The following is a 144,179-nucleotide window of genomic DNA, read 5'->3' as shown; positions in this document are numbered from 1 at the left end:
GGCGGTAATTGATTTTAGCATAATTTTTGTAATTTAAAAAACATGGTGGTTTAGACATAGCTAGTATGGGGTTGGTTTTTTTTCGAAATTTAACTGTTTAGGCATAGCTAGTATGGCGGGGCCTTTAAGCATGTATTTGTTAAAGACATATTGGTTAAGCATAATTGCGGGGGTTTTAGAAATACTTGGGGTGGGGGTTTATAGACATATTTTTTTTTCGGAATTTAAATATGGCGGCGGTTGTGGAGTGGTGGGGGGTCTATAGGCATAGCGATATTTTTTTTTTCGAATTTAAGCATAGCTATTATTTCTTTTTTCGAAATTTAAAGACATGGTGGCGATTGTGAAGTGGTGGGGTCTATAGGCATAGCTAGTATTTTTTTTAAAGACATGGCGGCTAAGCATAATGGCGGTTGTGGGGTGGGGGGTCTATAGGCATAGCGATATTTTATTTTTTCGAGTTTAAGCATAGCTATTATTTCTTTTTTCGAAATTTAAAGACATGGTGGTGATTGTGGAGTGGTTGGGTCTATAGGCATAGCTAGTATTTTTTTTAAAGACATGGCGGTTAAGCATAATGGCGGTTGTGGGGTGGGGGGGTTTATAGACATATATTTTTTTCGAGTTTTAAGCATAGCTAGTATTTCTTTTAAAGACATAGCTTCTTTTAAGCATAGCTTCTTTAAAACATATGTGCATTATTTAATTCCCAATACTTCATATGGTCTCGTGGTCTAGTGGTCAAGGCGCACGCCTCCTAACCACGACGTTGGTGCGTCCCCGGGATCGAATCCACCCAGTGCCCAGGTTTTTTTGTATACAATTCCCGCCTTCGGAGCGACGGTGGCGCGCTTCGGTAAGTAAAGGCTGAACTAAGATGGCGGCCTCCAGCAGACGGTGGCGCGCCCTGGTAGCCAATGTCAACAACAATGGCGGCGCCCACGTGACAAGATGGCGGCGCCCATGGGGGTACTGGGGCCGGTGTTTACATTTCAATGTTTACATTGGTCCAGTATCCTTATGGTCCCCCTACTCATCTCTTCCCAACCATAGCCAATAGCGAAAAGAAAAAGCTACAGTGTTATGTTAAACCCTTGACACATAATGTATTCGCGAAATACAGGTGTCCGTACTGATAGTGAACTGTATATGTTTCACGTAGAGATTATCGTACAAATTGTATGTGGCAAAGACCAACATTTTATAATACACTGTAAATAAGTAATCTCAGTTAATGTGCAGAGTATACTAAAAGTTAGAAATAATGCTATATATAAAACAATGCAGAGTTATCAGCGTTAAAATATAGAAATTATTTTTACGTAGGGCCTATACTGGAATGTGTATTTTGTGTTTAATTCTGTGGCATGATTAGTGTTTTGTGTTGAATTCTGTGGCATGATTAGTGTTTTCTTATTGTATGTGTACGCTTGTTAAAATCTTAAAAAAACATAACTTACTGTTGAATAATTTTCATTTTTTAAGTGATAATATTACTTAAACAAGCTTTAATAATATTACAAATGTCTACTTTAAAAACATTTTAATGTATACCTATATAATTGTAATAGGCTTTGAATGAACTCTCAAGTTGCTTGGAAACATCTGTAATTATCTGTTACACCATTAAAGCAGTTACAGAAGATCAAATGTTTATTGAAATAACTCAGTTGAATTCATTGTATGTATGTGGTTTTTGATACATTGAATTCAATACAAATTAAAGATGTTACTCAACAAAGCTTATTCTTATTAACTTATATTTTGTTTGTTCAGTACTTACAAGTAAAAGATAACTTTTTTATATAAATAATGAGCATCTATGAACAATAACGTTTTATAAATATTTACATAAACCACATTAAATATGTTTTTTGAATAATTTATATTTACGATCACATTAATGGCAGTATTATATAATCAATGAGGTGATGAAATATCTTTAAAGGATATTTCCTCCTCTGTAAAGCAAATTTGTAATGCAGCCCTTTTATGTTAGTCTTTTAAGTTATTTCGTCTTCTAATATGCTACAGAAATATACAAAATAAATTTTTGTGAGTGTTTTAGTCTTGCGTAATGTTAAAGTGTAATGCAATTTATTCAATGTTTTTTTTTTTGTTAGCAAGTATTCATAAAGATAAATAAGATAAATATTGATATTGGTAGATTTTAATTCTTTGAAACAACATCGACAAGAGGTTCTCCAACCTATGTTAAACTTTATAATGGTGCATTGTAAAAAATGAGGTAGTCTGACTTAAATGGCATTGTATTTAGTTTGTGTGTAATGCATATAATATAATAAGTAAGCATATCAATTTATGTTAATATCCTTTTATAACGTTACATGATGGATTTCATATACTTTTTAATGTAGAATAATAATATTTTTCACTGAATATTAAATCCAGAAAAAGAGTAATTGCCACGTGTGCAACAAAACAGAATAAAACACATAAATGATAAGTACATGCAACTTTTGATTTAAAAAATATATAATTACAAACTCTAAGCTCATACAAATAAAAAAGATAATGTGTATTTGAGTCAATAACTGTCAACATAATTGTTTATCAAACGGAGACTATTTATAACAAATAAAGAATTTGAAAAGTAAATAACTACTTATGCTGTAAAAAAATTAATAGTTAACATTTTCATACAAGAGATGTTAAATCAATAAAGAAAATATGCTAGTAAAATTACACACACCAAGATGGTGTTTTTTAATTATCGCAACATGTGTAATTTTTAGAATTGCTGATGTACTTTTAATTTGAAAGTGTATTTTGAAATCAACGTAGAATTTTTAGAACATCCTCTTACATTTGGGGAAGAATTAAAGGATGCAGAACAAACAACAACGTCCAAAGAGATTTTTTTTTTGAAACTCGTGTCCTGAAATTTTTCCAAACCAATATTTTTATAAGTATTGTACATAGTGCAATTAAGCGAGAATTTTTTTTTGCAATTGAATAAGTTTTGACATGGGATATGCTTGAAAACTTAACATACATTAAACTATAATTTGTTATAATATTTATTTGATATATATTTTCATTTGTGACAATAAATGAAAACACAATAAAGTAAACGTATTAATGTATTGAGTTGTTTTCTTTTACATTAATTGACATTATGTAAGTTACCTAGGTTGCAGTGGCTGCTAGTTGGCATGTCTCAAACCAACGACCTAGAAATACATAGACTGCTGCAACGAGCATTACTCCTACGGAAAGAGTGGTAACTTCCATGTTAAATGCGTGTCACAATAAGCAGACTGCTATGGAGCGACCGCAGCGATACCATGTGTGTCGTGGTAAAACCTGAACTAACAAGCGTGCGGCGCATGCTCATTAGGAGCCCTTTTTTTTTAGCTGCCACGTGCTTGCTTTTCCCGCCATACAGAAAATTAACGATTTGTTTGTAAACAAAGATGCAGAGAAGCAAAACATTCTTCACAAAGGATGTTACTTTATATTATTTTCTAAACTAAATTGGTAAATTACTTTGATATTGCCTTATAAAACACTTGTAATGAATTTTCTCGGCAATCATTATGTACTAAATCGAAACAGGCGTAACTCGGACCTATTGCATCTCTGCATGTTTATTTCTAAAAGTTACACTCGTTAAATACTTAACCTTCTTTAAGCTTTAAATTGCAAAGAAAGGCTAATAGTCTTGTTAAGGTGCCTGATATTATCTGGTTTGTACCATATGAAACCCCGACATCTGTCATGTTAACCATAATAAATATATTGCCAGAATGGAATCACTTTCGTGAGCATTTTGTTTGGTTTAAGTTACCATGCGCATGTATAAAACGTACCTATATTTTAAAAACATACAGGCTTCTAACCCAGGTGTGAATACATTTAATTACACTTTTTAACACATAGGTCAGGAATGTTCTGTTATGAAATGAATCTAGTTATCATGTTCGTTACTAAAGTTTTTTTTCTCCTGTAGGCCTGACTAAATCCTACTTTGTTACCATTAAAACCAATTTTACCACAACTGGTTTTACAGTTTCAACCCCCCCCCCCCCCCTTCAGTGGTTTTATACACAGTTAAACATTAATAACATATTACCTCAAAATGCTGAATTACATGGTACACAAATAGGCCAAAATTGCATTTTGTAATAGATTCTCACTTATAGAATGGGCCTTAAATGTTGGCCAGCGCATACAGCTGGCTTCACAAGGAGGTGGGAGGGAGAGTTTCACCACAAACTATGTGGCATTCCTACAGACCATCACATCTTTCTGCACACTGCAAGCCCAACCAAACCCCTGCTTGGCAGGTCCTCACAAGGCAGCAGTAGCTAGGTAGGTAAACTATATTTCAGGCGGAGCAGCAGTATAGCCATACAGACTATACATTAACATATTGAGAAGCGAGAACATGTTTATACTTTACTAACTACTCAGTGAAATTGCGCTGTTGCACTGCATTGCCAGTCGCCACTTCTCAGAATATTTTTTTGCAGAATAAGAAGCATCTTGAAGGTTGGGATATAATGTAGGCTAACATTGACCCATAATCAACACTGTTAATATTTGTTGAACTATTCAGGTTTTTAATCAGAATATATAAAACTAAAGCAGAATAATTAAATATAGCAGTTTTTGCCTAAGTCATGAGCATACATTTATCCAGACGGATCAATAATGCTGTGTACTCTGTTTTGCAAAAATCTGGCTTCTGGGAGCCCTAGTAGATCAAGCTGTCAAAACAACTGTCCAAAAGTTGGCAAAAACAGTTAACCATGATCACTCTGATGTTTGATATGAAACCTATTTCAATGAATGAATTAATGAATGTCTTATTTATGTGCCATACTTTCTGAAAAAAGGAAAGAGGAAATTTAATTTGCTGTAAATAAAAAAATGTACCTTCAGACATGTTATACCAATATATTTAAATTTCATTCAAGATAACAAATTAAAAGGTTCACTGTTCACAAGACACAAAACCTAAACCCATGTTTACTGGTGCCAATAAAATTTGTAAATATAGTTGTCTTGTTTTCCTATATTTACAAAATTAATGTTAAAATTATATTTCAACAATCAAAAACAACACTGTTACAACAAATTAATGCTGTATAATAGTGTAAATATGTACCAAGGTAATTTTTCCAGTTGTTAGGGTTTCACCCACTCACTTTTGTGGTGCTGTAGTGCCATAACTGTCACAGGGTATACTGAAAGCTCCAAAGTCAGGGTATGACTTACTTGGGCCAGATTATTTTGAAATGCAGAATATATTTCATGCAAAGGTAACCTGAATAGGCTATTTATATGTATTACTAGTTTACCTGAGTCAAACAACATAATTTACTCTACTAATTAGTTTATTACATCCGCCAGATCATTTCAGAGTACAATTTTCTACAAATATATTGGACAAGTGAATTTTATACATTAAATATCATGATGAGCAAAAAATCAACCAATATATGAAGAAATGTTTACACTCTTCAGCAGCGAGAAGAAGAAAAGTTATTATTTTATTTATTTATTTTTTAAAATGTCCAAGTCGACTACAAAAATATACAATTATATTGTACATGTAGTATAGGACTCGTCAAGAATATTAAACATTATGAATACACATTTAAGTACAATCATATACACATAAACGTAAATAATTAAATAGTAAAAAACAAATAATGTACATTATATAATAATAATAATACATTTTTAGCATAGTTTTGCTTCCATAATATAATTAATAGAATAAAATCTGAACTCCAACAGCAAATCTTTCAGTATTTTTTTTTTTTTTAATACACAAAGTTGGTTTTCTGATTAAAAATGTGGTGGAAGTTTATTATAAAAACATATAGCAGAGTATCTCGGACTATTTGCAAAACATTTTGTACGATGTTGTAATATATGAAAATTATTTTTTGATATAGTCGAATAATTATGTAAATTGAAATTCTGCAGTTCATTCAATTGTGAATGAGCAAATATATGTAATTCATAAATGTATAACAATGGTAATGTTAAGACACCTAAGCTTTTGAAAAGTTGTCTGCATGAGGTACGATTATTTACATGCATTATTATACGTACAAATATTTTCTGTATTTGAACAATTTTAGATGAGTCCGTGGAATTACCCAAAAATATTATTCCATATCGTGAGGTTCAACATAACCAAAGTAAATAATTTTTAAAGCATTTAGATTAGTCCATTTTGAAAATGTTCTCATAGCAAATAATATTGAGCTCATTTTTTTAGTTAAATGAGCAATATGAGATTTCCAATTAGGGTTCTTCTCAATATATTTACCTAGTATTTTGGTTGAATTTGATTGAGATATATTATAACCATTAATCGATACAGTTGGGTCTTGCAAATTGTATAAGTTATTAAGTTTAAAATGCAGCCACGTTTTTGTGTTATTAAGAATTAATTCATTAGCCTTAAACCAATCTATGATGTCCCTAGTTAAAATTTTAATATTTGCAATTAAACTTAAAGGGTTATCTCCATGTATAGATATATTAGTGTCGTCAGCATATAATACAACATTTTTAGGCAAATCGTTAACATATATAAGAAAAAGCAAAGGTCCTAGTACAGAACCCTGAGGAACACCAACAGATATGTTTTGCCTATCTGAATGAACATTATATTTTATGTTGGTTAAGGGATCTATATGTTGTACTACGACTACTAGTGAACGCTGAGACAAGTAAGTTGTTAACCAATTAAGCACTGTATCTCTTACACCATATGTGCTTAACTTTTTAATTAATATTTTATGGTTAACACTATCACAAGCCTTACTTAGGTCACAAAATAGCCCAACAGGATGATTCCTTCTGTGTAGGTCCATAGTTATAATGCTGATAAATTCATAAAGTGCAGTTATCGTCGATTTACAACGCCTGAATCCATGTTGACTGCCCACTAAAATTATATTTTTCTCAAAAAATGACATTAATCTATTAAACATTAATAATTCTAATATTTTTGAGAATGAAGACAGAAGAGATATTGGACTATAATTCTGACAGGCGTCACAAAGACCTTTTTTATGCAAGGGAATAACTTTTGAACACTTCCATAAGGTAGGAAAATAACCTTGCATAAAAGATTCATTATAAAGATATAACAATGGGTCAACTATATAATCAATACCAGTCTTTAATAATAAAATCAGGTACAGCATCTAAACCTGATGAACGTTTACCTTTTGATTTATGAACTACTGACAATAACTCAATTTTAGTTACAGGAAATATGAAAATAGAAGACGATGTATAGGTTGTGCCAGAAATGGAGGCTGTATTGTACACATTATTATTAATAATCTGATGAACACGGAGTTGGTTATGCACTATTTTATAAAAATATTCACTAAACTCATTAGAAACAAATCTTTGCTCTTCTGGTTTTGAACGACAGTATCTTACTGCACATTTTCGCTCATAGGCATATAGTCCAGACATTTTTATCTTTACACGTTTTCTTGCTAACCAAATATTTTAAAATGATTTCTAATTTACCAGATGCAAGTTGTTGTTTACCACTAAACACAACATGGCGCCAGCAAGTCAACCCTTGCGAGTCAAATAAATATCCTACTTATTTTAGCGGAGTATTTTCAAAGCAAATTATTTTTATTATAATACTGAATAATTTTAAAAATTGATGTAGAAACTTCGTTACAACTACAAGTAGCTATGCTATACTTGTTGAAGTCTTTAGTGTGATTGTGTGATATTGCATTTAGCGCGGTCACCTGTATCATGGCGAATGACGAACTAACAAAAAAAAGGGTCCATCATAAAAAAAAGCCTGTGCAACGATTTCCTATTCCAGTTTCCTCCCCATGGACTGCTGGTACATATGCTTTCAGCGCCATTTGCTGCTGTCGACGGCAATCTCTGGAACTACTCTTCGAGTGAGTGAGACAGAAACATGTTTTGACAGAAGAGGGGGCAAGCGGCAAGATCGTATCCATTGTTTATTGTTCCTTATGTACAAATGAAACTACTAATTCGTTTTTCAAGTCTAATTATTTGTAACAAGTAAGGTCACCATACAAAATGTGTAATATAAAAGCAGCACAATATAAATAATACAGTGAGATTCAATCAACCACTGTGCCTAGTTGGAATTTCCGTAAATAAAAGTTTGTTATGGTCTAGTATTGACAATTTTATCCCCGCGATTTCGCTTATCTTGGCTCACGTAAAGTATTTGTAAATGTACCGTTTTAAAATTATTTACGTAACAATTGAATTAAGCAACTTTTTAAGTTAAATAGGCCTAAGTTATATAATAGTTCAGTTGCCGAAACACTGCGTTTATAGTTGAAAGGCCTTTTACATGACAAGGTCCGGTATAGTCTACTAGGATGCAATTAAAGAATAGTGAATTGAAAAAACACAGCTGTGCTTGTTTCCTTAAAACTGAAAGTGATCGTAGGTGTGTGTGGTGAACTATAGTATGCTCACAGAATTATCCTGCCCCAACATTTGTCTAGCTAAGCACGTGGAAGTAAGGTCCCTTAGCTACTTGCAGCATGCATAGCTTCTTTCTGTTCCAGTACCGTATGTAGCAAATAATAAACGCTACATATCTAAAATACATTATGTACACCTCAGCTAGAACATACAATTTAGCAGAACCCTGTGGCAGGCAAGGTAAACATACCTTTAAAAAAAAACCTAAGTGGCTGTATTTTTTTACGACGAAAGAGTTCAGTTCATTTTCTTTCACAGTTAATTATGGCCTAATCACCACGAAGGCTATCTGTGTTGTGATGAGTTTGAAAGTACGTATTTGTGATGTTACCTCGTGCATTAATAGATAACAAGTTTGTTTATTTTTAGGCTTTTATAACAGCAACTTTTTTCCATTTCACAAGTTTTATCAGGCAAGGGGTGAGAAAGAGGACAAAGAGAGAGAGAGAGAGAGGAAAACCACTATTACAGAAAGAACAATTAAGGAGTGTAATGAGTTGGAGAAGGATGTGGTTAAGGTGACTGAAGTAAGGGAGTTTCAGAAAATGTTGAAGGGGCTGAGGGATTGAGATGTTGGTAGAGGCAGTACTTGCTACAGGGCTGAAGGCCAATTGCAAGAGAAATTCAAATTCATTTCAAATACATAACACCAAGGTATTCTGGGATGGATTCCTAGTGGTTTCACCTCAGACTACCATTATGTCGAAATTGTTTCAAACAATGCATTCTCTTGCTAATCCATAACACTCTGTACTCATTTCATTCTACACAAATGCTTGTATAGTACCTTACACATAGCCTATTTTTAAATGAAGTGCCTAGGTAGCTACACAGAGATTGGCATTAATTCAGGTTATATATTGAGATCAAAAAATTTAACATGACTAGCTGACATCAAGTAATCAAAGAATGCTTGCTAAGCCTTAATTTTAAATCATCATGATCATATGAAAAAGTGAATGTTATCAGATAGCTTCCTGCACACCTATTTTTTTTTTAATTTTTTGTTATTAGGGCTTTATTGAGCCTGACTCAGTTTTTATAATCAAAATACCCTTAATTTTTGTTTTGAGAGTTATGTTTTAACATGTTGTTTGGGAGTGTGAGCATAAGACACCTGTATCACAGTTAAGTGCAATTTTTAAGTTAATATTAACTTAAGTAACAATTTTTTCAAGTTTAAATTACTTAATAATAAATATTACAAAGTAATTGTTGTGCCAGTAATTATTACAGAGAAATAAATTGTAACCAATAATAATGACAATTGTAAATAACTTGGAATATTCCTTGACATATCAAAAGTTTTTAATATTGCTGAGCACAAATTATTTGAAAAACTGTAGGACATAGATATAGAAGGTATTTGCAAATAAATTACTGTTATCATATATGACAAACAGGAGGCAGATTTAACTATTTATTTTCGCTTTGTGAATCCCTCTATGTGTCTTTCAGACAATAGGGATATGAAGCATGTCAATTATACATAGATATACATGGTGTAATAATTAATATATTACAAATACATATATACACGATGAGAAATCTATGTACATACACTTTGACAAATATGTTTAAACTTAGGAAATAAGCTACTTCCCTTTTAAAAGTACTGAGTTGCAAAGCTATTTACATTACAAACATGATGTGATCTGCATAATGTAGCTAAAACAACCAATTAATAAATATACACACACAAGTGATCACACACCATTGCATACACATGCCCTCCTTTAAACTTTATTTACATACATACAGAAAAAAAAATACTGAGTGTTTAAATGGTATGTTTACCTTTTTTAAATAAAGTTTAAATATTCATGGATGGTATAAAAGTGTGAGCTTAGAGTAAAGCCATCAATATTTATATATGCAAGTTCCCAGCTTTTCATATGATTTTCAGAGATAGTTGAAATAATAACAAAAAAATTCTATATATATGTACACATACACACACACATTGCATATCACTCACAAAAATACTCAGGAGTCCTGCAAGGTCGTTGGACCTCTTCTGCTCCTGATATAGCCTACATTAAAGACAGAACTACTGCAGCCAAATGCAAAGTTACATGGATATATCGTTGGCAGATTCTGCTATAATAAGGCGTGAAGTCAAATAACCTGATGGTATGTTTAAAACAATTTATCTCCAAAACTGAAATAAAACCAAGTGCATTTTTCTCAATACGAATGTATGTACATCAAAACACTACACCGTTGTCATAGCAGCAGTAAAAACTAGGTCAGCCTCCGACAATATGGTGAAATAATTTGCAGTGACACATATATGCACATCAAAGAAGTAACTCTTGAACTAGAAATGGCAATGACTTGGTCAGTTTCAAGTGACAATATAGTGGATAAATCAACAGTAACAAATGTACATACATCAAAACACTATACCTTTGCATAGCAGCTGTAAAAACTTGGTCTGTTGCAAGTGTCACTAGGCTACAGTAAATAAACCAATAGTAAAAAGTGTATTTTTTTATGAAAACACCTTATCATTACTTTGGTATTGGCAACAATTGGCAGTGACAAATACATATTTAACTCACTAACAAAATTGGCTCTAGCAAAGTTATATAAATCAACACACAAAACTATAAAAATAACCTAAGGAAATAATTACAAAATTGAAACCCAGGGACGTAACTAGAGGGGGGCAGACGGGGCTTGTGCCCCGGGCGCCGCATTTGGAGGGGCGCTGAACTGGCAGAGTAATATATATATATATATATATATATATATATATATATTCACTTCAATATCGTAGTAATAGAACAAAAAAAGTCGAGGGCAGTTTAACGGAATTATTCATATTGAAAGATATATAATATATAAACTAATAAAAATGATATTATTCGCGTACATTCTAACTTGCGATGGTACGGTGGTAACTAGTAGGTACATACCACTGAATTTTGGTAGGTACAAATACCTTCTAGATTGTACGTCTGGCAACTCTGCTGTGGCCTTGTGGGAACCATGGAGGGAAATCCCCACCCGACCTCGGAAAGTCGCGACATTTCTCACCCCCACCGCCCCGCCCAGGCCAGGTCAGACATCGGGTGTCTGAAATAGATTCAGTTGATCACAACCACAACCCAGTAGGGTCATTCGCCCGGTAGTATCTTTTCATGTGTGTAGCATTTCTGTTCTCTCAGTTACGTCACTTTTGCTATTTGTGAATACACAATTTCGTAAACTGTTTCAACTGTGTTTGATAATCGTGTTTAATCTCAAAACATGTCAAAAAAACCATCTGATGCAGAATTCAAAAGAAGAGCTAAAGAACGAGAAAAAGAAGCTCGCCAGTCTTCGTCCTTTTTATCATCTTGGCTTAATGTCAAAGACGTTAATGATGAAGGTACGTTATTAACTTACTTGAAAAAAATAAGGTAACAATAATTTTATTTTTTGTAGTAGAAAAGTATTGCATTAGAACTTAAATAGGGCCACCGTTAGATCTAATATGTACATAATTTTGAACAACATTTTTTAAGCCTGTACGCAAACAAAGGACATTAGTAATTTGCTGCGCATGTCTGTCTATCTGCCTATTTGCCGGTAATATATGTTTAATTCAACGCTTTGTAAATCAAAATTATGTATGATTAAACTTGATATTTATGTGTATACAATTATTGTACTATTTTGTAGTTTTTTGGGTAATTAATAATAACATCCTTGGAAAAGCGGTAATGTAAATATTTTCTAATCATATTTTTTTTTTTAAATCAATGATTTAGCAGACTGCATTTTGAGAGAGCAAGTATTTGGAAGACTCCGTGTCAGCTAAGGTAGGTAATCATTTAATTTTTTTGACCTTCTAACACTTTTTTTTATTCCTTGCACTAAAAACGTGGTCATATAAAATTTTTTCTTTGCACCAAGGATTATGATAATATTAAGACAGTTTAAAATAAATTCGAAAAAATTTGAGACAACTTACTAAGGATGTTTTGAATTTTTTTAAATTTCAAAACCTGTGTATGTGGTAGTAATTCGTTTCATCAAAAATTGTTTCAGCCAAAGTTTCCGATGAAGTTAAGAATTTATAAATAAATTATTACGGATTCGATATTATATAGGTATCTATATTTAAAAAATATAATGCCTCTTTTTAAATTTCAAACCATGTTATTTGCAGTAATACTTGGTCAGATAAAAAAATATTTTAATAATAGTTTTAGACAATATTTAGAAATTAAAAAAGAAATAAGAATGGATTTGTAGTGTAGGGCCTACATGGTTGAAAAATATTATTTATTTTCTTACTCCAACCCCAAGTTTTTTCAACTCCTTGTAATAATGGTTTGAATCATCAAAACAATTTTAATACAATTGTTTTAGATAAAAATTATGATTTTCAAACAATTTGTATCGATTTAATAGTGTGCCTACTAAGGAAGTAATGATTTTTTTTTGTCTTTCAACCCCTGTTATTTTCCGCCCCTTGCAGGAATGGCTGAGCATATAAAAAATAAATTTAGACGAAGCTTGTAGATAATATTTTTAGGTTTTACAATAAAAAGTAATGAATTTAATAGTGTTAATGGTACGAATTTTATTATTTTTTTTAATTTCACTCTTTTTTTCAACCCTTTGCAGCAATGGTTAGTCTTATAAAAATAATTTCAGACAAAGAGTATAGGATTTACCAGCTCAAATTAGAATTTCAAAATAGTACAGCAATAGCTTACACAGAAATCACATATCTAGACTTACTCATTGATCAAACAAGTCTAATTACTTTGGTTTTGTTTTGTAGGTGGTAGCAGTAGCAGTAAGGATCCTAAAGAACATTCAATTCAAGAGGTATGTGTAACTGGAACAGAGAGTGAGCTGGCAAGAAGCCATCAAGAAGAACTTCAAATTCCAGTAACACAAGTCATCAATGAAGATGAGTTCCAACCATGCACTGTATCTGAGCAGCATTTTACGACTACTGTTGGAACATCAAAGGCATTTTTTTCGGATTCTACAATTCCGACAAAGGACCTCGTCCAGGGTGAGCCTGCTATTCATTTTGATTTTAGAGACCCCGGGAAGTGGCCTGCAGCCTTTTCGGATACAGAAAAATGCTTTATAGTATCAGAATTATTGAACGAGGGGAAGGTAGAGCCTGATCTAAGTAACACCTCAAGAGATGGAAGAAATTTAACCAAAGACTGGTTCACCAAAACATTGGCTGGTGGTCTAAAAGTACGCCGAACATGGCTAACATACAGTCAATCAAAAAATGCCTTGTTTTGTGTACCATGCAAACCTTTTTCCTACATGTTCTCTGAACAAAAAGTATCTGTTTTGACCAAGGAGGAAGGTTTCACTCAGTGGAAAAAGTTGAGTGAAAGGATTCCTGAGCATGAAAATTCACTTAACCACAAAAAGTGTTTTTGCTCGTGGAAAACATTGGAATTATCCTTAAATAAATGCCCTGGTATTGATAAAGAGCTGCAGGATCAAATAGCACAGGAGGAAACACACTGGAGAGGAGTTTTGTATGTAATAATTGATGTTATTATACATTTAGCAAAACAAGGTAGTCCATTAAGAGGTTATGATGAATCCCTAGACTTTGGTGATCCTAGATGTGGCAAGTTTTTAAATACAATAGTGCTGGTATCTCATTATCATCCCCATATGAGAGAGTACATTCTCCGCCATAAAAAGGGCTAGGTCAGCTACTTTTATCCTTATATCCAAAATTAATTTTTAGAAATTATCGCTGGAAAAATAAGAGAACATATAGTTAACGACATCAAAGCTTCTAAATACTTTTCCATTATGTTTGACTGCACGCCCGATCTAAGCCATTTTGAACAAATGTCCGAAGTTCTTCGTTACGTGAAGATCACCGAAAATGGCCCTGAGATAGTGAAAATATTTCTTTATTTCATAATAGTTAGTGAAAAAAATGGATTGGCTCTTTCAGAAGAGATTTTAGAAAAACTCAGAAATGATAGATTAGATATTAAGAACTGCAGAGGGCAGTCATGTGATAATGGGTCAAACATGGCTGGTATGTACAAAGGAGTTCAATCTCGAATCAAAGAAGTAAATAGTTTGGCATATTTTGTGCCATGTGCAGCACACTCGCTAAATTTAGTTGGGGTGAATGCTGCTAGCTTATCACCAGAGGCAGAGCCCTACTTTGGCCAATTTAATTGTCTCTACAATTTCTTTGATTCCTCCACCAATAGATGGGAGGTTCTAGTGCAACATGTTCCCTTATCTCTCAAACTGCAAAGCAATACCAGATGGTCGACTAAGAGAGAAGCTGTAGCTGTAATATATACCTAAGCATCTAGAAAAGATTATAGATGCTTTGAATGATCTTGTGACCAGCCCAATAACAACAGCTGAAACAAAAACAGAAGCAACTTCTTTTCTAAGAAATGTCAGAAAGTTTGAATTCATTGTCTTTTCCTGTTTTTGGTATAGGGAACCAAGCCGCATTGATATCGTCAACAAATTATTACAAAGAGATGACATCACTATCGATCTATCAGCAAAACATATTAACCGTCTGATATCAGAAATAGGATCAGAAAGGTTAAATAGTTCCACAAACGCAATCATAGAAGCGAAATAAATAGCAGAAAAGCTTAACCTAGATCCTCATTTCAAACAATGGGAAGAAAGAAAAAGTGGATGGTTGATGAAAAGGGTGAAGATGAAAGCTATGAATTCTCAGAAGAAAAAAAGTTCAGACTGTTGATTATACAAATAATAGATCGTATTCTGAGTGAACTGAGACAAAGGTTTCAAGCTATTCAAAACATGAATAGTTTATTTGGTTTCCTCTGTTTGAAACACTAAATGGAGAAGAATTGAAGAAACAGGCACTTGATTTAGCTACCACATATAAATAAGACTTAAACAGGGACGAGCTGGCGATAGAAGTTGAAAGTTTTAAGTATCATGCCTTGGATTTAAGCCCTAATATGAAAACAGCTTCACCAGCAGATCTTCTGCCATTAAGATATAAGAATAGGCTTGAAGACGCATACCCCAACTTTAACGACAGCATTGGGAATTGTTTGCACAATACCAGTCTCAACCACCTCTAATGAAAGGAGTTTTAGCAATTTAAAAATCATAAAAAATTACCTTAGAAATTTAACAGGTCAGCAACGACTAACCAACCTGAGTATCATATCAATAGAGCACAAGTTAGTTTCAAAGCTGTCTTTTGAGGGCATTGTAAAAACATTTGCAGCCAAAAGAGCCCGTAAAGTTAAGTTTTAGTTCAAGCTTTCTGTGTGTGAATTAATTTTTTTATCACAATTAGCCAGTAGATTAAGATATTGTGTATAATGTATAATTATGATTCTCAAGATAACAACTTGAGTGAAATATTTTATTCATAATATTAAATCTATTTATCATAATCAAGTATCCTGTTCTAATTGTCGATTCCGTCCACACATATTGTTCTGTCATTTGATGATAAACTTTTCATTTCATTTGCAGCATTTATGTAAATATTGTGAAAGTATATATCAAACATGCTACTCTTAGATTACATGTCAATTAAGTAGCTTAGACATAAGTGGGTATTTTATCTTGTAGTAAAAATGAAATTGCTGTAAATAAATACATTTGTTTGTTATCTAATTAATAAAACATATTTGGAATTGTTGAATTCATATAATATAGTGGTACGATGACGTGTTGTCGGTAAATTTTTCTTTGTTGGTTTGGGAAAAAATTAAAAAGGGTGGGGGGGGTGGGGGGGCGCCAAGATGAGATGTTGCCCCGGGTGGAAAAATGTATAGTTACGTCCCTGTTGAAACCTCCCTTTTTCTGTACCCCATAAAATGATTGAATAGGGTTACAAAATTTACAGAATACTATAATGTCATAACAATCAAAACTTGACATCTCAATCATAAAAGTTGTTTTAGCTACATCATAGTTTATGTGGAGCATAACTGCACTGACTAAACAATGTTGCTAAAGTAAATGTTTACAGTTTTATCCACAGCCCATGTTTACCAGATGCACGTAAAACTCTGTTCGTACAATTGTAGGCGACACACGAATTCGGCATATCGACGCTTCGTAGCCTCTTGATCTTGGCTGTTACAACAAAACTGCTAACAAATATCTTCAAGATAAAGCTTGGAGGAGATAAACATATCGCTCGGACCACAATAAACCACAAATTCACGTTCGTTTCATAAAATTACAGTCACTTCGCCATGCTTTCCTTGCTTTGGGATGGAGGTTACCGCTTTGTTTTGCCCCCTCAACTGTCAAAGTCCATCGTAACCAACATCATAACATTGAGTTTCAATTGGAATCAAATATGGCGTCCTATTAGCAGTCTATGTATTTCTAGGTCGTTGTCTCAAACCAATAAGATTTGAGTTGGTAGGCTTACCTACGAGTTTTCGATCACATTCACATACAACGTGTGAAGTGTCTTGATTCAATTTAAATTGCAGTCCAAGGTTGTAAACATTATTTTAAAACCTCATTCAAAATGTTTGTTTAGAAAAAAATATTTTCTATACACTGTGTGTATTTAACATTGGATTGTTGTTTCCTGATTACGTAGTATTTTGCTGGAATTTATAATTAGTCTATTATTGTTTTTTAAAGCGACTAAGGAGTTTGAATTAATGTGGTAGCTCTCAGCATAGTGTGCGGTGACGAGGTCACTCACATAATTTATTTTTATTCTGATTATAAATTTTATCCTGTATTTGATTGTTATATGAGTTAATAATATTTTCATTCTTAATATTTTCCACAGAAACGATGAAAAGACTCATTGACAATTGATTTCGAACCCAACAGTAAATGTAAACAAAAATGTGTATTTTAAAATGATTCTAACCTCAATTTATTTTGATTATTAATTTTATGTAATTTATATAAATATTTTTGATTTTAAATAAATTGTAATTTATACCTCTTCAGTATACACTTACTCTAGAATGCTTCTTACTATTGTCTGGAGGCTGTTGTAGTTCAGTTCTATCCAGCCAATCAGCAAGCAGCCTTTTACAATAACGATAGTTTTTAAACTAGTTAAAAAATAATGTAATAAGGCGTGGCCTTTGTGGAAAATGTGAAATATTGTTGTTATACCACTAAGGGTATAAACAGTGTATTAATCTGCAGCTCCAGTGACTTTTGCGGCTACGTGAGTAAATGCAACAAAAAGTGTACTGAATTTATGTATATTTTCTTCGAAGGTAATTTGAGCATATTTTCACGCCATAGTCACCTATAGTGACGCCATTTCGTGTTAATGTTAAAGACTTGAAACATTCGTATCAAACTTAAACTATCAGTATAATTACAGTTAATATTGTTTGAGAAATCTATTTAAAAATCTGAACAATAATTTTAAAGGAAATTTAATATTTTTTGACCTAAACCTTCTATTTAAAGGTCCTGTTTGAGATAGTTTTTAAGCCCTACGACTGCTATATAGCTACCTCGGCAACGATAATATTCACACTTATATTGTTGAGAATATTAGAGGAATTTCGGATATTATGGAATACCACTTTGTTTTCCGAATATAAAAAGTACAATATTTAAATTATGGTTACCGGGATCGTGCTAGTATGATAGCAATACTATTGTACATAAGTCCAGTATATAAATCTGATATGTTTTCCTGTGAGACAGTTGATTTAAAACTTTTATGTGCCAACTTTAAACTGTTGTATAATCTGTACGCACCATAAATCCAGAGTTTGTTTCCACGATTTTTATTCACAAGGACTACAGGCATTATATTTGTTTAGTATCGAAATAATATTTATTCTAAACATAAAACTAAAAAGTATTGATTTGTGAATGTTATTTGACGAGGGTTTTTATGTGTTAGGTGAAAAGTGTTCTTGTGTATAATTCCCCATTTTGAAGGGTTTATGTTATGTTCCTTTATTAACAAATTAGAAGGTTGTGTATCCCCAATATACATTTTCTGTCTCAATTTCACAATTATAGTAATAATCAGAATAAAGAATTTATATTTCTATACTTCTCAATAGAGATTATCTATCATTATTAATATATATATTTTTTTTTCTGCGTGAGACTGTTACTGCACAATAGATTCGAATTTTTAGTTTTCCCATTTTTGGCTGATGTAATCAAGTTTAGAACATTCGCCCTTTATTATGTTCACTGATGAACGAATGACATCAGCTAGAAGCCTTTATAAAAACAAATGCTGTTTCTTTTGTTTTAGTTTAATTTAAAGGTTACTTACCTATTATATTAGGTGTAATTTTTATTCCAGAGAAGTAATAATTCAGAAATAAATTATAAAGTTGATTATTCCGTCAGTTAAATAAGGGAAAGAGTAAGAAAAATACAACAGCATAGCGTGGCCGGTTGTACATTAGCTGTTTATTCTTGGGTAATGTTAGGCGAATTGTGATAGCCGTATTGCTATCCAGCTCGGCTGTTTTCTTGGAGTGGGGAGCCGGAACTCGCAATGAACAGGGTATTTTCGCTTCTGGCATTCTGAAATTGAGTTCCACAAGAGGAACATATGTTTTTTCGCATTTGGTTAACGTGCATAAGTTGTTTTCTAACTTTGTGTTTTCTTGGTAAACTTTACAATTTTGTCTTCCCCTCAGATTCATTGCGTCGTCGCTTCTCTTCATTGTGGTAGCCTTCGGTCGACTTCATATTGGAGAGGCGTTGTAAAAAATCAAACATAGTTTTTGATTCCTTAAATCCGACTCAGCCCCCATGTTGGGCCTCGGGCGTCCTGACCGAAACTGCTACACAACGAAAAATACAGGTTTTTTCCTGGTGTGCACGGCCATGCAGAACTTAGTCTAAATCGCGCGTAGCAACACAAGCGCAGACCGCAGCACACACATTTCCGCGTAAATCATCTGTATCGTTATGTTACTTCACCATAAAAATCTATCTGTAAAGCAGATTTTGTGGGTTCATTCAAGTTTTAACGTTTTGAAACTTTCTCTAGCCCCGATACTAGATATCCCTTTTATCTGTTCGTACAATAGTTCTGCACACAAAAGAGAAAGTTTGGTTAAAATAGTGAGTATTGTTCTCGTTGGCGTTTAAAAAAAAACCAGTTATTTTATTTTTATACTTGCCTGTCGTTTAGACATAGAAAAGGCTATAGTTTGAGGTAATTCCGCTGCTCACCGTATAAAGGCGCCACCGTGTAGAGGAGGCGATTACAAATGCCATCTCTTGTCGGGCATAAGTACTACTAGTTTTAAAAGTGCAGAAAATTTTTCTTATGGCTTGGCGACTTATATAAGTATTATTTATATTCAATGGCTATAGTAACCTAACTACCCGTCCACAATATTTTAAAGTGTAATGTATCTAACCTAATCTAATAGATGATTATTATTACGAAGTCATAAATTTGTAATATTAATACCGATCATGACGCACAATATAAATTCGTCACAGAATACGTGCTCATTAAAAACGGCGTATGAAATACCACTAGAAAATTTGCCTCCCAAGTCCCAAGTGGAAAAATAGTGCATATTTTGTATTCTACAATACAAACTCTCCAATACAAAAACCAATTGACACCAATACACACAAATGACGGATACAGATAAGGTAATTAAAATATATGGCTTCAATAATGATACTACACAAGCGTTAGCGTTAAATCAAAGTAATAAATTTATCTAAAAACATGTTGCAATTGAAAAAATCTATTTTTATTATAAATTAAGGAACGTCAGATGTTTCAAAAGAACTCCAAACCATACTCATGTACTTACACAATATAGTAATTAACGTTCTTCGCCACCTTACGAAACAGGTCCTACGGAGTTCTACATTAGGCCTAGGGCTATTTCTCCTAAACGAGTCAGCATTTCGTATAACCGGAAAGGGATTTCGTGTCTCCGGAAAGGAATTTCGTACTTCTGGAAACTGCGTAAAAAATGGGAATGTTTGTAGCACAAAATTTATAAACGGATATTTCTCCTAAATGATTTGGAATTTTTTATCTACAGAAATTTGGTTGTATAGAGGAAGCGCTAAATAAAAGCATTTTTTTTAGGAAGGTGAACTCAATTAGAGAAATACCTCAATATTTATGACTTTCTTCCCCTAAATTTTCAATTGATCATACTCTATAAGTTAATAAATAAGACATGCAAAATTTACACAAAACTTTGTAACTTAAAAGTGTAAGTATAAATATTTTTATCATAGTGACATAAATGCATAAATGTTTTCTAAAGAAATACTAATATTTTCATATATGTTTTATAAAAATTGCTGTGTCAAACTGAACCTTGAGAAATCATTCATCATTCAGAACAAGAAATAAACTGCACGATGTTATTGGCTTGGTTATAGTAGCTCGAGAAAACATGGCTGCCATCTCTCGGTAAATAAAATTAACAATTCTCAATATCGATTTTTCAGTCGACTGCCAGTTTCCAGAGTGAGGAGATATTCCATTCGAGATAATTTTTCGGTCTAGTGCCTTTCGGTCTTGTGCCTTTTGGTCTTGTGCCTTTCGGTCTTGTGCCTTTCGGTCTTGTGCCTTTCGGTCTAGTGCCTTTCGGTTTAGTGCCTGATGCCAGAGTTAAGATATATTCCTAGCTAGAGAAATATTCCATTTTTCGGTCTTGTGCCTTTCGGTCTTGTGACTTTCGGTCTTGTGCCTGACGCCAGAGTTAAGACATATTCCTAGCGAAAGAAATATTTCATTTTTCGGTCTTGTGCCTTTCGGTCTTGTGACATTCGGTCTTGTGCCTTTCGGTCTAGTGATTTTCGGTCTACTGCCGCGTCCCCCCTTGAAATATGTAAAAACGAGGTTCTACTGTAACAAAATAGTAGGGCTGGACTGATACAACTGACGCCAACCGTTAGTACTCCTCGAATCCGCACAGACCGCTATGGCGCATCGCCGCCTCGCCCCGAGCGTGTGCGACGTGAACGCACCTGGGTGCAGGGTGGTGCAACGCCTCGAACATAAGCTGCCCTGCCTAATCGACTGTCACCCGCGCGAAAGTCGACCACGGGGGTACTGTTAGGTGACCTGATTACCTGGACATTGAAATTAACATTCAGCACTCTTAAAAACAATATTAATTAAATAATGGCTATGTTTAAATATTAATTGTAATTCTGGACTTTAGCGCAATCAGGCGGCGTGCATGGCCCGGGATTACTTTTGCACACAACACGTTTTCGCAGGAGCGAGGCTGGGGAGTCGTGCGGACGTCACAGCCATCGCCAGTTAATCACCGCCCTCCAAGTAGACTAGTCGCGAGTCGCTCGCGGAGCCTCTCGACCTCCACCCTTGCCATCTCTACCGGAATTGCGTGAGTTTTCAGCCCATCAGAAACGTGTTCTGTAGAGCGCTGCTCCCAGTAAGCGGGTCATGCACGACGCAGCGCATGTATAGCGTGCCTGACAATAAATCACTTTTAATTGAGCCTCCGCGTATTTGTTACAATGCCCGTAGCATAGCGTCCCTGGTGGCTAATGCAGCCGGGGGTAACTCTGACAGAACGACCCTTACTGCCTGCCGGCCACGTGGCGACATCACGCCCTGAGTTAAGAGTCTCGGCTACGCACTAGCACATAGCTTTTATTGCTAGTTGGCGCCCAGAAGCAACTCCACACCCTCAACATCACCTCGGCAGAAGGCAGAAAGCATCAAATGGCGCCCACCAAGTGTGGCAACATAACGCCGCAAACGCCATCCGAATCGCAGAAAATACGGCAGAGTTACGCGTAGGGACAGCACAAAGGGGGGAGAAAGTGCGCGCAGACGTGCAGGCGCCGCGAAACGGGACGCGCCGGGGTAATCAGGCCACACAATGCCCCCTCCCGCCCTCTGATCGTTCGCTCACACACTCCCGAATTCCACGGTTCCACACCACCCCCCTCCCGCGAGCAGATCGTTCGCTCACCCCCTCCCACCAAACCCCTCGCGGGAGAGTGGACTGCCCTGACCGATCGCGCGCCGAGGACAATTGAATGCGCCTGAAGATCACCGAGACGCCAGAGTACGTCACCAGCCGTGGCCGCGTAAACAACCGCGAGGCGTGTGCGTGCGGGCAAGACCGTTCGGTCGTAATCGCACCCCCGGATATGCTCGCGCCCGCCACCGACGCTTCAACCCGACGCTCGGGTCGGACAGCCGCGGATCGCGCATGGACAAGAGGCCCGACATAGCCATCACCATGGAGAGCTATTGCGCCGGTTGCGGCAAGCCGCACACCACCAGCCACAGCACTGGTGAGTACCCCCACCTGTACTGCACCTGCGAAACGGTACATGTCAAGACGGAGGGGCAGCCCAGAGCCCAAGCGGGTCCCCAGTGCGCAGATATCCACTGTCCCAGTTACCGAGGCGAGGTAGCGAAATGCCAGCAGTGCGGAACAATTAAACACCGCGCATGCGCAGACACGCTGGAATTCGTAAATTTCCGGGACGGAATTTTTCTGTGTGGGGGGTGCGAGCGACACGCACGAGAGCACCCAGGGGGTCAGCTAGCTACCACGTCCCCCCCTTTCCCACCAGGCCTATTACCCTCCCGGAGTTCGCGGGTTTCAATCACGAGGATCCGCGCGTGTTTTTGTGAGCATGCGAGGCGAGGCTCGTGCGGCACCAAATACCGCGGGGCAGACTGGGAGGTCTTCACCCGCCAGCTGGAGGCGCGCTTCAATGACACCCGAGTCTTGAACACATGTCGGAGTGAGATGTTCAGCCGTTGCCAAGGGGACGGGGAGGCGGTGGAGACATTTGTTTATAACAAGCTCAGACTATACCGCCGATTAACACCCGGGGGTCAAACTAGCGACATACTTCCCTTCATAGTGGAGCTAGTGTCCCCCAAACTTCGCCCATTCTTGCGCGAAGCAGTGACTCGCGGGCTGGACGTTTTTCTCGCACGAGAACAAGCCGTAGAGCATGACCTCAAATCAGCTTGCAGCGCCAAGGACGTCGCAAAAACCCAGTCAGCCCCGTCCACCAAGGGGGTGGCGCGCGCAAAGGACTAATGCGCCGTAATGACGTACACGGGCCCGCCGCCGCCGAGGGGCAACTACCGGCCCACCGACCCATCCCCGATAAGGGAGAGGATGCCCCTACCGGGCCCTCCTCACCGTAGTGCGGTACAGACGCGTCGCGACGACCAACGCGGGGGAACACAGGGTGCCCAGGACAGCCGGCCACCCCGCTGCTGCTACTGCACGACAGAGCAGTTCCACTGGCACACGGTGTGCCCGACCCGCGAGGCAGTCTGGCGAACAAGAGGGGGCGAGGTGAAGCTCCAGGGAAACTCCGTCTAGGGGGCAGTGGCGCAGCTGGCCACCAACACCCAATTAACAGCCCAGCTCCGACGATAGACGCACACTGGCGCCGCGGAACCACCCAGCCGCCGCCCTGCCCACCTATCACAGCTGAAGGGGGCCCGCCTCACCTGTTCGCGATGTTCACAGCCCGCCCCAGGTCGCCGGCGAACGCCGCCGCCCACCTTGCATCGCCGCCGCCCCCGCACGCTGCTGCGGGGGCCACTCAGCTGCCATCTCACCCACCTAGCGCGGGTGGGGGCGGCCCGCCTCTCCTGTTCGCGATGTTCGCGGCCCGCCCCAGGTCGCTGGCGAGCGACGCCGTCCACCTGGCATCGGCGCCGCCCCCGCACGCTGCTGCGGGGGCTACCCAGCTGCCGTCTCACCCACCTGGCACGAGTGGGGGCGGCCCACCTCACCCGTTCGCGGCCTGCCCCAGGTCGCCGGCGAGCGACGCTGTCCACCTGACGTCGGCGCCACCCCCACACGCTGCTGCGGGGGCCACTCAGCTGCCGTATCACCCACCTGGCGTGGGTGGGGGCGGCCCGCCTCACCTGTTCGCGATGTTCGCGTCCCGCTCCAGGTCGCCGGCGAACGACACTGCCCACCTGGCGTCTGGGCCGCCCCCGCATGCTGCTGCGGGGGCCACTTAGCTGCCATCACACCCAACTGGCGCAGGTGGGGGCGGCCCGCCTCACATGTTCGCGGCCCGCCCCAGGTCGCCAGCGAGCGACGCCGTCCACCTGGCGTCGGCACCGCCCCCGCACGCTGCTGAGGGGGCCACGCAGCTGCCATCTCACCAACCTGGCACGGGTGGGGGTGGCCCGCCTCCCCATTCGCGGCCCGCCTCAGGTCGCCGGCGAGCGACGCCGCCCACATTACATCGATGCCGCCCCCGCTAGCTGCTGCGGGAGCCACCCAGCCGTCGCCTCACCCGTTCACGGCCTGCCCCAGGTCGCCGGCGAGCGACGCTGCCTACCTGGCGTCGGTGCCGCCCCCGCACGCTGCTGCGGGGGCCACACAGCTGCCATCTCACGCACCTGGTGCGGGTGGGGGCGGTCCACCTCACCCATTCGCGGCCTACCCCAGGTCGCCGGTGAGCGACGCCGCCCACCTGGCATCGGCGCCGCCCCCGCAAGCAGCTGTGGGGTCCACCCAGCTGCCGTATCACCCACCTGGCGCGGGTGGGGGCGGCCCATCTCACCTGTTCGCGATGTTCGCGTCCCGCTCCAGGTCGCCGGCGAACGACACTGCCCACCTGGCGTCTGCGCCGCCCCCGCACGCTGCTGCAGGGGCCACTTAGCTGTCATCACACCCAACTGGCGCGGGTGGGGGCGGCCCGCCTCACATGTTCGCGGCCCGCCCCAGGTCGCCAGCGAGCGACGCCGTCCACCTGGCATCGGCGCCGCCCCCGCATGCTGCTGAGGGGGCCACGCAGCTGCCATCTCATCAACCTGGCACGGGTGGGGGTGGCCCGCCTCACCCATTCGCGGCCCGCCTCAGGTCGCCAGCGAGCGACGCCGTCCACCTGGCGTCAGTCCCGCCCCCGCACGCTGCTGCTGGGGCCACCCAGCTGCCGTCTCACCCACCTGGCTTGGGTAGGGGCGGCCCGCCTCACCCTTTCGCGGCCTGTCCCAGGTCGCCGGCGAGCGACGCTGCCAACATTACGTCGATGCCGCCCCCGCAAGCTGCTCCGGGGGCCACCCAGCCGTCGCCTCACCCACCTGGCGCGGGTGGGGGCGGCTCTCCTCACCCATTCACGGCCTGCCCCAGGTCGCCGGCGAGCGACGCAGCCTACCTGGCATCGGTGCCGCCCCCGCACACTGCTGCGGGGGCCACGCAGCTGCCATCTCACGCACCTGGCGTAGGTGGGGGCGGTCCACCTCACCCGTTCGCGGCCTACCCCAGGTCGCCGGTGAGCGACGCCGCCCACCTGGCATCGGCACCGCCCCCGCAAGCAGCTGCGGGGTCCACCCAGCTGCTGTCTCACCCACCTGGCGTGGGTGGGGGCGGCCCGCCTTACCTCGCGGCCTGCCCCATGTCGCCGGCGAGCGACGCCACCCCCCTGGCGATGGTGCCGCCCCCGCACGCTGCTGTAGGGGCCACCCAGGGGTGTCGGCCCAGGAAGGCCCGAGTGGGGCCCGAGGCTGTTGCGCTGATCCGCATCCCGGTGGAGCTGAACGGAAAGCCCATCACCGCGCTGGTGGACACCACGGCCACACATACCTACGTCGCTGCCCACCTCATCCCTCAGGTGGACCTGGTGCGGAGGTCGACATCGTCCAGCTGGCCACCACTGGGGCCAGCACGTTCACGACGGGGCGTGCCCAGGTAAGGGTCGGCATAAGGGATTTTGTGAGTAGCACCAGTGCCCTAGTGGTGCACGAACTCCGCGACGACCTGATCCTGGGGCTGCCCTGGTTGGAGCAGGAGGACGCCACAGTCGAGGTCCGGGGGAAGTGGGTCAATGTGGGGACCAGGGTCCGACGGACGGTATATGGACTCAACTACAGGACCCCGCCACCGCGGGGCAAGCCCCTCCACCTGGTGGACCTCCGCCATGGTGTACCCCCCGTACATGTGCCCATGTTTGATGCGGTCTTGGGGCAGCAGCCCCAGGTGTTTGCCACCGCGGACCTACTGCATAGCACCACTATCACAGAACATTGCATACCAACCATACCACACCGGCTTCCTTTCGAGAAGCCCTTTGGATTTGGACCTCGCGAGCGGCTCGCTATCAGGGGGATGAAATCACAGAAATGTTAGAGGATGGCATCATCGAGCCAACAGAATCCCCATACAACTGCCGGATCGTCATGGCTAGCAAAAAGGACAGATCTCTCCGTTTTTGCATTAACTTCAAGCCTGTCAACGACATCACCATCCCAGTACCACCACCCCTCATTAACATCACTTAGGCACTCACCGGGCTGGGGGATGCCCGCATATTTTCGTCTCTCGACCTAAAGTCGGGGTACTAGCAAGTCCCAGTACGTCCTGAGGACCGCCCCAAGAGAGCATTCACGGCCCCCGATGGGCGGGCCTTCCAGTTCTGTGCGATGCCGTTCGGGATGATGGACGTCCCTGCGATGTTCCAGACCATGATGGTCCGCGTCCTGGACGGGTACATCGGCGAGTTTGCCACCGCGTACCTGGACGACGTGATAATCTGGTCACGGACGTGGGAGTACGATGTCCACCATCTCGCGCTGGTCCTCGAAAAGCTCGCCACACACAGACTCACGTGCTCGCCACCCAAGTGTCACATCGGTGCTGCTGAGCTGGAATTCTTGGGGCATATTGTCAGTGCCGAGGGATGCCAGCCCATTCCCGCCCAGCTCGACCTCATCGACAGCAAACAGGCACTCCGCACCAGGAAGCAGCTCCAGAAACTGTTGGGGCTGCTCAACTGGTTGTGGTCGTTCATACCCCATTTCGCCACTATCACAGCACCCATGACTGACCTCCTATCGCCCAAGTCAAAGTTCTGGTGGACGACCGCCGCCGAGCAGGCCCTGACCGCGGTCAAGCAGCGATTCAGAGAGTGGCACACCCTATCGCGCCTGGACCCAGACAAACCCATCTTCGTCCAGACGGACGCCAGCCAAGAGGGCAGTGCTCTACCAGGAAGGGGGAGACAGGGAGCGGCGAGTGGCCGAGTATGCCAGCGCCAAGTTCGGCCCTGCAGAATGCCGCTATCATGCAAACGAGCAGGAGTGCCTTGCGGTGGTGTGGGCCCTAGGGCGCTATCGGCACCACCTCGAGGGGAGGCCGTTCACCCTGCGCATTGATAGCCAGTGTCTGCGGTGGCTGAACTCCGCCCAGGGGCGGAAGTCCAAATTTACCCGCTGGGCGCTCATGCTCCAGGGCTTCGCATTCCGCGTAGAACACGTCCCTGGGCGGGAGAACCAGCTGGCAGACGAGCTGTCCCATCACCCTGACCCCACTACTGTCTTCCAGGACCCCCAGGGCTGGGAGGAACTCTTGCCACCACCTCACCCACCAGCCAGCGGCACCACGGCACCCACACCAGCGGCCCTCTACGCCATCCAGCGGGCGAACCCTACCACCCAGGCAGACACCCCAGCCACCCTTCTCGCCCTAATGGAGCATGTTGGGCAGACTAAGGTCGACGACCCCAACACGCAGCGCGACCTGGCCGCGTGTGGGGAAAGGGTTCAGCCCCATCAGCGTAGTCTGGACGGGGTTTTGCAGAATCGGGCCACAGGTGATATGGACAGCTGGCAGATCTATGTGCCCCCTGCGGCGAGGCAAGGGGTCCTTCAATTTTTTCACGACTATGATCTGGCCGGCCACCCAGGGGCTGAACAGACCCAACATGCACTCCGAAAGCTGTTCCACTGGTCAGGGGTAGCGCGGGATGTCCGCATGCATGTGCGCAGCTGCCAACAGTGTCAGCAACGCAAGGCGTGCCGTGCGGACGGGGTAGAACCGCAGCGCCCCCGATGACCGGAGGAGCCCTTCCATACTGTGGCCCTCGACATCATGGGGCCCTACCCCCGCATGACCCGGGCAAAGCGCTTCCTCGTTGTGACCACCGACGTGTTCATGCAATGGTCAGAGGCGTTCGCCGTGTCCAACGCACGCGCAGGGACGATAGTGGCCCTCCTGGACAGTGAGGTGCTCCCTCGCTATGGGTACCCAAAGACGCTACTAACAGACAACGGTACCCGGTTCACAGGGAGACGTTGGGCGGCAGACTGCCGATGCTGGGGAGTTGAGCATCACACTACCCCGACGTACCACCCGAGGGCGAACCCGACGGAGCGATGCAACCAGGACATCAAAGTTCAGATGCGCCTTCGCCTGGGGGATGATCACTCGAAATGGGACGTACACCTGCCCAAGTTGCTCTACTGCCTGCGCCGGCGAGTCAATGCCGTTACCGGCCATTCCCCCGCGGAACTGCTCCACGGTCAGAACCTCGCCCTACTGGGCGAGCTGCGGGTCGCCGAGGCAGCAGTGGCAGTCACCCGCCCACCAGCCATTGACCTAAGGGAAGAGGCACGATGGCACCGGGCCCAGTTCCTGGCCACCCGAACCCCACAGTCAGCCACTCCCCCAACACCACTGGAGCCAGGGCAGATGGTCTATGCCCGGTGTCACCACCTGTCGTCCAGCAGGAAGAACTACTGCGCGGGTCTGAGCCCCAAGTGGGCAGCCCCCCGGGAGGTCTTGCGACGCCTAGGCCCCACCACATACCTCATCAGACTCCCAAATGGTAGGGCCACAAAAATCCACAGTGACGACCTGCGCCTCGTTTCCACCACCGAGGATCCCTCTGAGGGTAGGGAGTGCCCAAGGGCCCCCACCCCAAGCGCACCAGCCTCACGTGCCACATCACCAGTCGGCCAATCACTCTACCACCAACCCACCCATGGACACCACATCAACGACATCACCACCCCCATCACCAGCTCCCCATTCTACGCCACCAGCCACCCATCCACCCACCACCTCACCCGCCGACACGCAGGATGTGTGCCAGCCCACCATCATAGCTGACGCACCATCACCGATGTCACCGTTCGCATCACCAGTCACATGGCCCACATCACCGACCATGTCACCTGTCACGACTTCCCGCCATCTTAGCCGAAGTGCGAGGAGCGAGCTAAGGAGTCTTGGGCGTCTAATTGACCGGTTGGACCCAGGGGGCGAATGCCCCAGCGGGCCAACTACCATGACCGCTCAGCCATGCCCCGAGGTATTTTACCCCCCCGACCAGCCTGAGGTCAGGCAGTCCCACCGAGCGCGCAGGGCGCCGACGAGAGGATGCTGCGAGGGCAGCAGCCAAGAGGTACCCTTTGCTCCTCCCGTCAAGGGGGAGGGTGGTGACCAGACAGCCCCCGGAGTGGGAGGGTGGAACGTAAGTGCCGAGGGACCACGACAGTCCACCCGAGTCCGCCAAAATCCGGGGCACCTCAGGGAGTTCATTTGGTGCCCACTACGACCACCAGTAGACCGGAAACCACACCCCGATGTACCCCGCCTCAGTGTCATGTCTCTGCTTCCCCCGTTCGCCCAAAACCCAGCAGCCCCGGGACCAATCCCCCAAGGCAGTGTCGGCCTCAGCACTCTTAAAAACAATATTAAAAAGTAATGGCTATGTTTAAATATTAATTGTTATTCTGGACTTTAGCGCGATCAGGCGGCGTGCATGGCCCGGGATTACTTTTGCACACAACACGGGAGCGAGGCTGGGGAGTCGTGCGGACATCACAGCCATCGCCAGTTAATCACTGCCCTCCAAGTAGACTAGTCGCGAGTCGCCCGCGGAGCCTCTCGACCTCCGCCCTTGCCATCTCTACCGGAATTGCGTGAGTTTTCAGCCCATCAGAAACGTGTTCTGTAGAGCGCGGCTCCCAGTAAGCGGGTCATGCACGACGCAGCGCATGTATAGCGTGCCTGACAATATATCACTTTTAATTGAGCCTCCGCGTATTTGTTACAACGCCCGTAGCATAGCGTCCCTGGTGGCTAATGCAGCCGGGGGTAACTCTGACGGAACGACCCTTACTGCCTGCCGGCCACGTGGCGACGTCACGTCCTGAGTCAAGAGTCTCGGCTACGCACTAGCACGTAGCTATTATTGCTAGTTGGCGCCCAGAAGCAACTCCACACCCTCAACATCACCTCGGCACCTACATATTCTTATGGGCCAATTCTGGCGATACTATGTTTCGATACCATGAAGGACTAGACACAAAATAATATTTTACTTTAAATAAGGGATCTGCAAGTACAGGTTTTTGAACTGAAGCTGAGTTCGAGCAAGTTTTCCAGAAAGCTCACGAGTTTTGAATGGAGCTTAATTTTATACCAAATTTACATTAAATAAAATGCAGCATTATGCTGATTATGGTACAAATAAAAACTCATAAGTTAGATTTTTTTTTAGCCTTGGATATTTCAGCTCTAGGTTTTAATTCAAGTGTGACTCGGCTCAAAAATTCGAGTTCTCGCAGATGCTTACTTTAAATTATTTTTTCGGTTCTATATGTCAATATCATTTCTCGTCGGTAAAAAACAGTTCCATGCTTTCTACAGTAACAACACCAGTCCTAGTTTGAGTATAACTCTAATCTAGATACTTCCTTTCAGTCATTCACTAGATCTTACAGACGGACAAAAACGTTTCACAAAAGCTTTATTTTGTACACTATGCAAGGGATTCTGATTGTCCCCTGGATTACAATTATTTTGTATTTCAAAATGGCCATCAAAATAACTAACTGTAAAGTGATAATTATCTACGGAATTCATCGTGGAGCACTTGGTGGCCCTGGAACTCCCTACTGTGACAAGAATATTTTGTGATAGCTGGTGCTGTTGCAGAATAAAATGGCCATTTCTAGTATAAGTGCAGCTGAAAAGTAAGTTATTCATTCCATATGCTTTGTAAGCTACATTCAGGGTGTCCAGCAAAGGTGTCCTTTTAATTTCCTGTACATTTCCAGTACATTTCCCACATTCCCTGCGTAATCCCAGTACACTGCTTTAACATGGAACCAATGTTATACTATCCAAGCAGAAGCACTATAATCATAAAATGTCAATTTATTGTCGTGGTATGTAAATAATAGAACTTGGAAACACATACAGTAAAAGTCTGTCGTAGCGAGTACGGTCTATAACATGAAATCCGCTATAACGATAATTATCATCGGCACCACCATTTTCCCATAGATTGTGTAGGATAAAAGTTCGTAAAAAATGAATGCACCGTGGGCTCATCTTCGCTATAGCGATAGCTTATTCAGCTTTTACACCGATTTTTTGCAATGCTTTTGCCTATTTTCACACCCACATTGGCAAGTTTTACCATTTTCAGGTGGCACTGATGATGATGATAATATATGGGATATAAATATAATCTTACTGTGATGTTCTGACAAGTCTTGTTTTGGCATGCTTCAACCAAGCTTGTATCTGCTCTGACACTTCAGTTTCAGTAGCCCCTGGTACATGTAACTGTACAACATCTGGAAAAAATAATAAAACCACAATTATTGTTGCATTCAGTTAATTTCGCATAGCAAAAGAAGTGTTACCATCAAATGGCATTTGTCTGTTCCATGGAACAGACACAGATACATACAATGATACGATGCTACCACCTCCACAAAAAAAAGGAAAATATTTTGTATTGCAATGTTGCAAAAAATTTAATAATTGTTATTATACCATTTTTAAATTATAGTGCTGTAATTTTTTTTCATGTTGGCAAACATTTTTATGTGTATCAACTTCTTGTTGCCATCCACCCACTTTACTGCAGAAATGTTTAAATACCGTATTTACTCGAACATAAGGCCACAGAGTATATAAGTAAACCAGAGACGAAATCGACAGCAGACCGTCGAAAAGTTGGCCACCATGTTTGTATCATCACATCTAATAATATTTGGAAGAGTTGTAACATGATTTAACATCTTTTTTTGTCTTGGGCCAAAGTTACCCTCAAAGGGCCAATGTTACCCCAACTGACGGTACCTAAGTGAGTAAAGCATGGAAAGTATTAGGCCTAGTTCTAGGACAGTAGGTAGCCAACCTGTTGCAATAAATTCAAATTATATAGTAAATATCAGAAATAGCTTCTCGTGCTAAAGTCTTGAAAAAAATCCCTGTTTTTACTAAAGAACTAACTTAATCTCATTTGGGTGAAAGTTCCGTATTGCGTATCCAAGTTAACCCTGTGGTCCTGATGGTACGATTCTGATGGCACGGTCTTGTACAGCTGACCCTGTGGTACATGATGCTTATTTTTTTTTAGCAGTGGGAGAGACACGTAGCGCTGAGGCGTAGCGCGAAACCTGATGTAATTTATCTTACAAATAATTAATTTTTATATAAGCTTTCGCGCCGTAAAATGTGTCGGCGCTACGCTCATCCTCACTGCTTAAAAAATAAAGCATTATGTACCACAGGTTCAGTTGTACAGGATCATGCCATCAGGATCAAAGGTATGTATATCTGGATACACCTGTATACGCAATACGGAACATTTACCCTCATTTGTTAAGTATGATAAGGTTAGATTACATTGGGATAAGGTTTATTAGGTTACAATTATGTTTGGTTAGGTTTACCTTAGGTTAGGTAACAACTGATTATGTTTCAATGTTATGAAATCATTACTCAACACTATGTACCCACATGAAAAAAGTACATATAAATGAAAATTTTAGCCCATCACTTATGTTTCAAAGCAGTCTGATGGTTTTACTCGAACACTTATAGGTCTATAAGCAGCTATTTTATTTTAACACGCTAGGCCAATTTTAATTGCGATAATTTCTATATTTGTTTACTGCATAAGTTAACAAACCCACATTACACTCTAAAATATTACTGATAATTAAGATAACAAATAGAAGAAGGAAAGTAACAGCCACATTTTGCAAGTTGTGGAATCAACATTGCAGAACTTATAGGTACTAGGTTGACACGTTATTTTTACTTACAGTATTTCATCTATAGGAAATCTGAAAAAGCTTCTTTTTTTCAGGTTGACCACTGTTGTTTGAACAGTTTGGTGCCGAGCACCAAGTGGCTCCAAAACGTTTACGAAACTCATTCATTTTCATAAAACTTATCTCTGCAGCATCCCAAAGTTTAAAACGCTATACCAACGCCAGAATTATACTTGCCACAAAAAATGGCGGCTAGCCTACGATGTGTCAACACGGCGAGTTCGGGTGTGCACAGCTTATTTCGCCTCTGGTTTTTATCTCCTCTGATATAAGGCCTTGGCTCACAGTCAACAATATTGCCAAACATAGAAAACGTGGGAAAAATTATTTTATAACAATTTTATAAGAAGCTGTTAAGTTACTGATAACTTTCAAAAATTAATAATTTTGTTTAAGTACAATATTTTTAAGAATACCTTGTAAAATTTACTATTGAATTGTTGCACACAAAGATGGTGCAATACTTTTTCAAAAAACATTAATGTAAATAGTCTTATCTTTAACAAAACACTTACGTAGCACAACTTGCGACAGCCTTAAATTTATAAATGTTTTCTTTCCTTTGAACCCACTCCAGCTGTATTGGGATGCGGCAGAATTTGTCATCAATCTCCCGAGCACTGCGTTGACACATGAAAAAATGCCCTGTCCACCAATACCACCAAGAAACTGTACCTGAAAAAGTTGACAAAGGCATTTAACTCCAAGAATGCTAGTTATTGTGGATACATGCCATTGCAACAAATTGTCTTCCACAGAAAAACAAAAGAAAACACAAATCATTCTGCAAAAAAAAATTATTTAGAAAGTTACAATAAATCATGACTGACATAAAATTAATTTACACGCAAACCCAAGCACACAGAACCCAAACAAGAGACGTTGTTGTCCTAGAAAAAAAAACATATCATGGAAACCACCCAGGATCCGGACGTACCCAAGGATTTGGATATTCAACTGAAATTCCGCAACATCATTTTAGCGAAAATCGTCACCATCATTGATGGATTACTACACATAAGTACCTAAGTTCAGTACATAGTATCTGTGTAACGCAGTATCTGTTTATAATGAGTCGGAAATTGAAAAAATAAATAAATAAAAAATTATGGTAGTACAATATTATATGTTTTATGTAAAAAGTGTTTTTCATAATCATATTGGTGCGATTACCCACATTTGCAGAAGGTTTGAATCGACAGATACCAATGTCTGAACCAAAAATTTTCAGATGAGACGTCTCAATCTCGAGCTATCTGCATGGCATATTTAAAATATATATATATATATATATTTTTTTTTTTAATACACATTTGTGCTATTTAATTTGAACATGTTTATGCACAACAAAGCTTTCGCAGGTGCATCAAATATAAGTGCATGCAAAGTAACACTAACATGCTTATAAAAATCAATAACATTTTTGAATACAGAAATAGCTTCATTGACAAACTGCTGCAGAAAAACAGTAGATGATGGTTTTTCATACCCATGTATACACCGACAATAAACACATCGCTGATTGCAGACAATGAACACAGAATAGGCCATAAGCAACTGGTAGAAGATTTTGCTAATGGCAATTCATCAGTATTTACCAATAACTCTAAACTGTCCTTTAAAACATCTAGCCGCACATCATGTTCTTGTAGAATTCTTTTGCAAGCTTTTTCTAAGCCAAAATGAAGATATTCACCTGGAAGCATTTGATTTCTGATAATGATATAGCTCTAGGAGTAAGCAACAGTGTACGAGCATCTTTAGGAATTTCACAACCTGATGTGTGTTTGTTAATTATTTTTAATAAAGAAGACAATGCTTTGTGTAGTATGTTGTGATCAACAGCCCAAAAAGGTAAATCCTTCCTTAAATCTGAACCAGAAGACTGTTCCTTTGAATTGTTTTCAGCAATACTTTCACAGATACTTTCTATGTCAGAATCTGAATCAAAGTTTGACTGCACATCACTACTGACATTTCCACTTACTCCAGATGGAATAGGCAACCTCACATTCTTCAATGAACTGCAAATTTTATTATTTCCTCTGACTTCCACTTTATTATGAACTTGAATTTCAGGTGCTGTTCTCAAACATGGTACATTATTTTCTGAGTCTAATGCAGTACTTGTATTACTCAGATCATGAAATTCTGAATACAAACTTTAATTGTTTGTTGTGTGATTTACTATTCTTCACAAATGTCTCTTAAATATGGATGAAATAGCTTTGCACCTTTTCCTGGGATTCTCATCCATTCTAGAGGGAAAAAAGTAAATAAATACAAGCAACAGAATGGAATTGAATACAAGTTATTTATGTTTTGTGAAAATACAAGTATTGTATTCTTAGGAAAATCTATTCTTAAATCCTACGGGAGAGTATGCCAAATTTGAATACTGCCCTTTTTACCAAATGTTCAACTTTACATTCACACACATATCCAGTGAAAATCGCCATATGTTAATGAAATACAGTTAAGCACATATATTCAGTAATTACTATCTGTGCAATGCAATATCATGTTAATTTGCATCTGGGTTGGTTTGATTGCCTAAATATGTGTTCCTAAACATCCTGAATAAGATTTTCCTAAGAAATATTTTTTGAAGCATAACAAAAAAAACCATTTGCAGCAGGTACATGGACATGGCCATTTGCATAAATATGCATTAAATCTGCTCCAGCTTCAAAAACGGCTTAAAAATATATTCAGGAGGTAGAAAGCTGTAAAAATTTCAAGTTGCAAACTCATCTGGCAGTATATTTTTTTAAGTTTGAAAATCACTAAAAATAAGCAGTATTTACATTTCCACACATATTAACCTACACGCAGTAATTGTAAGTTCCGACATAGATAAAGGGGTTAAATCGTTAAGTAACACTATTAATTAAAAGTAAAAAATTGCAGGGTGGAAACTTACGACCGAACAATTGGAATAATACTCCAACCCTAAACGGGAAATTACAAAATTAGAAATTACCTTTATTTCACCACTATTACAAACCACCCACCTTAGGTTAGTTTAATATATACATCATACCTGCTGTTTGGTTAAGTATGACTGCATTTAAAATAAGTTGTAGATACCTAACCTAACCAAACCAGCATGCAAAATGCGTATTAAAACAACCTAGGGAGGTGTTGATAATACAGGTAAAAAAATTTCGGATATTGAATGTCACACGTCACACCCATGAGCACACATGTTTCTACAGCTCCATCCATCGTACAAAACTTCATACGTTAATTGTTTACATTTGGAAACACAAGTTTTACTGCTTATTCCTTGAAAGTTTCAACCTTTCTTTAAAAATACTTCCAGGTGAGTTCGGAACTTGAAATTTTACAGCTTACTAAGCTGATGCGGATCTATTTCCTGAATATATATTTTAAGCCTTTTGAAGCTGGAGCCGATTTCATGCATATTTACTGTCATTTGTACAGACTATCTATATAGACACACTACAGTAACTCAAATCAAATGTTTTCAAAAACGTGGATGAAAAGAAGAGGCCAAATATGTCCATTTTTGAGAAAGTAAGAAAATTTAAAAAAAAAAAAAAGTTTTTATTATATTAAAGTATATTTATATGGTTAAAATTATATTTGGTGGAATTACTCTGTACAGAACTAGCAAAGCAGCCAGTATCATGTGCCGCGAAATCTTGTAACTTTGTGAGTGTATAAAACAGGAAGATAATAAATAAATAAATAAATAAATAAATTCCCAGTAGCCAGTAGGTACCTATATCGGCTAGTAACCTAAAGCCCAGTCCAGAATGTGCAGTCGGCAGTTGGCAGTCGGCAGTTGGCAGTCGTGCAGTCGGCAGTCCGCAGTCGTATAACAGCCACGCCATGTTCACAATAGACGGCAGTTTGCAGTCGGGGACATAGAAAACAGAGGGAGGTCGGGGAGGCTGCGCATTTCAGCTAGCTTTCTACCAAAGAAATACCAAGTTGTATGCATACAAATATACATATATTTCACAATTCGAAATCAATAGCCGAGGTAGGTATTGTTTGATTCGTCAGTGTAAATAAAACAAGTGAAAATGTCCCGTAGCTGATCAAAAGTAAATAAGTAGGGATCTTTCTAGTCTATTGTCGCCGCTACTGGGCCATTCCATGCGAAACTGGACAAATCTTCAAAAAATTAAAAATTATAGTATAGCACTTTTTGTGGTTTGTTTAGGATACTTAAGTATTGTATTTAACATTTTTGGTACAGAAGTAACAATTGTTTGTTTTTAGGTTATTATATTAAAACGTTAAAGGAAACCATGTACACAGAGAGAAAATTTTTGTAGAGATATGTTAAGTTGGCATGCTTAAATCTTCTCTCCAAAAAGGTTGTTTGTAACATTGACTAGGTAGTGTTTACAGTGCTAACCTTGCAGTAAAGAAATATCAACATATCCATTCTGTAGGTAAGTTAATCTGACATGAATTTGGTTATTTAGTAACTGTATACATATCTGTCACACCCGTAACAAAAAATTGATAAAAGTTGACATGCTTGGTTAAATAAATAACTGAACATGTTTTCATTATGTGAATGAAAGGTTATATATGACAATGTTTAATGTGACCATCCCTTAACTGGCTATATTTTGACTAACTAAGTAAAGATTAATATTAAAAAGTGTCACACCCGTAACACAAATATAAAACCTTTTTTCATTTAAGGTATTAAAGCATGCTTTTAAGAATAAATCATTTTGGAATGTGTCAGGACTACAGGTAACAATTCGTTTTGTTTTATGAGCCATGTAGAGTAGATTTGAATTTTAAGTTTGCATGTATATTTATTATTACATTTTACAGATGAAGGTACAGGACAGCAAAGAACATGAACGTAAGTGCAGAGAGAGATTGAAAGCTAATCCAGATAAATGGAAGGAGCACATAAGTAAAAAACAAGAGCGAGATAAGACAAGACAAAAGAAAAATATGGATATCTTGTGTAGGCCTAATAACAGAAGACAATTGAAATTAAAACGTTTGAAGGACTCGGAACGCCAAAGTGGCATTTTTTTGCCACTTCTCATGGCAAAGGGGCAGTGGATGGTGTAGGAGGAATGGTCAAACATAAAGTGTGGAATGAGGTGAAGTCCCACCGTAGGATGGTTTATTAATGCGAAAGAGTTTTTCGATTGTGCTTCGGAAATCATTTCAGGAATAAAATGCATTTTTGTAAACATGGAATAAATTCACAAATTCAAAGGGATGCTAATGGTCCGATGGAACAATGCACATGCTGTACCTGGACTTCAGTCAAAACATTGTTTTAAACCATTGAACAACAAGTTCTGTCTCTTAGTGGGGGCGACAGCGTGTATTGTCGGCCGCTCGAACATCACCCTCTCCATCAGGGACCATGTTAGTCACACAACAGCACTAGTAGTAGAGGGACTACGGGAGACGCTGATCCTAGGTCTGCCTTGGCTGGCGCAGGAGGACGCCACTGTGGAAGTCAGGGAGGGGAGATTGCACGTTGGCCACCACGAGCAGCGCACAGTTTACAGCCTGGGCTATCGGCCACCCGCCGAGCAGGGGACACCCATCACGCTCGCGGACTTGAGGAACGGTGTGCCCGCTGCCCATGTAGAGCTCATAAACAATGTCTTGTCTCAACAGCCACAGGTGTTTGCGGCCACAGATATGCTCTGCCGTACCACAACCACGGAACACACCATCCCCACCCGACCTCACCAACCCCAGTTCGTAAAACCATACGGGTTCGGACCCACTGAAAGGCACGTCATCCAGACCCAGATCACGGAAATGCTACGCGATGGAGTCATCGAACCCAGTGAGTCGCCATACAACTGCCAGATTGTCATGGCGAACAAGAAAGATGGCTCCATGCGTTTTTGTGTGAATTTCAAACCAGTCAATTCAGTAACCATACCCGCCCCACCGCCGTTCATCAACATAACAGACGCTTTGGCAGGGCTGGGCGACGCCCGCATCTTCACGTCCCTGGACCTCAAGTCCGGGTAGTGGCAGGTGCCCGTACGTCCAGAGGACCGCCCGAAGACCGCGTTCACTGCACCTGACGGCCAGCGTTTCCAGTTCTGTGCCATGCTGTTCAGGCTGATGGACGCCCCCACGACCTTCCAGGCCATGATGGTGCGTGTGTTAGACGGGTACGCGGGCGAGTTCGCAGCCGCGTACTTGGATGACGTCATCATCTGGTCACGGTCGTGGGAGGACCACGCCCGGCACCTCGGCCTAATCCTTGAGCGGCTGGCCAGACACGGCCTCACGTGCGCCCCCCAGAAATGCCACGTGGGCGCGGCTGAACTGGAGTACCTAGGGCACATGGTGGACGCGGAGGGTTGCCGCCCTCTGCCAAAGCACCTGAACCTTATTGAGTCCAAACCTGCCCCACGAACCCGCAAGCAGCTGCAGAAGATGATGGGCCTTCTCAACTGGCTGCGCTCGTTCATTCCGCATTTTGCCAGCGTCACCGCCCCGATGACGGACTTGCTGTCGCCTAAGCTCCGGTTTCAGTGGACCAGCGAGGCGGACGCCGCCCTGGACGTGGTGAAACAGCAGTTCCGCGAGTGCCACCAGCTCGCCCGTCTGCAGCCTGGCCTTCCCCTGTTCCCTCAGACAGACGCCAGTCAGGAGGGGATGGGGGCCGTCCTATACCAGGTGGGGGACAAAGGCGTGCGCCGGGTGGTGGAGTACACCAGCGCCAAGTTCGGCCAGCCCGAACGGCGGTACCATGTGAACGAGCAGGAGTGCATGGCCGTCGTTTGGGCTATGCGTCACTACCGCCACCACCTGGAGGGCCGCCGGTTCACGCTGCGGACGGACAGCCAGTGTCTCCGCTGGCTGGACTCCGCCCAGGGCTGCAAGTCGAAGTTCACAGGGGGGGCGCTGATGCTCCAGAACTTCGACTTCGCGGTCGAGCACGTCCCTGGACGGGACAACCTGTTCGCCGACGAGTTGTCGTGCCATCCTGACCCACACAACACGTTTCAGGATGACCAGGACTGGGAGGGGCTGTTGCCGCCAGAGGGAGTTGCGCCGCCAGTCACTCCGGGGGAGGCGCCCGCAACCTTATTTCACATCCCAAGGGCCCCCGACCATCCCGCCATCTTGCCTGTGGAGACCCTGAGCGAATTAGTGGAATTCGTGAAACAGGCTCAGCGGACAGACGACCCCACACAGGCCGAGGTGCGGTCATGTGGGGAGCAGGCTCACCCTACCACAGGTGCGTAGACGGGGTGTTGGAGACCCGGGTACCAGGGGACATGGACACCTGGTGCCTTCATGTGCCGCTCGGCGCCTGCGAGCAGGTAATGGACTTCCACCACACGCACGAGCTGGCGGGACACGCAGGGGCGCACCAAACACAGTTAGACGTCCGTAAGACCTTCCATTGGCCGGGGGTGACGCGGGACGTACGGGACCTGGTGCGGCGCTGCCAGCAGTGCCAGCAGAGGAAGACGAGGCGGTCCGACGGGGTGGAGCAGCAGCGTCCCCGCCGGCCCCGCGACCCGTTTCACACCCTGGCCCTGGACATAATGGGGCCCTACCCGCGGACCACCCGGGGGAAGAGGTTCTTGGTCGTCATCACCGACATTTTCACCCGGTGGGTCGAGGCCTTCCCGGTGTCCAACGTGCGTGCCGGAACCATAGCCGCCCTGCTGGACCACGAGATATTCCCGTGGTATGGTTTCGCGCGCGTGCTGTTGACGGACAACGGCTGTCAGTTCAGCGGGAGGCGCTGGAGAGCTGACTGTCGCCGATGGGGTCTCGACCACCACACCACCCCCATTTACCATCCCCAGGCCAACCCCACTGAGAGGCGGAACCAGGAGGTCAAGGCGCAGCTGTGGCTGAGGTTGGGGGACGACCACTCCAAGTGGGACGTCCACCTGCCGAAGCTGTTGTATTGCCTCCGGCGCCGCACCAACGCAGTCACCGGTCATTCCCCTGCCGAGCTCCTGTACGGGAAGAACTTGGCGTTGCCCGGGGAAAGCAGGGTGGCCGATGTCGCCATGGGCACGGTGGCGCGCCCCAATCATGAGGAGGGGAGGGAGCACGCCAGACGACAGCAGGCCCAATTCCTGGCGGCCCACACGCCCATTAATAGTCACCCCCCACCCCCGATCCAGCCAGGTCAGCTGGTGTATGTCAGGCAGCACCACTTGTCGTCCGGGGCACGTAACATTTGTGCGGGGCTGGCGCCCCGATGGTCGGAGACGCGGGAGGTCCTGTGGAGGACGGGCCCCTCATCCTACGCGGTCCGGACGCCAAGGGGGCGGCCCGTTAAAGTGCACCGGGACGACCTGCGCGTAGTCGCGCACGGGGTCAGAGTTGGCCCAACGACCCCCTCTTCACCATCCCCCACACTCCAGGAAGCCACAGATACGCCGCGGGAAGGAGCAGCACCTGAACCCACCACCCGGGGGGACATGCACACGGGCGACACAGACGGGGGTAGCCCCGATCAGGCACATGAGTGCACCCAACCCGACCTCCGGGACACCCCTAGCAGGTCCCCGGTGCCGCTGGCCACAGTTCCGCACGTCCCCGAGGAGGTGGGGAGTCCGTTGGTCTGGTTTCCTGACGAGGAGGGGGAGGAGGTCTGTGAGGAGGAGGACGACGAGCCACTGTGGCTGCTAGACCTCAGCCTGGCGGACGCCACGTTCCGGGTATCCGTGGACGAGCCCGAGGAGGGGGAGGAGGAGCCGGACAGTAGGGATAGGCGCCCCACCCGCAGACGTCGGGCCCCGGTCAGGACGTGCTGCGCAGACGACTGCGAGCCGGTAGAGTTCGCTCCTGTCCCCGCCGTGGAGGCGAGTTGCGCGACCACCCAACCGGACACGAGGGGACCTACCACACTCTGCCCAGTGGAGACCCCTACCAGCACAGTCCCCACCACACGACCACAGAGGGCCCGCCGACCCCCGGCCTACCTGGCGGAATACGAGTGGTCCAGGTCCCCGTCGAGCTACTCCACCTGGGCGCAGCCCGTAGGGGTCGTTCCAGTGGTGCCAACACTCGGGGCCGGACCCATATCACCCCCCCCCCGTCCACGTCATCAAGTCCACTACCATGTCACACCCCGACCACACTGACCCCCCCACCCACTTGTCACCATATTGAGCTAGAAGAGGCGCTAGTCGCTGCCCAGTCCCAGGGGGGTAAAGGACACGGGTCAGGGCGTAACCCCTTATCATTCATTGAATGGGGGAGGTATTCAGGGCAGAATCTTTGCATCACAACACACCACCACTCCACCGCGTAGTGTAGGGCTCGCAGTGCGGCGAACGTCAGTGAAGTGCTCAGCGTGTGAAGCGAGGTGCTGATGCACATAGCGGTCTCAGAGAAGGGGGGGCATTTAACGCCGACCGCCAATGCTCCTCTGTCGCATAGACCGCTATGCCTCATCAGCGTCTCGTAAAAACGTGTGCACCGAACGCGCTCGTGCGCGCATCAAAGTGCAGTGCGTGCGACTAGGCGAACACCATGCAACGAGTGCCGCACCGGCGGAAGGATCCGGCCGGGTGTGGCATATCCCTCCGCCGCACTACAACAAATTATGTTAATTATGTTTTCCACAGGTTTTATTAAACATTATTTTCCATTAATTAATAATTAAGTCTTTGCAAAATCATGTTTCACTGTGCGATTTGTCCCGAACCTGGCCAGTTCAGTTTCCCGCGAAATTCACACGTTTCCGCGGGAGGGCTGGCGGGGGAGGGGGGTCGCGCGCGGCGACACAGGCAGTGTCCTTCGAGAGCTCACCCAGGCCGGCAGCCTGCGCGCAACGCGGAACCTTCAACCTTTGCATTCACCGACATGTAGTTTTCAATAGTGTAATTTCTTTTCAACCTTTTACGTACAGTTCCGCGGTCGGCCTAAATTTACCATGAGGTACTTAACTTAATTCAATCAGTGCTCCAAGATGAGTGTTCTACGTCATACGTAAGTACTGTGGGGAGATTATGTGGTTTTACGTCGGCGCTTCACGCCCAACCTAGCCTACCGGCTACTTAATTTTGGCCCGCACGGGGCAGCCAGCAGGCGATGCGTGCCATTGAACATAATAAAGATTCAGTCCCTGGGACACATCTAGACACCACGTAGAGTCGCCGGAGGCACGGGCCTACGTGCTGCTAGCCCAGTTTATTTTGAGTTAGGTAATAGTGTAGTGTATTGTGCGTCAATAAATCATGTGCCATATCAGAGTGTATTTTTTGTAACTATCGCATCACGTGTACAAGTCCGCCCCTCACGCGCATAAAAATCGTGAGCCGCCACTGAGGAAGTGAGCTGCGCGTGTGACTAGTCGCGTCGGGCAAACAGTTACGGCCAGAACGGGCAGCACCATGTATTGGGCTGTGCTGTATTAAATTCACCAATTATCTTCAGAAGCTTTGTGTTATTATTCAGGCGTCCCGAGAGGCCATAACAGCTCGGGGGGCCCTACTGCGTTGACCCCTACCTCTAGCCACAAGGCCGAACCTTCCCTGAGATCTCGAACTGGACAAAAATCACGTCTAAATAATCAGAGGTAGCGGGGACGGCGTCAAAATGTTTTCGAAAACGTGGATGAAAAGAAGAGTCCTAGTGTCCATTTTTGAGAAAGTAAGTAAATTAAAACAAAACTTTTTTATTATATTAAAGTATACTTATATGGTTAAAATTATATTTGGTGGAATTACTTTGTACAGAACTAGCAAAGCAGCCAGTATCATGTGCAGCAAAATCTTGTAGCATTCCCAGTATGTACCTATATCGGCTAGTAACTTTACCAAACCAATTAAAATCTAATAAACCTATAGATTGTTTATTAGATTTTAAATGGTTTGGTTAGGTTACGAGCCGATATAGGTACCTATAGTACACAAACATGTACAAAATATTGTTCCGTGTGCACCGGGTTTTAGTTTACATTAGGTTAGTTAGGGTTTTGTTCCTAGATTGGGTTAGCTTAGGTTATCTCAAAAATGCTCGTCCCGACTACCGTAATTCATTAATTATTTTAACAGTAAGCCAAGCTTTAATTCTAGGTATATTACATGCGGGAGAATCGGCGGGCGGAGAGAACGAAAGCATAAACATTCACATTACGAGATAATATCCTGAAGATATTCTTACCTCCATATTTTCAACCACGTGAAATTCCAAAATGCTGAACGAGCATAAAACGACGACAAAAGAAATAAACAATAAAACACGGAACATTTTGAAGTCAGTTTGCAACTAAAATTACATTTTAGTGTATAGTATAATAGTATCAAACTAACATATAGCCTAAATTAAATATTAAAAGTAATTAAGATGATTGAAAAATACTCTTTAAAGAAATAATATAATTATTTCAAACTTTGAAAGACAAACAATGTTATGACCTTTTAGTAGATACGCAAAGACGACCACCATCAACGTTGTGACAACGTTATAAATTTGTGTATGTAGATTCGTTACGCGTGGAAATGTTGCAACAACGTTGTCGATTCTTATGTCGCCAACTTCAACAATTCAACATTGGATCAACATTTCTGCAACCAAGTGTGTTATGTGGGCGGGACCACGGCCATGCGTGTTGTACTCACTGTCCAACTCCACTGCTCCTGGGCCAGATGCTCGACCAGAGACAATGACAGAACTGCATTCGTGGGTCCATGCTGCGCAGCTCCGTGACCCTGACTCCCAATCCCAGCAGACGGAGTGTGGGGAAAAAGTGGTGTCAGGCTGCCGGAGTCTTAACGGTGTGCTCCAGACCAAGGGGGCTCACAGGTCGAGCAGGTGGCAGACTCACGTGCCACCAGAGGCTAGGCAATGGTTACTGGGTTACCTGCATGACCACCCCCTGGCGGGACACCCGGGTGCGGAGCAGACGCTACGTGAGGTCCGGCGGACGTTCCACTGGCCTGGCGACGTGGCAGAGGTACGGCGCTATGTAAGAGCCTGCCAACATTGCCAGGAGCAGAAGTCCAGGCATCCTGACGGTAGGGAGCAACAGGTCCCACAGCGGCACGGAGATCCCTTCCACACTGTGGCGGTGGATATCATGAGGCCGTATCCTCGTACGTCCCGGGGCCGGCGTTTTATCGTGGTGGTCACGGACGTCTTCACCCGCTGGGCAGAGGCGTTCGCGGTACCAAACCTGAAGGCCGGCACCGTGATTGCCCTGCTTGAGCGCGAGTTCTTCCCGCGATATGGGTACCCCGCGGTCCTCCTGACGGACAACAGGGTGCAGTTCACGGGGAGACACTGGCGAATGTCCTGCGAGAGATGGGGGGTGGAGCATCACACTACGCCCAGCTACCATCCGCATGCAAATCCGACCGAAAGGCGAAATCAGGACATAAAAAGTCAGTTTCGCATCCAGTTGGACGGGGACCAGACCAAGTGGGACCTGCACCAGCCGACATTGCTGTATTGCCTGCGCCGCAGGATGAAGGTAGTCACGGGCCACTCCCCCACCGAACTGGTACAGGGCCAAAACCTCGCCCTGCCTGGGGAAGCGCGAGCACTCACCGACTCTCACGAAGCGACTGTCGATGATCGAGGCGAGGAAGCTCGACGACGCCAGGAGCAATACCTGGCCCGACGTACACCGCAGACGCACCGGCCTCTGGGACTGCTTGAGCAAGGCCAGTGGGTCTTTGTCTAGTGCCACCATCTGTCGGCAGGCGACAAAGGCTTCTGCGCCAACCTAGCCCCTAAGTGGGCAGGACCGTAGGAAGTAGTTGGTCGACTGGGAACCACGACGTTCCTCGTCCGTCGTGCTGATGGATGCACGACAAAGGTGCACGGGGACGACCTCCGATTGGCTGACTGGATGGACGACGATGACGAACCACGGGACGCTGTACCCGCCGATAACACAGCGAGGGAGGTGGACCGGTCTCCCTTGGAAGGGGGCCAGGAGGGGGGCGACTGTTCCCCACCAGTGGCCAGGGGTGAGGCAGCGACACCCGATGCGACGGACAAAGGAGGACAGCGAGAGGCCAGCATGATCGAGCTGGAGCACCTTATGAGCTGAGTACTTCCGGACGACGACGACGTCGGGGCCGCTCATCGAGGACGTGTCCACCGATGACACCATCCTCCGAGACTTGGTCGACCTCAGTGACCCGACGGTGACTCCACCGGACCACGAAAAGGGACGCAAACGGAAATACGCCCACACCTGGGAATGATGGGTGGGGAACATGGTCATTGACGATGCTACAGCTGACGAAGTGACTGTGCAGCTCCTCAGCAGAGAGGGTGACGTGGACCGGGTACAGCAGGTGGTCCTGGACATGCCCTCCCGCGGGGGATGGGCCAGAGGTATGCCGGTCCACATGTGACACGACCAGGGTCGGACTGGGCCGGAAGGGCCCGGGTGGCTGACATCAAGCCCGGGGCCTAAGACTAGATGATGGTAGATTGGATACTATCGGAAAATACTGAGATACACTAATTGAGATAAACAAAATATAAAATTTAATTATCAACGATGTAATAAATTATTAGGTACAGACAATAGTACATCAGGTTACCCACTACCAGTAATAAAGGACCTCCCTTAATAGGCGAGTTTCATATAACTCGAGCTCAGATATTCCAATAATTATGAATTATATTAAACACACACTTAAGAAAAGCGTTCTTTGTAAATTGTTTGACACAAGAGACTGATATTAATTATATAGTCTCTCCTCTAACATTAATCGGCTGTAGGTTATTTTAAATATTGTTTTTGTTATTAAATTACACTTACTTAAAATAGCAACCATTGAGTGCTTGGTTACTTTGGCAATGATGTCCTATTATTGGCTTTTGCATTATGTATAACACAATTCAAACATGCATATTAAATATAAGCTGTTGGATATCTCAATCCATAATAAAATATAATAAGTATAACAAATAATATATAAAGCTAGCCAATCAACATTTTTTTTTAAAAGAGGAGAACTTTCAGCTAAGCAGTTAATGACTCGATCGTAAAACCTGCTGTTTTCGTCATCCTTGATTCGATCCGATTCTGTGTTTAATATAATCAACGAATTCAACAGTTCTTGCCCCAGTAGAGAACGAAGTCTCGTTTTAATGAGCTTCAACGCTGAAAATCGTCTCTCACAAGTCACTTGCATGAATGAAATTGTGAGAATTACACAATATGCAACATATAAGGTGGTGTACGTGCTGATATTCATGTTATACTGTGATAAAAGTTTACATGCACATGGTATGCAACTTTGACAGACGTCCAAATCACGTCTGGAAAAACACATGGCGTCCTTTGCTGTTTGGTCTAAGTCTAAGACATCTTCGTCGTCTTTTTCTTCACTTTGTGAATCTGAGTCTCGCTTATGTTGCCTAGGTGAAATGTGCTCATCCCAAAGAGTTTTAGACAGTTAATTAAAATTATTTGCAAAAGATTTCAGTTCTCTTGACAGTAACTCTCAATCGATATTTGCAATTGATGCGAGAGACTTTAGTGCGTCATTAGGAATCCCATTTGCATTGATTTTATTGAAGTTTTTCGGGTCCAAACAAGCGGCATCTTTCATTAAATGTTCGTTGCAGATGAATTTTTCATTTATTTTAACTAAAGCTGAATTAATAATGACTTTGTAGACAGAAATAGAATAGAATCTCTTTGGGTCTGTAGCCAAAAATGTTGATTCATCTTGCCATAACTCATAATGTTTCTTCGGTTTTTTTTTTTTTTAGGCATTCTCGTAACAGCAACGTGGTTTGTATGTCGAGATCAATGTTTTCGGCGTGAATCGTCTTGAACATCAGATGCAAATAAACTTGCAGCTTTGAAAACATCATCAAAAGTATCTAAATATCTTCGTACATTCATATCTAAACATTTGATGAATCCCCAAGCTTTAAGATAATCCAATGTAGGGGTTTGGAGATATTGGCTTACTGGGGTTGATAGGTCAAACATTTTCTTGAATTTGAAGGCTGTCAGGATTGTTTCAAATTTCAAAAAGGAATCCATCAATGCCTTTGCTTGGAACGAAACCTTTGACTCGAACTGATTGCCTCGAAAGATTTAATTAGCACGACATATCGAGTTTTCTCTATAATAGTGGTCAAGGCTTTGTCTTTAGCCAATCATCTCGTTTTTCCAATATTCTGTAATCGTCTCAATTTGTCTTGTCCAGCTATTAATTCTGAAATTTTGTCCACCCATAGAGATGTGCGCTTAAATGATTCATGAATTAATACACTGGTAGTCTCCAAGAGCCCAAACCAATTCTTTGCTTCAGTACAGCTTGACGTCGTACCTCCTATCACTAAGTTTAAAACATGTGCATAACAATGTGTGAAAATTAATTTTGGTACTTCTTCCTTCAGTTTTGCTTGAAGACCATTATACCTGCCTGCCATATTTCCGGCGCCATCAAATGACACGCTAATAAGATCTTGCAAATCTAAGCCTAACTGGGCTACTTCATTGCTTACAAGAGCTCGGTAATCTTCTCCTGTTGATTTCCGGACAGGGACCATGCTGAGCATCCGTTCTTGTGGGATCCCATTCTTAACATAGCGTACGCAAATTGCAGTCTGGTCAACAACGCCAACATCCTGACAAGAATCCACATTGAGGCTAAAAGATTTTGCCACCTGGATTTCTATAACGATTTCTTGTTTAACTTGTCGTGCACATGTATTTATTAATTTATTTATAGTGGTTTTTGACAAAAATGTAACAAGCCTACCTCGACCCTTACCTTTTCCTGAGTCTTTTCTTATTTTACTTTCAGTAATTGCCTCGGATATGTGGGCCTTAAGAACTGGATAATACTTCGACAACAGGACCACTAAATTTAAAAAGTTTCCATGATTCTGTTTCTGGTTGTCGCCAGCGATATCCGTTAATGAGTACAAGGCTTCACTTTTTCCACGATAAGCAATGCCTTGTTTAGATATAAATAGTATTATAACAATTATTCTTTTCGGGACCAGACGCCTAATGGAAATCTCTTGCATATTCTTTCGCGTGAGATGTTGTTCCACATTTCCCCTTATTTTGCTGTAAGCAAGGCGACCATGGCTAACTGATGACTGTGGCTTTCCTCGTGTTTGACAAGTTGCTGATAAATATATTTTTTGGACGGAGTAACACCATCAATAAATGTACTTCTTCCTCCTCCTTCTTTTTTTTTGTGTCGTCAGACGCAAAACACATGCAGGCAGTGCAAAATAGCTAATTTAATTCAAGAAAATAAGAGACAGATTCTCGTCGAATTACAGTTCCTGTTGGTAACTTTCAGTAGTAAACCCGATTTCCATCAAAAGGCAAACTGTTTTTATCACCCGAAGGTTGGATAGGGTGAACAGATAATAAACTTAATTTCTCAGCAGTCGTAGCATTTTTTCTTGGCGGAGCAAATTCAGATAGTTTTTTGAATTTCACTGTAATCATCGTCTGTAAAAGTGGCTTTAGCGCAATGCTATAGATATTTGCACTAGCTCAAGTATCGCTAGAAATTGAAGTAATTGTGTCTTCAAGATTAGAAATGTATGAATTTGTTTCTTGTGATGCTGTGTCCTGCGTGATTAGTATCGGTACAGCCGCCGGTGCCATGCTCTGTTCTGAACTACTTGCATGCGAAACTGAATCCAATTTTTCGTCTGACTCAAATATTGATGATGATGATGAGGGTCCTATTAAAATAAAATATTGTATATACATATTTGACAGCTATATACATTCACATAAATTCATTGAAATCGGTTGCAAGGTTTGGAAATTTAATAAAAATCCGCCTTTTTTCTCTACAACAATACGAGTAAAGGAAGCCTCATTACAAAAGTTAAATTATCTAGGCCCGAGGGTTTGGGCTGAGAATTAATGAGTTAATCAGCCAGGACTTTTGTATATAATTAATTAAGATTTCTAAAAATTGAGCATTCTCAAAAATATGCCGTACCTATCTGTAGCTTAAAATTCATACAACTGAAAAAATATATAAAAATACGTAACTTTGGCTTAAAACAGGTAATTTTTACAGATTTGAGAATATAAAAAAGGAATTAAAAATTGAAACTACAGGTAAAACTAGCAAATATGTAAAGATTTGTTTAATTAGAAAAGAAAACAACAGTATTAAATTAAATCTATTAACCTAGTTGCGTTTCGCTCTGATTTTGAGGATCTTCAAGCTCTAGAGATGTAGACGTGAAGGAAAGCCTGAATTTCTTTGGATACGAGGCAGCTGTTTCTATTCGATCATTCTTTTATTTTTCCATTTCTAGGAACTAGATTGTGATTTTATGCCGCTGAATGTGACTGAAACCATTAAGTATATCAATTTGAGTAACTAATACATATATAATATTAGACATGTACAAAGGCTCCAAAGTAACTTTTTTTCAGAAGGTAATAAAAATAATATGCAAGTTACCTTTTCCATTGTAATGGACAATTCAGTTTTTTGATGTATTAAGTGTTTAACATAATATTAGGAGAGTTAAAACAAACTACACGCATCATAGATCAAAACATAAAAAACCACCAATAAATTAAAAAAAAAAACATAATATTATAAACTTGCACTAACTAGAGTATCGACAATAACGGCAATACAAACCGACAAAACAATGGAATACGATGCCAGGAGCCAGGAGCGCTCGTCGGGGATTCCCCAACCACAAGATTCTTTACTTGCTTAATGCGTTCCGTTTCATCATAAATATGAGATTAGAGTGAATAAATATGTTACGTTCGTTAAATGTTATTTATAAATGTTGCAGTACTGAATCAATCGAGTTTTTAAGAACATGTAAAAATATTTTTTTAAATATCTATGAAAAAATGTAAAATGTAATGAATAATGCTATAATGATACACATCTAAATAAGTTGATTCGATCAAAAGTTATTGCCGTTCAGGATAAAATTCAAAACTAGTTTCAGGGGGTGGCTTGCTCAGGTTGAAACATTTTTCTAATTTTTTTATTTCATTTCTCTCTAATTGTATGAACGTACTATCTGATCTAGTTTTACATTGAGGTCGCAAGAGCTGGGACCCAGCCTATCCTACGGTCGCCGCAAGCCAAGCCCGTGGGGGCCCGCGCAGGCTGGGGCCCGGCTGGCAAATGCCACCTCGACTATATGGCCAGTCCGACACTGGACACGACTGCCCCTCGCTATCTCCGGGACTACGAGTGGGATGGCCAGTACAAGTACTGTGACATGCGACAGCCGGACCCCGGCGGTCTGCGCTGCAGCATCATGCAGCTCCTGCCGCAGTCCGCCCGACCCCGAATGATCTACCTGAACACACCCGACGTGAGGGACCAGACTCGTAACCGGACGCGGCCGCTGCTACCAATCTAGGCCGAAGTCGGTAGCTAGGACGGCCTCGGGAGAGGGGGGCATTTGACTACAGTCGTCGTGCCCTCCTAGACGTAGAGGCTGTACCTGTCCACCGCCGTGTGCCTAAGGGAGACACCTTCCCCACTGGTGCAGTGCAGTAAAAAGGTCAGGGACGCACCCGCATGCGCCCTTCATTATGTTATAAGGACCACTCACGGGCGGCCACATATCTGTGTAACTCATGTATGCTTATTTCGTAATTAACATTGTATTTGTATTTTGTAATTAATCTTATATTGTTATTTAGTGCTTGTGTAATTAGTTTGTAGACCCGCCGCCTGGCCTGCTGCGAGCACGTTGTCTCCCATGCCAGATTCCCTCCTCCGCCGCTCCACGAGCAAACACACGTCTCGAGAACATTTACGCACGGTCGAGCTATCGCGATTAACTTCGTGTACTGCGGGGTAGTCATCGGCTAATCTACTGCACCACGATTGTTTTCTGTTTATAATCAGGGAGTCCGGGTCGCGGCGTGGAAGAAACGTCCGTCTCTTGACGTGGTAGGCCCGCCCGCGAATAAGTTTGCGAGGAAAGCTTGTGACGTCGTCCCAAGTGCTCCTCCGGCTCGCTGAGGCCATTATTGCCCGTTGCTGCTTCAGGCTTGCGTGTGCGCCGGCGCCCGTGCGCAAAAGTGTAACAGGTTTTGTTTATGTAATTATGAAAGGGTGTGAATATCTATTTGTCTTGTTGTGTTGATATTGTGTTGAGTTCAAAACGGATAAAATGTGTTTCCCGGGCGACTGAGTCGCGTCTCCCCGCCTGTGACCATGTGGCTCCACGCACTCGCACACGAAGGAAAGAGGGGAGATTCATGTGCACGCGGCAAGGGGGGAGGCCGCTGAGACGTCGGGGAGCTTGGGTCGAGTCAGTCGCCAAGTGGCATGAGAGAGTGCGGACGCGAAAGTCACGTCACAGTCGTTCGCACCGTCAGTCACGTCACCGTCGTTCGCGTCGGCAGTTACGTCATAGTCTTTCGTGTCATCGTCATTCGCGTCACTGTCAGTCACGTCACCGTCAGCCACGTCACAGTCGTTCGCACCGTCAGTCACGTCACAGTCATTCGCGTCGTCAGTTACATCACCGTCAATCACGTCACCGTCAGTCACGTCACCGTCGTTCGCGTCGGCAGTTACGTCAGTCTTTCGTGTCATGGTCAGTCGCGTCACTGTCGTGTCACCGCCAGTCAGGTCACTGGTAGTGTCATGTCGCGCTCAAGGTGCGTGGAGCCGGGCCTCGCCCTGATGGACTGTCACAGAGGGTAGCCGTGACAGCCCATGTACAGTGTGTGACGTGGGCATTAAACACACCTTAACGTCAAAAACTCTTTTATTCCACCTAAGTTAGGGTAGTTCCCTTGCCACGTGGCACGTACCCTCTCTACCGGAGCAGCTGGGCAGCGACTCCGAACCACGGGAACGGCCCTAACGTCGTCACTTGCTATTAATAAATCTCGTCTTCAGATCTGAGCGAGACGTCTTTTACATCGCCTTAGTTTACTTCCTCAAACTCTCCTTAATTTTTCCCCCTGACCCGCATATTCCGGTCCTGGCCACGTTAGGTCTGAACTCGCCACTTTCCGGCTGGAGCTACACGGGCAAAACGAATTTCATAGGGCGAGCTTCGTCGGGGACCGGGAGTCTTAGGTCCAAAGGGACAACAATGCATTATAATACTTTAACTGTGTCTTAATTAGGCTTTCAAAAGAATTAATCTATTGATAATGCAATATTTAAACTAACCATGGAAATCTTAACTCTAAATAATCGTTAACATGTTATTAGCATTTTATGACCTACCTAAGGCTTTTGATTGTGTAAATCATGAAATCCCTATTGAAAAACTGGAATACTATGGAATAAGAATTAATTTCAAAAAATTACTTAAATCTTACCTTAATTCTAGGATACAAAGTGTAATTACAAAAGATAACAAGACAGGAACAAATTCAACTTCTAATACTGGGATCATTTACCATGGAGTTCTCAAAGGATCTGTTCGTGTCTGTTTATTTATATAATTATTACTCTTTTGTGTACATTTGTACTAATAATTGCCATACTATACTCTTATTTTGTTTTGTATGTTGTATCTTTTACTTATTATTTGATGTTATATATAATTTTATTATTATAATTGACTTATTTTACATCCAATGAGACTTGTACTCCAAATTTATTTAGGAATTTAAAATAAATAAATAACAAAATATTGCTTTGTGCAGGCCTAGAACCTACTAAAATAGAATAGCTAGGTTACAACATTGTGTTGCACTATTATATCAAAGTATAACAATGATGCATTCAATTAACTATCCGGAGATCACTAGCCTAAATGAATTACACACCAAGTGGATGCAATACTTTGTTGCAAATTTTGGTGAAGTATGATTATAACTTTGTTAAGTGCTGTATTTCTTTACCTTCTACCTCTGTTGACATGTTTCGGACAAGTACCGTGTCGCCTTTGTCGTATCTCGGACATCACCTTGTTTACTTCTCTTTCCATCAGTGTCGTTACATTCCTCTACACACAACCATTTGACTTGTTTCCTTGGGTTTTGAGTGGTAAGCAAATGCGGAGGGAATTCGAAAATTGTGGGAACTGCATTGTATTTTAGCTATGTACCTACCACCAAACTTCTCTCTATCAAAGCACTCCTATTCTAAATGTTTGGAACATATTTTTGTCGCTGAAGTTGCTTTGAAATCTTGTCGTCTTACTTTGATTTCCCAAAACCTTCTACAGTTTTCGTCCTTCGGAAAACTGAAAACGATAAAAATTGAGAGATAAAACGTCAATTATAGCATAATTTTAATGCTAATATTCACGTAAAAAAGCATATTTACCTGTGAAAACTTAGCGAGCTTCTTTTATGATGTTTTGACTTGCATCCAAACGCACAGCAATACAGAACCATTTTCAAAAATTAGCACATAACACATATTTTCACCCCGAAGCGATATGTCAACAACAGCAATTGTCCTTAACTCAACTGTTTTTCGAGCCAACCATGTTGAACACGCATTTGTGACGTCACACACTCTTTCTACCCATATTACCTCTATGATCGAAACTTCTTTTTAGAGAAAATAAATGTTTGTTTAGTCTATGGCGTTCGGTGTTTATAATTGCCCAACTGAAAAATTTGTTAAGAGAATAAATAATGGCAGCTGTGTGGGCAAACATGAGAAATGTTAACTATAAGTGCCAATTCAGTTCATTAACTCGGTGAGCTTCTCTGGCATTAATCATAATACGTGTTTCTTATTGTGGCTTTATCTAATTTTTAAACTGTTCCTGTGTGTTACAGTTTGCTCTCTACATCTTCTCCTGCTAAAGATAGCAATGAAAGTTGGCTAAGTAAGTTGCTAGTGCGCCGCATCGAGCCTACTAAAGAATCACATTCCAGATTACTATCGGACAAAGAAATTATTTACGAACTTCAGACCCACAATGTGAGACCGGACTGTTTGAAAGAATATATTAAGAATTGGTAAGTATTATGTTGTGGTGGTACTTACAGTAAATGTTAAGTAAAAGTACTTTGACAACTGCATGATCATATTTTAACGCTTGTTTTGAAATCTAAAGCGTGCTTCACGGTTGTGTCTCGTGAGACGCCGCGCCCGATGTCGGCCGCCGATGACGATATTTTCTTCTGTTTCGCAATAGAGTGATGATATATCGCTCAATCGACGAGTGACACCTTCGTGATACACTCTCGAGGTTTGGCCATTTGACCTTAAGTACGAGAATACTCAATCGGAAAATAGTGATTATCGAACAAGAATATAGTTTTGGGTAAATCTGTATTGTACGGATTAGCGCCAAAAAAAATCGTACTAACATGAAATAAGTTTCATTATATGCTATCTTACGTCCTCTTTTCAGAACCGCCTGCGGAGATAAAAAATTCCAATTACTTTTGGAGATATCAAATTTTTTAATATTCATTTTTTGGCGATTTTTTAAAAAAAAATTTTAAAAATCCGAAAATACCTTTATTCTGTGCTCTTTAACTTCCTCTTTTCATTAAACCCGGCGGAGATCAGAAATTCCAAATACTTTAGGAGATATGGAATTTTTTTAATTTTCATGATGTGCACTGATGCGGCGTGGAGCGGGAAGCCTACGATTCACACATCCTTCTGGACATACCCGAATACTCACGTTGGCAAGCCTTCTTTTCTTAAAATTAGCAAGAAGTAATTAAAAATACTTTAAAACACTGTGGATGGTTGGTTATATTAGGTAAGTATAGCTACATTAAAAAAACTGTAAAATCATTTTATGGTTGCTTAGCAAATAACTTATTTACAGTTTTGGGTAAATCTGTATTGTACGGATTAGCGCCAAAAAAAATCTTACTAACATGAAATAAGTTTCATTATATGCTATCTTACGTCCTCTTTTCAGAACCGCCTGCGGAGATAAAAAATTCCAATTACTTTTGGAGATATCGAATTTTTTAATATTCATTTTTTGGCGATTTTTTTAAAAAAAAAATTTTAAAAATCCGAAAATACCTTTATTCTGTGCTCTTTAACTTCCTCTTTTCATTAAACCCGGCGGAGATCAGAAATTCCAAATACTTTAGGAGATATGGAATTTTTTTAATTTTCATGATGTGCACTGATGCGGCGTGGAGCGGGAAGCCTACGATTCACACATCCTTCTGGACATACCCGAATACTCACGTTGGCAAGCCTTCTTTTCTTAAAATTAGCAAGAAGTAATTAAAAATACTTTAAAACACTGTGGATGGTTGGTTATATTAGGTAAGTATAGCTACATTAAAAAAACTGTAAAATCATTTTATGGTTGCTTAGCAAATAACTTGGTAAATATGTATTAAACGGATTAGCGCCAAAAAAAATCGTACAAATATGAAATAAGTTTCATTATATGCTATCTTACGTACTCTCTTCAGAACCGCCTGCGGAGATAAAAAATTCCAATTACTTTAGGAGATATCGAATTTTTTAATTTTCATCCTGTGCACTCGTGCGGCGATAACGGTTGCTTGTTTACAAGTATCATTTTTTTTTTTTTTCGATGTTCCCGAACGGAGAAACCTAAGATGCACATAGAGTTCTGCCATTCCCGTTTACACCCGAACAATTCACCTTCGGCCAACCTCGGGTTTATTTATTAATATTTCTCTGTTTATTTCTATACTAACCTAACTAACCATCCAAATGGTTTTAAAGTGTTTTAATGTAGCTAACCTATCCGACCACTTTTAATATTTCAATTCATTTTTCCTGCGCAAAAATAAATAAATCCCGAGGTTGGCCGAAGGTGAATATTCCGGTGTAATCGGGAATGGCAGAACTTTATGTGGATCTTAGGACTCTCACGTGAACGAATACATCATGTAAAAAGAAACTTACGTGAGTTTATTCTGTTCATCCTTTTTCCCGGTTTGTTAGGTCAGGTCAGCTACATTATAAATACTTTAAAACTAAACAACCAATAAAATTAATTTTATTATTTTTAATGTCTGTTCAGTTTCAAAGTATTTATAATGTAGCTGACCTGACCTAATCTACCTTTGTCCCATTTTGTTAGGTCAGGTCAGTTACATTATAAATACTTAAAACTATACAACATGTAAAATAAATTAATATTATTTTTAATTTCGGTTTATTTTGAAGTATTTATAATGTAACTAACCTTACCTAATGGAAAATTTATGTTATTTAGACATTCACGCGCACACGGCAAAATATAAAATGGCGACGGTCAAATTATTACACACGTCTGGTATAGCAAAATAAGAACGGCCATATCTCCAAAAGTATTTGGAATTTTTTATCTCCGCAGGCGGTTCTGAAAAGAGGACGTAAGATAGCATATAATGAAAGTTATTTCATATTTGTAAGATTTTTTTTGGCGCTAATCCGTACAATACATATTTACCAATAACTTTTTAATATGTAGCTATCCAGCGCTAGGAAACTGTTTACATGGTTTCACAGTATTTTTAATGTAGCTATCCTAACCAAATCAACCATCCACAATGTTTTGAAGTATTTATAATGAAGCTAACATAACCTAATTGACCATTAGTTTTCATGAGTTGCATATTTATTTACAATAAACAAAAAAAAAACCGAAGATGCACGATCGGGCGTTTGCCTCTCGTCTGTTGAAAGAAGGCTTGCCAACGTGAGTATTCGGGTATGTCCAGAAAGATGAGTGAATCGTAGGCTTCCCGCGTTTCACCATTGTTGCTTGTTTACAAGTATAATTTTTTTTCTTTCGCGACGTAGTTGAACGACTACATTACGTAAAATGAAAATTACGTGAGTTCCTACTGTTCATCCTTTTTCCCGGTTTGTTAGGTCAGGTCAGCTACATTATAAATACTTTAAAACTAAACAACCATTAAAATTAATTTTTATTATTTTTAATGTCCGTTCAGTTTCAAAGTATTTATACTGTAGCTGACCGGACCTAATCTACCTTTGTCCCGCTTTGTTAGGTCAGGTCAGTTACATTATAAATACTTAAATCTATACAAGTAAAATTAATTGATATTAGGTATTTTTAATTTCCGTTTATTTTGAAGTATTTATCATGTAACTAACCTTACATAATGGAAAATTTCTGTTATTTAGGCATTCACGCACACACGGCAAAATATAAAATGGCGTCTGTTGAATGATTACATATGGCTTGTATTGCAAAATAAGAACGGCGATATCTCCAAAAGTAATTGGAATTTTTAATCTCCGCAGGCGGTTTTGAAAAGAGGACGTAAAAGAGCATATAATGAAAGTTATTTCATATTTGTACGATTTTTTTTGGCGTTAATCCATACAATACAGATTTACCTAGTTTTGTTTTTCAATGAACTTAAATCACAACTTTATATTAGTTTCAACTCGTATCGGTGTTTCTGTAGAAATTCTGCTAAGTAGCAACTTGTGGGAAATAAGCAAAAAATAACCTAAGCGAGGTTGGTTAGGGTGAGTTACATGAATAATATGTATTTAATATACAATTAGTAAGTCATTAATATTGTATACTAAATATGTATTGTTTTTGTAGCTGACTTACTTGGAGCAACCTTTAGGATTATTTGGGTCATTCCATGTCAGTTCAACCACACCATGACACCCACCGTCTCAGATTTTGACGAAACTTGGCATGGTGGTTCTATTCATTGATGTAAGTAACCATACCAATTTGTTTTGTTCTATCTCGAATGGTTTAGATTTTACTGCCCCTTAAAGTTTATGGATTATTGGCATTTTAATCATCCGGACGCCGTTAACTATATGTGTTGCCCGATGGAAAAAAATTCATATTTTTTTTATTTACTTACCATTTTGTCTGAAAAAATTTTTATGTTTGGATCAATGTAGCAGGAATAATATAAAAAATGAACAAAACTACTAAGTGTTTATTTGGAACCATAAAAAAATCTCAGTGTAATTTTTATGACTATCGAAAAAAAGTAGAGTTTTACGGAAAATGGTAAATATAAAGGGAAAAGGATAATCATAAAAACTCTGTTTTGCTTTTGTTCTAAAAGATATGTTCTACCACATTAAACAGTAAGATTCGTGGTTTTTTTACTCCTTTGATATTTTTTTTCACTTAAAAACACAAAAATGAGTTAATTATTTAATTTTGGTTAAAAAGCTGCTTTGGCTGCTATTTGCCTGCCTGCCTGTGTTTCTGAATTATATACAGATGATTAAAATACCATATTTTCCTTTTGGTATCCCACACACCTTTTTATAAAATAAATTACCTTACTTGCTGCTTCCTGTTCCCCATGCTGTCAAATCCTGCATTCCTGCCATGACATCAACCTGTTCCCTTTACACTCACAAATACGAACAGAACTGACCTCAGTAATGAGATTGCAGTTCGATTTAAATATAATTATTAATTTACACTACATAAAACATTAGTGGGTTTACTTACACATGCAATACTCCTATGTTATTAAGGCTTACAGTTCTTGCGGTTGTAACACTGTTAGGTCATTGTACTTCAAAATTCTTCTAGATGGTCAAATTTTGATTGGATATTTGTCATATATTCTTGTGAAAACTGATAGGTTCTTCCAGTCATTTTTTTGGCGGTTCCACCGTAGCAATAATATGAGGAATGGGCACAGCACATGTATCTTCTTTCTTGGGCCAAAAAAAAGGATGGTGATGGTCCGCGGGGATGAAGAAACTGTACCGTGACATCTTTTTGTTCAGCATTTATTTCATTCACCATGCCAAAGTACCTACCAGAAGCTGTCATAAACACAAGCAATAAAACATCCAGGGTACAAATCTTCTAATTTCACGAGATAGTTTTGCTGAATGCTAAATAAATTAAAAATAATAGCTGCTTTTTCATCCTTGCTAATTCTTCGAGCCTCAATTGTTTGTGAATCATTTTGTGGCTGAAAGTTGTGAAATGATCTTGTCCCTGGAAGAGTTTGAACATCTTTGAAGCGACTTTCCATAGCAAGACGAGTCAATTTAACTGCTTCTATAGTAATAAAAACTGATATTTTCAATTCTGGTCTTGCAGAAGTCAAACAGTTCAGCCACTGTTATAATTTGTTTTTTCCAGAGGTCGTTTAAGACTTTCCCTCCGAGCTATGCGTTTTACAGTTGTATTCCGTCGCATTCTGTTTTGCCATGGCTGGTCGCAAAAAATGACCACTGAGCTCTCAGTAAAAAATCTTTCTCATGTAGACACAGGTTTACGAAGTTGTATTTATTTTTATATTGTGCTGCACATCCATCACTAAAGTAATGAATCTCTTTAATGTGTGGGTGGTTCTCTTTCAAAAAGGCAGTCATAGTTTTTTGGATTTCGTACACCATACTTACATCATGTTTGAGGTCATCAGATATGATGCAAAAAGGTAGAACAAGCATTTTGCCAGTTGCATCCTTGCAGTGAATGATTACAGGATGAATAGTGCATGAATCTGAGGTCCAGTGGTAACCTTGGGCTTCCTCTTGTATCGTGAAAGCATAATTTTCACTGAAGTCCATTGAAATTACAGCTACATTGGAAAGAGCTGTTTCCTTTAAAATTTTAAAAGTGGTGCTTGTGATTTGGTAATTTAAGAATGAGGTATTAATTTGTTGAGTTTTTCAACTAATGTTTCTATAAATTCAACAACAGAGCTGGAATACCTTATCATTTCAGTTCGATCTGTGTAAACCCACTGACTGAACTCAATAACGTCTTCATTGTCATATTCTTAAAACTTTGTCTGTAAAAAATGGACAAGGTTATCTTTTGATGAACATTTGTCACAATGCCTTAACATACATTCTCTTGTTGCTCCTTCACAAACCATGAGCAATATCAGTTCTTTGTAATCTTCCTCTATACCGGCTCCATGAATCAATAAAATAACATTCTGGTGTATTGTGCACACACATACTAAGTGTGTGCCACTAGAGGCAGCTAAAACGCACCATTTAGGTCTCAAGAAACAGAATTTTGAAAAACCTATTTTCAAATGAGGATCCTCCCATTTAAAACTTGAGTATAGCTCAGAAAGATTACACAAAGTCAAACGCTTTCTCTCATAAACCTTTTTTCCTATACTCACGACATCCTTCATCCCTGGCAGAATCCTACAATGTTCATCACTCTGATAAAATTGTTTCACTAAATCAATAGTTTCAAGGCTTAGCTGTTTCCCTTGCTTAGGGTCGGTTCGCCTGAAAAACCCTTGTCTTTAAACACATGTTGAGCCTTACGAACAGAATAATCAGATGTGTTAGAAGTTTCTTTTATTTTTTTTCTTGATGCACCTATAATTTCCTTTTTAATAATGTTCACTAGTTTATCCATGTCTTCACTGTTCTGCAACATACTTTTTTCCAACAAGTTTTTTTCTTCTGGTAGATCACCTTCAAGAACACTTTCAATTTTTGATTTTACTTTTTCATGAACTTTTTGTAGCTTTTCTTTAGCATAACTTGATTTGTTATGATGACCAAGTGCATGTAATTTCATTGGTGAACATCCAATTTCATGAAAGGAAGAATTTAGCTCGTCAATTACAGTATTTTTTTGAAGTTGGTTTAGTTCATCTCTAAATGTTAGTCCTATATCCTTTGTTTGTCCATTCTCGTGCTCATCATTACTTTCAATCTTGTCAGCTTCTTTATCTTCTAAAAGTTTATTCCTGCAAAACGCACAAAGTTTCTGACCAGGTTTAACCTTGTACCCTTTTGATAAGATGATTCTACTCTGTTGTACAGTTAAGGTTCCTATCTAGACGCGTGAGAACTCAGTATCTGTCCCGATGACCTTGAACGGAGCGCCCTGGAGGCGGAGTTTGTAGCTGGGGGCGTCACAGTTCTTGGCTCGCCGCGCATCTACAGTAGGTAGGGAGGGGATGACGGCGCGTTACCCCCCCTCCCGCGCAGACAGTCGGCTGCAGGCGCCGTGGAGGAAGGAAGGCTGGAATCCACCACCAGTTTCGTTAATGTACCTGTGTTTGGCTTTCGTCCCAGCACAGTCGTATCGTATGACATTTGTACGCAGAGTTCTGAAACATTGCTTCCCGCTCGCACAATTTCTGTCGCAAAAAATAAACTGCAATTTAAATATAAACTAAATACTTCTTGCTAAGAACGTATACATAAATTGACCGTAATTGTAATCTAACTCTACTCTGTAAAGCTATAAATTCCTTACATTACAGGTATTTTTTTGTTATGGTTACTGGAAATTAAATATTATTAGAAAATATACGTAGGTCCTTGCAAAAGACGTGCAAAAGACACACTTCCAAAACTTTTTTTTTGCCTGTTCCATCTGCTTTACCTTTATTTATTCATGTTAAGGACAGGTGTTGCTCACAGTATCACAAGAGCAGCCGGAATGTCGTTGTGTACCCTGAATCCGGCATTATGCGGCAAAACGAAAAAAATTCACCTGCGTTATTAGTAACTTGCTGGTATTTTTACTCTGGAATAGTGATAAATATTTTAATGGAAATAAGATAACACGTAAATTATTTATTTTGAATTTTTGTTGCCTAATTTCTAAAGATAAATTTTATATATATACTTTTATATATGTACATAAATTTTCCAAAATTTATCAGTTGTAAACGAAAGGCTGAGAAGCAGTAAGCTGTGGACCGATTTAACAACCACTACATTATATATATTATATATATTTATATTCACAATAATATACAATACATACTTTCACATGAGAACAACACTAAACCAAATGGTTAATTTGTATGACATCTCAAAATACATAGGCTACACTTGTGGTAAATTCGTCGACAGGAATGATACAGACAACTTTAAGACAATCCGCAATTTTGTGTATACAATCTCAAGGAAGACATATTTTTACATGAGGGCAATTTCACGCAAGTGGTTAGATTCCATGGCATCATAAAATACATACGCCTGCTGTAATAATTTGTTGACAGGTAACGAGTGATATAGACAAATTTAAAACATTCAGCTAGGTTATGTACAAAATCTTACATAGCATATAATTTCACATGATAAAACTGTTAAACCAAGTATTTTAGATTCTATAGGTAGTATCTCAAAATACAAACACTTGCTGTTATTATTTCGTCGTTAATTTTACGATAAAAAATTACACAAATATATTTAAATTTACAGTCATAATACTTATTTGTACAACTACAGTATTTAACAAAAAATTGTTTTAACAAAAAGAAGACATTTGCGACGTAAAGCACCCCAACACGCATGTTCCTCCGTCTTAGAAGTTTATATAAAAATAGATGGTTGCTCTATAACAAAGCATAACTTACACTGTTGTCAAACCATATCGTCCACAAGCACTGCCGAACATTTCCCTGAATGCATGTTAGATTGCAATGCATTATTTAGTTCCGTAATTTTGTCGTAAGTCTTTGTTAATTAGGAGATAGGAATCGTTATTGCAACAAAAAAAAAATTCTGCATTTACTTTCCGTGCAGTACCTCAGTCCTGCTCAAGTTCAGAGCTGTCAAGCCTGTATCCCAAATGAACCTAACATCAGTCTGTTGACTGTATAGCTAAGTTAATGATTCACTTCAATATGAACCAGTTGTAGGGAACTTGAAGGCGTGTTCTTGGATAATTTTAACATCCTATCTTGTTTATTTTGAAGTAAAGCATCAGTTATGTAAATGGGGTCTCGTTTTTCCATGCTACGCGTGTATCTCGGATCCACCAATTCAGGCAACATGCAGTGTTTATAAAATGTGACAAGTTTATTTTTCATTTTGTTTTCCCAGAATGTGTCATCTTTTTCGATCTACGTGATTGTTATTTCCTTTTCGGTAGATGTCCAGACAACAAACAAACATCTCTCTGTGTGACATGTAGCTGACCTTTATTTAATAAAAATATTCTTGTTTGTTATTTAAAACGACAGAATTCATTTTATCATCCGAAAACATCAGGTACTTCAGTTTTCCTTCTTTCATGGTTTCTCTTAGATCCTTTCCATATGCAGATTCAGGGCACTTTGTTTCCACTATTGTATTACTTCCAATGAGGCCATCAGGTGTAGCACCGATGAAGGGGTATTGTTTATCTATAAAAAGTCCCGTTTAATCTGAGACTACATAGTTTTACAACGTGCACACTCATTTCTTTTTAATGTCAGAAGATAGCATATTTGTTATAAGAACTGGAATTCTATTGTAGGTTATGAGCATGTTATAGATAGCATCAATATTATGAAATACTTTATTTTGAATTATGTCCTGAAGTTTTTGACGAGGTACAAATTGCGCGTTTTAATAGATTTCTGGCATACTAAAAAACTTTCAGGTTTTTGGTTACATCAGATTTCGGTAGAGGTTTTAGATGTACTAACGGCCCTGAGTAACAGAGGAGGTATACTGCAAGTATTTACGAGTGATAATTCCAGTTCTTTAAAAAATAAAATAGCTGTCCAAAAACATTGAATTTTTTTAGTGACTGAAATTAATTGCAGAAGGTTATAGCAAACCACATTCTAACTCAAATTATGTAGAAAGACTGTATGCACAGTAGCTTATATTTTTGCAACTTCAGTTTTTATTTGGTTTGAGAAATACTTAATAATGTGTTTTAAAACAAAAAAGAAAAAAAGGTTGGCAATTATATGTAATATGCCAAGTCCACCAGGCTATGGTGGGATTCTACCCCACCACCACATGGGGGATAATCATTGAGACAAAATCTTACAAAAACTAATGCCAATCCAAAACAGAACTAACATGAGACGTACCTAATATTTTCATCCTAAAATATCACGAGAAACATTTTCATAAGGCCTTGTTATAAAAGATTTATAAGCCTACGTATCAAGTTATTTTATTGTTGCTGATAATAAATACCTCCATCGCCACGAGCACTGTTCCATTTACTGTTCCTATGCCGACACCATCAAGCATTTCATCTTCTACACCATCGACCATTTCGTCTTCCATAATTACATCATCAGCAACCCGCCTGCTCCAGTAGGAAATACCGGTTTCACTCTCTGACTGAATTACTGACTGAAGTAACGTGTACGATTTTGGAATTTTCCTGTAAATGTTACACATTCCCGTACTAAATTTGCAAACCTACCCATAACGAAAGAATAGCGGATATAAACACAAATTAAAATATATATATGACATGTTTTCAATGTTATTTACAAATACTTATTTTAAAAATAAGTTGCAAAGTTAAGAATGTTTTATCACTCTGCCACAGTGAAGCACTGTAGATTAAACTAGCTTCTATTTACAGTTAAGTGAAATAACGTAATGTGGAAAACAATTAATCACACCTAGCAGACTATGGGAGTTAGGGCAAAAATAATTTTATTTTATATTTAAAACCTATTCAAATACAGTACACTCCCTATTTAACGCGGTTGTCGGGGGACATAACTTTTACCCGCGTTGTTGCATAACCGCGATGTTTCGATGTGACCAAGGTCAAAAGGCATAAAACACCGCCTGTGTTCTAATAGGTCGGCAAGCACGCACAGTATAGACGGCCCGCCTTTGTGCGGACTTTGCATCCGCAGTTTTCACTAAACGCGGGTGGAAAAATAAAAATAATAAATTTTAAAGATAAATATTAAATGTTGAATTTTATTTTTTATTTTTCCGCACGCCGCGCACAGTTTGTCGCACGACCTACGAGCGCGCCACACGCCGCCATACACACGTGCGGCACACAAGCTGCTGCCAGTCTCGTGGTGTCAGCCACAGTATCTGCTTCGTCTGAGTGTCCGTAACAAAGTAAGTGCAGTGTGTGCGGTTACACACGATTCTGTGGTCAAAGTCTTCTAAATAGAAAGGCCATAGTAATACTTCAAACCGAATATGAATCGCAAAGTACCGAGTTTGATTGACAAAATAAAAATTCTAGATTTACGTACTTACAGATAGCGTGTCTTTTGTAGAAGTATGCAGCAGATAAGTGAAAAACGATTCTAGCATTCGTACAATATAAAATAAAGAATCGTCTATCGTGTGAAGTGGTTAGTTAAACATTGTTATCCATGCTTACAGTAAATTATAAATGGTCACATGTGGGATACAAAAATTGCGCCAAAATAATTTTAGCGCAATCAGTGGCGCCGTATTAAAAAGTCTGTTAAACGTTGTCTTTACTTATTCCATCAAACGCTGTGTCGAGTTGCTGAGTGTGTGTGGCTCGGATCGGCAAGTGTTATATTCCCCAGCCTCTGGTTAAAGGTCGGGAGGCCGCTACACATAAACATTTCCGGGGCTTGTTTACTACCTCACGGCAAAAGTGGTACAGTATGGTTCACGTAAGTATTGGACCACTGGGAATTCCTCGGCAAAGATTAAAAATACGCTAGCTGATTTACTTTACTATTTAATGTTAAAACATTATACAAAAGTAAAAAAGATGAACGTGTATAATACAACGAATAATATTACGTCTGTAGGTTCAAGTTGTAACAAAACATTTATATGTCTCCGCTTGTCAACACACGTGACCACGAGAAGTGTGCAGACGGAAATGAGTGAACTACTCAAGGTCACCAGACTTCCCCCCTTTCGGCTTAATCGCCCCTCTCATCACTGGCGCTTATATTCCACTCCTCCCGTCTACCCGGGTGTCTTGGTCGCATATTCTCGGCTCGCCTCTCCCCTCCCAGCGCTTGCCGACAACCAAGCCTATCCAACATCAATCCCCAGCAGAGTCACGCTGGATAATGTCGCTGGACGGTGGGCTTTATCAGGTCCCCTGTCCGATGCTTCATTTGTGGGTTAAAAAAAATGTTAAGAACTAGTGTTTTAGAAAATAACACTGGGCTGGATTGGACCATAATTTGAAAACCCTACAAGATAGAGGAATAATGTACGGAGATATCTTGTTTAGAATTTCACTGCGGACATTTTCTACGCCTAGGCTTTTTTCTGCCCGATGCTTAGTTTGTGAGTTACAACGCAAAATTATCCTAATCGGCTGTCAACCATTTATTCCATTATTATTACAGTAGAAACTCGTTAATCCGTGACGCGCTAGTTCGGGAATCGGATAATCCGGGACGATTTAAAAGTGCAGAGAAAAAAAAAGAGAAGTAAAAATTGTCAGCGCTTAAAATTAACGTCACGCGGGCCGGCGGCCGGCAAACACTGCAAGCCTTCGCATGGGCCGCCAAACTCTGCAACGCTGTTTGTACCGACCCTTTGTGTCGTCCCCCTTTCAGCTGTCACATTTGTCACTCTTTAAACTTGAGGGGGATGTCCTGACTTCTGCTTCCGTCTCCCTTTGTTTGTTTCCACCCGCCAACGCACGGCAGGCGCCTGGCGAGTGACGTGTCTGGCTGGCATTCGGCTGGATTAAGGAGGGGAGAGGGAAGGTTGGGGGGGGGGGGGGGGCTACCAAAAATTTATGTGTGCAAGTTCAGCACGATCTTATCTTTCTCTCTTTGGCTGTTGTAAATGACCGTGAACTAATGGCTAGGCAGTGCCGTATTTTTTTAAGCCGAGACTAATTCGAAGACGGTCCTTACCGTGAACGGATTATCCGGGTTTTTAAATTTTTTTTTACAGGATTTTAATTATCCGGGCATCGGCGGGTCCCAATTAACACGAATAATGGAGAGTTTACTATTTTTTATCCATCTGCTGCCAAGGCGCAGTAAGCCTCGGTAGATGTTACGTCACATGACCTTGGCCTACCCAGGTGCACGCCGGTGTCTGAGAAGCTTGACAAGACCTTCCGGGCTTTTAATCGCTAGTCCGTGAAATTCAGTAATCCGTGATTATCTCGGTCCCGACCATCACGAATTAACGAGGTTCTACTGTGTTATTATTATTATTATTATTCATTTCTGATTGGGGGACATGGTTTGACCCGCCATATACCCGATTCCGCGATCTATCGGGGCGCGGTATACCGGGAGTTTACTGTAATATATCAAGGGCATAAATTTACCATGATAATAATTGTTAGGCAATTTTTCTAATAAATTGTTCCCCGAATATTTTAATACTACTAATATTCAATGCATTATCCACTCTAGTAACAAGCAGTGTTTTTAATTTTTTCAAAGGTTCATTTTCAAATAGTTCAATTTAGTCTGAACTAAAAACTCAAGAGAAGTAACCATGGAATTGTCCAATCACGTCAGTTATTTAGAACTCGTTGAGAGCAAATTTCTTTCAAGAAGCAAGTGGTAACAAGCAAAAATACTGTACTTATTGGTGGTAATGTTTTTTCGAACATGTTACTGTATTTTTTTCACAAGTCAAAATAGCTGGATTGAGAAAGAAACATGGAACCAAAAACTACGGTAATAACTTACGAAACAAAGTAGTAAAAATTAATTAAAAATATAGAAACACATGGTATGCATTCGTATATCATCCAAACGCGCAAGTTACTAAAAATTAATCTTTTGAATAAGACTCAATTTTTCTTACAACATGACATTAAAAACATTGTAGTGCAAAAAAAAATATGGTGGTAAGTACTGGTAGCGATTTGCAGTACGCAGAACTGGGGACGTTAGGAAAAAATCTTTCATGGCTGAATAAAATAAACTATTATTATTTACACTTCTCCGGTGCTCAAGCCGTGACATGAGTTCTCTATGTCGCACGTTTCATATACTGAACATTGAGGTGTATCAATCACTGTACCGACTTCAGAGTGCGAAACATGAGTTGCGCTGTGCACTGTACTACTGGCTTGCGGTAGAATGTCTTGCGAATTTTCCTGAAGTCTGTTGTATTTTCTGAAAACACGAAAAGTTATTATTACTAACCCACTTTGAAGAGGAGCAAAATAAAAAAAAGGGTGGTTGGTAAAAAATTTAGTTCCCCATTTGAGTCCATGCAAAAAAAAATGCGACATACCTTTGTTTCTGATATTCAATCAAGGCTGTTCCTTTTCTCTTCTTCCTTCTTGCACTCATAAACAATTTGCCCGATTTTGCTTTTATTTTGTCTACATGCGCTTCCATCTTTATATATGAAGCTGATGACTAAAGTCCCGGAAATTTCGCGGATTCCTCTGGCCTCAGGATAGAATTCAAAGTTATAGGTGTGCTCGACCCATGTTTACTTTCCCATTGGTTGATTTCTTAGCGAGAACATTTTTATCCTTGTTATTTGGCACTACCTGATTCGTTTACTTCTCTCCTAGCTGGACATCGTTGGCTCACGGTCGTAGAGGGGCGTGTCCAGATAACTGCGGTCCAATCATAAACACAGTGCGACAGTGTGGAGGTTTGCATTCAAGCTTTCGACTAAATGAATGCGCGAAAATTCCGTGGCTCTACTGATGACTAATAACCGGAGCCTTTACTTACTTCTAATAATATTTCTGCTATAGTTCTCTAACCAATTTAATATAATCACTATTAACTCATGCGTTTATATACTTTATATTCACTTTATGTTGGATGGCAATTTAGTGGAATACTAGACATACATTACATAATTATTTAGGAGTGTTTTCCTCTACAAACATCCACATTCTCGTGTGCGGAATGGTTTGAGGTATCTCAAACATCAAAGTACAATATACAACGGCAGGAAACACAAGCTGCTGCTGCTGCGAGCAGGGAAGAATCAGCTTACAGTTATCTCTCGCGGCAATGTTCAAGGTCAGAACCACCCCTCCAGCGCCGCCTGGCCCTGCAGACCACGCCATCCCCTCCCTTCTAGACCACGCCTCGAGCTTGACGCGTCTCTCCCGCCAGGCAGCACGAGTCAGACACAAAGAACACCAAAATATCCAATTTTCGTAAACGAATATTTTAAAATTCAAAGCGGTGACCCTACACTTTTATACTATCATTTTTACATAACAATGTCATCTTTAGTTTTATTGTTTCATATTTCACTAATTTTAGATAAGTAACCGGGAATTCAGGCATCAAATTGCTTGTTTTGAGCAATTAATTTTAGTAAATTACATCACGAAATTAGAAAATGTAAAAATATGCTTCCAGAAAGAATTCATTTTACTTGTCGGATAAAAAATTTAAGAGCTGTTGCTCTAATAGTTTTATTGGAAATTGCATAAAACAATGTACTTGTTTTTGAAACCTCAAAGGCAGGTAGATAGGAACCTTAAAACACGAAGTGCTTTTTTAATAACAGTTTTATGTCTTTTTAAAGGATCACAACACACCTTTTGTAAAAATTCATACTTCTTTAAAAACTCACTTTCATGGTGAAGGCAAACAGTTGTTAACTTGTTGGATTCACATCTTAATGTCAAAAGATTCAAATCTTCTTCAGAAAGTTTTTCAATACCTTGTATAGACTTGTCCTTGACATAGTGTAACAGATGGCAATCACTTTCAGTAGTTTCTCCAACACTGCACTTTTTCTCCATTGTTCAACAAAACATATCAACAATGCACTTTGGTACTCACTTAGTTTAATAAAAACACATAAATACTATCAATAACACTCATTTACTTGAAATGCTTAATTGACTGTTATGTATAAGCACCAATCTTACTTCTTTCATGGCAACTGCCTGTGACGGACTGACATGGAAGCTATATTAAATAATGCTGCTGTGAGGGAAGGCAGGTTCGGACATGCACAAGGTCACACACAGCCCGCCTTATTCTCTCTCTATGCACAGATTGTATCAGTTGCTGGCCTTATGGCTTATCTCCTGGGAAGATCTTGCATCTGGATCTGGAAGCGGGCGAGCACAGATGACGGGGGAAGGGGTATGTGAAGTCCGCAGCCAGGCACAAACACAAAAAAATAGGTAAACTACACTGGCAGTTGTTTATGTATTTGCGAGTGGAAAAGGAACAGGATGGTGTCATGGCACGAATGCAGGGCTTTGACAGCGTGGGAAACAGGAAGCAGCAAGTAAGGTAATTTATTTTATAAAAATGTGTGTGGGATACCAAAAGAAAAATATGGTATTTTAATCATGTGTATATAATTCAGAAACACAAGCAGGCAGGCGAATAGCGGCCAAAGCAGCTTTTTAACCAAAATTAAATAATTAACTCATTTTTGTGTTTTTAAGTGAAAAAAAATATCAAAGCAGTAAAAAAACCACGAATCTTACTGTTTAATGTGGTAGAAGATATCTTTTAGAACAAAAATAAAACAGAGATTTCATGATTATTCTTTTCCCTCTATGAGATTAGATTTACCATTTTCCGTAAAACTACATTTTGTTTTGATAATCATAAGAATTACACTTTGAGATTTTTTATGGTTCCACATAAACACTTAGTAGTTTGGTTCATTTTTATATTATTCCTGCTACATTGATCCAATCATAAAAATTTTTTCAGACAAAATGGTTAGTAAATAAAAAAAAATATGAATTTTTTTTCCTTCGGACAACACATCTAGTTAACGGCGTCCAGATGATTAAAATTCCAATAATCCATAAACTTTAAGGGGCTGTAAAATCTAAACCACTAGAAATAGAACAAAACAATTTGTTATGGTTACTTACATCAATAAATTGAACAACCATGCCAAGTTTCGTCAAAATCTGAGACGGTGGGTGTCAAAAATAGTTTTTTTTTGGTTGATTTGGTATGGAATGACCCATTCCTAGACGCCACTACAGTAATTGTCTACTGTAGGGGCACCACTAAAAAAACACCTACACCTGAAAATGGAGTTATTCAGTTTATTAATTTATTTCATATTATAATATCAAGGTGCATTCAGATATTTTAAGGACTTCATATGTAATTAAGCATTTTAAATTTTCTTTTGGGATATCACAGCCTCTGCCCAGGTTGAGTCCCAGTATACGTTGAATACTACTATTTCAGCCTCATGCAAAAAACTGTAGGTAAATATGTAGAGTAGCGGTATTTGCGAAAAAATAAATGTTAAAAATCCGAAAATACTTTTATTATATGCTCTTTCACTTACTCTTTTCTTTAAACCCGGCGGAGATAAGAAATTCCAAATACTTTAGGAGATATCGCCGTTTTTATTTTGTAATACAAGACGTGCTGTCATTCGGCCGATGCCATTTTTTAATTTTGCAGTGTTTTCGTGAATGCCTTATTAATTAAAATGGTCTATTAGGTCCGGTCAGTTACATTATAAATACTTTCAAACTAAGTGGACATTAAAAATAAAATGAATTAATTTTAATGGTTGTTTGGTTTTAAAGTATTTATAATGTAACTGACCTGACCTAACAAACCGGGACAAAGGATGAACAGTAGGAACTCACGTAATTTTTTTTTTTACTTATTACTCGCGCAACAATATCCAAATAATGTTTTATTTGTTAACATTTGAAACTTTAAAAACTCACCTAAGCTAGAGGCCGGTAAACAATGGTGAACGCCGCAAGAAAAAAAATGTCATACTCGTAAACAAGAAACAATGGTGAATGCTGCATGAATATGCTGCATGAATGCACAGGTATTGTGATGAAAATTAAAAAATTCGATATCTCCTAAAGTATTTGAAATTTCTTATCTCAACCGAATTAAAAAATTTGATATCTCCTAAATTATTTGGAATTTCTTATCCCCGCCGGGTTTAATGAAAAGAGGAAGTGAAAGAGCATATAATAAAAGTATTTTCGGTTTTTTAACATTTTTTTCGCAAATACTGCTACTCTACATATTTACCAAACTGTATTTTCAGGATAAAGGATACCTAGTAAAAAATTATTGTAAATCTTACCTGTAATGTCAATATAGTCACATAAATTTTATTTGTACTTTTATAGCATGGCTGAGACTGTTTTTAACTTGAGATATCTCTGTCGCGCCCTACTGTTTATTTGATACAAGCTGTGGTTTTCTGGAGATCCTGGTAGCCGAGACTGTTTTCTAAAAGACAGAGATGTTAATTTCTGTTTTATGGCCAGGGCCAGGACTGTTTTCAGCCCAAATCTGATTTCCACCCTGATTGTGCCTTGTTAGGGTGGAAAGCAGACTTGGCCCTGGCCATAACATACTGAAACATCCTTATCTGTTTGAATACTGCCAATGTTACTTGATTATCTTAGTAAATAGCATTTAATTCCCTCTGGATTTTTGGAAACTTGATGTAGTTGAAGGCAATAACTAAGCCCAGGAAAATTTTGGGGTAGAAAACAAAATAAAATATAGTTGAGACGCAGATTTTCCCGAAATTAATTATAAAATTCTGAAAATACTTTTTTCTTGAAAGCAAAAGATGTTCCTCTATCTACCCAGAAAACTGCATCTTTAAATTCCAACTGGTCTCTGAGAAATCACAGTTTATAGCTTACAATACAATACAATAAAATACTTGTACATTGGTGCAACCATTGCAATTTTTTTTAACATTCTTATTTATGGAGAATCACTGGATCGGCAAACTGAACATTCACAACAGTCCATTCCAAGGCAGTGTTTGTACATGTTCGGTATAAATATTACAAATTTGTTACATTGTGATAATGGTCGTTTAGATTAGGTTGGTTCCATTAAAAATATTTTATAGTATTGCAACTGGTGTAGCAACCAGTTCACACAAGTCCATTCCGAGGCCTGAACAGTTCTGAATTTCACGGAAGCTTTACCAAAGTTCGCAGCTCGTATGAGCAACTTTAGTAGCTGATAAAAACATGCATAAAAGATGTTCATATCATCTTTCATAGACTTAAGTGTCGGAGAAATCCGAGAATAGTCTAGCAATATGAAAAATACTGTGAAATAGTCTGAATGGTTGGTTAGGTCGGTATAGCTACATCTTAAATTGGTAATTCCTAAGCAACCATTAAAAATATTTTGGAGTACAGTAAAACCCCTTTTTTACACTATTCAAGGGGGTGTATGAAAATGTTGTAAAATGTGGGAAAGTGTAAAAAAGGGAAATGTGTAAAATTCCTTTTTTTGCCTGAAGAACTGTTATATTCTAAGACCTAAACACAGTGTACTCTGACTGGTATACACATAATTATTCATTATGAGTGTCTGACACATAGCTAAAAAGTGTTATTATATTAACACTAAAGTCCCATACTATATATAATCTGTAGAGGGTAAAAATTGGCACAGTCTATGTACATACTTCCTTACTTTAACTAGCAATTCATACTAACATTAGACATTCATAGGCTAAGAATATTAATAAAAATAATACAGATAGTAATAAAAGTTTACTAATGCAAAAGTTTAATTTTTAAATGTAAAAAAAAAGCATACAGTCTACCTACACACACACAAGGTAAAGTCACAACTACATACTATATTAAATTCCAGTTTACAATTACTACAATATAAGTTATGAAAGAGATTTAAAATTAATTTCAGTAAAAGCAAAAAGTATGTACAGGTTACAAAAAAGAATTTACAATTATATCAACACTATGTGAAAAAATCTGAAATTTTTGTTTGCTTTAATTGCTGGCTGCTCAGTTCTTCTATTTTTTTGTCTATATGGTTCAACTGGTCAAACTGTCAGGACAGTTTAACCCAGAAAAAAAGTTTCTCAAAACAGAAACTGCTTCGAGAGCTTCATGATTGTGAGGCATAGGGATTTCTTCATCTTCATCTTCACCACCACCATCATCTTCTTCAGGTTGCTGTTCCCTCATATGCGAACTGACAATTTCATCAATCGATTGTACTTCTGTTTTTTACACATGACTGTCAATATTGACAAAGTCGCTGAACAAACTGCCTGACAGAATTTTCTTCCAGTCTTCTTCCTCTATGCTGCTACCTGGTTCATTGTCCTCATTTGTACACACTGTTCCTGAGCTTGAGAAACCTGCCTTCCTGAAACAATTTGAAATTGTTGTTTATGCAACTTGTTTCCATGCATAGGCAATTTCATGCACTGCATCCAGAACATTGATTTTTTTTTTCTTGTGGATTTTTGCCAGCATCCAAGAGATTAACATTTTTTGGACAATCCTTTTCCTGTATTTTAACTTGAAGGCATGAATGATGCCCAAGTCCAAAGGTTGAAGCTCACTGGTGCAGTTTGCAGGGAAAAAAACAAGCTGTACATTCCTTAAATTCAAGTTTTGAGGGTGAGCTGGGCACTGGTCAAGAAACAGCAAAATTTTTCTTCCAGTAACACCCATTGATGCATCCAGAGCACGCATTTGCTGTTCGAAGATTTTTGACGTCATCCAGGCCTTTTGATTTGCCAAATATTTTGTTGACAAAGTTTTTATGTTTTTAAAACACCTTGGCTTTTGTGCCTTCCCTATCACCAATGGCTGAAGTTTCTCACTGCCATCTGAATTGCTAATTAGCAAAACAGTGAGCCTTTGTTTACTAAGTTTTCCACCATGACACTGCTCCCCTTTCAAACACAGTGTTTTGTCTGGGAGTAGAGAATAAAACAGGCCTGTTTCATCCGCATTAAAAATTTCTTTCGGGGCATACCCTTGTATGTAATTGGGTAACTGCTCTTGTTTCCACGCTTCTACAGTTGTAGAGTCTACACTTATACTTTCTCCACATACTGCTTTATATACAAGGTTATGTCTTTGTTTGAAACGGTCAATCCTACCATTGGATGCACGAAACTCTTCTAATATTTCTAGCTGTGTTGCTATAAATAGTGCCTTTTCTCTTAACAAAACACCGTTTATTGGTACATTTGAGGCCCTTGCACCGACAAACCATTCCTTCAAAAGTACTTCAAGTTCCTCGTATTTCGATGCACGAACGTATTTTCACTTCTTCGAAAAACTACCACACTGCGATGCACTTTCTTGTATCATGTCATGATTTTTCACAATTGTGTTCAGTGTTGAAATCGGGATGCCTAACCTCTCAGCGAGTGAAACACGAGTACCTACATGTTCGTCCACGCACTTTAAAAACTTAAGTTTTTCGTCAATCAATAATGTTTTACGTTTTTTACCTGTTGCCATCTTGTTAAAACACAGTAATTACAGGGGTAAAAAAGTTTTTCCTTTCATGATACTGCCGACCACGATGTCAATAACAGACTTGACAAAGATACATGCCGGAAATCCTGAATGTATAAGTTATTGACTAACAGTAGGGATTTCTATAAACTATAGCGCTAGCGTCACGTGCTAACGTTCTCGTGAAGTCCATGATTATACCAGAGTTGGCAGCCTGTTAATACCGTTTTTAATAGAAGAGAACTTCGAAACATCGACAAGATATAGGGCTAGTGTTCCCAAAAGCAGTTAGGATTTAGTATTTCATACAAAAGTTATATCTTCAAAGGTAAGACGTCCATGACAAACACGTGAATAACGAATTTATGTAGGTCATAGCAAAAACAAACAGTGTAATAGCGGGAAGTAGGTTATGGGCTTGTTGTAATAAACTGTAATTAATTGCATTGCATCAAATAAGGTTAAAACAGGCCCAAAAAATGGTGCAAATAACTGGAAAACGTAAAAAGCAGTAATGTAAAATCGGGGTTCTACTGTATTTTTAATGTAGCTATACTAACCCAACCAACTGTCCAGTTTGTTTCAAAAAAATTTTAAGGTAATTAACCTAACCTAATTGACCATTCTCACGATTTGACTAAAGTTCTTCAAAATTAAACACACAGACCCACAAGGGAAAGCAAAAAATAGCAGCAGCCACATCAGTGCACAGGTATTGTAATGTAAGCTATAAATTGTGATTTCTCACAAACCAGTAGGAATTTATCAATGCTGTTTTCAGGGTAAATGCAGGTCCGTATCTAGTGTCTGAAAAAAATTATTTTTGGAATTTTATTATTTATTTCCAGAAAAGCTGCGACATAAGAATTTTACCCAAGGAAATCTAAATGTGCAAACAATTACCTAAAATCTCAATAACAATTATTACATTATTATAATATTATTATAATTAATAACAATTATCAATACTTAAACATTTATTAAAAAGGTGATCTGGGTTCAAATTATAGCAAGATGTGTTTGACTTCTAAGCCTTCACAACTGCAGAGTTTTCCAGTAGGTATATATTGTAAATAAGAAGCTCAATTGGAAATTATCTATGAGAGGAGCACATCGGAAAAAAGCAAATGAAAATTAGAAACAGTATTTATAAATTCCTAATGTATTTTCTAATCATGATAAACTGAATTGTGATATTTCAAGTAGTTTACAATTTATTTAACTTTTTAATCATTATATTTGGTTAGCTAAATTAATTACATATCATGCATTAATTAATGTAGCTGACCTAACCCAACAAAGCATTCTTTTTTGCTGCCAAGAATTAGCAACATCTGCAAAATACTAACCTCAGAATCTTATATTAATGAAATCTAACAATCACCTGTACTACAACATTTGAAAAAAACCTTCACAATGACTTACAAAACACTATGCGAACGTTTTATTTCAAGTATTCTTCATGGCTGAAATCATATATCCTGCCATGAACATGCTACTGGACAATAATTCTGTCTCAGTTAATATAGCTTTGCTATTTTACAGAATAATTAGAAAAATTCCAGGGATGAAAAAAGAAGTACTTTTAGAATTTGATTTGCATTTTTGAAGTAGAAGTATTTTAACAATTTTACAATGTTTTAAATGTAGGTGACTTAACATAAACAACTTTTGTTTTTATTTATGAAAACCTAGACCTGTAAAAATCTAAAAATCACATAAAACCTAACCAAAAGAATGTTTGCGATTTATAGTAGGTACATACTTAAAATGTGGCAGATCTAGCCTAACCAACCCTTCTCATGGATATTGGAAAATATATCTGCTATGGCTCGTTGAGATGTGGAACCAGTAATGGTTTCAGAAAATTAAAGATTAAAATCAATATTTGTTTGCTTGTTAATTAGTTGTTTTTTTTTTTCATTTTATTTTTTATAGCATGACTTGTCTAATAGGCCTATCTTTCTGCAAACTTGTACATACAAAAAATTTCTACCATTTACAATAAACTAAACAAAATACTAAAATAAATATTAAGAAACCATCCCTGCATTTTTTCTGCTGTGATTTTTGAAAAAACTATAACTAAAAATTAGGATGGCTAAACTAGAATTTGAACCTAGGTGCTACAGAATGTTAATCCAGTGTATTACCATGACACCACTTTGCTCTATATTAGTGTTTCATCTTTCTTCTTGTCTCTTAATGTTGTTCTTTCTGAGATGAACGTTTTTATTCAATATGGTTTTTATTGTGTTTTAATTTCTTCATTCTATGATATATGTGTTGACCATTATATATTACACAATTTGTGGTTACTATTCAGATTAAATTGAAAGAAATTTATGTTATTTATTAGTGTTTTTTATGGAGAGCCATGAAAACTCGGTGGCACCTCAGTTATAGACTGAGAAAATACTTTGATATATTAATGAGAGTCGTACAATGAGTAAGGACAAGATTTTTTGTTGAATTGCAATAAAACCAAAACAACACATAAAGGTTTTTCAACATACCATATAATACCAATATACTATTTAACACCAAAATGCTGGTAATTTTGTGAAACAAAACAAATTTAATTTTACTCAATCAAAAAAATGTTTTTTAACATCCAAAATTTAATGAATGTTAATATTTTAGTGTGTAATTAATAACTAAACATTAGGACCAAGTGGAATGCAAATCTAATTTATTTTTTTTTGCCTTACCTGATATGATATATACTTGAAACAAACACATTTTTGCCAATATATTTTTGTTCCCAGTAAATGTGACTTGTTCTATTATCAAATTTACACTGTTTTGTTGAAAAAAGTACTAAGTACAATTGTAAGAACCTATCTTCATAAATATGAAATCTTTCTTTTTAAGATTGTAATTGAGGTTAAAATAAAACCATAAAATTTGGCCTGTACCAATAAATTTTGACTAGGATTATCAGTATTCTTATTTTGGAATAACCTTTTCTCAGCATGTTTTTCTTTCCAGTTCTCAGTCTTCTCAACTTATCCACTCACTAGACCTTAATGTGGAATTAGTAGGGAGTTGGTCAGTGCAGGTGGGAGACTTGGACCAAGCACTTCACCTGTGGAGATACAGAGGTGGTTATGGCAGCATTGATAAAGCGAAAAAACAACTTAGTCAGAATGAGGTATCAGTATTTTTTTGTATAGTTCTAAGATGGTAAAGTGATATCAAGTGTGAGCTTTGACTAGAAAATGTATTGTTTATGTACAGTAACAAACATTTGTGCTGACAGTAAGTAATGTATCATAGGACATATTTAATTTAAATATGATCATAAACATTGTGTTCATATGCATGCAAACATGTATAGGGTATGAGAATGTATGTATACACAGTAGGTACCTAGTGATTTCCCCAGAAAAAATATATATTTTATTGGTACTTGCTATAAGTTAGGTGGTCTAAGAGACCGGCTGGCTGCCACCAAGCTTTTAATGTTTATAAAATAACATTGTGGCCATACTTGCAGTTATTTGCAACATACCTTAATAAAGTGCAATATTGAAGCCTTTTACACAATTTGGACTTAAAGTTAAAATACTTTTTAGAGAAATGTAGCACTTTTTGTTGAGTGTTCCAGTAATTTAAGTAGCTCACAGTCAATGAGTCAGGCTAACACTTTTTCAATAGCTTTACGTATAGTGTGAGGTAGTTTATTTTTCTAGCCATAATGTAGACACACATTCTCCAGAAAAATTTGTAATTTTGCAAATTATACCCACTCCTCGAAGTGATGGTTATTTGATTTGCACTGTTTTGATTTAATGACACCAATAAATTACGGAATTTGTATTTGAAATTGTACGGTCATAGATTTGAAATGGCACTATTTTTCATCTACTTAATTTTTATTATTGTGCGCTCACAATAGCAACAGTGCTTGTGTAGCATTAAATGCTACGCAACAACTTAATTAATATGATGAATCAAAAAACTATAGTTTACTTTCTCCTTAATAGTTATTCACTTTATTGCCTTTTTACTTCAGTCCAATTAACATAGAACGGTGGATTATATTATGCAGAAATAGTTCCGACACAAGAGTGGTCAATCAATTTTTTATATTTTGCCATCCTATAAGTCAGCAGCAGATCTAGTGAAGGCCAGAAGCTTTTAGGGCTAGTTTACCTCATGTCATCCAGAATGCGGTAGTTGCTAGTTATGTGGTTATTGATTTATGACAGACATGCATTTAGTAAACAACAGAGTTGGGAATTATGTTAACAGGTCAAATAATTTTTGTTAATAGAATACAGTATATATTTGTGCTGCTTTAATCTTATTAGAATTTATTTTGTAGCTGAGAAATATTGTTAGTGCCTACTAAGGTGTTTAAAGGTAATGTTTTTAAGGTCAAAGCCAAATTGTGAATTATTAACCTTCCGAAGTTCGAAGTCGAAATTATAACTTTAAAATATAATTAATTTTTTTACTATCAGATATATGTATATTCATAAAAATGATTATTAATTAATATCTCTATATGAATAAGACACTTCTTTATTATAAATTTATGTAACTTTATTTATTTTGTTTCAAATGTTAACAGTATTTTTTAAATATCAAACATGGCAGTTTGATAATATTGCTGGCTGTAAGAGGCTGATCATTCAAAGTTTTTTATTTGTACAGACTGTTGGGCTGAATAACAATAAAGAAAATTCAGATTTTAATTGTTTCAAATTCATCATTTATATAAATCAAACTATTCTGTAGAAATTATAAATGAATTTATCATGAGTTTTCAAACCTCAATGCCAAATTTACCATACCTAGTGTTTTATGTCTTCACTTCTGTAAAAAATAAGTAAATTTTATTTACCGGCGTACTTTAAGACTGTTGTCTTGTAGTTACTGGGAATATCATGATGGTCTTCCTCGAGATCAAGCTTGTATATATTTAAACTGGTATTACGTCCATTGTAACCAGTTTACATGCACATACAGAATAATATTACAGAGATTATGAATTTAAACATTTTCTATCAGATTTTCTAAAAAAATTACAGTCATTTCCGCCATCCTGAAAGTTTCTAAGTAAAAAAAAAATGGTAATACAGTGAAATAAGCGCACATGGAAATTAATTTGACATTGTTTACATGCTAATTTTGACATATGTGCTATAAATTTGTGCGTTTGAACATCGAAAGCCACATTTTGGAGGATTTTAGTTTGGTTTGTTCGATGAGACCCCATCCCTTACAAAAAGAAGTAAATAAAAGAAGTGTTCACCACGTTGTTTACCTAACTTTTAATATATTAATTTTTGGACTACTTTAAACTAAGTTTTTTTCACATAGAAATTAGCATTATCTGTAATTATGCATAAACTATTATATAATGAAACTAAAATTGTTTACGTAATTTAAGGTTGATTGTAAATATGGTTACATTTATAATAAACAAAGACTCCACAATCATGGAGTTAGGAATTTTCCACAATAGCCTGTTGACCGCTACCAGCAAGCTCTCATTTCAGGTAGCTAGCACTGTGGGCAGATAAACTTTAGCCACCTCCCTTCCTTTCCAGTTCCCCTGAAATATTATATAATTCTTAAAGTTTAAGCTTATTTATTATAAGTTTTAAAACAGCACATTATGCAACTACTAGCATTTTTCAAAGACTTAGGCTATTCTAGGGTAACAAATTGAATTTGTTTTACAAAAATAGAAACTACAAAATGAAAAAATAAATCAACAGTCATGGGGACTGCCGACAAAAGTGTAAACTTAAAACTTTAGAATAACTGTTCTATTTTTGAATTTTTAAATTAATTATAGTCTGAATGATTTCGCACTTATTTACATAGGATACTGATGTAAAGTTAATGACATGAGGATTTTAGTCTGACATCATTATGATCTCCCTTAAGTGGATTTTACATACAGATGACATAGTAATGACCCTCAATTTTATCAATTAGACCAGGCGTTGAATAATAATAATAGTAATAATCTTTTAAAATGCCTAGCGATTCAGGCTTGAATCCCACTCGGATCCTTTTTTTATTTATTTATTTAATAAACTAATAATAAATAACTAAAATAAAGGACTCAAGTATTGTTGTTATGATTATTTATGACATAATTATTATTAAATTATAAACATATAATCAAATAATTCAATGTGACTCAAATACAAAAAAAAAATAGACAAAAAATTGCAAAACTTGGTTTCCAAACCTAGTACCTAACACTCGCTAGTCTTTGTGCTATCCGCAATGCTACGTAACCAATTTACATCCAGGCATTTTAGTAAGTTAATATAAACTATTCGTTAACCATGCCTCTACAAATGACAATACATTCTGTCGAATATTTAAGGGAGAAGGGATAAAAGATCATGATCACATGTAAATTTATTATGTACGCAGTTAACAATTTTATAAAAGCTGGACTCTATCTTAATGGCTATAAAATACATCCTTTTTTTTTCTTTTTTTCTCTTACTTTTTGGAAGATAATTGTAAACAATTACTTTTTAATTAAGAAAATTGAAATTCTTGATTTCTGTTTTATCGGGGTAGGGCTTCAGAAGATTTCATAATGATTTTCTCAGCTCTCTATACCTCAATTTCTATAAATATCAGTATGATGTCAGCATGATATCATTTATCCTTACATCATTTTTTAGTCACAACAGATGTCAGTGGTATCATTGAATATATGTAATGTATAGAAGTCGCGAGGGGATACGATTTATTCTGCCAGTTTCTGGTAGATGGAAGCTGAGGTAGTTGGAAGCTCCCCCGCCAGACAGCTCTTCTTTCAAAAAGATGGCACTCGTGGTTACAGTCTCCCACGTTAGAGCGCTATAGCATCGCTTGTCTCAAGGTCGCGCGCATATTCTGTCTCTCTTATTCTTTTGTATTTTGTTTCCGTTGCTGTGTGGAGGGCCAGCGCATTGACAAGGCGGGAAGTTATGCTCGTCAAAAAGATGCGCAAATATTTTTAACACAAATGTATTTTGTTTAAAAAACCGAAAGCAAAAAATAATTCCTTGAAATATTACACAGTTATTTAAAAACAGCCACATAAATCAGTAATTCATTGGTGTTTGATTCCAGTTGGTGTAATAATTATTGTATTTTAATAAAAATTGGTCCTTTTGAATATAAAATAAATATTTTATTCACCAAATTAGGAATTCCAAAATAATTCAAAGAGTTCTTCAGTTCATTTTTGAATTGGTTGGTATTAAAATGATCGGCACAAATTATGTAATGCGTTAATGAACTATCTGGAAGTCAGTGTTAGTTTTGAATGTAAGAGAGATATTTTTAGTTTAATAAGGTTCGGCTAGGTCATTTAAAATTAAGATCAGTATTAGAAAAAAATGATTTAGGTTGTTTAATTAGTAAATCCTTTAGAGAGAGATGGCTGCTGAAGAGTTAAGAGCAGAAGATATCGGGAAGATAATGGTTGCCCTAGAAAAGATCAATAATAAAATGGAAGAAATGGTGGCCAGTGTGAAGAAATATAACAAAGAAATGTTAGCGAGTATGAAGAACTTTACGGAAGAAATGAAGAGTGGAAGGAAGGAGAGTAAGAACCACCATGAAGAAAAGAAGAGCGGGTCAAATAATAGCCTAGAGGAAATGAAGAAGGGTCAGGATGAACTGAAGCATGGCCAAGAAGAAATGAGGAATGAAATGAAGACCGAAGGGAAGATAAGCATAGAAGAGAAGAACAGCCAAGAGAAAAACAGCCAAGAGAAGAACTGCAAACAGAAGACCAGTCAGGAGAAGAACAGTGAAGAGAAGATCAGAGAAATGAAGACCAGCCAAGAGGAGACCAGCCAAGAGGAGACCAGCCAAGAGGAGACCAGCCAAGAAGAGACCAGCCAAGAAGAGACCAGCCGAGAGAATAACAACAAAGAGAAGAACAACAAAGAGAAGACTAGCGAAGAGAAGACCAGTGAAGAGGAGACCTGCCGAGAGGAGAACAGTGAAGAGAACAGCGAAGAACACTGCGAAGAGGACATTAGCCAAGGAGAGGAGAACAGCCAGGACATGAAGATGAAAGAAGAGCTGAAGAAAAGCATAGAAGTAGTGAAGATGAGTTACAAAGTAAGGAATATTGAACAAGGAGAAATGAAGATAAACCAAAGAGAGAGGGCTAAATGCACAGAAGAGCTGAAGAAAAGCCGAGAAGAGATGTACATGAGTCAAGAGATAGAGAAGTGCAAAGAAGAAACGAAGGAAGACCAAGAAGAGACACAGGAAGACCAAGAAGAGGTGAAGAAGGACCAAGAACAGGGGAAGAAAGACCGAGAAGAGAAAATGAGAACACAAAGAGTGAAGAAGATGGTGCAAGGAGTAACTGAGTACAGTCCAGACGATATTCATAAGAACAAAGAGGGAATGAGGAACCAAGAAGTGACGAAGAAGAGCTGGGAAGAAATGCTTTGTGAACGAGTAGCTACGAGAGAACAAACAGAGAGAAAAAGGGAAGAAACAAGCGAACCATTGGGAGGCAACGAGCAATGCTCTCAAGAGTATCGAGTCCGTCCAAGGCAATGGTCGGTCCGTCTCTGGCAGCTGGCTGAACGACATGGGGAATCTGCGACCCAGAAGTGTCGCCGGGTGACAAGAGAAGCTACATCTAATGAGAGAGAGGGTTATCTGGTGAGACTGTACAGCCCGCGATGGAGGAAAGGCAAGAGGCCTAAACTTCGAGTAGCATGGGGACCTCCAGGAGGAGATGCATTACCTGTTCGGGACGAACAGGTTTAAGGAGGGGGCAATGTTACGATCGCGCTTGGCTGCAGTGCATGGCATCGCCGCACTCGTTCGGCCTGTCTGCGCCCCCTTCCACCCGCATCCTCTCCCTGGTATCTCGTGTCATACTATCTCGCTACATCCTGACCGTCGCAGCGCGCACCTGCCTCAGATCGGGTTACTTAAAAGAGGCCGCACTGCGGAATAAAATGACTCAGACGCCTTTATCAGCGTTCTTAGAGCAGCCACCGCGTCCTTCGAGGACTCACGATGCGTTTCTGGGCATTTCGACGGCGAAGGTCGCGCGATATCTCGGAGACATGCCCGATTGTTCTGGATGGGAACCCAAGGGCTATTTAAGGAGGTTGGGCCGACCTTCGAGTCAGTGAGAGTGAGAGTCTGAGTGGAGAGTTCTCCCGCGGCGGAGTTTCCGGGCGATAGTGCCGCAGGTGCGGCAGAGTTGCGAAGTCCTTGGACGAAGGTTCCAGGGCAGGGAGTGAGTGAGTTCAGTGGAGTCGGGAGTTTCCGGGCGATAGAGTCGTGGGCGCGGCGGAGTCCCGAGTGAAGTGGCGAGCGAGTCGTCGAGTGGGATCTCGGCGAAGGGTGTGACGGCGGCGGCGAAGTGCGGCGACGGAGTCCCGCGACGGAGACCCACGAGGGGTGCTGCGGCGAGAGTTGCGCCGGAAGTGCGGCCCAGCGAGGTGTGTGAAACGAGTGACTGGGGAATTGACATTTCTTTACATGTAATTAATTATCTGCCAATTTAGAAGATTATTTGTAAGTGGCAATTAGAAGTAATAAATAAAACTGTGTGTGTAATAAAAATCTTTAATTGGGCTATCCTTTACGAACCCGCAGGTAAATCGTAACAATATGTAATGTATAGAAGTCGCGAGGGGATACGATTTATTCTGCCAGTTTCTGGTAGATGGAAGCTGAGGTAGTTGGAAGCTCCCCCGCCAGACAGCTCTTCTTTCAAAAAGATGGCACTCGTGGTTACAGTCTCCCACGTTAGAGCGCTATAGCATCGCTTGTCTCAAGGTCGCGCGCATATTCTGTCTCTCTTATTCTTTTGTATTTTGTTTCCGTTGCTGTGTGGAGGGCCAGCGCATTGACAAGGCGGGAAGTTATGCTCGTCAAAAAGATGCGCAAATATTTTTAACACAAATGTATTTTGTTTAAAAAACCGAAAGCAAAAAATAATTCCTTGAAATATTACACAGTTATTTAAAAACAGCCACATAAATCAGTAATTCATTGGTGTTTGATTCCAGATGGTGTAATAATTATTGTATTTTAATAAAAATTGGTCCTTTTGAATTTAAAATAAATATTTTATTCACCAAATTAGGAATTCCAAAATAATTCAAAGAGTTCTTCAGTTCATTTTTGAATTGGTTGGTATTAAAATGATCGGCACAAATTATGTAATGCGTTAATGAACTATCTGGAAGTTTAAAAAGCTTGTCATTTCCACTCCTTTCCATTCCAGACATATAAAATTAGAAAAAAAAATTTCTTACATTTATTATGTTCATGCTATACACAAATTTCAATTTTAATTTTTAAACACAAATGATAGTGTTATGTTTTGCTAATATAATTTAATTTTAAACTTCATTAACAACAATTTTAGGATGCTGCAATGCATAAATAATTCTTCATACTGCGCCATTTTATACGTTAAGTGAAATAATCTCATTATTAAGAACTCTTTTTTAAAACATTAATTAATGTAAAATATTTCATTGTCGAGCTTTAGCAAACTACTTATACATGTGCAATCACTGACACGTATAGAGGGAGGTTTATAAATCAATGACTCGGTCGAAAATGTACGTGTTTGTTTCAGCATCTTTGAAATATGTAAAAATATGATCGTGTAAAACGCAGAGGAATAATCAACTGTCAAGTGTCAGGACTGAGATTATTTGTCAGAAACGTTTGTTCAAAGCTTTCAAACTAGCAATAGTTCTAATGAAGGAATAGCCCAGTCAAAATATGCTAAAGTGTCACTCGTACTCAAATTAAATCTGATGTTTTGTTACACTTTACACGTATTTAGTAGTGTCCAGGGAAAATAAAATTAAAAGTCCTGATGAATAGGTGGTGAACTAGTCAGAAACATCTTGTAAATGATTAACCCCAAAATAAAACATTTTTAATAAAAACTGAAAGTGAATTAAAAATCCTATAAGAAGTTTATTTTCACTTTTTTCATATCTCCAATATTGTTTGAGATAGTCACACTTAAAAAATGAATATTTTTTTTTAAAGATTTTATATCAAACATTTTTCCCATAGCAACTGGCCTACATATTTGTGAACCGTGCCTCTCTTATGCCAAATGGTGTCACTTGACTTTACAAGACATGTTTATGCTAGAGTCCATGATGACCCCAGAATTCCAAATTTTTGCATATCAGGGTTATTTCTCAAAGAAAAGAACTGATAGCGTTTGGTCAGACAGACCACGGAACAGATTTAAATGTGTAACATGAAAATTTTTGGGAGCCTCACACGAGGACGAGGATTCACTGATAATTTCTTGAGCAAGTGGACCTTGGGGATGACTGCAACTGCATCTGCTCATCATTGAAGAGTTTTGCGGTATTCATTTTATATCTTTGAACAACTTGATTTCTGACAATCTCGAAGAAGTAGGGATGCCACAGATTATTATAAGATCTCTGCTTAGCTTGACAATCACCCACCATTTCCTGGATTATAGCAAATCATGTCTATAGCAACTGGACTAGTAGGGGATGCCACAGTTACGTTTTTCAATGCTAAAGTAATTGGCAAGCAATCAATACAGCTTAATGTTGGAAAAATTCTAATCAAGCATTGTCACGAAAATATCAAGCTCTCCCTCTGTCGAATATTGTTACACTATTACTTTCAATTGTAATAGCTTATTTATTGATCTAGGGTTCACTCGGTTTTAGTCAAAATGATGAAATTGAAAATATGTTGTTGTTGTAATCTAATTAGTTTATTATAAGTAATTAAAACGTGAATATTTTAAATATAAAACAAAATAATTACTTTACTAATTCATATTAAATAATTAGGACTTTCCTCACATACTCGCGTCAACCTTTTTTACACAGCATCTAACTGATGAATAATGTAAAACAAAATTGGCAAGTTTTAATTCCTAACTTACCTGTCCTTGTTTTTAACTGAGAAAGGAAACATATGATGTGCCTCGTGAACTGATCCTCGTATTCTGATAACCCGTGTATGCACATTTCTTACCCTTCAGAATGTTTGACATTATAAAATTATCAATGTGAAATTAAGATAAAATAAGTAGGAAATTAACTTTTAAATTAAATCATATTTTATACTCAACACTGGCTGTAGGCCTGGTACAAAGTTCTTAGGAGCTGATTTTCATGTTACTTGAGGGTACACAATCCATCCATACAGTTATCCCAGTGACTGTCTTCTCCCGGGGTTTCATGGCTCTCAAAGGCAGTGGTAAGGAATACTTCTCTTCAAGGTCACCCAACGGTACTAATACCAGCTTCCCGTATATGGGAGGGTGAAGGGTGGTGGCATGACTTGGCCGGTAAACCTTGTACGTCCTAAGACCGCTAGGGGCGTACGCTGTCGATACGCACAGATAAAAAGCGATCGCTGCGACGGAGCTTCCTACAACAACAATTCTTCTGCGAAACCAGCCAGAAATTTTAATCTGGGCTTGAGACTTCTATATATTATATATATATATATTAAATGGTGGTATGTCAAAATTACGTAAAAATTCATTACCTAGCTGTGACTTACCAGTGACGTCAGACCTAGGTCATGTGTTCACGGGGCAATGCACAGTATACACAAATTAAACTTTTCACGTGGTCAATTTAACTTCACTTTACAGCATGTCGGTGACACGAACTCACAAGATTTTACCCTTCCAAAGGGTTATTCTCAGAAAAAGGGACAATTGATGAAAGCAACTACTTTAGTCTTATTATATTGACTAAATTTACAGCTTTTATATAACTTAACTTCAATGTAATCTTTTAAATATGTGCCATTTCACAAAATATGAGTATGTTCAGTATTAGAATTAATGAAACCCTTTAAGTTCTTGAAATATGTAGTTTAAGTACTGGCATTGACAGTTTTTTTAGTAACAATTAAAATACTGTATGAAAATGCAATAAATATAAATAAATAGTTCTGTACTACATATATATAATAACAAAAAAAAAATTGGTGGTACTCTTTTTAATGTATCTAGTTCTGTTCCCAAAGTAGCCATCAACTCCATAGACAAGAAATTGTAAAAAAAAATCACAAGATGGCATTGGCAACAATGTTTTAATTGCAACAGTTCCATAGATTAAGCCATTATGTATCATGTGGAAAAGTGATTCTCTGGTGGTAGTGAGCGATTTAGTAGGATTAAGTTATTTGAAATGAGATATTAGGTGAGTAGGTTTATTACGTATCAACTCCATGCTCTCTGAATAGTAGGTAATTAATTGCTGAAAGCATCCAGATTAATGTGAATTAAAAGCAAAGAAAGAATACTTGTAAAATATAAAACAATGTCTTCCTAACCTAAAAATTTTAATTATGGCAAAATTACACCATTTCATCAACTCCGTGGTCATCAACTCCATGGAATGTCCTGGCCATGGAGTTGATGAACTGCACGGAGTTGATGTGTACAATACATTCCCTACTGTTTGTTTGGAACATATTAAATATTTTAGGCTTTGCAGAACATAATATTACGTACCATTGTGTCTATTGTTAGCATAAGCAATCTAGTTGAATATGTTCTCTAGAATGTGTAAATTGTAAGCTAAGGCCATTTTGGATTGTGTCAGCAAAGGCAACCGACCGTGATATGTGTGTGTGCATGCTGCATGAAAATGTACGCTTACTTGTGTCAAGACTGTACAAATTAAAAATTATTGCTCAGGATACACCTGATTCATTATGTGAGAGTTTGTGTTGTAATGAGGAACAGATCATGGAGAAATGTTTGGAAAGAATATGTGCAGATTGCAAAGAAGAAAATTGTGTTTTCAAATTTTGCAAAAGAAGATACTGTGACTTATGAGAAGTGGATCATAAAGAAAGAAGTGATTGTTGTTGAAGGAAAAACCAAAACCTGTACGAAATATAAAAAGGATTCCCTTCAGTGCTCATTGGGTGATTTAGTCTCTGAATTAGAGGGCATTTTCCCCAAGTTCATGTCCCATGTAAATAACATGTGTCACCAACACAGAGAAATGGCCAAATTGAAAAAAAAATTGCCCCCTAATTCCATAGTTATTCACATGGATTTCTCAGAAAATTATAACTGTAAAGTATCCCAAGAAATCCAAGCATTTCATTTTGGTGGCTCACGCGAGCAAGTCAGTATCCACACTGTTATGGTGTACTACAGGAACGAAACATCTGAACTACCAATGAAGAAAGCATATTGTACACTGTCTGACAGCTTGCGGCATGATCCTGTCGCTATTATGGCTCATCTACAACCAATATTCACAGAAATCAAACAACTTGTACTAAGCATAACAAGTCTACACTTTCTTAGTGATGGACCAAGTACACAATATAGGAACCGCAAAATGTTTGCACTTAGTACATACATTGCTAGTTGCTTCCCAGTAGCTGAAAGTATTACATGGAATTACAGCGAGAGTGGTCATGGGAAAGGTGCGCCTGATGGTCTGGGTGGAACACTAAAGCACACAGCAGAGTACCTGGTAGCTCAAGGAAAGGACATATCTGACTTCAGTACACGTGTACTTGAGTTGACAGACCATGTGAAAGGCATAACAGTGATAAGTGTTCCGAAGGAATGTATCGAGCAGTTCTCGAATACTTTGGATCTTCGAACACCAAAACCTTTCAAAGGGACTCTCCGAGTTCACCAAGTAACATGGGCACGGAATGAAACAAATTCCAGACTACATTTCCGGAGGTTAAGCTGTTTCAGATGTCGTCCATCACGTTCACATTATGACATAGGATATCTTGATATATCCAATGATGATGAGAAACCACCAGAAATAACTCATTGTATCCTTTTGTTCATACTGTACCTAATTTTATAATGCAAGCCCTATGCTGAGACTGATTGTGTGCATAGGGACTGAAAAATATTAGCATTTTAATAATTGGCTTCCAGATTTTTACACGAGCTAGGCGAGTCTCTGAGCCAGTAAAATATTACTAACAGAAAAGAATGATCAAATACATACTATTATACATGATTGATTACAAATAGAAACAAGCTGGATTATCTACCAATAATAAAACTGATAGCGGATTCAATAAGCAAGTGTGGAGGTTAGGCAACTGCAACAAATCATCAAATTCATTAAATTTTCCAGTCCCTATATCATGAGATATGTCATGAAAGTTTGCGTTGTGGGTGCGATGTTTGTAATTTGCATGCATGCATTCATTTTTGTTTGCATCAAACACTAGCAAGTGGTGTTTATTTAATAAAATAATCATTCTTGAACATTCATGCAGCTTCTCTTCCTCAGAAGCGATTGAAATATAGTGATGTGTACAGCAGTTATGATTCAGAGTGTGAGGAAACAAAAGGAACACTTCTAAAGAAGATTCATGATGATGACTTAGTGAACACTTTTGTTGTTGTTGAATACAAATCCAAGAAAAGTGTAAGAACTACATTGGGATGGTTCTCTCGAAGGAAATGGGTGGCTTTTGTGTGAAATTTTTGCGAATCAAAACTGATGGGACATTCTATTTTCCTGAGAAAGATGACACTGTACTGGTTGATGGTTCTGACATTAGACAAGTGCTTGATGCACCAGAACTAAATCGAAGGCAAAACTATGTCTTTAAAAACATTGATACACAATTTGTGAATATAGGTTGACTTTTTTATTACTTTCATTGCTAATGTGTTGAAGGCTAATGTGTAATTCTTAAATGTTTTGAAATTAATGATTTACTAATGTTTAGGTAACTTTCACAGTGTAAGTTATGTGACATTTAAAAAGTTCTTGATGAACCAGAACTGAAACTGTTGAACCAGTTAAAATTTTTAAGCTGTTTATAAGTAGGCCCTACAGGGTAAATGATTATATTATTAAAATGGTACCAAATTTTGATTTAACCTAATATATAATGGTATATTTTCAGTAATTTGAAGTAAATATACGGTGATTTCAACTCCATGCCATTGAGCATCAACTCCGTGCCATAAAGCATCAACTCCGTGCCAAGCACACTTTTATTACCCGACATAAAATGATAAATATTGATCGTTGATTATTGCTGCTAGTTGGGTGATGACAAACTTATTATTTTTGATATGTAAAAAAAATCATACAAAGAAAAAAACATTTTCATTTTGGTTTTATGTGGTCAGGTCAATTGTCCCTTATCTTAAGAATGACCCCAAAAAGAGTCCAACACACACATGATACAGTCGAGTTTATACATGATGTCTTAGTGTATATATGCGTATACATATATGAATGCTGCTGTGCATCGCCAGTCTGGGGCAACACGTCATCAGCATGTTGGTGACATGAACCTTACCCCTTTAGATTTCAAAGATTTTTGGTACATAAAAAGATGAAAAAAATTTTTTAATGTTTTGGGCTTATAGTTTTGAAGTAATAGTAATTCAAAAATGTAAAAAAAATCATATTTTTCGCAGTATTTAAATACAGTAAAAATGTGATAACTTACAAACTATTGGGCATAGAGAGCTCAAACTTGTTTTATTCTCTTCAGTTTTAATGGGCTTTAACATGATATATAACATGACTGTCTTTCATCAACTTCATTTTTTTTTCAAACAAGTTAAAACATGTATTTCAAAAAATTTCAAAAACACCCATTAAAAATTTTTTTAGAAAAATATATGTATCGGCACATGCTAAAAGAGCCTCAGTCACAAAAAATGGCAAAAGTGAGTTAAGCATAAAAATCACATGTTATAGGATAGCTTCAACTATTAATGCTAAAAGCGATTGAGTCACACATGCAGGTTAGCTAATATTAGCAAGGGAAATTCTTAACGTATGCTAAAAGGGTTTCTTAGAGACAGATTTATTCATTTTTCTCCAAACTGGGTTGATTGAACTGAGGCCCTTTTAGCATGTGCCGATTCATTAAGTTTTTTGTATAATAATAGGCTACACCTATACACCTAGTTTCATAATGGACCAATAATAGACTCATCTTAAAAACTAATAAAGTCTTAATAGTGCTTAAGCTAAATTTACTGTTAAATGTTGCCCAAGAGTGAGCATATAATATTAAATTTTCTAAATACGAATAACATCAAAGTTTTGTAACTGAATAATCAGAATTTATATATTATTTCTCTAGCCTGTTTTTCTGTTGGTTTGCGAGATCTTCCTTATTCCTTTATCAAATTTCATGATTTACTCATCATTTTAAAGCTTATTGTGCCTGCTAATGACGAAAAATAGACCCTTGGTCTAAAAACGTAGCACTTTTCTTAAATTTGAGATTTAAAATCATCTATGTAATAGGTCCTTTAATCAATGCGTCGATTTTTCTATAGATATCGAATCGGATTCGATGAATATTGAATCGGATACCCACTTGAAACATTGTTTACATATTTCTTTTTTAAATTGCACTTCCGTCATAATAACAGATTTTATGATAAAGAAATCTTAGAGACTCCTTCAACTTAACCAAAAAATCCACCAAAAAACCACTTAACCAAAACTTCTAGCACGTCAGACTTTTCTTATAAGTACTTTTGAAATTGCTGTTGATGTTTCGTATCACAAACATAACCTACAAACATAACCTCTTACATTTATTTCTTATAGCATCAGTTAGTATTGAAGATACGTACAACCAAAAAGTGAACGATGATCACATCATCACGTCCAACATTGTATTTAAAGAGGTTTTATAAACGTTTATATTATTGGTATGTTTTAATATAATACTTCTGTAAAAAAAAATGTGTAACAGCTATTTGTACTGATGTGTTTAATTTCATGTCTTCTTTTGTACCAACACCCATTTGCTTTTTTCTATTCTTCTTCAAAATGTAATTTCTCCCAAATTTTTAAATAATGGAACGCCACACGAAACAATTTGGTACACACTGCGGAATTCCGCACGGGTCGACTAGTATATACATATTGAACTCAATAAGCCTATAAATATGTTTATTAATTACATATTTTAATGTTTCAATGTGTTTGTAATAACGGCCACCACAATATTTTTAAAAATATAAATTGCATAACTGAAGAAAAAAGCAGAAAACCTTTTAATACAAGTCTCAGCTATACACAAGTAAGCTATTTACTTACCAATTTTCAGGATGAAACAGGATTTGAATTATTTTACAAATAAAATTGTTTGAATTGTTTCCATATTTACTAGAAAGTAATTTTCATAAATTGTATTAATAAAGAAATAGCACATTTTTAACAAATTTTAGTACTAGTAGTAATATCACATTGTTAAGAATTTTTAAATTTATGTATATTGTTTATGTAATTTTGTTTCTATACTTTTACTGAATCTTGATTTCATAAAAATCTTTCTAAAGCATGCGATGAAACACTAATTTCAGTTTTACTTAACGTGTACACTCCTCCGATTGTTGTCACAGGATTTACTACTCCTAGAATTGAATTATTATGTACTGTTAGTATGTCATTTGGTTTGGAGTAAAAAAATGAGGAGGCTGGCTCTTTAGGATCTAAAAAGCTACTGTAAATTCATTTACATCATTTTTTTGAAGAATACAAGCAAGCCATCATGATTTGTCGTACACTACTATAACATGACCAGAATCAATTTTCTGTAAAGATGTAGGTGTTAAGTAATCAACTTTTGTTACAATTTCTGTCACACTTTGTGCACTTGATTTGATGAGAATGATTTTGTCAGAAGACGAATTTCAGAAATCGGCATAAACGTATGCAGTTTGTGAGTACCTTCAGTTTCTTTTAAATCGTAATCATCAGCTGTGCAGTATTAAAAGTTTATGTCGGGAATATTGTCGTTAGCAAACTCAAAAAGTTTTGGAAGCTAGTCTTTTAACTGTGCCACCTAATCCATCACAGGCACACTTGCCGTGTGATGTAGCGAAGAACTGCCATTTTGCTTTGACTTGAAAATCATTCTTGTGTAGGCGCAGATTTAAAAAATTCTAAAGTTATTTTTCTAACTCAGTGGGAGTGTATCTTTCAGTATTTGCATAATTTTTCTTTGAAAAGTATAGAATACTATTGTATTGTGTTGCAAACACTCTGAAATAACAACGTAATCCACATGTCATAGTTTTTCTTGCCAATGATAATATTGTGATGAAGCCTTACGGATACAATAGAAAATAATTAACTACATAATCATGGACGTGAGGGAGAGTGTGTGTGAGGCGGATAATCAAGCAGTGTTACTACTATCTGGGGCAAAAAATAACGTAACTCGCAAACAAAAAGCTAGGCAGAGACTTGACAAACAACAAAATACTGGGGAAAAAAAATTCTGCGAGAGGTATTTTAACATGTATAATTAAATCAATACCTGTAATTGTGTAGTTTCCCTTCCATAAGGAAGGTGCCGATTGTATGACACAGTACTTATACTAACAACTTCGAGATTAGTTTGAGAAAAAAAAACACTTAAAACTAAGTTGCATAAAAATAAATATTTTTTAAAAACAAAACATAAAAAACCTCAGACTTTTAAACATTCAATGTCAGAACAGATGGGATATTAAATAAAATAATCTTACAAATTCTAAAATGAAAAAAATATTAAAATTACTTACAACCGGGCCTTATTTATCGCAGGAGCATCAAGTTCAATATGTATACATTCTGATTATTCAGTTATAAAACTTTGATTTTATTCATATTTCAAAAAAGTAATATTAAATGCTCACTGTTGGGCAACATTTATCAGTCCATTTGGCTTAATCACTTTGAGACATTATTTTTTTAATGATCCCATTGTTGGTCCATTATGAAACAGGGTATATATTACACAAATAACATATTTTTCTAAAATAAATTAAAAGGGGTGTTTTTGAGATATTAAAAAAAAATTATTTTTAACTTGTTTGAAAAAAAAAATTAAGTTGGTCATAAGACAGTCGCGTTATATATCAGGTTAAAGCCCACTAAAACTGAAGAGAATAAAACAAGTTTAGCTCTCTATGGCTAATAGTTTTTAAGTTATCAAATTTTTACGGTATCTAAATATTGTAAAAAAAATTTATGCTTTTGAATTGCTATTACTAAAAAAATTCAATAGCCCAAAAGATTTCATATTTTGTATTTTTTAACTGTTCCAGGGGTACAATAATAAGTGCACCAAAAATTATCAAAATTTGAAATGGTAAGGTTGATTTCACATGGTTTGACCCTAAGAGTTATTTGCAAAAATCTCTTAAACTATCATTGAAAATATTTTAGTACCTGTTTTGTGCCTAAAATATAATTTGGAAATCTCTACATGTAGCAGCAATTCTTCACGTCACAAAAATTAATTTTTCCTTGATTTTTTCTTAGCAAACTCATTTACAGGGTCTACAAAGTTAGTTTTCAAAGTTACAACTTTTTCAGTGTACATTACAACTAAACAACTTATCATTTAGAAGGGTTGCTTTCTTAGCATTTTTGACTCTGCTTAAAATGGAAAAAAATATCTGCAGTACAGTTTGGTATTGGTTAAGGTCAAAATCATTCTAATTGCGATTTCAAGATTGGGAAAAGTGCTTGATAAATTCAGTTCTTTAATATAAGAATACCCTTTGGATAAGTATTTGAATATTTCAAGTTTAACATACATTTGAAAATGGATGCACTCATTTACAAAGTCTGAACTAATATCTTCAGAGTACAGTGAGCAAAGTTTCAAAGCAGCATTCTTGACTTCTGATGGTTCAGCAGGGTGGCTACAGACCGGGAAAACCGGGAAAAGTCAGGGAAATTTAGTATGTCAGGGAGAACAGGGAAATGTCAGGGAATTCTGGCCAAGGTGCAGGAAATTTTTTGTTGTAAAGTATTTTTGCGATTTCTCATTTTTATACACTATTTTAATGCATTTTATTTTATTTCAACCACATTAAAATTGTATCTACCCATTTTACTCCCACATTTTTTTTCCCTTAAAAAAAACCGCGAAAATTCAGGGTGTGTGCTTGCATTTGATGCTGGCCCACCGGACCGTGCCGACATCCTCAAGCTTCTTGAATGCGCCGCAGCCGGACCGTGTCGAGCTGGAGAAGCCTAAGATGTACATCAAGTTCTGTCCCTGCCCGAACACGCCCGAATATTCACCTTCGACCAACCTCGGGATTTGTTTTATTTTTGAGCAGGAAAAATGAATTCAAATTTTTAAAGTGGTCGGTTAGGTTAGCTACATTAAAACACTTTAAAACACTATGGACGGTTAGTTAGGTTAGTATAGCTACATTAAAATAAACAGAGAAATATAAATATATATAAAAATAAACCCGAGGTTGGCCGAAGGTGAATATTCGGGCGTGTTCGGGCAGGGACAGAACTTGATTTACATTTTAGTTTTCCCGTCGAGCTGCGTCCAGCGAGTGCCGAGCACGTCATCAACGTAATGGCGGACGGACAGTTCGATTGTTCGAAAACAATTGTCTTAGCCATGCACGCGTGTGCCTTGCGTGCGTGCATGTTGACTAGTTGGATGTAGTTTTCCGTGAATAACATCGTGGAATTTTTGTCAGAAGTGTGAACATAAACAACTGGTTTTATTTATTTATTAGCTGTTTTGAAGTGCCATCATGCAAGTTTGCCATTCGACATGCCTTTGCGAGTGATAACTGCAATTTCTCATCATCAAGAGTGCTTCTGTGTTATGAACGTCGACCATAGTAATGCATTAATGTTAATTCAGTAGAAGACTATTTGAAACACGTAAAATCTAATATAAGTTTTAAAAAACGTCAGGCATTTGAGTTATGGTTTAATATTTTTAATTTTTCAAACTTAACCACCACTTAGTTGCCATGTCGAAATTCAGAAAAACAGCATTTAACGAATCATGGCTTTTAGATCTAGACTTCAAGAACTGGCTAAGAGAATCGCCCGGGGATCAATACTCTGCCATGTGTACTTTTTGCCATACAAAATTCAGTCTAAGTAACATGGGTAAACGAGCCGTAAGAAGTCATATCACCAGCAAGAAACACCAACTTTTGTTGAGTAATGTTTTCATTTAATTTAAAGTGAAATATAATAAATGAGGTTGGTAATTTACTGTTTGGATACAATATGCATTGAAAGAAATTCTAGGGGAAATGGTTAAGTTACGTCACAACAAAGTATTTTAACAGTTGGAAATTTCGGGGAAATGTCAGGGAATTTTTCGGCAGAGTATCTGTAGCCACCCTGTTCAGATGAGCAAGTCAACTAAAGAGGTAACACTTAAAATCTTGAAGTTGCTATTTCATAAGCTCTTTTCCTTTTTACCAAGTTGGTTATAAGTGAGTCCATCCTTCAATCCCACGTATTTCACCTTCATCTGAAAATTTTTTTGCTTTTAACCAAGGGGGGGGGGGGGGGGGGGGCTGAGCTATGCATCAATTGCAAACACAGCTGACCCTACTCCCTTGATTCCTTTTCAGTTATAGGAGGAGAGCCGAATGGAGGCTCCAGTCCTGTTCACTTAGTGTCGAATGGATGACCTGTAGTTACTAGAAAGCAGTTATAGGTTTAGAGACATGGAACCATTGATCAAACAAAAAAAAATCAGAATTCAAAACATTGACTCTAGTGTTTTCAAGGGGAAAAAATGCAAATCTCTTGCACATGAAATACTGTATACAGGCCCACAGGCGGAAAAGTCTTTAAAATAGTTTACAATATTAGGACTGTTAAAAAGTCTGTGCGCGTGTATCAAGCTCTTATATAACATCTAAATAAATGGTCTGAACATGTGAATAACATAGGAAAAGATTAAGTGCAATTACAAATATTTTACCAAATCAACTTACAAAGATAGAATAAATATTCGCACAAAACAAGTTATAGTAAGTGTGCCTTTACAATCAGTATGATAACTTGTACATTCTTTACTACCCAAAACAAGATAGTTATAAATTCACAACTTTAAAGTTACAAAAACCTAGGCAATGCATTACGTGCCAAAGTTACAGTTGTACACAGTAACTTACTTTACAACTACATCTTTACATAAGCTATATATAAACGGAGCACCTTCAAGTTCAAGCAATTCCATGACTAAATGTTACAAAATGTCTACTGACAAATACTTGCATCACATTCAGGTAACATAAGAGGCATTACATTTCATATAAGTGAACTCTATTCCGTTCTCGAAACCTGCTAGCATGACACAATACATGCATCTGCAATGAAATCCCTAAGGCCCTATAAAGGGTTACAAGCATGAAAAGTAATGTGCGAGTAACACAATGAAATTCAGGGAAGTTAAGGCAGAATCCTTAGGTGCTGCACCCTACATAATTTAACATGACCAGATCAATTCTCGTAAATCAACACGCCAATCACGCCAATTATGAAGGGATGTCTCTACATTCTTCACACAATGCATTGAATGCTTACAAATACTCGCGTAAAAAATCAGTGACCATGCCAATGAACCAGTTGTGAGGCCAAAATGACATTCTCACATCATGAGTTCTAACTAGTCCGAATTTTCTCATCAAGCTAAATGAACGCATTATAGAAATCGTGAAATGAACTAAATTATTGAAAATATTAATGCCAAACGTAATTTTGACAGACGGGGCCGTAGTGAAATTTAGAAAATTGAAAATTACTACTAAGTTCGGAGATGACTTACATCTGACATGTCGCCCTCGTGCAAAGACCCAGCAAAACTAAATTAACAGATGTACATTTTGCCAGCTCGGAGGCAAGACAGCGAAGAAGGCTCGATACTCGCCAATGCCATAAGTTTGCACAAAAAACTACTGCGCAGGCTCAAGGGAAAGCTAAAGAGGGGAAAACGGGTGGGGTTAGTCTCTTGTTGCGGGCAAGCTCCTCGAGGCAAGGCACAAAGTTTAAATGTCTGTTGCCAGCGATCCTGACACTGGCTCTGTTTCCTTACTCTTGAGTAGCTGGGAACATCACATCCAGCCATTTTCATTGCAGATTGTTCTTAGATATCAAACTTTTTTTTGTAGAAATCCTTCCAATGTTTTAAGTTATTTCAAGATTACGACTTTCACACTGTAAGTTGTTAGAACATTTGTCTACTCTTTCCAAAATGTCATTCCACATAAATAACAGAAAAGTGGTTTCAAAATTCTGAAACTTTCTCAAGGTTTTATGCTTCAAGTCTACAAGCAGGTTTCACACTGGGGTCTTCAGATAGCTGCCTCAATGATTTTCGTATTTCCTTGTAACCTTTTACTAAAGATAGGACAGTATCTGTTCGTGCAGACCATCTTGTTTCTGACAAGGATTTTATCACAGGTTTATGGTTTTTTGCCAAGTATTGTTTCAGAATATTCCACCTGTATGTTGAAATGGAAAAGTGTTTATTCAATTCCTGGACAAAACCAAAAACCAGTGCAGCATTCAGCAATAGTAGAACCAACAAGATTTAATAAATGTGTAGCGCACTGTTTGTATTCAGCAAGGGATCAGTGCTGTTTTATTAGGGCCTAAAGACCTTAGTAGGGTCCTGACATGTTGGAGGCATTGCCATAACTTTGGCCCCTACAATTCTTGATACTGATATTAAATCTTTCAAGACTGGAATGCTGGAATATGTATGCAATATTACAGGCGGAAGCTTGATAAGTCTTTCTACAGATTTTGGTTCTGTTTGAACCGTTTGAGGTATATAGCATAAGAAGATAATAGTCAACTGGTCAATGTGAGAGCAATCAGGGGTCGAATCTACTGTAAGAGAGTAGTATCTACCTTCTTTCACTTCCTCAACTACGGTTTTAAGCATACAGTTATCCATCAGTTCAATAAATTCATTACATTTTTTAGAAGACAGGTATGAGGTGTGCCTTTGACCCTTATTACCATATTTCCCAATGTGCTGGGCGAGTAATCAAGGCATCCAAGAAATAAATTGTTTGAAGTTGATCCAAAATTTTCATTATCTCCTTAGAATGGTAAACCCCTAACTGCCAAAATTCTGAAAACTGAAACTATTCTTGATAGTTCACTTTGCCAGTCGTGAAGTACTTCTGCTGACAGCACAGTCAATGACATGTGTGATGTACGTAAGAATATTACGCCTATAATCATGGGGCTGTTCATGGTGTTTAAGTAGTTCGTAGCTGTGCTTCCAGTCATTAAAACTAGTGGAAAAATGTGTTTTTGCATTGACTGGTTGGAATAAACAGTTTGGAATACAGAATACTTTACCGGTTGTCTGGGAGTATAACAATCAATCTCTTAAAACTACATACTCATTAGGAAGAGTGCTTTTAAACATAGCTAGAGACAAAGTTCATTTGGCGTCATTGTAAGTTTGTTGAGATTTCGAAAAATCCTCCATTAAGTTTTGTTTTGGACATTTTTTAAGAACATTCTCAATGACTAAGTTTGACTTGATATTCCAAGTAGGACAATTATCTATAGAAAATGAAATAGTTAAGCCTATCTCTGCCTCTGCATGTGAGCTAGTTAAGTACTGCTGCTGTTGAACAACTTCAGGTTCGTCATCAAGGTTTACACTAACACAAGATTGGTCAATCTGTGTCTCTTGCAGGTCTTCTTTTGTAAAGTTCAACGACGTTGGTGACTGAAGTCAATGGTCTTGGTGAGTCATCCTGACACTAGGAGAATGGGGTTGAACGAGTCAAACTCAAAGTAAAATATGTTCTGATTTTTGGCACTTTCTTAAGCAGTTCAAGTTCGTCAAACTGCTTTCAGCAGCATTTTTTTTATATTCGGCACCACTCAACTTTTTACTCTTAATAACATTATAACTGACTCAAAATAACTAAATATTGTAATGAAAATAAAACAAATTAAAGCGCACACGTGACATGCGTCTCAACTTGAACTAAGGAACAGAATTCATAGAAGAGAGACTGAAACAGGGTGTGAGCGAGACAGAGACATTCCCCCTCCATTGCAATATTCTCACTGCGCTGCCCACGCTGGCATTCCCCTCGTTACCCCAATCACCTGGCTTACCCCGGCCACCCTACCTCTTCCACCCCACTCATCAAACATATCAGGTCATCATTGCAACAGGTTGTGTGTTCACCTACGACAAGTGCGGGCATATTACATGCTTTTCTGTTGTGCTTTAAATTTTAGTATTTTACTTTCTTTTTTTTTTAAATCAGATTGTTACCGTAAGTTAAAAAACTTATTTTTCATGTCCCAAATTCTCCCACCCCCCAAAAACTGGCATTCTGGGCAAATGTCCAGTTTTTCCATTTGTAAATTGGTGCGTGGCTACCAGGGTAGCCAACTTCTACTATTAGAAATACTTCAGACGTGCCTATAGTTTGAATGTAGATAAATTATTCACAAATGTGCTATTTTATTATTGTAAGTTACACTAGCCTTACTTGTTACGTGAGTACAATTAAATTGATCTTTCTGCTACTAATAATTAATTAGTTACCATTGTCAATGTGTGCAAGGCAAATGTGCCCGTTTTTGTTTAACAATTCATTACAGGTTGATTAACCTTCATGAGAACATGTCATAGATATCATTGAGTTGGTAAATAAAGTACTTGTACAAAGTGAACACTCAATGCTATTGAACATTCATATTTTTTCTTCATAATTGTGCTACAAGGTGGCAATCTTGACAAAAATGAATATGGTTTTGTCAAGCTTTTAGTTTACACTAAAGGAGTCGCAATTCAATAAATTGTTTGCATTATTCATTAACTAAATGTTTAAATGCTAGCCTTCTATGTATACATACATTAATTAGTCAAAATATGTTCAAAATCTCTATAAGGAAACTAGGTATTTTTTCTTAGCATGTGGAGTAGCAGTCCTGCAATTTATTTATAGTGGTTTGTAACATTTTACTTAGCTGATATAACATTGGGAGATTGAAGAAAAGCATATCAATGTTGTTTATTCTTCTGTCCTTGTAATATAACACACACAGTACATAATGAAATTCATGCATATTTCACAATAATTCCTATTACTGAGTGAGATTTATTGCAGCTAGCACACCAGGAATTTTCTCCATGCCATGTTGACTTATTTGTTTTGCCAAGATTCAACACGTGCAATATGTGATATAAAATTAATAGAAATTATGTTTCTCATATTTGAAAGTAAAGATTTTAGGGTTTTATAAAGTTGAAATCAAATATAGTAAATTACTTGATGTCTTAATTACAAATAAAATATAATAGCTTGAAAACTTTTATTTATTTTATTCAAGGTTTGATTTAGCATTGAGCTATTAGATTAACGGGCGTGTGTCCACCCCTTGGTACTAAGTAAATATAAAATTGCAGATGCTGATTGTCACCTTAAACCAAAATTAGTAATGTTTTAAATGTTTTGATTTCACATTTAAATAAAATATATGCCTATAATTATTTGTACTGTGCAAAATAAAGTGATATTTAAATATGTCAGTCATGTATACACCAGTGTTAAATGAAATGACGAGAATTTAACTCTACAATTGCTTCAAAGAAAATTCTTTTTGTCAAATTTGACTCATCGTTTACAAGCTTTGATTTAACTTCGACTTTTCTGAATCCTCGAACACCGCAACCTCACAATATATTTGTAGCTATTAAAATAATGGCAACTCATTGGCTGTAAGCTCAGCGTGATTACAGGTCACAAAAGTCGTGAAAAAGTAACAAAACTGAAGGATTGTTCACAAAAGTCCCGAAATAAACTGTAACGGTGCTAAAAGTCACGAAATTTTAATTTTCATTAGCCTGCTTCTAAATTGCATTTTGTTTGTTGACTGCTCTCTTCAGTTTATAGCCGCACATTAAATATAAATAATTGGTGACTGTCCACATAAAACCTGCTGTGCTGCTAATTTTAGTGGATTTTCCATAATTATTACTGATTTACGTCCAGTATTCGGTTAGAGAATTACGGATTGTTATTTATTATTGAAGATAGAAACTAGTGACACGTCAGAAATATCGTATTTATCTGAGTTCAGTGCAACAAATCTGGCTTATGTGGGCAGTTGGCTGCATATATTGCATTTAATTCCGGTGTTCGTTTTGGTGATATATATTATATGTGTGTGTACGTGTATTTCATATTACACATACACATATATAGAGAGATAGTGAGAAAAAGGGGGGGGGGGGGGGCAATGTTCTGTCAACAACAGTGGAAAGGCTTGCAAGGGTGGCATCAGCCAACAACTGTACAAGCTAGTTACATGAGTTATGTTTAGAGAGACTAAAACAGTAAAAAAGTATGGACTTTTACATACAAATGTCAATTAATAAAGTTCTGTAAATTTAAAATAGTATCAGTGAGGTAATTGCATCTATTTTTTGAATTTCATTTTTGTTTGAAGCAACTTTGGATTTAGCTAATAGGTGTATTATGAACACATTTATTTACTCTCAAGGAGATTCATGAATCCACGTATGCAATGCGCGTATTATTAATTGATAATGAGGTAAACGTTTTGTGACGTACTTGACATATATATATATATATATGGAATTTTTTTTGGTATTTTAATATTTTGTAGTGTAGTAATTGGCGTAAAAAATATTGCATTTGCTCTAAAAGGTTTTAATTTTCTAATGTAGAAATCGGTTAGTTCCTGCAAATGGTAAATTTATTTTGTATTATGTTTAGTTGTACTTTTTATCTTTGAAATATTTGTGCAATGGGAGTGCATGACTTGATGTAAGTTTTTGGACATACGCCATTGCTAAGAACTTTTTCTGTTGAAGAAAAACTAAAAACTAAAAAAATAAATAAATAAATAAAAATACCCAAAAAAGACAAAAAAAACACAAAATTAAGCAAAAAATTGCTGTTGTCAACAAGGATATAAACACTACAAAATATTCCGTAACAGAACTAAGAACGGCGTATGTCCAAAAACTTACATCAAGTTAGTTGTACTTATTGTATTAAAAAATTACCCTGTGACATAAAAAGGTTATAAGAAAATTCTATTAAAAGGTCCTGAAAAAGTTCTGGAATTGGTTCACTTGTGGCCTATTTCACAACAGCAAACTCCATCCCGACCAAATCTACAGCTCCGACTCTTCTGTTTCTAGTTCATAAAATCTTTTTGGTTCCTACAGTGGTGTTTGGAGGAGCATTGTAAAACTGTTTTTGTGCATTCTAATATGAAGGAGTGGGAATTCTTTTACCAAAATGGTAGAGGTCTTAGAACAAAATTTGAATTTTGAGATAATCTTCTTAGCTCTCACTACAGTATCATCTGTTTAACTGAAACTTGGCTTTATAACTCTAATCTTAATTCTCATTATTTCATGGACAATTATATATTCAGGAATGATAGAGATTCTTTGCTGACCGAGAAAGTACACGGTGGTGGTGTTTTAACAGCAATAAACAAATACAACTTTCCTTCAGTTCAACTTATCAATTTTCTAGATTACCCAGGAATTGAAGCTGTGAGGGTGAAAATTAAAACTTCGACTAAAAATTTGTCATTCTCAGGAAAATCTACTTACCTCCACATACATTCATTTCAGTCTTATTTTGAAGTACTTGAAGATAAACTTGCCTGTTATCAAAGTGATAATATTGTTTTTCTCTGATTTTAACGTGCCTTGTATTAGTTGGTCTTCTAATCAGACACACAATATCATACATTTGCTCATAAGAAATAAGGCACTCACTCTGCTTAATTTCTCATCCAGTCTTGGTCTACAACAGTATAATAAAATTTTAGATTTTAAAAACCTTTAAAATCTTTGCTTTAGTAACTTATATGAATGCACTAATTTCGAGCAGAAGATCCACTTGTCAAAGAAGATACATATCATCCGGCCTTAATGATAAAAATATTTATGGATGCTTTACCTTGCAAAATAACTTCTTCAGTTGCCTTTAAGGACTTCAGAAATGGTGATTTCCTTGGCCTTTATAATGCCATAAAAAATTTGATTGGTCTAATTTTTACAAAACCTTTGATCCCAATGATTTAGTAGAACATCTTCCTGTATATGCAATAATTTGAATGTCTTTATTCCTGTAATCACAATAACAGACCTCCAAATACCCTTGCTGGTTTTCTAAAGAGTTAACACATTCTTTAAAATCTAAGAAATATTATCATAAACTTTATAAAAGAAATATTAATATGTATTACGGTTCTTTGTTTTCTTTCTATAGCAAGCAGATCTAGAACTTAAGCGTGACAAAATTAATTGGATCAGAGCCATTAATAATAAAATCAAGACCAATCCTAAAGTGTTCTGGTGTTACTCCAAAGTACTTAAAAATGGTTTTTATGAACATATTTAAAGTCAATGGAGTTGTATTTAGTGATCCTGTGGTACTATCTAATATTTTTGCTGATTATTTTTCTGGTATTTATGTGTCCTCTAATTATAAGTCCCAATCCCCTCTCTCCCAAAGCTCTATTATGACCCTATCACTCTTCCTGACATTTCCAAAAGTACTTTGGGGATAAAGTCCCTAAATTTGGCATTGTTCACTGGTCCTGAGGGAATTCCTAACTTTATTCTTAAAGGTTGCTCTCACTTACTGGGTCCCCTTCTAAAATATTTATTCAATATGAGCTTAAAAACACAAGTTTTTCCTGACAATTGGAAATTAGCTAGTGTTATTCCCATTTTTAAAAGTGTGTGTAATTTTAATGTGTCCAACTATTCTCCTCTCTATTCTTAATGGTTTTTCCAAAAATTTAAAAAAAAAAATATTCAAAATTATTAATTTTCCTTTGAAATATTAATTACATCAAAATCAACATGGGTTTAGATCTGGCATGTACACAGCCACCAATCTTATCACCTTTTTTACTCCTATCTTCAATGAAGTTACTAATAGAGGTCAGGTTGATGCCTGCTATTTTGATTTGGCAAAAGCTTTCGATTTGTATCTTGTTCATCATGTTTAGTTTTAAGTTCTATTTAGAATTTATAGAAGTGTATTAATAAGTAATTATATGTTTTACGTGTCTGTTTATGTTATTGCCTTTATGTTTATTTTCTGTTTGAGTGTTTTGTTTGTCCATGTTTATATCTGTCATGCCCGCCACAAAAGTTTAACAACTGTTGGTGGGCATGTAGGTAATAACAAATAAAAATTAATATTATTTAAGTTCAGAAGTTACATTTTACCAGTGATCGATCTACAAGTATGTAATTGTAAATTTTGTTCCACAATAAAAGACTGAATACTTATAAACTTTGGTTAACTTTACTAAACAGCTGATAAAACTGAATAAGTTAGCATTGTCAACATAACCCCAAATATAAGTACATAGTTTTTGCTTAGGTAAATTGTTACTTGACGCATGAGGAAAATGGCATTCCATAGTATTATCAATGCAAGAAAAACTGCAATATTAGTGAAAATTAAGAAAGAAAAGGCACTTTTAATTGGTGCATTTTCTTCTACTATTACTGAGCAAAGTAAAACTAATAGATGGAAGGAAGTACCCAAAATTTCACAGTAAGCACATAAAAGGACTGGACATATATAACAATGTAGTATGGTTGCTAGAGAATGAACTATTATTTTATTCTTCATATTAGAATATTATGTCTTGTTACATTTTACATATACATATTAGTTTCAGGTGCTTTTTAATTAAAGTAAGCTAGATTAAAAAATACTGTAATATATAAAAAAAGTTGGTTAAGTAAGCGTAGCTAAATTATAAAAACACTACAAACATGTTAAATTTTGGCAGGTTAGGTTAGCTACATTTAAAATACTGTAAAATAGTTTAGATGGTTAGTTTAGCTACATTTATCGTATTGTGGCGTAGCCTTTCGGGTGCCATAGAAAATAATAAACTATATTATCATGGAAGAGAGTGTGTGTGTGAGGCAGATAATAGAGCAGTGTCACTACTATCTGGGGGAAAAAACAACATAATTCATAAACAAAATTCTAGGTAGAGACTCAACAAACAACAAAATACTGAAAAAAATATATACTGCGAGAGGTATTTTAACATGTATAATTCAATACCGGGCATCATGTAGTTTCCCTTCCATACAAAAGGTGCTAATGGTATGACTCAGTACTTATTCTAAGGGTTTAAAGATTAGTTTAAAAATAAAATTAATACTAAATTCCATAAAAATAAACAGTTATTAAAAATAAAAAAAATTATGAACATTCAGTGTTCATGAAGACGGGTCATAAATAAAATAATCTTACAAGTTCTAAAATGAAATAACATGAAACTTACGTCCGGGCCTTTTATTATCACAGGAGTGTCACTATCTTGTAGGAGACATTGTAGTATTTAGACTTAATCGAATTACGAACACTTAAAGCTACTATTGTTATGCTGTACCATATTATTCTTTCATTAAACAAGTAATTACTTACATTTGTGTTCCCCTCCTGCTGGTATGGCCTCCGGCCATCTACATCTTCTCACACTACTCGTGACCACCCGGGGCCAAAGTCCCCCGGAGTGGACCACACATCACATCACTAACGACTCGTTGCCACCGACCACCGCCGGAGTGAACCTCCAGCGTGCGCGAATACCCGCTTAAAAATCAGCGGGCTCCTTCCTACGTTCCAAAATGTTCCTGCCCCACTGCCTCCAGGTTTCGCAATCTGGGTACAGGCTAGCTGACTGGCCCTATGTCGCCACGAGGCATCCCAGATAATCAGCATGTGGCCGCAACAGCCGCTCGGCCGGGCCAGCGACACAAAGAATGTGCGGTGCTCTCACAACCGCCACCCGCGCCTGCCACATGTCCCTGTTACTGAGTTGCGCCATCATGCAGCTAAGGCAACCCACACCTCGCCTGCGCCAAAACAGACTTAACTCTAAGGCCAGCTAAACCTGAAAAATTCTGAAATGCGACAATATGTAGCTCATAGCCAGTTGTTAAAATTTTCAGGAAAAATAATTAATTCATTGAAATGATCTTGATCGCCATTTCCAGCTTCATATTATTCCAATTCTTCTCTGTTTTAGTTGTATTTCCACTGCCTCATCATTGTCACTATCATGGAGGCTAAGTTGTAGATGATGTTCACTAAAGAAAAGATTTCATAATATTGGGCAGCACTTCACAATATTTGTAGAAAATACTGGCTCAGTTTGCAAGTACCTAATTGAAGCACAAAACATATTTTAAAATTCCTAATGCATTTTAAATTAACCTTTGCATTCTTTTTGTGTCTGAAATCGAATTGCAGCTCAGCATCATTACCTTAATGTCTTCATATATGGGGGAATAAGCCATTATTTAAATGATACCCAATGTCGCCTAAGATTGCAAAGTGAGGGAATGACCTCCAGCCACTATCTATTTGTCTACACAGCGCACTGTTTCTGGGGACATGAGCATCATGCATACTGCTTGGCCACTTTGCACTCGCATAATAGAATATCATGTCGGGCCCGGAAATAAACATTCAGTTCAGCGAATGATTTTGTTCTTTGTCTACAAAGTGTTATTCATTTTCACGTGGTGAATCAATATTTATCAGCGATCCATCCATGACACTACACACATGAGGGAATCCAGCAACTTAATTAAATTGCTGTATTGCATTTATAATTTTTTCTGACCACTTTTCTGTTACCTGAAATAAGGCTTCATTGACAGAATGTACACTGAGTCACCCAGATGCTTTTGGAAACATCACGAATGTCACAGTATGATATTGACAACCAGTTCCTATCTAGTGTAATGCTGCGCACAACTGTTTAGGATTTAGAGCACCACTTTTCTTTTTCTAATTTTGCAATTGCTGTCCTATTCTTTGCAGCATAAATTTGTTTATCACTTACAAAGATTTTTCCCTGAATTCATGCAGGCTACTGACATGAAATCATTATTAATTCTTAGCCAGATTGTTTTTATTTGGCAAAGATTTGCAATATCTTTTTCAGATTAACTAGAACTGCTGCTGAACATTTATTAACGTTACTATTAAATACTTGTACACATTGTAAACATTAATTTTCAATGTGAAACAGACCACTTGTAAACCCTTTGAAAGTTACTTTCAAACTTGTGATATTCGCTTTAGTCATTTAAAATCACTGTGGAATGGATATCTACAAGTTATTAGTTAAAATTTACAGTTTACAAATCTTGTAAATATTGTGAAATAAAGCCCTGTAGGTCAATTCTGGATCTTATTTTATTGGTGGGCATGTTACAAATTTAAATTAAAATAATAAATAGTTACGGCATCAAACAGCAAAATGATATCTTGCGATGCCTTAATAGTATGACATTTTGTCAAAATTATGATCCCCAAATTCTGCCGTCATTAGTTAATACGTCACATCATAAGACAGAAACAAGGTTTTAATGTAAGAATATTTTTCAAATATTTGAACTTATTTCGTACAAAATTTTTTAAAAATACTGTCATAAGATATTCCAATCTTGTCACACAGTTATGTCTGTGCTCTAGGATTAATGCGATTGCCACTGGTTACTTTACAAATGTTAAAATACATTAAATTATGATATCATTTAATCTGGAATTTAATGCACAATGTATAACGGGAATAAATAATACATGTTATCAACAAAGTATACAGTGACAGTGAATAATCGGGCATTGATATGTTTACATCTTGTGACTTAACATTGTATTGTGCTTCACACCCTAGTAATTTTGTCACTGTCACTGTATATCCACAAAGTGGGTTTGTACATTATACAAGAATAACTAAATGATTAAATAATTCTTATGAATTAATATACTTGGTTTTCTCTTTCCTTAAATCCCAATCTATACATTTTGGTGTGGGGTCAAAATCATTCTTACAAAAAATTGAGTGAAAACCTTGTACCATACTTACAAAACTAGGTATCTTAAGAAATTTTTTTCTACAATGAAACAGCAAGGCTGCTTGTAAAACACTCAATCATTCACAAATTCTAGACTAAACAGTTAAAACAAACCCTATTTCCAAGACTCAATAAAAAAATATTCTGAACATATCACAAGGAACTAAAATAGTCCTAGCCATATGAAGAACTGAGTATTCTTAGGTGATCTTATGGGCACTAAGCATTTAATTAGGATTGGTATATGAATCACGAGAAATATAAAACTAAATAGGACAACAAAAAGTTGTGATAGAATCACAATATGATAATTTTGTAGAGAAGCAGCTTCTGAAAAATAAGATTAATACAGATACTTAGGTAAAAGGTTTGTTGGTTTAAGTCCGTACATTAATAATACATATTTAATACATAAATTAAACTTTATACTTAATTACATTAGCCAATGTATCCAAATTTTTCAGTTAGGTTATTAGGTTTTCCTAGAAGACACTTCTCTGGAAATTTAACCTAAATACAAAATATTTGTAGGAGGATTAGTTTTAAATGCATACTAATGTGAATTCCTTATTCAGTATAAATATGTATGAGAATTCTCACATACTCTACTTATGTTTGAGAATTCATCTGATACGAGAAGGTAATTAAATGTTTTGTTTTGTCTTTAAAAACAATTTTACTAAAATCAAGGTTTTATGTTGCAAATCTACAGTTGTAAATATAAGACAAAATTACATTAGCAAGAAGTTAAAATTACTAGTTATTAATTGGAGCGCAACCATATTAGTCAGGAAAAAAAGGCACCGGCAGTACATGTCATGTAGGCCTACGTTTAACATATGTACTAAGCACTTTAAAATCATTAATTACAAGAATTCAACAGTGTCAACATTATGTAGATAAAGGAAATAAAAAAATCACAAAAATTAAATACAGAAACATAACTTTGAATGTTTCAAGGTCAGTATATGGCCAACCCACTGGCCTAATTAGAAATTATTTGCTTCTGTCAATATATAATTTTATAATTAGAGTATTTCTTTTGATAGTTTTTTCTTATTTAATTTTAATTCATGTGTTATTATTCAGTTTATATTTTACTGTATTTAGTTAGTATGTATCAAGATTTGTTTATTATTTAATTTTATTATTTAATTTTTTTTTTTTTAGCCAACTCCTGTGGGTTTGATTATATGCATGTGTGTAATTTTTATTTCTGTTAATAATTTTTTGTTTAAATCAATTTTAAACCTTGCAGAATTAAAAAAACTTTAAAATAAATATGTTTACTAGGGAGCGTGCAGGGGAGTCGTGGAAAATGTTTTTTAGTGACTAGAAATGAGAGTTGGCAACACTGGTCTGTTAAGTGCAAGAAAGACATGTTTTTCCGTGGCATTGGGTGTCGCAGATTCTTGCGCGAGCAGACAGTCTGGTGGTGCTCATGAGTTGAGAATTACGTCATGAGTCGTTAGATTAGGGTGGTTGCGCGACCATGGATGCAACGGACTTTACTTGAGTATGCAGTTTCTGTGTTAAGACTTGTTGGTTTGGTTATGCAATAGTTGGGTTTCACATTTAATTGTGTTAAAACCGTTTTGATTGTCATGCCCTTTGGCAATATTTAGTACAATTTTTGAGTGTTGATGCAGTACCAGAAGAAAAATGTTAAGTACTCTTTTGATAATTTTTGATGGTGCTGGTGCATGTGACAGGTGTAACAGGAACATACTATATTTGTGAAGATGCAGTTTGCGAAAATGTTATGCACTCCCAATAATGGATTTGAAAGCAGAGTTTGAAAAGAGACTTGGACTCTCTTAATCGACAAAACATATTTTTCGCTATTATTTAATTTATTATTATAATTAATTTAATTAATGACTTCAGCAATGAAGCATTCAACTGAGTTAAATGTCAGTTAAAATTGTGTGCAACTCCCCTAGTAAACAAGTTAATTTTTAAATAGAACTTTAGGTGTTCATCCAATTTTTATATATTGTATTTTTATTGTAATTTAGACAATTTTTAAATTTATGATTTTTAGGTGTAAATTTTTTGCGAGCTTGCTTGTTTGTTTACCACTGGCATCAGTTTTGGTGTAATAATAATCCATTTTAGATAATTGTGTAATATTGTAATATTTGTTTTAATTGTGTGTGTGTATGTATGTATATATATATATTTACTTTTAATTAATTTAAGAAATTATTCTACAAGTATTGCTATGAACTTTTGGTCAGTGAATGTATATTTTAGTTCACAGTCTGGGGTTAGGTGGATAGTAATTGTTTTACGATAAATTTTGGAGGATTTGGCAGCAAATAAAATTTGAACATCATGTTAGTTAAAGACTTTTGATTTGAGTGAATGCCCAATTCGAAAATAAATTTTGGAATTTTTCTGTCTACTTGGATTTATACATTAGCACCTAGAGTTAGTTCATGCGTGGATACACATTTTGAAATTAATTAGAATTTTTTAACTTCTTGGAATTTGCGAAGCAGCTGGGTGATAAGATTGTGTGGCCTGGCTCTACCAGATAGGAGGTCCCGGTAGTGTTTATTCACTGTTTGAGTTTACGCATTTGTGCAATATCAAAACTGGATATGTTACAATGATAGTGTTTACAAATCATTAAAATTAAAAATATAAGTATTTTGTAGCTGTTGATTAACAGACTGGTTTGTTGCCATGGTTACAAGGCTTCCAAGAAAGAACAAAATTAAAGCGTCAGAAATAAAAATTTCTGCAAATCATACAAGATTGTAGCGTCATAGTTAAGATGCCCTACGTAAGGTGCGACACTTATGACGAGGAGAAACATAATAGCTTTTTTCACTTCCAATATAAGGCTACTGTCATAATAAGGTGTCGACCTGCTGGTATCTGTTGACACCCCTGAAGCTACTTAATTATCTGGAACACTTATGGTATTATAATTATGTGATAAAAAATATATATATTGGAAGGGGAAAAACACAAAATACACCAGGCAAAACAGAACAAAAACTACACAAATCACTTAAATTTTAAACCGAATTTTGGCCTTAATTAGAAGTTATTGGTTTTGTTTGTGTTTTGTCTGTTTTTTTTTTTTTTTGTATCCTGTCTCTTCTAATATCTTTACTATTGTAAAATAACAAGGTTTTCCATGTAACTAAACCCTAGTGCCAGCATGACATTCTGTCTTCATGTTTAGTAGTGTGAGTAATTTTGGTAGCTGCATGTAATGATGATGATTATGATGATGATGATAATGAATTTTGTATTTTTAGGATTTTATCAGTTTACAATTGGAACGAGGCAAGCTGCTCCGATCCCGGCATCTACAATTTTTGCTGGCATTTAGTTACTGGCCCTCTATAGTTTCAAGACCAGGAAACAATATTTATGAAATTCGGAGTTATAGTTTGAAACCAGGGACTATGATTGAATGGGGAAACAACTGGGCACGTGCAATAAACTATCGTCGCAACAATGATGAACCATTTGCAGGTCTCTTTTCACAAATTGGAAGACTGTACAATGTACATCATATTTGGTGTAAGTGGTGTTTTTTTTGAAAATGTTGATTCTGATTTCCTAAATCAAATTCGTAAATTTTGCAATTTTTTTCAGTGGTATTTTAAAAAGGTTAATATTTTACTTACTTGGTTATTTCAAAAAGTACAGTAAATCCTTTAACAATGTGGTTTTAGAAAAATACACACCTGTGTAAATAAAAAAGCAATATATAATGTCGACCTTGAAATCTGTAATATGTAGGTAATGGCTTAACTATGGCTGCCATCCTTACTTTTAATGTAGATATTGGATAAATGTATTGTTGCGTAGTAAAATTGGTAATTGATTTGCTATTTGGGTTTATCTGATTAGTCTGGCCTGCCAGTTGGCTAACTGGTAGTTTATCACCACAGCTGGCACAGTAGAACCCCTCATATCCGACCTTCCCACAACCGACTCCTCCGGATATCCGACCTAGTCTCCGTGGTTGGCGAGCCTGTTCAGACTTGAAAAAGTGACGCAAACTGTAAGGTCAGACGTGATTGTTGGTGTAGAATGTGCTCGTACTATAATCTTGTACTGTTCTATGTTTTTTAACATAACGTAACGTATTATGGGCAAAAAAAGTGGAGGGACACTTCCGCAAAATCAAGTTTGACAAAACTGAAACAAAAATACATTACTGAATTCTTTAAATAAATAAGGTTTGCTTACATTGTATTCATCTTATCATCTATAATTTAACAACAGTAAATGTTCGAAATGTATACAGCAACATTTTTACAAATAAAGTTGTATTACTGTACAAACTGTATAGCTGGGAAAGGCATTTTTTTTGCTCCTACGGATATCCGACCTTTTGGCCGTTCCGACCATGGCCCGGTCCCGTCATGGTCGGATATGTGAGGTTCTATTGTAGTAGCAGGTGGGCGCAAAAAACTGTTTTGACTTGTCCTGTGTGACTTTTTGTTCCTATTAAAGAGGCCACCAGTGAGCACATATGCTGCTTGGTATTAATGGTTTATTGGCTTCAGCATGATTTACACCTGCTGTTATTGGGGGACTTGTGTGCTTGTCACTGGTTACGCAGTGCACGTGTGAAATATTTTTGTATCCAAGGTCTAGTAAATTAGTGTTTTGTTGGGGATATTTCATCAGGATTAATTTGGGTTCAGTTCAACAAATTTCTTGTTATGGTGATTAGTTTTTTAAGTTAAATGAAAATATAAGTAGGAGCCTACAAAACTGGGCCTCAAACCATCATGAACTTGTTTTTTAAGGTCACTGAACAGGACATATAACTAACTGATTTTATAGAAGTTGCCATCTGTTCTACCTAACCCATTGCAACCAAATAAGTTTTTATTTAGTGGCAATGTATTTATTTTCCAAAAATTATAATTGTTAGTATTTAATGTAAATATGCTCATCACTGACTATGTAACGCTGTATGAATTCTGTTTTTATCCGCTTACAGTGTAACATTTTCATGGCTCTTTGCTAACTTGTTCCTCCTAGCATTGCTGCAGAGTCCATGGCTCACAGATAATATACATGGGGCATAGCATCATATTTTAATGAGGCTGATAGTTTCAGCATTTTTCAGTGATAAAGTAGCATCCACTGTTGTTTCAATTTTCCAGTGCTAATGATAGGATTATAATGCCTGCAGAAGCCCTACTACTTTAATTAGTTTAGTTGAGATATTTATGCTCCCTGTTACCAGAGACTGTTAATTTCCTGTTATAATAAGCAGTGCTGATTCCCTTGCTGATGGCTAGCGAACAGGATGGCAGCTTTTGGTAGTTAACTGCTTGGTGGTTGCTTGCAGAAATCAATATGATTGCTTTGTGATCTGTTTACATCATGTATGCACTTATACTCTCTCATAAATGGTTTATTTTAGTAACCGTAACTTGCTCATTAATCACTTTTTCATATTTTTGGCTTTCCAATCCACTTGCGATCTAAAACACTTAAGCGTGATTATTAATTTTAAAAACTCAAATTAACTTAGAAATGATGCTGCAACATGAGTAAAAATGAATATAACTTACAAATAAATAGTTATCGCTCATAATATTAGTAGGAAAGCGTTCCCTTGGTTGGCTGGATGGGGATTTTACATTCTGCCGGGCCTGTACACTGTATGTCAGGTGTAGATTTAGATTGTGATAGGCAACCAGTCAGCAGGTACTTTAAGACAGAACTGCCTGCTAGTGGCAGTTGCAGGTCTCTGCATCTGTGTAGTTTTCCCCTGGCTAAGTAAAGGTAAGTTGGGGGGTTGAGAGAGGTGGATTCAAGGATGGAACCCAATAGGATCTACCTATGTACCTATTCTGTACTAATTACCACCAAGAAAGGGGTCAGTGGTGTGGGCACCAGACAACTGACAATACCTTCGAAGGCATTAACACTGGGCTCTTGGCTTACTCTTCGCCTGATCTGTTTAAAATAAATGTCACAGATGATGGTATTTCAGGAAAACCTCTGTGGAAAGTTTCTAGTGACCACAGAGCAGGAGTTTCCTGCCAGGTGAAGTGTTGACAGACCACCATTCAGGCTTATCTGAACACTTTGAAAAACAGATTACTGCCTTTAAACTGGGAATGAAAGAATGTGTTCACGCTCTGGTATAAACCAGGAGAGGTTGGTAGCATTTCAAAGAAAGTAGTTCCTCGACCAGAAATCTAACAAAAAGTACTGTTCGAAATTGGTGGCTTCTGAAATAGGTTTATTTTCACTTATGTACATTAGTATAAGATTTAGCGTAATGGAAAATTTTTTATATTATTTCCAACAATGTAACAGTTTTGCCTTGCTTGAGAAGTGGATGACTGTGGCCGCAACTGACTGCATATTATCAGTATGATCTTAGGCTTGTATGGCATTGACTATTGCTGGAACTTTTGAAAATAAGTAAGGGTTCCTATCACTGCCCAAGAATGAGTCTGACTTGGTGACATGCTTTATGGTAGATTATCTAATAATAAAAAAATAAAAAATAAAAAAAACCACGCAGCCAAACTTCACAGTGACTAGCTGCTTCTACAAGTTTAGGAATCATAACCCTCTGATAGGGTTGCACTGGGTTTGCTTGGACTGCTAGCAAGACTAGATCAGTTCATTTTCATGGCTTGGCCATATGTGAAACAAGTGAAGACTGACAATTTGATCATGATGAGAGGCAGCTACACTGCTTGACTGCCACACTGACCTAGAGATCTCTCAACATCTCTGTTATACAAGACAAGTTGTTATTGGCCTCTGACCTGCCCAGGAGGTGATTTCTGTATGCAAAAATGAGTATGAAATATAGTAAGATGGTTCTTTAATTTATACTGATATGGAAAAGTGGGCAAAATACATACATACACTCTGATTGTTTCATTACTCTATTACGCCATTAAAAATGTGATTAAGTCTGTAGCTGAATTCCACCACCATTTATAATTAATGTTGTTGTTATTCTTTTTAACATGCAATCATATTATTTTCATGCTCTCTTGCTATACATAAAGATGTCTGATCATTTGGTGTAGTAGTCATGACTCGTAGGTTTGTGGACCATAGGCCATTTCTGCCATGTTGGGGATTTTGCACCTGTAAAAATTTTCTTCTAAGTTTTATTCTGTGAGGTAATTTACCTGTTACTGCATAAGGCAATGGCAAGCCATAGTAGGATCACACACTCCTGTTTACATCAGGAGCTCTATGGATTTTAACACTGTGCCACTACACTCATAATAGTGCAAAAAGTACTCATCATTATTCAAATTGAATTATTACCTAATATATCTTTACCAAGAGCTACTGAGTTGGATCTAATCTGAGTACATTCTAGTTTTTAACTGTCAGTGTTTAAATTTATAGTTAAACTGTTTTTGTTTTTTTATTTTCTAGGTTACAAGGACTTGCATTCTCGTAAGGAAACCCGAGAATCAGCTTGGCGTTCTCCTGGTTGGGACGAGTGTGTTGCATACACTGTTCCTCTTATCAGAGAAATGCACTCGCGCATTTTAGAACCAACTACATTTTCACCAACTCAGTAAAATAATATTTATGAGTTATATTGTGATGTAAGGATCTTTAGGAAATATGTCATTGGCTGGTATATTATATATTTGTTGATTTCTGAACTGTTAATCAAATTATTTGTGTGTCTTCTTTTGTTGTGTAGATTTATTTGTGATACAGACTTTAACACTTAATATCAACTTGGACCATAAAAGATGAGCTCTGTTTTTGGTCTCTGTCAAGGTTATCAAGATCTAAGTGGTTTGACTGACAGTCAATAAAAGATCTTGATTTTTATAACTCCAAAAGTGTTCAATTAGTTGTATGTGCCATGTTGGTCACCTTAGCTGAGTTGTTTGTAATTTATAAAATAAATTTTATGTTTTTTTTATGTTATTTTTCTGTTTGATTAACATTAGCATTAACATTTTTATGGACACAATTTTTATAACTGGCTTGCATACAAAATGTGTCTCATTGGTTGCCAATCTATTTGTGCAGCAATGATTACCCCTCTGCAATTCATAGTTCACAAAAAAGTTTAGGGGGGGACACACTTAAATGTTCAGTTTTTAAGAAAATGAAAACTTTATGCATAAATTAGGGTGGCTAGTGACAATGCTTTATGCATTTCTGAACACCTGCTTGGTAACACTGCAAATCTATGGTTATGTTGTTGCATAACACTAAAAATATATTACTGCTACACAGACATGGGTTTGCAGTGTTGCTTATCCCTACTGAATTTTTATGCCAGCCAGAATATTATGCCTGGAATTTATTTTACATAACATATCCCCAAAGCTTAAACAAAATTTAACTTATTAGCAGGGAAAATTCAATGGGGGCTGCATGGGTAAGTGCACCTGCTTGGAATTACATTGAGAGGAGTTAGGAATTATAGCTTACCTCCCTCCCACCAAAAAACTTGCATAAAATCTCCCAATCAAAAAAATATTACAATGTTTTTTTTTTGGTTCAGTTCATGCTGTTCAGTTCTGTTTTTTGGCTTTTAGTGGCAGTTACACTGCAAGATGTGAACATTTGTAAACAAAAAGTATATATAAGAATGTACAAATTTTGTTTCCTTGGGTGGCCCAAAAACAATTTGCAAGCTCAGCTTTGATTAGTCCGAAAGAGACTGATTACATAATTGCTTTGCAGTAAATATGCAGACAAAAATAACATTCATATGTTTCCCTGCAGTTGTTACAGCTTGTTGCGGCCGGGGGTTGTTCGGACGGCTTTAAGGTGATATGTTAGTGGGCGCCACCACGTGGTGAGGCACGTGGACCCGGTGAGACTCCTAACTTGGGGCGTGACGTCGCCCATGTGAGGAGTGATTTTAATTCCCCCTTGAAAACACCTAGCACTAATTCCTGCCCGCTCTCAGCGTCGGGAACGCTATTCCCTACGCAGTGGGCTCTTAGGCGTCCCACACGCCGTCACACTCCACGTGGTCACACAGTTTTAAAAGAATAAAATAATACGTTAGATTTACACACCTGATTTATTCGGCTAACTCAACTCACACACATACACGATTAAAACTGCATAAAACACCAGCGGCACGAATCTGTTTAATCTAGTGATCTGCCACGTGGTCACATCTCGAATTACGTATTACATGGAAAAAGACCGTTACTGGTCGTAAGATAATTAATTAAACAGTCCCCCGACCGAGAGTAGCTCTGAGGACTAAAAGAAAACGATTTGGAAAAGATTTAAAGTTAAACAGAATTACTTAGCGGTGAAAACAAGCGGTGAGGTCCCCAGAGTGCTGAAGCGTCTGCTCTCGGTCGTTGATGGCGGAAGACTGGGATGAGCTCATGGCTCGACTCGACTAACATGGCGTCCTCCCGCCGAAACAATTGCCGTTAAAGATATTTGTGAATTCGTGTCACGGAAAACTAAAGTATCATGACAAGGATGATTTCAAAATTACGTGACATGTTCTGAATAATGAAAAATAATAATACAAATTACAATTATTAAGAATTACGTTTAATTATTGTCTGGCTTCGGCTTTCGTCGGGAATGTCCGGAAACGCTATTATATTTTAATACACTATTTTAATTAAAAGTACATAAAACCCTCCCGGCCGATCTGCCGTCTCGTTGCACTTGGGAAACATTAAAACAAATTACACAATTACATTTAATTATGTTTTAGGGGTGCGGCGCACTGACTTGACAGCGCCCTCTTGCCGGGCGAACACACACATACGCACACGTACGCACGGGTTGGCGGAAGGTTTGAATGGAGGGTGGGTGGTGTTTGGGCGGTGGCATATCGGACTGAAAAGGGGCCGCAGGCCCGGACGATGTCAAGCTAGTTGAAAAACTATTTGCTGCTTTATGGATCCCGCAATAACTTATATAATTATTTTCCTGTATGTTTGACAGTTGCCCTTTTAAGTGATTTATGTAGACAAGTGTTTTCAGACCCCATCACAATGAATACTAACATATTAAATTAAAATTTCACTTTCTCTATGATAGATGAATTTTTTATTTTAATTTTGTAGTAACTTTTCAGATGTGTTTCCCCTCTACAAGGCAGTGCAGACACCAAAAACTATGCTTTAGGCATGGTTTGACATTTAAACAAACAACCACAACAAATACAGCATAAAGAAACATAAACATGCCGTTTATTCCCTAGTGCCGAAGTGGCATAGTAATTTGCAAAATTAAAAGGTGATTCGAATTAAATTCAGGATGTAAGTGAAACAAGAAAAAACTCAAGTAAATAGAACACATTTTATGTCCAAGGTACGAAACAAAATACAAGTCACTGCTTGTTATTTAAAATACACCTATTTCTCAATACAAATGTTTAACAAAATTTGTGCCCAGAATCTACATCAAAGAAAAGACCTAATCTCACCATAGTCCGGTTAATTTAGACATCCAAGGTTACAAAAATTCGCACCCATCTGAAAATTGGTAGGATTGTTCAAAACACCATTATCAATGAAATGTGAAAAGTCCTCATTGATCCGATACCTGGAAAAAAATTGACTTGGTGCCATAGGTCACAAAAACTGATTTTTCACGATTTTCAGCAAAACGGTAAGTTTTATCATAAATTTAGCCTAGACAAACATTGTAGATCAAATAATTATCTATAAAAAATGTCTCAATACGTTTTTTCCTAACAGCCACCGGTTTTGAGATATAACGATTCAAAAAGTTGAAAGAGTTGTAATCGTCATAATATGCACACACTTCCACGCCACCTTTGAGGTAGTGTAGCACGTTTTTTTAAATGTGGTTTCCTTGGTAGGCCTATTCCACTGATCTGTTGTTATTCTGTTTAATTTGAAACTATTGAATAATTAAAGATATTGGCAAGGGTTGAAAATGATAAAAGCTGTGTAAATTTAAAAAAAAAAAAAGGAAATTTATCCATCGGAATCGTAATTCTCTGATACTTCTGCTTCCTCTTCTCCTTCTTCTTCTTCTCCTTGTTCATCTTCTCCTTGTTCATCTTCTTCATCCTGGGTGCAGGTAAATTGCCCCAATAATGACACATTGCATGTCGCTTTGTTAGCATCAAATGAATCCTCAATTCTTGGTGGTTCAACATTGGAGCATGACCGGCCTTGACAATTTGTACATGCTACAGAACAAAACAGTCCAACTTTTTTGCAACCACATTTAGCACTACATCCCTTTTTACAGTTGCAAAAAATTGTGTTTAGCAGTTTTTTCGCCACAGGTAGGAGTAAAGTTTGAACTGGTTCTAATGTATTGTCGACCAACTCAACCCCAGTCTTTTGGGTCTAGTTGATAACCAAGCCACACTTGAACTTGGTAATATAAGTACCCGAAAAAGATGTTGATGAGCAGCTGCTGAGGTTGGAGGAAGTCAAGCTAACTGCACTTGTTTTTTATGTCGAGTATTTTTAACAAAACATGCATATCGAAACTTATCTAAGCACGTAGTGTTTTTAGGAGCTCCATCCATAGAGAGAAGAAAGAGAATTCCGTTGGTGATAACTTCTTGTGGAGTTGAATTACTCTTTTTAATAACTTCAGCACATTGAAATAAATCTTGTTTTTCAAACATTTTAAATACATTTGTTTTACCCCTCCTGAAAAATGCAGATGTCATATCACAGCCAGTTATTGCATGTAAAAATAGTGCATTATTTTGAAAATTTGCAAAGTAGATAAACTTTTAGATGAATATATTACCGATTGATGTTGAGCTTTTCCAGGTTTTATTATATTTTATATGTGTAAGTTACACTGACCGATAGAACAATATTTTTACTTGTATTACAGTTTCAGTGATGTATATACGTGGTGTACTTATACATATTATGACAATTACAACTCTTACAACTTTTTACATCGTTATATCTCAAAAATGGTGGCTCTTAGGGAAAAAAGTATTTAGACATTTTATAGATAATTACCTGATCTACAATTTTTGTCTGGGCTAATTTTATGATAAAACTTACCGCTTTGCTGAAAATCGCAAAAAAAAAAACATTTTTGTGACCTTTGACCCCGAGTAAAATTTTTTCCAGGTGTCGGATCAATGAGGACTTTTCACATTTAATTTATAATGGTGTTCTGAACAATCCTACCAATTTTTAGCTGGGTGTGAATTTTTGTAACCTCACCCCTATTTTTTAGTCTAATTTGACTGGACTACCATGTGCATTAGTATCATTCTAAACATAAAGTAGATATATAATATTATGTCATATCCTAACACACACAATGTGAATACTTATATGTATTACAAAGACCAAAATTACTAACAGTAAAAAAATGTCAAAAAATAAGAACCGTTAATATTAATAGAGTTGCCTAACTTAATAAAAGAAATCTAAAAAAAAATTATTTTCTTCAAAACCAAGGTAGATTTATTATTCCAAGGTGGAGACAGGATAATAATACTCAGTCCCATTGGTAGTTTATGGCCCAATGTTCAAAGGGTAAACTCTTGAGTACAGTTCATCATGCTCTGTGGAATAATTCAGTAAAATGTCAGACTCCACAACTCGGGCAGTACTTCCTCGTACAAGTCAAATTAATTATTACTATCCCGGTATAGTTTATGTACTGGCTTTACAACCCATAAATTTTCTACGGTAAAGTGCCTCCAGCAAAACAGGTGATCTCAACCTAGTGATAACTAGGTCTCAGTAACATTAGATATACCAGAGCCCTTTACCCCTTAATACAAGCCAAAAGGGGGCGAAACAACCGCATAGTTTTTCAGGCCTTGCTAAATTCTGTGGGGCCCACACTCGTGAAACTTAGTTTCAAACGAAAGGATAGCCAGGTGCGATGCTCCACCTACAGCAGATGCAGCCAATAACTTACTTTAATTTGCAGTGCTTTGGATCTTGTTTGGCCCACACTCTAATAGTGTGGACTGTGGCAGGTGACCTCACCACTCAAGTGCTGATTTTCAAGTCCTTCAAAGCTGCACATCATGGCCGTCCTCCTTGCCGCGACACCAGCGCTTCCGCAGCAGTCTCCAACAACACACAAACCAGACGTACCAACATCTGCACCAAAATATTCCGCGGCCAGTTGCCACTAGCGTCGCCAGACATGCCCTTGTAACATTTAAGTAAAAAGGTCAAAACGAGAGAAGATAACAAAATAGTAAAATAAACCAGTAACAAAAGAAGTGAGCAAATATAATGTAACTAACCTTTAACAAGTTAAAAGCTAAGTTTGGGCCAAATAACTAAAATTACAAATATAATTACAGAATTAAAAATAAGATAATTTTTTAAAATTAAACAAACCAAACATTATCAACAAATAACAGACTAAATTCTTGTGGCACTAAATGCCACAATATCTTCCCTTATTAAAAAAAAAAGGAAGAAAGATAGTTTCAGTGAACTAAGGAAATTACAAGTTCTAAGAACTAACCTCTGGGCCACTAAAAATACAACTTCTCCAAAAGCTAAAGAATCAAGATCCAGTAGAAAGACAAAATTTTGAATCATTACCCACCCTTTCTCAGAAAAGTCGAAAACTTAAGATAAGAAACACATTACTCAAATAGGGAACATTACACTTACCTACTAGAAAATACAAACTGTAAGAAGTACAGGTCCATGGCCTTCAGCAAACTTGGTTAATAAACTATAAAAAAAAATTTCAAGGCTATGGGTAACCTAAATTTAAAAAACAACCGATTTAGTATTAACTAACCTGATTACAAATAGTTAGAGGCTCTCTCAAAGCTCCTGATTCTTTCATAGGTGAGTGGGCTGCAAAATGCCCTTCCTCTTGGCATTTGAAACAAACCCCTTTCTTCTTACTAGGCATCACTCCCTTGCTTTCCTCCTTACTGCTAGACATCCTGGGTTGGTGTACCTCTCATCCCTTGGTAAAATCTTTGGATGCATGACAGAAATTGTCCACTGACACGGCCCAAGTTATCAGCCCCTCTGGACTTTTGGTTGTTTACTAAAGCACACTCCCTCCTAACATGCATGTGCATATTCTTCAACACAATTAAGCAGCTCTCCTTCATTCAATTTAACTACAAAGCTGATAGCATTGCTCTGCACATTTTGCACAACCTCTACCAAAGTTTCCCCTTCTCTCTGAAACCTATTCACTCTGTGCCTCACTAAATCTTCTTTGACCCGCTTAGGGCAAATTTTCTCCCATACACCCAGCTTGACCGTTTCCCAGGGGGGTGGGGGGGGGGTTGAGGGGTTCTAATCCCCCTCAGCCCCAATTATTTTTTCTTATCTGAAAGCAGGTTAGCTAAAAGCCTGGGTGTCTTACTGCTATCACCGGTCACTGCACTGGAGGGGAAGAGTAAGCGAGCCCTACCGATTCTCCTTCCCTTCCCCTACCCCTGTCGCGAGCAGAAGCTATAAGGTTGTGACGCCGTGACGGGTCCCAAGCTTTCAAATATCTTACACCTACTGTATTTAACCAGCGCGGTAATTATAAGCAGGTGTTGACTGGGTTTCCAAAAGTGTAAGGATCGCTGTGTGTGTATAGATTTGGGACGACGACATAGTGTCATGTAACTCTTCAAGCTAAAGCTAATTGTTTCCAGGAATAGATCAGTTCTGCCGAAACCCAACCCTTTTTATTCCTTTTTTTTTTGTATTGTCGAGTTTCGAGCATGATTTATAATTTTGAGTGGACGTAAACAAGGCACTTGGATTGATAAAAATATCTTTAATTAATTTCTTACTTCATCACTCAAACAATTTTTTTATTAAAAAATTAATATTTTTACCATTACAATATTTAAAGTTAAGTACCGAAAACTGCTAAAATAGCACTATTTTACACCTTAAAATCCAAATTTTTTCCGGGTGCGGACTGCCGGACTCATTGTTTTAATGGGGTGGGGGGGACAAGCTTCTTAACCCCCCCCCCCCCCCTCCCATACACAAATCCTGGCTACGCCACTGCCCAGGAGGCTACTTTGTGCAAACACCCCAAAATGACTTCCAACACTAATCCAGAACATTTACTGGTAACGCCTTGGATAACCTCCAACTCATAAGCAAAATGTTTCAGCTGTTGCCGATTATCTACTGCCCGAAAGAAAGTTATATAAAAGTGTACCTATATATATAAGTGTGTATGTATATATATGTGTGTGTGTGTATATATATATATATATATATATATATATATATATATATATATATATATTACCCTCCACCGAAGCATCGCACAGACATGAGCGGGAGCGAGCACACCCTAACCTGGGGTACCGAAGCGAGCCGAGCGTAGCTGAGCGGACTCAACCAGCCGCCTCTCCGCACCTGGCAAACAAAAACAGAATTCTTCATCCACGACACTCAGGCTCAGTGTCCGGCGAACCTGGATGATGCATTACAGCCTTAGAGACAAGGGTGGAGATGGAACCCGCCTGCGATTAGAGCCGAAAACCACGTGCAATAGACACCATGGCTATCACACAACCCCAACTGTACTGTGCATGCGCAACAGGGTGGATCAAAGCCGAGCCGGCAAATAACCGCAGCAGCACTGCGGCCGAGTATTGTGCGGTGAGCCGTTGCGAGGGATATCGAGGCGAGATGGCCCAGTGCAAAAACTGCCCCATCGTTAAGCAACAGAGGGTGCAATGAGGCGTGGGAGTTTCTCGTGTTGCGCGACAGATTTTTCATGTGTGAAATGTGTGAGGACATTATTAACAAACTATATGGTGTCCAGTTAATGTCTGCACCTTGCGAGTCCAGAGGGTCGATAGTTCTAACAGAGTTTGCTGGGTTGGTTAAGAAGACCCAGGTTTGTGTACATGGGTATGCTGCGACAGGTTGACACGGTATGGAGTATCAATGGAGGAGTGGAGGCGTGCACCTGGTGGGCGCAGACCGGCGACTGTGGTGCTTTTGGGACGTGCAGGCCCGTTTGCGGTGCCAGAGCGAGCTTTACTGCTGAGCACAGACGCATAGCGAGAGTGTCGAGTCCTTCATTCATGCGAAGCTCAGGTTGTATCGGCGAATTCACCCTGACAGCCGGCCGGTGGAGTTCTTACCCATCATCGTAGAACTGATGCTGCCGAAAATCCGCCCATTCTTGAGGAGCGCTACAGAGCGAGGGCTAGGTGCATTTATAGCCCTGGTGCATGACATGAAACATATGAAGGCGCTGTGCGGGAACAGAGACGTCGCAACACCGTGACCGACGGGGCTTAGTTACCTGGACATGTGGCCCGAGGTCACACGCGCAGTCATCCCCTATGTCTACCCAACACCAGCACCGACGACGGACCGATCATGCAGCGGAGCTACACGACCATCGCAGTCCAACCGTAACAGTTGTGCAAATGCGCAGGAGCAGTTTCGCAGGAACCACAGAGACACAGCCGTGGGAGACCTGCCCCAGTGCTGGTACTGCCAACCTGCGCAATTCCACTGGCACAACATTTGCCCGATTATCTGTCAGAGCGACGAGAGGGGCCCACAGACGGTAAATGCTTATTAGGGCGCAGTGATTCGGTTGGTCACCACCCCTCGACCCTCCTCCCAGCTCCACAGCGCCTGATGTCGCCTCGCACCAGGTCGCTGGTGAGCGGCGGCACCCACTAGGCATCGTCGCCGACCCCTGGTAATTTCTTTACAAATAATTTATTCCAATGTAAAATAAAGACAGTACGGATAAAATGGCGGGATCGAAACGTTCTATCACATTTAATGGGAAATCTTTGTGTGAGAACGTCATAAACGAGTTTTACATTAAAAATTTTTTTTTTTTAATTTTTACTCAATGGTTGCACCTAACTTTTTTTCATAAAAGTTGGTAAAATTGCTGCGACGATTGTGCGAGTAAATACGGTACGCAGAACTTGTTACGATAACGATGCTTTCCACCTTCGCGTCTATTTGTTGTCACACTTGGTAAAAACTTATGTAAATAATATCACTGGGAACTTATCTATGTAGTAAAGTACGGGACTTCGTGTGTGTCATAAAATAACTAAAAATGTGTTTTTGTTTACGTGTTCGTGATCTTTATTTGCATATACATTGCCGAAAATCGAAGAAATGTGAAAGTGCCGCAAATTACCTACAAATGTGTGCTTAACCTGTTTTGCGATTTCGAAATTAAAAAAACTAGCTCAATGGATAAACAGAAGTTTGTGAGAAATTAACCTTAATTTGTGTTATAGAACTTGAAGTTGGTTTTTCACTAAATTGGACTTGAACCACAGGTTTCTCTATAATGTAAATAGGCCAGTTGGCTCTTAAGGTTGAATTAAAATGCCAGGGAAGTGTAGCTTTCAAGAAAGTTGGTATGACCAACTGTTTGCAAGTACGTGGAAAATGTGGTTAAGGCGAGATGAAAGTGACAAATTCAGAGCTCATTGCAGTACTTGTAAGACAGATTTTGATGTTTCTCATGCAGGGGTTAACTCGGTATAAGTACATGAAAAAGGGAAACGTCACTCGCAGTTAGTGGCTGGCTTTCTTTCTGCTAAACAGTCGAGAGTAAATTTCTCCAGTAAACTATCCTTAAACACAGAACAGAGAGACACAGCATGGTATCAAGATTATTGATCTAAACCAAGTACATCTGGCACTTCTGGTGCTTCCACTTTACTGGCCCAGACAAGTACGTCCAGTACACAGCCTCAATCAAATACTCTTGATACATTGACCTGTGAATTAAGCCCTACCAGTTCATCAGTTGCAGGCACTACTTGTTCCCGTATTTCAGATTGTATGGCTATTGCATACATCAAACCATATATTATTAAAGATGAAGTTACGAAGGCAGAAATACTCTGGTCTTTAAATTGTGTCGTGTCACACTTCCAAAAGAAGTGGTGATAATACAAGTGATTTGTTTGCTTTCATGTTTGCAGACAGTGCAGTGGCCCAAAATTTCAAAATGCACAAAGATAAATTACATATGTGATTAACTATGGACTTGGGCCCTTTTTTCAGAAAAATCTTGTTGATGTTAAAATGGTACAGTTTTACACAGTTTCATTTGATGAAAGTTTAAATCAAGTTGCTCAGAAAAGTCAAATGGATCTTGTTGTTCGGTACTGGGATCATCTTAAAGGGGGAAGTCAGTAGGTACACATTATTTAACGTCTGTCTTCCTAAACAGTGCCACTACAGAGGACTTGGTCAATGCATTTATGTTAGGGATCACTAAATGGGGATTGAGTTTACAGAATATCATTCAGATTTCATTAGATGGTCCTAATGTAAATTTGAAGTTTCTCAGAGATATACAGCAAAAGTGTTTGTCAGATGATGGTGACGAAAGAAAATTATTTGATGTTTGGACATGCTCTCTGCACATTGTGCAAGGGGCTTACAAGACAACTTATAAAGAATCTGGCTGGAAAGTACACGAGTTTCTTCGAGCTCTGTACCAATATTTCAAGAACTTTCCATAAAGGCGTTCAGCATACACAAAGGTCGCTAGCTCTGTACTGTTTCCTTTGAAGTTTTGTCAAATAAGATGGGTGGAAAATTCCATAGTTTTGAAGAGGGCCATCGAGATGTTGCAGTTCCTAAAGAAGTATGTTGCTGCTGTTGAAAAGCATCCAACTGACTGAGAACTTTTTGAAGATAAAATCATTTTTGGCTGATCCATTGCTTTTGCCAAAACTAGAGTTCATGTGTTCATGTCAGTTTCCTTGCAGTTGGAACCTTTTTTGACTATATTTCAGTCAAATGACCCATTGCTACCTTTTCTGTATGAGGAACTACACTCTTTGGTGTATAGCTTGATGCCAACCATTAGTGCTCCTCGAATCCGCACAGACCGCTATGGCACGTCGCCGCCTCGCCCCGAGCGTGTGCGACGTGAACGCACCTGGGTGCAGGGTGGTGCAACACCTCGAACATAAGCTGCCCTGCCTAATCGACTGTCGCCCACGCGATAGTCGACCATGGGGGGTACAGTGAGGTGACCTCTTTATCTGGACATTGTAATTAAGTTTTAGCTCTCTTGAAAACAATCTTAATTGAGTAATGGCTATGGTTAAATATTAATTGTAATTCTGGACTTTAGCGCGATCAGGCGGCGCGCATGGCCCAGGATTACTTTTGCACACGACACGTTTTCGCGGGAGCGAGGCTGGGGAGTCGTGCGGACACCACAGCCATCGCCAGTTGATCACCGTCCTCCAAGGAGACTAGTCGCGGGTCGCCCGCGGAGCCTCTCGACCTCCGCCCTTGCCGTTTCTACCGGAATTGCGTGAGTTTTTAAGCCCGTCAGCTCCGAGCCTCATGGACAGCCCGGCTAGTCGACCTGAGTTCACCGATAGCCTTACCTAATTTGTGCTCCTCACCGGAACTCCCTGTGTTACGTGGATCCCTGAACTGTGTGTAACTTACATGTAGTATTACTTAAATTCCATAACTGTTTAAGGTTAGTGTAGTGTGAAGTGTGCACGGAACATTAGGGTAGCGCGGCACAAGTCCATCAGAAACGTGGCCTGTAGAGCCCCGCTCCCAGTAAGTGGGCCATGCACGACGCAGCGCATGTATATCGTAACTTGTAATAAAACACTCTAAATTGAGCCTCCGCGTATATGTTACAACGCCCGTAGAATAGCGTCCCTGGTGGCTAAAACAGTCGGGGGTAACTCTGGCGGAACGACCCCTACTGCCTGCCGGCCACGTGGCGACGTCACGCCCTGAGCCAAGAGTCTCGGCTACGCACTAGCACGTAGTTAATATTGCTAGTTGGCGCCCAAAAGCAACACCACACCCTTAATATCACCTCCGCAGAAGGCATATGGCGACAAGCTTAGCTTGTAGGTTTTTCAAGAAGTCTGTTTTAGCTGATTTCAGCAGTGCAACTAAAATGATTGCTCTCAAACCAAAAGATCGAACTTCTGAAATCTGTACAAAATGTAGACTTTGGATTTGGTGCAAAGTCTGCATTAAAGAATTGTAAAGATGTTGAAATCATGATTTTCAAAAATGAGTGCAAAACATTCCTCCAACATCTTTTTGGCAAACTCTGCCTGAAATGCCCTTTGAAATTTAAAATTGTTAAGGGAGCATCCTGCCTGTCTCCAACTATTATTTCAAGTGAAGTTTTGAGAACTTCTAGGATTAATATTGCACTTGAAGCTTTTGTAGAAAAGCATCAGATTGCAGTATCAGTTGCAGACTGTGTCGAGGGAGAGTACCTGCGATTTTGTGAAAACCCAGAAGTCCAAAATGCTGTGAAGAAATTTGACAGGAAAACACCAAAATTAGATACATTCCTTGTCGATCTACATACAGATTCCAGAATGGACAGTAGTAGGTTGATTACATTTTTCCAGAAAATACTAGTCATGTATCATGGGAATGCTGCAGGGTCATTCCATGAGAAAGTGAGCCTGGCAAACATTTTTTGAAAATCATTACATGCAATCAATTTTTGTAGAAATTGCAAGCAAATATGTTGTATTTTTGTTTTCCATTAATAAATATGGTAATATAATCTCTGTATTATTGTTATTTAATCCAGGAAGTCAGGTTTGCAATTGTGTTCTTGCATGTGATATTTGTGTGCAAAGTTGGCATCACTACATATGCTCAGCTGTTTGTACTTTTATCTCCTAACATACTTTAGTTGGTGTTAAAAATGTTCTTTTTATAATTCACCAAAGCAATTATTTGAAAAGGTAAGCATATCAATGGTATTATTTAAAATTGCATGTACTTACATGTTTTCAATGTCCCACCCGTGACAGAATACATGGAAAAGTTTGTATACTAAAAAACTGTTTTTTAGGTTAGGACAAACAAAGGACATACAAAAACATTTACATGAGTTCTTTGTTATCTGACAATTTCATTTGTAATTGTTGATGCTAAAAATAACATTTTCTTCATTTTTCATTTGTCCCACCCGTGACACATATGATAATATTTTCTATTAAATTAGAAGATTCTCATAACCTATTGATGTGATGAGTCTATGCTTCACTATGCTGTGTCCTCTCACTTCAATTGACATGCCTATTTAAACTTAAGTAGTATTGGTGACTAAATTTTGTGTTATTAGGAAATTTAAAAAAGAAGCACTCAGTCAAGTGAGACATTTTATACTATTCAGGGCTAGTAAAAAATAATATTTTAAAGTTGGACAACTATTATGAATAACCTTTAATTTCAAAGAATTGTACATTTTTACAGCACAAGTTTCAAAGATACTTTTCTTTTCTAGAAATGGGAAAAACAACCTCAACTGAGTGAATGCGGAAGCATCGTCAAAAGTATAAAGACGACCAAGAACTTTATGATAAACATTTGGAAAAAGAAAGGGAAAGATACAAGAAGCGTAGAGAAAATGTGAAGGCTAAAGAGATGAAATCAGTTAAGTTGAAGGCAGCAAACAGACGTAAGGAAGCTGAAAGGAAAAGGAAAAATAGGCAAAAGATAAAGCAAGACTTGCGTGTTCCTATTGATACGACTGACCTGGGCTCTTATTTGTGTGTGCAATCTCTTGGCAAAGCTGTGATAAAAGTTAAGTACTCACTTCCTAAAAGCCCAACTAAAAAATCTGTAGTAATAAAAATATTAGTATGTGACAGTTTCCCTGAAACAGCTAAAAATATTTTTACTCACTATGAAAATAGAAACACATCAGCCAAACATGCTTTGCCACAACAGCAAATAGCTCAGATTCAATCCTTTTTCGAAAGAGATGATGTAAGTCACCAATCTCCAGGCATAAAGGATGTTGAGTCTGTAAAAAATTCACAGTCGGGAAAAAAGGAATTGTACCAGAAACGATTCATGAACATGACCGTGAAAGAAACATATAGCTTCTTTGTGTCTGAGAACCCTCACGTGAAAGTTAAACTCTCAAAATTTTATGAATTACGGCCAGCTCACGTTATTTTAACAAGTGAAATTCCCCATAAAGTTTGCGTTTGTAAATATCATGCAAACTTCACGTACCTCGTGGAAGCTCTTAGTAAGCGAGGTAAAGACTTTCCGAAAAATTCATCGGAACTTCTAGAGTGTGTTTGCTGTGATGTAAAAAGTGAATCATGTATGACAGGTAACTGTAACGGTTGCAAAGCAGATTTCAGCTCACTGATTTATGATGTTGACCTCCATACCAAGATTAGCTGGAAAGAATGGATTGAAATAAACAATAGACCTAAATTAGTGGAAATTGAAGGAACTATTGAAGCAGCTATTTCCAAGTTGAATTCACAGCTGGGCCACTTCAAGAATCATGTTTTTGTTAAGCGAACTCAGTCTCAAACATTTAATAACATGAAGGAAACCCTTAAGGCAGGTGAGGCTGTTTTGCAAATAGATTTTGCCGAAAATTTATTCTGCAGTTCATCAAGACGAAATCCAGTCAGCACATTGGAGCCACAAGCAGATAACAATATTTACTGCTTGTGCATGGCTTCCAGATGGAGAAAAACGTACCTTCGCGCTAGTGAGTGACTCTCTGAATCACGACAAGTATGCTGTTTATACGTACCTCAAACGAATTGTAAGTTTATTAAACCAAGAGTTTAATTTACATACCATCAAGATATTTTCTGATGGTGCAGCAGCCCAATTTAAGAATAAGTACACAATGTCAAACCTTACTCACACGAAAGAAGACTTTGGTGTCATGTGCCAGTGGTTTTTCTTTGCCACTTCCCATGGCAAAGGAGCTGTAGATGGAGTAGGGGCTGTGGTAAAAAGAGCTGTATGGAGCAGAGTGAAGCAGCGAAAATTACAAGTGCAAAATGCAGAAGATTTTGTAACAGCAGCAATATCCACAGTAAAAAATGTTAACATATTGCATGTCACTCAATCAGAGATTGAAGAACACGTAGAAAAGCTAAATGCACGATGGAAAAATGTGATTGCAATACAGGGGCTACAGTCGCTTCATTTTTTAGAAGGTCATGATAATGGACATTTGATTGTTGGGCACACATTTCATTCTGAACATATCAAACGTCAAATCTTCAAACTAGAAGTCTCCGAAGTCTTCACTGATTCTGAACCAGACAGTCCAGAAGAAATTATGCAGTTGACTGCAGTTCAAGCTAAGCCACCTTCTTCAGTTTCTGAAATACGAATTGGGACCTTTTTACTTGTTAAATTCACAGCCACTTCAAGAAAGACTAATAATCAAGACTACAGATATGCTGGTATAGCACAGACTTCCATTGAAGATGACTGCTCGGTAAAAGTAATGTTTTTGAGACTCGTTGACAACAGCAAGAAACTGTTTAAAACTAATGAAAATGATATTTCTTTTGTTAACTATGATGACATTATTTCAGTGCTACCTACACCAGTACTGAAGAAAGTTAGAAACAGTGTTTTCTACGAATTTCCTGCAGTTGTTGATGTATGTGAAAAAGCATAATGTGTGAAGTACAACAAAGAAAAAAAAGAATTTTTCAAAAATATAATATGTGAGCAAGAATAATATGTTGCTAATGTGTTTTTTTTTGTTTGACATTAAGTGTATGAATTTACTGTGCATTATGTAGTCATGTGTCGCCCATTTCACAAAAATGTCCCACCCGTGACACAACTATGTCCCACCCGTGACATTAAAAATCTTAAGTATTTGGTTTAATGTTAATGATATTCCTTGTTTCTTTTTGTAGCAGTGTATGTGGAAAACTTTTCCCTTTGCAGAATTCTATATATAAATCATATACTCCTCTAATATTCACAGGATTTATAATAAACATCCCAACTTGTGGGAAGGTATGTCTTTTTTTTTGTCCCACCTGTGATGCAAGCTTTAATATTTAATAACTAAGTATGAATGAATGTCATTTGTAAATTAAACCAGGCATATTGCTGTACTATGTTTATAGTTTTATGTAATATGCTTGAAGAGTAAATAAACCTCACAGGATGATAGTTTTACACACTTTTAACTATAAAATTGTACTGCAAGTGTCCCACTCGTGACAATGGAATGCCCCTGCAGTAGAAAGAGGCTTCTCTGTCAACAAGGAGTGCCTTGTAGAGAATTTAGAGGAAGACTCTCTAGTTGCTCTATGCAGTATTTATGATGAAATTTTTTTAGTTGGGAAATTATCTGACCTGGTTATTACAAAATCTTTAATTTTGGCTGTTGGAAATGCATCTGAGAGACGACAAGAAGCTTTAAAATCCAAACAGGAGAAAAAGAGTGCAGAAGAACAAGAGAAGGATAGAAAAACCTCAGAATTGAAGGAACTGGAAATGTGTAAAAAAAAAGAATTGTGGATCAGAGTAAGGAAAAGATAAAGACACTGGAACTAAAGATAACAAATCTGAAAGAACAGATAAAAAAGTAAAAAAATGTGTGACTGATATACATAACTATAACTTTGTGTGCAATCATTTACAAAATTAAGTGTGTCTTTTTCAAAGGTTTTATTCATTATATCAGTATTATAGGCCAGTTAGGACTTTATAGACACTATTTATTTGTGAGATGAACATTAAAAAGAGACGATTCATTGTCAGAAGTTGATGAACTAGTATAACATCTACCTATCAATAATAATATATGTTAACCTACCGTTGAAGTGTTTTATCAGTGTAGAAAAATCATGTTGTAGAATTTTTTAATTTCAGAAAGTAAGTACCTATAGTAAATACACAATCTTCTCATTAGGATAACATGTCATTTTAAATTTTGGTGGTCATTGGTAGTTTTTAGGCATAATTGTTATGCCTAATGTATAATTTTTTTGTAAAAGTGTCAATTAGTTTAGTCAAAAGTACAAAGTAAGAAAAAACGAAAAAAAATTTTTTTTGTCATTTAGGCCAGTTAAAGTCACTGAAAAGGTCACTAAAAAAGTCACTAAAATTGATTTTGTCACTTCTGTAGATGCCCTGACATTCCACTGGCCCAGAGTCGCCCGGGACATCTGCGATTATTTGAGTTACTGTCATGTCTGCAACAGCGAAAGTTACGCAAGTCCGACGGGTTAAAACAGCAGAGGCCAAGGCACCCATGCGAACCTTTCCATACGGTCGCGCTCAACATTATGGCTCCATACCCGCTGAACTGAGGTGTTTGCGGTATCAAATGTGAGGGCGGGCACCATTGCAGCCTTGCTTGACTGCAAGGTATTCCCCTACTACGACTTTTCCCAGGTCTCATTTATGGACAATGGAACCCAGTTCGCCGGCCGGTGCTGGCGGGACGACTGTCACAGGTGGGGGCTTGACCACCATACCACCCCCACTTATCATCCCCAAGCCAATCCAACAATGGCGAAACCCAGAGATAAAGGTAAAACTACAGCTTTGCCTGGGGGAAGTTCACTCTAAGTGGGACATACATCTCCCCAAACTGATGTACTGTCTGTATCGTTGGATAAACGTGGTGATGGGTCACACACCCACAGAACTCCTCATGGGGGAGAACCTTGCCCTACAGGGCGAGCTCCGAGTGGCCATACGGAGGCTGAGGGATGTGGAGAAGGACGAGCCCCACCTTTCGGTAGAGGTACGTCGGGAACATGTGAGACAGTAGCAAGCTCATTTCCTTGAGATCATGACCCTCCAAACCAGCTGACCACACCCTCCCCTGGAACCCAGACAGTATACATGCGACAGCACCCACTGTCCGCGAGCGGGCGCAGTTCTGTGCTGGCCTCCCCCCAGTGGACAGCATCCCACGAGATACTACACTGGCTAGGCCCCACATCCTACACCATGTGACTGCCTAGTGGACGATGGATGAAGGTGCTCCGAGACGACCTCCGACAAGTCCTCGCCAATGAGGCAACTTTTACCCAAGGGGACCCAAACCCGACTCCGCACCCCCCAGTGAGATAACACAACCACCATCGCCAATACGCCACCTATCAACCCCAAAGGGCCACATAGCCCAGAAGCTGACATCGCTCGCTTGTGGGCGACGCCTCAACTTGCCGCCACTATAACATCATCCATCAGGCCAACAACCCCTTGGTACTGCTCGTCGGGAGCATCCGCATAAGAGCTGCAACGGCTAATGGACACCTTGCAGTGAGGCGAGGCCAACTCATTACTTGACCCCTATCATTCATTACCCACACGATGACTTAGGCTGGACTTACCCGAGGACTGTATCCCAAGATGCCATTGGAAATCAGCTTCACTGACTCCACATTCACAGTGAGGGTCGAAGAGCCCGAGGAGCCGGTTGCGGCAGCATCCCTGCACTCCCGATCCCACCTAACCAGAAGTTTTGCCCCAAGAGCAATCCATGGTGACAACACCAATGGATATAGGAGAGGACCTCAACCAAGGGTGCAGAGGAAACTCGGCATCATCATCGAGTGACACAACGGTCATTATCCAAATAGAAGAAAAATCTCTCGCTGGTCCAAACTCCCCATCAATCGTGCACAGATCAGAGCGCACATGCACTTCCCTGAGCTGGCTCCAGGATTGAAAGTGGCGCAGGCCTTTCCCTGCCGCCAACATACCCGGCGATCGCCAGGTTAGAGTCGGAACAACTGCCCACCACAAGCCTACACCATCGCTCCCTTTAAACAGTGTACACCAACTCCTTCCCCACTATGCTGGAGGCCCACAACAATCAAAACCCCACACACCCACACCACCATCCAGGTGTGTGCCTAGTGCTGTGAAGGGGACAGGGGACCTCAGTCAAGTGTGTGTGAAGCGAGACCTCAACAGCCATAACAGCCTCGGAGAGAGGTGGGGCATTTGACGACACTTGTTAATGCTTCCTCTGCTCACACAGACTGTTAAATCCAGTTGTTGCCTCGCAGGGGTATGTGCGCTGTTTTCGTGTGTGGTGAACACACTCAGCGCTGGGAGAGGGTAACTTGTTGTTGCATGCCAATATATCGATTGCTGCCCACGCGACAATCGATACTATAGTTCTTATGTCTACAGATATGTCTCATCTCATTAAATATGCACCAAATTAATAGACAATTTTTAATTGGCACTTAAGACATAATCTTTAAGATTTTCTGATCTGATGTGAATCCGCTCAAAGGTCCTGGCCTCGTCCACTCCGGAGTTGCACAGGTCTGTTTTGCGGGAAGAGACCCCTAGTGGCCGTGGCCATTCAGGGTGAGACTAGATGCGTGTCGCTTCACGGAGCCAATCGTCCTTTGTGATCACCAGTTTTCTTTACAACAGCAAGTTTTTGAACACTTCTTTCTTACAGGCCTTGCTTAATTTAATGGATTCGTGCCCCATGTGGGAGTTTACTCTTAATTCGTAATCCTTCCGCCCAGTTGCGTGTGGTCATGTTCCGCAGATAATGGGCCACAACGCATAACTTTGCGCAACAAGGGCACGGGCCATCTCAGCACCGCATCAATTCAGTAAGATCCGGCTAATCTGCCCACAGTACCCCTAGCACCAAGCCTGCGCTCGAGGACTGGGATAGGTCACGACTTAGAGCATAATCTGTATAAATATGCTGCACAATAAATCTATACTTCACCTGGACTCCTCTTTGTGTCTTAGTAGCATAGCATCCTGAGGGGATTACACTCTGGGGGATTTTTGTCTGCCTCCACTACTGCCTTGCAGCCATATGGCGGCATCACCCCTGAGGGAATAGGGTCTCCACGCGACTTGGTAGCCAGTGTCCAACCTATCACCTCATCACCTTGGCCAGGTGGTTAAGCATCAATTTGATCCAAATTAAATCAAGATTTAAGTCAAACCAGAAAACGGGTATTTAAATATCACACATTTAATATCCAAGGTACGAAACGAAATACAAGTCACCTCTTGTTGTTTTAAATACACTTATTTCTCTATACAAACATTATAAGAAAATTTATGGCCCAGAATCTACATCAAAGAAAAGGCCTAACCTCACCATGTGTGCTAGTATCATCCTAAACTCAAAGTAGATGAATAAAATTATGTCCCAGACAATATTATTACTAATATATGTTACAAATACTAAAATTGCTAACTGAAAAAATTTCCAAATAAGAACAGTTAATATTATTAGAGTTACCTAAAATGAAAAAATTTCAGAAAAGAAATCTAAAAAATTATTTTCTTCAAAACCAAGGTGGAAACAGCCAAAGTATATTAATTGTCTCTCGCTAGTAAAGATATTGCTGGCACCTCCTATGCGCTCGTAGTCTTCATTCAGTTCAAAGGACACAATAGCCATTTTACTTCCCCACCAGAGATAATTCCAACTTTCCCAACTTTGTGCATGTACATATCTTATATACGAACACATTTAATACTCAGCCCCATTTGTAGTTTATGGCCCAATGTTCAAAGGGTAAACTCTTGAGTACACTTCCACATGCTCTGTGGCATAATACAGTAAAATTTCAGACTCCACAACTTGGGCAGTACTTCCTCGCACAAGGCAAATTAATTATTACTATCCCGGTAAAGTTTATGTACTGGCTTTACAACCTATAAATTTTCTAGAGTAAAGTGTCTCCAGCAAAACAGGTGAACTGAACCTAGTGAAAACTAGGCCTAAGGAACATTAGATATGCCAGAGCCCTTTAATACAAGTCAAAAGGGGATGAAACAAATGCGTAGTTTTTCAGGCCTTGCTAAATTCTGTGGGGCCCACACTCGTGAAACTTAGTTTCAAACGAAAGGATAGCCAGGTGCGATGCTCCACCTACAGCAGATGCAGCCAATATCTTACTTTAATTTGCAGTGCTTTGGATCTTGTTTGGCCCACACTCTAATAGCGTGGACCATGGCAGATATCACAGGCGCAGCCCAAGTCCACCTCATTGCCCCGGTAGGTCATAAACATCATTGCTCGGCACCTGGTGCTGACCAAAATTGCAGGTGACCTCTCCACTCAAGTGCTGATTTTCAAGTCCTTCAAAGCTGCACATCATGGCCATCCTTCTTTCCGCGACGCCAGCGCTCCCGCAGCCGTCTCCGACAACACAAAAACCAGACATACCAAAATCTGCACCAAAATTGTCCGCGGCCAGTTGCAGCTAGCGTCGCCAAACGTGGCCGTGTATCATTTAAATATAAAGGTTAAAACAAGAGAAGATAAAAAACCAGTTAAATAAACCAGTGACAAAATAAGTGAGCAAATATAATGTGATTAACCTTTAACAAGTTGAAAACTAAGTTTGGGCCAAATAACTAAAGTTATAAATATAATTACAGAACTAAAAATATATTTTTTTAAATTAACCAAAACAAACATTATCAACTAATCACAGACTAATTTATTGTGGTACCAAATGCCACAGGTGACATAACAAAGATGGCGTCAGGCTTGTTGTGGTATTGGGTTTGATTCCCTCAAAGTCTAAGCTGGAGACAACATTGTGTGGCAGTGTTTGGTGCCTCCTTGCATGTTAAATTAATGAGATAAAAAACATTTAGGTCGGGAAACATTTGATATTGTGGTCTCTAGCAACCATTGACTGCAGCACAGCTTAGTTTACTATGGATATTGGAATGCTAACTGCTAGTCTTGATCTAGTGTTCAAATCAGGTTTATGCCATGAAAACCTCTGGTGTATAATGTCACCTGCCTAGCCTACTGCACAGAAATCATAATCATTACTTTGACTCAATTTATTTCCAAAGTCACATTTTATGAACAGGATATTAACACTGCAGTTGTCCAGCTTTAGGAAATGAGGGCAGAGGGTGGAAGAAACCTTGTGATATCAATTGTGTTGTAAATGGTCAGCCAAACTATGAGACCTGCACAATGAAATTAAAATGATGATTCAAGACTTGTGCCACCATCTGGTGTCATTGGGAAATGTCGTCAATATATGGTAAAAAAATATATATATATATATTCCTTCCAACAATGATTTGAAAACTACCACCATGATTGTGCCAATTTATTTTTATCTTTAGAAACTTTATATACTGTAAATAAATTTAGAAACTATAGCACTATTCAACTGAGAAATATTGTTTGCAAACACTGCATGGCTAGTTAATTACCTATAATGGCTGTATTTTATTTTGTGTACCTGGAAATTACTACCTAACCTGAGTAGGGGGAGAACACGGGTTCTGTGACACTAAACAATCAAACAGGTGGATGTGGCACCACGTGGCCGGGTGCGGCGTTGCCGGGAGCCACGTGAAGAGAATCCTCAGGTGGTTGTTGACGTCATGTGGAGCATTGTCTGCTCGTGCGAAGGCATCTTGGTTCTAATTTAATAAGCTTGGGAGCGCTAGTGTTGCGCGCCGCATTTATTTTTACAAGTTAAAAAGTGTGAGGTATCGCGGTGGCGAGAATTCGATCCGTCAAACTTTGGATTGGTAGTCAGCAATGCTAACCACACGGCCACAAGGCCAATTGGAAATAATTTAAGATGTTGTATATATGCTTATAAAAATTTTGTTTTGTGTTGTGGAAGTTTTAAAATCTTATGTAGTCCGCCATGTTAATTTTTTATAGTACTAGGGGGAAAATAAAAAATATAGTGTCGGCTGCTAGTCGGCTGCCATGTTTATTTCTTTGCAGTACTAGGCGGAAAATTTAAACAAGCCGCATCAGCTGCTAGTCGGCCGCCATGTTTATGTTTTTATAGTACTAGACGGGTAATTTAAACAAGCCGCATTGGCTGCTAGTCGGCCGCCATGTTTATTTTTTTATAGTACTAGGCGGGAAATTTAACAAGCCGCATCGGCTGATAGTCGGGCGCCATATTTATTTTTTTAAATTACTAGGTACACAATAGAGGATAGCCATGTTTATTTTTTGTAGTACTCGGCGCTAAATTCAAAACACACACTAGAGGACTGCCATTTTTTATAGTACTAGACCAGTATAGTCATATGCTTAATTTGTTATGAAGCATGTCTGCCATCTTGGATACCACTATAATGAAAAAAAGCTATAGGCATTACCTATTCTTATAGTATTATTTATGTGTTAATAAAAATACTTTACGTATATTTAGTACTAGTCGGCCAATTCAAACACCTTTTTTTATGTGTTAAAGACATATGTTTTCTTGTAGTGATATATTTATATTGTTTTTCCAGTAATTAAATATACAGTGGCAATTACTAAAAAAAGTAATGTAATTTATAATATATCACCCATTTTATTAGAAGTATTATTACGTCACACACAGTTGTCATTATTCATAACTAAAATAATTTTTAAAAAGGAATGTCTTGTGCATATATAGAGAGTATTCTCTCTTATAGTCATTATAATAAATTTTTTTATATTGCCAATGCTCTATCGCGCGAGCCTCGCAGACACGTGGCGACGGCGCTCCCACTCCTGATTTAATAATAAACCAGACGGCCTCCCGCATAGGGACCGTCAGCCAGCGCTCGGCGCCTGTTAGCAAAGCCTTCAATTAATATTATGTAGATTTACATCAAGTTAAAATACTTTTTTTCCACACTTAAAATATTACGTTTACCTGTATACAAATGTAATTTCTCCCAAGTTAAAATATTTATTCCCCCTGTTTAAATATCATGTAAATATGCATTATTTCAGTTAATTATAAAAATAGTATTTCCATTTAAAAATAAAATATTATGTGTAACAATTTTTTTTACTCCAGTTAAGTGGCAGGAAATTGTGTGTGTGTGTTATTAACAACCTGCCATTTGATTATTACCAGGCAAAGGTAACTTGTAATAATATTTTAATTTTTTGTGATAGTCTTGTTTACGTAATGTTTCTTTTAAAAATAAAAATAAAAAATATATGTATGTTTCTCACATCAGTTTTAATATCTATTATGAGTCTCGTTTACGTAAAGTTTCTTTTAAAAATAAAAAAAATAATGTATCACATCAGTTTTAATATATCTTAAGAGTAGCGTATAGCTACAAATTAGATTAAATATAATGTGTGTTTTCCAGACAAAAGTAACATCCTATGTGTTACAACAGTCAATGAGTTTTAAAAACTTTTAAACCAGACACATCTCCCCCAATCACAGAAGGGGAGGCAGTCGACACCAGCCCGCCACCATGACCATGTAGTTCTTTACACATATTAAAAATTACTTGTGCCTAGTAAGTTACCAGCCTCAAGTAACGTAAATAGCATATTGGATATTGAAATAATGTAGTCAACACATCGATATTACTTTGTTTAAAAAAATGATTTTTATTTATCTTTTTTACCAAAATTATCCTCACCCCGCTGGGCATCCATCGCCATCAGAAGAGCCACAACCTTGCCGCCAGGCAGAGCCGGCACCGCTGCGAAGCAGGTATCCGGTACCCCCTGGATTCATCGGCCATTAGCGGCCGACCTCAGGTACATGTCCCAGAGGGGCCGGCAACAAACAGCAGTGCCAAAGCGGCTGCCGGCGGAGGAGGAGGGGGAGACGACCGCCCCTCCTGTAGTTCTTCGGCGAAGAAGGCCGCCGCAATTTTGGGTGGAATACCCTCCCCCTCCTCAACCTCTTCTTCAAAGAAAGAGGCGTCCAATCCTGATGGGAACCTCTCCATAAGGGTGGGGAGACCTGTAGAATGTCATACAATTTTCAGGCATCCTATCAAGAGGACGATTTATATATTATATAAAAATAGAAACAATGTAGTATTTTTTTACCTTACTTTAAATCAGGATAGCATGTAAATTAATATACTTTGAGATGCTATCAAGGCAACTTGAAACAAGGTAGTATTATTTTACGTTATTCTAAATCAGGATAGCATATAAATTATATAATTGGGGATGCAAGCTATCATGGAAACAGGTAATATTTTGCAAACATCTCTACACCTTTTCTTTAACATACCGACGGTTTTTCTCTCCCCATGCATAATGGAAAGGGTCAGTTTGCATGACATGATGCGGCACGGGGGAGGTGAACACACCCCTCAGGATTATTTTTTTGTGGGGGAAGGCGGAAGAAGCGCTGTTGTGTGCCTTCAACCCCCCCCCCCCCCCCTCACACACACACAGATACAATTGAAGCCCTCTGAGCAGGGGAGGAGTGGTGAGCGGTGTTGTGTTCCTTCAATCTCTACTCGGAGGTTATGTCAGCAGTGTTCGTCTCACTGGTGAACGTAATCGGAGGAAAAATGGAAGTATGTACAATTATTAGGGGGGATCGGGCGAGGCACGAGTTTCAGAAGGACACAGATATTTATGCTTCCAAGGTAATGTGCTGACACCGTCTTCAGAAAGCCAATGCTTATCGTCTCCTGAAGACAGTGCTACCTTGTTCGCTCGCTCCGTAAACACGGCGTGGCGTCGCGAACGGAAATGGAATTGACTGCCTAGAATCCGGGAGCTTTTAAGCAAGCGATCCAGGTATTGAGGGAACAGAAGTGATTGGATTATGTTGGCCTTAACTCCTTTCGCTTTACTCATACAAGAACCATCCTCCATCTTGTATGCGTAGAGTTTCGGGCGAAGACCCACGTATTCCATAATGATCTTGCCAGTGGCCTCATCTTTCATCACCCCTGTTACACCCTTGTTGACTAAGGGGAAGCATTGATCATTACCTGGCGCATAATTTTATGTGTCGAAACATGAAGCTAAGTCGGGGCGAATTGAATCATAAATATTATCACACTGAATGTGGTAAATC

General features: G+C 38.7%; 2 protein-coding genes across 2 annotated transcripts; both read left to right on the top strand.

Annotated features, from left to right (window-relative positions):
- Positions 1-54,743: 54,743 nt before the first annotated feature.
- On the top strand, positions 54,744-118,612 carry LOC134529269 (protein NipSnap). The gene is made up of 5 exons (XM_063363166.1): positions 54,744-54,895; positions 54,978-55,160; positions 78,986-79,148; positions 113,971-114,238; positions 118,103-118,612. Exons 1-5 carry the CDS (start codon positions 54,831-54,833, stop codon positions 118,249-118,251), a joined length of 828 nt encoding a protein of 275 aa, XP_063219236.1. The 5' UTR covers positions 54,744-54,830; the 3' UTR covers positions 118,252-118,612.
- LOC134529268 (uncharacterized) lies at positions 87,671-98,258 on the top strand. The gene is made up of 2 exons (XM_063363165.1): positions 87,671-90,802; positions 91,262-98,258. The coding sequence occupies exons 1-2, from the start codon at positions 89,728-89,730 to the stop codon at positions 91,465-91,467; spliced, it is 1,281 nt and encodes a 426-aa protein (XP_063219235.1). The 5' UTR covers positions 87,671-89,727; the 3' UTR covers positions 91,468-98,258.
- Positions 118,613-144,179: the final 25,567 nt, after the last annotated feature.

Source organism: Bacillus rossius, chromosome 2 (genome assembly GCF_032445375.1).
Source record: "Bacillus rossius redtenbacheri isolate Brsri chromosome 2, Brsri_v3, whole genome shotgun sequence".
Lineage (NCBI taxonomy): Eukaryota > Metazoa > Arthropoda > Insecta > Phasmatodea > Bacillidae > Bacillus > Bacillus rossius.
The sequence above is the reverse complement of the archived record's forward strand: the minus strand, read 5'-3'. Positions and strand labels throughout refer to the sequence as shown.

What these genes read in the sequence shown, in the direction of transcription:
- LOC134529269 (XM_063363166.1), top strand. Translation starts at nt 54,831, where the DNA reads ATGGCAGCTGTGTGGGCAAACATGAGAAATGTTAACTATAAGTGCCAA. An exon ending in AAAGAATATATTAAGAATTG is followed by an intron (nt 55,161 to 78,985) that starts GTAAGTATTATG and finishes TTTTCTTTCCAG; the next exon opens with TTCTCAGTCTTCTCAACTTA. An exon ending in AACAACTTAGTCAGAATGAG is followed by an intron (nt 79,149 to 113,970) that starts GTATCAGTATTT and finishes TTGTATTTTTAG; the next exon opens with GATTTTATCAGTTTACAATT.
- LOC134529268 (XM_063363165.1), top strand. Translation starts at nt 89,728, where the DNA reads ATGAGGAACAGATCATGGAGAAATGTTTGGAAAGAATATGTGCAGATT. An exon ending in ACCACCAGAAATAACTCATT is followed by an intron (nt 90,803 to 91,261) that starts GTATCCTTTTGT and finishes ACATTCATGCAG; the next exon opens with CTTCTCTTCCTCAGAAGCGA.